The 144,179-nt window shown below is 43.2% G+C and overlaps 2 protein-coding genes across 2 annotated transcripts; one reads left to right on the plus strand and one right to left on the minus strand.

Moving 5' to 3' along the window:
* The first annotated feature begins 48,167 nt into the window (after positions 1-48,167).
* DENND3 (DENN domain containing 3) lies at positions 48,168-79,563 on the plus strand. Its single transcript, XM_026047144.1, has 23 exons — positions 48,168-48,311; positions 52,184-52,460; positions 52,774-52,889; positions 53,387-53,526; positions 58,083-58,194; positions 59,033-59,152; positions 59,390-59,608; positions 60,097-60,218; positions 60,679-60,834; positions 63,391-63,487; positions 66,485-66,588; positions 66,876-67,057; positions 67,639-68,160; positions 69,032-69,294; positions 69,826-69,996; positions 70,606-70,735; positions 71,105-71,212; positions 72,712-72,851; positions 73,932-74,092; positions 75,238-75,371; positions 76,453-76,568; positions 77,231-77,368; positions 78,524-79,563. The coding sequence occupies exons 1-23, from the start codon at positions 48,228-48,230 to the stop codon at positions 78,722-78,724; spliced, it is 3,813 nt and encodes a 1,270-aa protein (XP_025902929.1). The 5' UTR covers positions 48,168-48,227; the 3' UTR covers positions 78,725-79,563.
* Positions 79,564-82,332: 2,769 nt separating this feature from the next.
* SLC45A4 (solute carrier family 45 member 4) lies at positions 82,333-112,856 on the minus strand. Its single transcript, XM_026047131.1, has 7 exons — positions 112,247-112,856; positions 94,601-94,789; positions 91,939-92,118; positions 90,037-91,112; positions 89,823-89,922; positions 87,429-87,640; positions 82,333-85,256 (listed from the first exon to the last, which is right to left on the minus strand). Exons 1-7 carry the CDS (start codon positions 112,488-112,490, stop codon positions 84,894-84,896), a joined length of 2,364 nt encoding a protein of 787 aa, XP_025902916.1. The 5' UTR covers positions 112,491-112,856; the 3' UTR covers positions 82,333-84,893.
* Positions 112,857-144,179: the final 31,323 nt, after the last annotated feature.

Below are 144,179 nucleotides of genomic sequence, written 5' to 3' on the forward strand. Positions count from 1 at the left end.
TGTCGATATCTGAGGAACATATGGCAGAGACCTGATTTAATAGCAGCAAAGGATGGACCAATATGGTAATGATTACTTTTGGTAGTTCAAAAGGGATAATTTCCCTCTACTGAAGAAAGATATGAAAGAACGAAAGCTGGGCTTTATATAAGAAGATTTTACTAGCTAACCAACCGCCTCAATCTCTTAGTTATGAGAGAGGACAATTTTGATTAAAAATCTATCCCACTAAAAATGGGGGAGTTACATGAGCTGAATTGCTTAATAAGCTGATCAGGGCAAATGAAATGTGCCTGAAAAGAGGCAGATGCAACATTAGACCTCCAAACATCGGAGCTGGAGTTGGTGGCATGGAGAGCAGTGCCGGGGAAGCATTGGGGGACACAATACAGCAAAGTGCTCTACCAAAAACCTTGATGACCAGGGAGGGAGAAAGGTCTTACCTTCCATGGAAATGGGGTGACCAGCTTGTCTGGTGTATCTGCATTTTGAAAATGTTGAAGGTCGAGTTGATGCCAGGGACAAGGAAGAGCCAAGTCCAGCCTGACGCCCAACAAAAATGCTTCACATAGAGATTTAGGAGCTCGGTCCATTGGGTTTAGCTGGAAGACTAAAGGCTGTCTCGATTTCAGTGAATATACTTTGTGGAGGAAGCACCAGGTACTGAGGCTCTCTAATCTTGTGCAGAAAAGGCATGACAGGAGCCAGAGCTGGGAAGGTTAAAGCTAGACAAATTCAAATGAGAAGCAAGAGTTTCATTAAACATGGGAACATGGTAGCAGGTCAGTGATGGATTCTCCATCTCTCCACACCTTCAGATTAAAGCATGGAGCCGTTATGCTGCTCAATGTGGTTAATTAAGAAGTAGGTCACTGGGCAGAAAGCAGAGCTAGAGGATGCAGTCTGCTACGTGATCTCAGGAGGCAATCCCACTGACCTTTCTGCCCTTACAAACCTCTGAATTTGTGAAAAGCTGATAAAGACATAGCTCATATTTTATTATACGAAGAAGTGGTTTAATGAGGCTGTTGGGAGGAGAGAGCGCTGCTTCAGTTCCTCAATAGGCAGCCTCTGCTTCACTGGGAGAGCCTGGAGGCTCCTGCCAGGGTCCTGCCAAAGCCCCCCAAATGTCTGAGGAGAAAATGGAGCCTGTTCAGGTGTAGGTGGAAGGGTGTTGACCCAATGGGTGGCTTGAAGCATGAGGAACTACGCCAGTTGCATAGTGCCAGACAGCAAGCCTCTGTGGACATCGTTTTTAACGTTATGAGGTAATATCTGGGGATTTAGCAACTGGATTTCAAAGCTAGGCTTTCCACACTGAATCCTTCAGGAGAGAAGCCAAGAAGCAACAGCTCTTTGTGCAAATGTGCCATTGCTGATGGTCTTTTTCTGTGCCCATCAATACAGTACTGGCCGTATGGTGATGGTGCTTCTTCCTTGTTGAGGAAATCCCTTGAAGGTAACTTTGCTTTTCTTAGCTTCACCTAAAGAAACCACTTGCCACCAGCAGGATTGGAGGGTAAGGCTAACAGCAACGAAAAAAATACCGTCAGAAATGCCATCTAATGGAAATAAATAAGGAAAAGGGCTAGGGGTTGCACGTAGAGGTGACTTCAACTTCGCCACACGTGCGTGGAGATCTCAAAGGGACCCCAAGTGGCTCTTGGCTCTGCTGATCCACAACAGACAAGTCGTCCCTTTCCTGGTCATAGAACGATCTCTTTCATCGAGCACATTGGCACCTCCTGGGGCAAATGGGTCTTTCACAGCTTGCTGTTATTGTTATATGATTGTTCTATAGTGGGGAAAAAATAGTTTCTTCACCGGTAATAGACCTCATCCAAGAGTGACACATTGATGGGTTCTGTAACGTGAGCAGGAGCCATGTCTTGCAGTGGCCTGAAATGCAGTCGACAGCTGGTAACATCTCCGGGAAACCTCTTGCCCAGCTAATGCTGTATCCTCTGACTTGGAAATGATGAAGAAAGTGAAGGGAGAAACCCTGGGGCTTTTTGCAAGCGGTCAGAGGTATTTGTTTCCCAGGATTTCTCAGGCAACACAAGTTTTCTTTCCTTCTTTTTCCCAACTGCAGCCTTTTTATTGGTCTTGTATGTGATACAAAATAATTTGGGGCACTTATTGCTCTGCTTTCCTGGGGAAAGAAGTAAGACGAAGAGAATTAGGATATCATTAACATTTGAGAAGAATTCATTACGGGTAGGTCAATAGGTTTCTCCCAGCAGAAACCTGGAAAAAAAAGGGGCCTCCATCTCACCAAAACCCATCCCTCTGGATAGCTCAGGTGCATTTATACAGGTGTAAAAATCTGTCCCCCAATAACACCTCACAAATCCCTCGTGATCACCTTACAGAGCAGTAACTGTGTTGCAGAGCAATCAAATACACTTTACAAGTCACATCTGACCAATAACCCTAAATTCACTGAGTGCGGGAAGAGCCCCAAAAGAGTGAAAATACCATGAAATTCAGCTGGGAAACAGCTTGCACGTAAAAGCTCGAGTGTGACTGTGCCTGTTAGTTCATCGGAATCGCCAGACCTACAAACTCACCTATTATGGAGTAACTTTACCCAGTCCATTCCTATCATGGGAAGGATGGAGGTGTTTGTTGTGTGTGCTAGGTGTATTATGAGAAAGGAGAAGGAAAAAAGGGGAAAAAAAGGGGGAAAAGGAAAAAAAGGAAAAAGCAAAAAAGGAAAGGGAAAGGGAAAGGGAAAGGGAAAGGGAAAGGGAAAGGGAAAGGGAAAGGGAAAGGGAAAAGCAAAGCAAAAAAAAGAAAAAAAGAACAAGAGAAGGAAAAATAGAAAAATGAGAAATCCTTCAGTGCCCCATAGCTAATCAGATATTCACCTAGAATGAGCACTAATGAAACCAGTACCACATCAAAAGGAAAGCTGGCTCCAGGGGAGAAGGTTATTAAAAAATTTAATAGTACCAGACGCCCCCCAACTGGCTTAAATGACTGAATTTTACACACTGTTTTGTAAAAAGAAAAGAGCTCTGTTCTCCCACCTCTCAGCTGCCACCTGTTTTGGGGATATCGCACTTGAGGAAAGACATCAAGGAAGTCATCTTTGCTGGCAAGGATAATTTTGCTGCTGAACAACTCACTGTTTCCTTTCCTGTTTTCACAGATGCATCTTAAAAAACTTGCCTACACATAATCCTGTACCATGTGCTCTAGGAGCCCCTGCTTGAGCAGGGGGTTGGACTGGATGATCTCCATACGTCCCTTCCAACCTCGGCCCTTCTGTGGTTCTGTGATTAGCATGGACCAACGTGGACCAAAATGACCATCTGGTGACACCTAGTCAACAACTGTAACAAAATATCTACACTCCTTTATGCCACCGGAGTAAAAATACTTTCAATATTCAGATTTAGAAAACAATTTAAACCATTTTGATTGTGAACCTAGAGGAAGAAAAAAAAACATGTTTGTGTTAATGGGCACATATCAATTTGCTCAAAGTGGGACACGTGCAGTTTGGTCACCAGCTGCACAAATTTTGTGGTTGCTGGATGCAAGACTCTCTAGCTGTAGTAATGAGAAGACCCCTGTGATTGAAAGCAACTTAAGGACTTAATGACACAGTCCCATGCAGGACTTATCTTCAGTAATGCCTAATGAACAAGGACTGTATCTTCAGCCCATAAGCTCAGGTGGAAAAACTCCCGTGCAGATCATAAAAATTCAGACTGCAAAGTAAGCTAATGCCAAAGGAATCCACAAGGATCTGTTCCAGTGTATGTCTAGATCACACAATTTTGCAAAATGACCTAATTAAAGGAGCCAAATATCTCTTTACTCAAAACACTTTATGTCGCGGTTTAAAAGTCGCCTATTGGTTGTAAGAGACTATGAAAAGGGATGTGAAAACACAGTATATTTTATTTTAAACCCCCAAAACCTCAAAACTAAAAGTAAATTCATTAATAAACTGTCTTTGGGGAATATGTCATGAATCACCATATGAGTTCAAAACGAGAACTTCACCAATGACAATTCTTCGGGCTTGAAATGTCCTTGAGAAATCTTCAAGCAAGACTGCACCATGGATAATCTAATAGTGTTAGGGCATCAACAGCAGATGTGGTCTGTTGAAAGTGTTAAGAGAGATTTCTTGCAAGAGCTGAAAATAGGCAAAGGGGAAAAAATAAGTGAGGAGCAAATGGAGAAAGCAGGAGACCCTATATAAATGTGGGGGCAAAGAGGAATGCTTGACCTTGTAATGCTCTTGGCCGAACTCCCATCACACAGGGCTCAAGAGAATTAAATAATAATCTCAAAAGTGGGAGGTCAGAAACTTGCAGAGTTCCTAATAGATCATGTTTGTGCTATGAGTGCCTTAAAATGCTGGTGTAGACAGAAAAGTGGCTTTATAAAAGTGTCATCTTCTCACCCAGTTTGTCAGTTCTGGTGTCAGGTCTGGCTGCTTTACAGAGCAAGGACGTGTTTTGCAGCACAAGATGTTGGAGTTGGACTCTGTGATATTGCTGATCGCTGAGTTTGGACTCTGCAAATTTTGTTCCCAGGAACACTGGGAGAAAGGGAAGATGCAGCTGGATCCTTGAGTTCCCAGGCTGTGTTTACACCACCTGCTGAGAAGAAAAGTATATTTTGATTTTACATGTGGAACAAATGAGATCAGCAAGTCAGAGATCCCACAAGATCGATTCTACAGTATTAAAAGAAAAGATCCTTTATAATTAATTCAAAATGTGTGTCCGAGGGAAAACGTCTCTCCTCGCTTCATAGGCCTTGTCACTGCTGAATGCTGAGGAAGCTCAGACTGAAACGGTCTTGGGTGGCAAAGGGTGATGAAGGGAAGCTGCACACAAGAGGTTACACTGGTAGACTGAGATATACTTATCTATTGCAGCTGGTTTTGAGGTTTTGCAGGTGGAAAGCACAACACACACACACACAAAAAAGAGATTTTAGCCCTGTGTGGCAGTGAGAGAAATAAATGGAGGCCAAAGATTGTCCCCTGTCCTTTGCTTTGCCAGGGAAAACCCAAGTTTTACTTCATAAACATATGAGATTGTTCCAATTATATCCAATTTCTACCTTAATTTTGAAGAATATAGAAGTTTTGGGTAAATTGAAGATTAGTTAAGTTCAACCCCTTAAGTTGTTCAATCCTTTAAGTGTGGAAGAAGATGCTGAAGAAGGTGGTCTCACAGAGGACATGTCTCAACTATGTCTCTACATGTCTGTACAAGCAGCCTCCATCAATTCCTCATCCTCTGACCTGCTGCTTGGACACAAATGTCCAGCTTATGTGAACACAAATGTCCAGAGCAGAGCTCTGTGGTCACACCAGGACAGTGAGAGATGTGGATATGTTAGGACAAGGTGGGGGTATTTGAAGAGCAGGGCCTAGTGGCATGGGGCAGATGGTTGGGGTCATGCTAAGAGGCGATGCAGGCCCCCAAGCCCATTGGTGACATGTCAAGGTAGCTCGTGGTATCCTTGTCGCCTTCTGCTACTGTCCTAGATGTAGGGACCAAACTTTCAACTGGATGGAGGAATGGGCAAGGGAACACAGGGATCTCAGTAACTGGTCCATGGGATCTCAATGACAGAGGCTGGTGTGACTGTCATCAGGGGCAGCTTCCCAGTAAATAGTTTGAACCTCAAAGGTCCACAACTCCACCATGAGTCCCATCTTGCAGAAGATCTTGTATCTCCATGTCCTGGACTTCACAAAGCAGTTCCTGCAGTCTGCTGCAGCCCTCACACAGGAAAGTAGGAACCCACACAATGCTCTGATGGAGAAGACCTTACTCAAGGTTCATGGAGGAGCCCAGACCTAGAGCATCCTCTCCCCTGCTGTGCAATCCCCCTTTGTTTGAGATCTTCATTGTCTCTGTCATGGAGAATGGACTGTAGCTTGGAGCATATCGTAATGAGAAAATTGCCACCCAGAGGAAATTGTCCTCGTGTCCTGTTTCCAATAAAACCACATTTTTTGACCATCTGTTTTCAATAAAAAGTCCAGAAAAAAAATGAAGGGGGGCATTGCTTTTCATGGAAAGCCAACAATTAATTGTGAAAAGTCGCTTGTTTTAAGAGAACTGGATGAACAGGGACGAACCAGGATGCTTGGGGCTGAATACACATGCCACACTCAGCACCAGTTTGGGACTGAATTCTGTTTATTCCTCTTCTCCTTGAAAACAGCTGCCCTGGGCATTTATCTTCATCTTCTAAAGCTTCTTTTTGACACTGGCTATTGCAAGGACACAGCGAGTGGAAGCTTTAGAAGCGGCTTGGTTGCTCGACAGGAGCGTTCAGTCACAACGGGATTTCTTTATGAAGATATCGATCTTGGCACTTGACAGGCTGCACCGAGGCATTAGGGCTGATGCTGTTTTCCTCTTGCTGCAAGGTGAAAGCGTGGTCGGGATGGAGTTGCACCGACAAAACTCTACATCTTCCGCTGAATTCCTCTGAGGTCGGGCGTGCTCTGCCTCTTGTAATAGCCTCAAAATAAGCCTGAGACAAAACACTACCAGAACATTACAGAGAATCTTGTAAAATTTATGACTGTGAAGATGCCAAGCCAAAAGATCTGTACTATATATAAGTTATGGTATTCTTTGTCATGGTTTACCCTTTCGTTTTCCCCAGTGAATAATGGGTTTTTTTTTGTTTGTTTGTTTGTTTGTTTTTTACATTCTGTATCTGTACAGTGTCAAAGCACTTTGGGGTCTTTTATCCACAGACCCTAAAATAGCAGATCCCTTATATGTTTCTGCCTTGCATCCTGTGGTAGCATCTGTCAAGTTCTCCTCACATGTGTGTTCATGCCAGGGCAAGTTCCACACCCATTTGAATCCAGCGCATGTTCTTGGTGGGGTTGGGGAGCTCAGACTCTGTGATGTAGGAGGTTTTCACATTTTAAATTTCTCTCTTTTCTGGATCCTGGACTTTACAAGGCTACAGGACTTTACAAGGCTACTGACAATGTGCTGACACCAGACATTTCTTCAGGGAGATTTTGGCCACTCTTGGTTAGTCAGTGGGCACACAGTCCCAGCTGGCTTCCTTTGAGACCCGGTGTGTCCTGGTGGCCACAGACTGGGCTGGGAAAGGGCAGGATGCTGCGTCCTCCACTCTGGGATATGGTCTTTGCCTTTTGTGGGATCCTATAAGGGGCTGCAGAGGGTAATGACATGGGAGACTGCCGGCTCTGCAGGTGTCGGCTGCAATTTGGGGCCATATGGGATAACCCAAAGCTACAGTGGCAAAGTGGCTCTTCTGCCAGGGAGTTCTAGATGCTCTGGAAAAATTCTACAGAAGGAGAAATACGGACATCAGAAGAGTTGCTGTCATAGAATAGGGGATAATTACTGTGGGGTAATTATAATTGGCATCTAGGTCCTCAAGACTGCAAAGACTTTGGTGCTGGATGTGCAAGGTGCTGCCATGGTCATGTCACCTCCAGTCATGAAGTGAAGACCTGAGTTTGGGAGCTCTAGCAAATATTAGGGGTGATAAATTGCCGAGCTTGCTACGGGCAGTCATGAGCCTTGGGGATGGGCAGCAGCAGCAGCAGAAGATGAAGAAGATGGCAATTGATTGGATATTTCCTACCAGGCTCCTAAAAATTACAACTCAGAGAGTGGCGTGGGAAGGCGTCCTGCCACGAGGGGAGAAATAAGACAGCTCTGCCTTGAAACGTCTGGGCGAGGATTAAATGCTGCTTGCTGGGAAAAGAAAAGGAAGAAACGCTCTGATATTGTGCCAGCATTACTGTTCACGTTAAAATTACTTCTTGTCTCTGCGAGCAGCCTGCTAGCAAGCTGGGGGGACTGCTCTTGGTGAGGCCCCGCTGGCTGCGCCTGGGCTGGGGCACGTGCTCCTCGAGAGCAGGGAACTCATTGCAGCGATTTTTAAGCATGGTTTACTAGTTCAAAGCCAGCAGTGCTTGTTTTAATTAATGAATATATTTCTCTTTTCTTCCTTTCTGGCTTACTGCCTTGGACCGCATTTTCATGCCTGGAGAATGAGATGCTCCATTGGAGGCAGGGCCCGCTTTGTCCCCGTGTGTGGCCGGTTTTTGGAGAGGTGAAGGGACAGGAGTGCTGGGAGCAGTTTGGATTTGAGGGGCGGAGGAGAAGGGAGGGAGAAATGGGCAGGATTAGAGCAGAAATGCCAAGAAAGGGCAACTTTGGTAGCCCTGCTTCCACGTCAACTTTTCAGATTTTCCGAGAGCTGCAGCAAATCCTGTTTATGCAAATCCTTACCTTACAGTGTTCTTACAGGCACTGGAGCGTGGAGATGTAAAACTTGGCGCTCGCGTAAAGCTGTTGATGCCGTGTGCATGTGGAGCTGCTGCAACCGTTCTGGGGAGCGACGTGGTGCATCCGACCTGCGTCCACCGCCGGCATCAGCTGCGTTCCAGGGCCTGGCCTTGGCTTATCAGCCCACCTCCAGATTAGACAAATTTGCAAATAAAGCAAGGGAATCAGCTGGCCGTTCATCTGGGGTGTTACAATCTCTCGCCACACTTAATTGAGCACTCTACTCGGAATAATCCTCAGTGTTAGATTAAATCTCTATTGATCTCATTTTAATGAGCTCACCACGGTGGCCAGCAGCCCTTTCTCTCACAGCAGATGGAGATGTGGCCATTGGGACACGGAGAAGCCGCCCTTTGGTTTGAAGGACTGGTGCCATCCCTCCGGCACGGCCGGCCTCAGCATCCCATTCCCACTGTGTTTGTGGCCCACAGACATGGCTGCCCACGGCTGTTTCCTACTCTTCAGGCTGGATCTTTGTGAAATTGGTGTTGCATTGAATTTGGGGTTAAAATGGTTTCGATCTGGCTCTCTTTTCAGAGCTACAGAACAGTTTCTGCACTTGCATTTCACCTTCAGACCCCTATGCTTAAATCTCCACTTGAGATTAAAATAGAAAGCGAAGAAAATTTCCTTTTCTCAACTTCCAGTGAAAAAAAAAGACTGATGTGCATTTAAAAATACCTACTTTGCATAAATAACATATCCCAATGATGCAGCACTTCTGATGTCAAAGATTCACCGCACCACCGAGTTTTGCAGACTTCATGAAGTTAGGGACCACAGGGGTCAGCCGATCTCATCTTCTGCAAGCCAAAGGCCCTGGCTATTTTCTCTTTATATTCTCTTTATATTCTTTCTATATATTCTCTATTTTCTCTTTATATTCTTTCTCTCTCATTTTTTTTTATATCCAGTTTAAGTCTTTCTGAAGGGCCACAAGCTTGACGCAAAGACCTCAGGCTGGGGGTACCCTCCTGAAAAGACTGCTGGAAGCAACGTGGTTCTCTGAAGGAGACAAGGTGTTACACCTCTGAAGGTAATCAAAAGCTGTCGCCTCCACAGCTAAGGGCTTGTGTCATCGAAACGGAGTGTACACTAAACACTGCTTTAAAGCAGTGAATATGCCCGATTTAGGATGTGGTTTGAGACAAATGGCATTGCCTAAATGCACTCAAGGAGTTGCAGTGACCTGAGACAACGACATTGGCTTACCCTTGCTGATAAGGTTTGCAATAGGAATTTGCAAACACTGCCTCACAACATTTTGATGCTTGGTGCATGTGTGTGTGCTTGATTTTCTTCTCCTTCTCCTCTATCTACAGGAGATGGGATGTCTTGCATCAGCAGATTATAATTAATAGTCATTATGTGTAATGACATTAATTAGCAACAGCTATTGGTAATGATTAAAAACAGCAAGGTAAATGAAACCCCACTGCAGTGATTTATTTTGTTGCTTTTATTGAGCTGTGCATCTGGCAACATTGTGATGATCCAGCTTGTTCAAGGGTCTACGGCTGCGCAGGGATGCGACAAGCTGAGGAACTGAGCGAGTTCTGGGGACAGGCCCCAGCTCATCCTCATACAACGGCTCCTCTGGCTTTGCACTGGGAATCCATCCAAAGGGAGCTCCAAGGGGAGCTGGACAGGGGACATGAGACCATGAGGTCTCACGTGATTCCTAAGTCTGCATTACAGTTTTTTTTTGCCCTGATTCCTAATCTATGTGCTCTCACAGAGCCAAAAATTGGTCTTTCTTTCCATAAGATGCTGAGGCCTCACTCAGTTGTCGACAGTTAAATCTCTTTTCAGTCCTGCCTTAAGGACTAAAAAGCAAGATAACCATTAATAGGATCTGTACATCTTCACAAGGCAATACTGTTTTGCTCTCCAGAGCACGTTTGGGTGTTGAATGGGAGACAACCCAGCAGTGCAAAATATTAGTTTGTAATGTTTCTAGGAAGGACCTGAATCAAATGCCAGCTCTGAGCACCACTGAAATTTGGTAAAACTCGTCTCAAATTAGAAATAAGGATTTGAAATACGAGCCCATAACTGTTGTTTGTTACCTGTCTGAGTGAGAAATGTTACCTGTCTGAACTGAGTGGACTTAGTGACGGTTTCATCTTCAGAGAGAACTGAACTTACATTTAGATTAAGGTGCAATTATTCCATTTTCCTCTTGCTTCCTATTAATTATATGCAATTTACTATGAAAAGATCTGTTACTGTGCTAATCTTAGCAATCACCACACCGCAGTAAAAACATTACACAACACACAAGGTCTGCAAATGCTTCCAGAGATGAAATTTCAAATTAAAAGGTGACAACAGAAATACCCTAGACTACTACAACTTCCCTCTGTGGAACAAAGGTGTCTCAGAGAAACATTTTCATCTCCTTATTGGTAATCACTTCTACTGCTGCAGTTGTTCTTGTGATCTATTCTTCCTAATTTAAGTCGCTGGCCATATGAGGGAGTATACAATTATTTGACAACAAATAATGCAGGATGCATTGTAAGAGTCAACTAATTCTGGGCAGAGAACTAGAGACCTAAACACTAAGTCCAGTGACTGGTTTGTACAGAAATGTTCAACCAGCTTGAATAACTCAAAAGCAATGGATAACAGAAAAATAAGTGGTTGGAAACATTTCACTTAAGAGTCAGTGGCTTGAATGCAAGCCTGAGTAATGGATGGAAAGCTAGTTTTTGAGTATTGGGAGACGTTAGAGGTATGGACCATCTTTGTCCATAGACTTTGGTTGATGTCCTTGGACAAGGTGTGAGAAGAAAACCCACCTCATAGCTTCTCTGGGGTACTGGGAATCATTTCCTCCCCTGGCAGCAGTCATGTAAGAGCCACCAGAAGTCATAATTGACCAAGGCGACCCTCTGCCCTGACATTCTGCAGAGCAAAGGTCTCAGAGCTTTTTATTCCAAGCCCAGTAGCTTGCTAGCCAGTTCAATCCCCTCTTTTAGAACACGTCACAAGTTCTTAGTGACCTTTGTGAAGTGCTTTAAAGAGCATTACAGGAAACATCCATTTTTATTGCCTTCGGCTGGTGACCACCAGTGACCTGAAGGGTCCAAAGGCCAGCAGATTCCTGTTGAGTAAATAAAGTAATGAAACCGAGTACGGGGTCTATAATGCTCACCCTTCAGGTGCATGAAAGCTCATGCCAGGTGCCCTTTGTAGTCAGTGAAGTGAGAGTCACCAGCCATCTGAACACAGGGTGAAATTCACCTTGTCCTGAAGAGGATACCTGCTTTTGATGACATGTTTTGCACTCTACAGTTGAGGTTGGTGATTAGACCTCTTCTAACTATGATGACTATCCAGATTATTAGCTCAGATGTAGACTTCTTTAGTGACATTTGGTTGCATTAACAAAGGTGAGAGGAGTGATATTGTAGAACATGCAGATCTCCTGTGTGGTTGGTGTCATCTATTAGCCCCGAGTGGAGGTCTTGAGTACCAAAGAACACCCCACATCGCTCTATATGCCTATTTGGTAGGTAAGTGAGTCCCACCTCTGCATTTTGCAGACTACACAAGTGATATCACATAAATCATATGGTACGTGTCACCATCTGATCTGAGAAGTCTTCTGAATTCCTCTGAAGGCCCTTAACTCTACAGCAGAGAGGGAACTCAAGCGCGACAAGCCAGCTGAGGATGGAGCTGGTGAACACTGCAGGTCTCCCCACAGTGCTGACGCCCAGAAGAAGGCTTTGAAAGCCAGTCTGATTGAATGGCCACATTTTGCATCTTGCTGGCTTCTGGGTTGCCCTTCCAAGGTGCCTCACTCTCCGTGGGGATTGCAAAAGGACTTTGACCCTCCTCTCTGGGCTTTCAGAGCAGCTTTGCTGAAGGCTTTATACGTCTTCGCTCTGACTTTTAAAAATGGGTTGAGTTTAGTGCCTGGAACGTGGCTGTGACTACGTAATGAGTTTGTGGGGCTGCATGTTCTCTGATCTGAGCTCGATGATAAATGAGCGCATTAGACTTTGCACTGAATTTCCATATAATGATGCAGCTGGTTGACTTGTGAAAGCAATTTGAAGCCAACTTTCAAATTTATTCCTGTTTACTTTGGGCACAGTATGGTGTGTGATTCTTCAGTGGTAGAGCTGATCTAAGTAGACACTACAAGGGTTAAAAGGGATTTCAGAAGAAAAGGGAGTTATATTTTGCTGGGTTATTATTATCCCAGATCAGTTCCTGCAGGATTTACAGGGCAGCCCACAGACAGTTGCATTGGCACACGTGAGTGGGCAGCACAGGCGGCGGTTGGGCTTGCTGGAGCTGGCACAGCTGCAAGAAGAAGTGCTCATCAGCAAGAGCATCATAGCAAAGCCAACTCTCAAAACAAAATGAGCAGATTGACTCACCTACAAGGGCAGTAAAAAGGACAACAGCTAGGAGAAGGCCATGTCTTTCTTGAGTTTCCTTGAGAAAAACGTGACATGCAGACCATCTGGTTACATACAGATGGTCTATGATCTTGGAGGTCTTTTCCAACCATAACTATTTTATGACTCTAAGATGCGCCTGGAAATGTGTTCAAGACATTACCGCGGATGTATGGCCAGCTGTTAGCAAACTTCTCAGCTCAATTCATGTGTGCAGAGCCAGAATATGAATCTGGCTAGAAATGAAAGCAAGGCAAGCCAATATAGAGCGAAACATCTCAACGAGCTGTAAAGCTTCAGTGTCAGAAAGAAGATTGTAGCCTTAAAGCTCGTGTCTGTTAGACAACAGCTTTGATCTGTATGTCCAAAATTTGCCCGAATATCTTGTTTGTGCAGTTTGCTAGACATTCACCCTCAGATTCATTGTGTGGGTCTAACCTTCAATGCACACAAAACTTGACTTCTCAGATTTGGCCCTTTTGTATCATGTGAAAGAGGTTAGCTAGGACAAACACTACCTATCTATGGGCAGTTCTGAAAATACAGGATTTTGTGGCAGGGATTTTCAAACAAACCCCTTCCTGGCACCTCCTTTCCCACTAAGCAAAGTGCTGAGTCCCATGAGACACCTTTAAAACCTCAGCCTGTGTTTCTTATTACCACAATATATGGAGTCTAGCTTCAGTTTAAGTGTAATACATTGAGCTCATTATCCTCATCTTCCAGCACTGCAGAACCGAATGCAATTATAAAGTCTCTTAGAGGTGATTTGACTATGCAGACACTCTGCAGCCTGCTGATTTTTCAGCCACATTTAGTGCCTGTTGAAGAGCAGAAATCCTTCTAGGCAGATATTGGAGCCATCTGGTGATGTCTTTTTCAGTCCAGTAAGCATTTACGAGTTCTGTTTAGAGGATGTCAATATACAACAATTTATTTAAGACCCAGAAACGATGAACACTATCAGAAACACACATACCTTGGGAATACTGTACAGGCTGAGAGATACAAGTGTGAGGTGATATTTTATTCCTAACACTAATCCCTAACAGCACAGAGGATAAACCTGAATAGTTTCTCTTTAAGTGTGGCTTGAGGTTTTTAACACATTCTCAGTGTTGTCCTTGGAAATTATAGGGAACTTCCTATTTTGCAAGATGATTTGATTGTAAGAATTGTATCTGCATTGAGTGGTCTCACGTTGCAGCCCTTGGAGGGGAATAACACCATTGATCCCGAGGCTGAGGAAGGAGACAGAGTAGTTCAAGGGCACCTAAAAGCTCTTGTGCAATCGACAGGACTCTCTCTCCCCACACAACCTTGTGGCTCTTCTCCACATCCATCTAAAGCACCATCCCCACTGCTTATTCCAGCTGCAGCACTTTTCCTCAGTCACCTCCCATGTGAGATGGGACGAAGAGGAGCTCTGTGGACCGGTGACCTCCGATGAGCTCATCCTCTTGGCTGGCTTTGCCCTGGGCAGCTCCTGAACTTTCCTGTTTCAGGCCAAGCTAATTTCTGTGGAGAACAATATGACTCAGTGCGGGCAGCGATTTAGAAATAACCCTCTTCTGGCTAGCGTTTCTAGAGAACAGAAAGGTCCTTTTGTTATTGGTTTTTCTCTTAATTGAAGTGTCTCTCTGTAACTTGTACTGACACTGTGCCTGACTCTGACAATCATAGGAGGCCATTTTCTAATCAATAGGCCACGTTCTCACATATCCGGCCGCTCATACTCCCCGCTGTGCCTCCAGCTCCACTTCGCAGGCATCTTCCCATCCCCTCCTCTGCCCTTTGCACACTAACGCAGGGCAGATGCTTTCTACCTGCTTTCCTTACAGGTATCATCAAACCCTCAGCTGGTTAGATGCTAAGAGCAGGACAATCACCAGAGGGCCTTTTCCTTCAGAGTCATCCCTGAACACCCATCCTTTCTCCACTCATCTACATGGGACAAATCACAGAATCACAGAATAGCTGAGGTTGGAAGAGACCTCTAGAGATCATCTAGTCCAACCCCCCTGCTCCAGCAGGGACACCTAGAGCACATGGCACAGGGTGGCATCCAGGAGGGGTTTGAAGATCTCCAGAGAAGGAGAGCCCACAACCTCCCTGGGCAGCCTGTTTCAGGGCTCTGGCACCCTCACAATAAAGAAGTTCCTCCTCACACGGAGATTGGACTGCCTGGGTTTCAACTTATATCTATTGCCCCTTGTCCTGTCACTGGCCACCACTGAGAAGAGTTTGGCCCCATCCTCCCTACATTCTCCCCTCAGGTATTTAAACATATTGATTAGACCCCCTCTCAATCTTCTCTTCAACACGACGGACTTTCAGCTTGCTTTAAAACAAAGTCATCCAGATGTCCCTCTGGCACCAATCTGCGGTGTCCCTTCATGGCCAAACATCTCCCTCCTCCTTGTCCAGAAAACTGTTAGACCATGTCCATGGCTAAGACTGAGCCCCACATCAAGACTTGTAGCAGTGAGGACCTTACTTGAGGCCCTTCTGTTTTCTTTTACTGACACCAGCCGTTGTGCTCTGTAGCATTAATTTGCCTGCAGGTTCCTTGGGGCTCCAGCCCTGCCTGTCAGTCCTGTCTGTGAGGCACTTGTGTTTCAGGTGAGCTTAAGCCATGGCTAATGCTTTTTAAATTAGCTGCTAGAGGGCAAGGTTTCTAAGTGGTTCTCAGGAATTTCATATTATAAGCCGCATTTTATGGCAGAAATTAATTTGCACGGTCATTCACAACTGCATTTTCCTCCCCTTACAGCCTTTTATTTTTCTCTCGGCATTCTTTGTTGTGCCAGGAGGGCACAATATTCCCAATGGGAATGGGATTTTACCCTCCTTTGGATGCTAACGAATGGGTATTTGCTGGGGCAATACTCTGTGGCAAAGGATGGCCAGGCTCCTACCTCTGTTCATGTCCACTATTTCTCTTGTGCTGACACTTGCTTGACCCTGCCACCAAACCACACTAGCAAAAAACTTCTGTGATATAAAAATAGCAAAGGGCTGTGCACTGTGTTTAGCTCCCTGAAGTGGCACGAGGTGGGCTGGGAGGCAGCGGAGCGCGGAGATGGAAGCAGCAGGATATGCTGGGGTCACGGACGGCGCTGGGGCGCTGCACTTCCTCCTTGGCAGGGGCTTTGGCTCAACTGTATAATCAAATCACAGTCAACCAGACCGCTATGGAGCTGTGTATCCGGTAAGCACGGCCCTCAGTACTGGTGTGAGGAGAGATGCACTGAAATTTGCTCAACAAATGCAATATCTTTTCCTATTAGGGAGCTAACAGTGTGGATTATTACTTTTATCGCATTGACTCCTTATTTCTCACAGAATTCCTTTTTTCTACTAAGTCACAGCTTATCAGTTAACAGCTCATGGTACTCAGGTTAAACTGAGCTGTTCTGTCAGCCTTGACCAGACACATGAATCACATTTTAGGTTTATCTTTCCTGGCTGAAGAAATTCAAGCAAAATTAGCTCTCCTTTGCAGATATTCATGAACGACCTCCAAGCTCATTCCCATAGTCTGCAGTCACTCCCTAGGCATTTCCATCAAGTTTTTGCTTATATGAACATGCCTCACTGTTGAACGGAGCAAAAGGAAAATTAGTAAACTCAAGCTGGAAGCAAACGCAGCCTGGGGGATTTCAGTTCAGGTGCTTGGTCTGGTGGAGACCCCTGTGACATTTGTGAGGACAGCCTGAAGAGCTCAGTATTTTCCTCATTTTCATATAGCTCTCCCTGTGTAATGAGTCAAATCACAGTTTTATGACATGAGGATGTAATGGCAGCTTCAGGATTTTCCATTCACTCCCTCCCATGGCCATTTGTTTTCAGCCCTACGTTGCTCCTTGAGATGTGCAACCCTCCTGCAGCTGGACAGAAGATGGGATCTTAAGACAGAACCATGTATTTTCTATAGGAGTTTTCTGTACTTTGCTGCCTCTAGTTTTCAGGGTAGGTTTCATGGTTTGAGTGGATGAAGACAGTGCTTTGCACAGCAAAGAGAAGTGATTCTTGTGGCTCTTGGCATTTACCTCAGTAGATATCTGGAAGAGCAGAGAAGGCTGGGCACAGTAGATCCATCATAGCAGCTCTATTTCACATTCTCCTTTTTTCCCTCTGTCCTATGGGAGGACATGCAAGGTATGCAATGTAGGGTCTAGCATAAACACGGTAACATTGTGGAGGAAAGTCTAAAACTGGAAACTCTGTTCATCCAGTATTCTGCTAAGCAGGACAGACTTCTAAGGCAGTTCTAACCAACTTCTAACCAACTTCTAAGGCAGTTGGTTCATTTATCAAGCTCCTTCCCCAAATTATCCAGGTTTTCACCTATTGGAAAGCTCTTCTAGGGTATCTTTGAGGAAACCAGCCTGTTTGGGCACTTTCTCTTGGAAAGACATAATATAGACTCCTGAGCTTGCCCAGGTAAGGACACGGCTGGTTGCAACATCCCACACATTGCACCGAGGTGTACGCGCCCTCAGGTGTCCTGCTTGTGCTCACTGCATTACTCAGAGTCTGACAGAGAATCACTTCCCGCACCTCTGCCTTCTGGCCATCAATGATCTCTGACATGAGTCACTTTGCAGTGGGACAACTGGTTCCTACTGGCGCCTGCAAAAATCTTTACACTTCTTTAATCTTCCTGGAGAGCTCTGCTTTGTGCTCTGAGCCAAGTGCTGTAAGTGGCAGTGAGAGCTTGTGAAAAACACTCAAAGTGACTCCTTCCTTGGGGTAGCTTTGGTGTCTAAAAGGGATTTATTCATTTAATGCAAAGCTTATAGGTGCTGGTGTTTGTGTGTGTTCTATAAAGTCATTCAAAACTACAAAGGGATGAAATGCATTTGTGATCACAGAATCACAGAATCACAGAATGACTGAGGTTGGAAGAGAACTCTAGAGATCATCAAGTCCAACCTTCCTGCTCAAGCAGGCACACCTAGAGCATGGGGCACAGGGCTGCATCCAGGTGAGTTTTAAAGATCTCCAGAGAAGGAGACTCCACAACCTCTCTCTGGGCAGCCTGTTGCAGGGCTCTGTCACCCTCACTGTCAAGAGTTTTTTCCTTAAGTTCCTCTGGAACTTCTGGTGCTTCCAAGTGCTTCTTGTGGCTTTTCCTCTAGTCCTATCACTGTTCACCACTGAAAAGAGGCTGTCCCCATCCTCCTCCCTCCCTCCCTTGAGGTATTTATACACACTGATCAGATCCCCCCTCAGCCTTCTCTTCTCCAGGCTGAACAGGCCCAGCTCCTTCAGCCTTTGCTCATAGGGCAGATGTTCCAGGCCTCTGATCATCCTCATAGCCCTGCGCTGGACTCTCTCCAGCAGCTCCACATGCCTCTTGTACTGGGGAGCCCAGAACTGGACACAGTACTCCAGGTGTGGCCTCACCAGGGCTGTGTAGAGGGGAACGATCACCTCCCTCGACCTGCTGGAGATGCTCTTCTTAATGCACCCCAGGATCCCGTTGGCCTTCTTGGCCTCCAGGGCACACTGCTGCCTCATGGTCATCTTGTCACCCATCATGACACCCAGGTCCCTCTCTGTGGGGCTGCTCTCCAGCAGGTCCACCCCTAATCTGTACTGGTGCCCGGGGTAATCCTCCCCAAGTGCAGGACCCTGCACTTGTCCTTGTTGAACTTCATGAGGTTTCTCACTGCCCACTTGTCCAGTCTGTCCAGATCCCTCTGGATGTCAGCACCGCCCTCTGAGGTATCAGCTACTCCTCTCAGTTTGGTATCATCAGCAAACTTGCTGAGAGAGCACTCCATCCATTCATCCAGGTTGTTGATGGATAAATTGAACAGGACCGGACCGAGGACTGATCCCTGGGGGACACCACCAACTACAGGCCTCCAACTGGACTCAGTGCCACTGATCACCACCCTCTGAGCTCTGCCATGCAACCAGTTCTCCATCCACCTCATCATCCACTCATCTATCCCACACCTCCGGAGCTTGCCCAGGAGGATAAAGATGAGATTGATCCGTGACCAGTCTCAGTGATGAGAGGAAAGTATGCTTGTTTAGCTTACAGTGGTTTATTTTGGGGGAAACAGCCACAGGGTCCTTCCTGATCTGCTTAGCAGCTGTTCTCTTCCCATCATTTATTTTTCTTTCTGTATTTTCTAAAGAACAAAGAAGTCACACACTCCCAGGCAGTGGCGTGAGACTGCCTGAGACTGGCTGGATGATGTAGCCCGACCTCGGCTTTCCCCCTGACAGGGTGGAGGTGGTTTGTCTGCCTGGGAGCCATAAACCTGTTCCTGATTCACCGTACAGATTCATTTCAGCACATGTGAAATATCAGCTTTCCCTCAGGGACTGACTGCCACTGCTGGCTGGTGGCAAATAGCTCAACTGGTGATTTCCTCCCCATGTTTGGCAGGGCTCCTGTCCCCTGTTTTGTAGGGGATGCAGGGAGAAAGAGGCACATCCTGCCCCTCGGATGTAACCAAAGGGAGATGAGCAGCTCTGATGGTGCAGAGATAACTCATGGTGATCAGAGTTTTGGCTTGTAATGTGATGATAGAGGGAGGTAGAGGAGTCCTGGCGCTGCTGCTTTCTGCATGTCACAAGCCCACTTGTGTATCTCATCAAAAACAACAGCAACAAACACCAGGAGGAAATTCTGGGAAAGATATTCCCGCTCCTGCTTTTCCGGCACCTGAAAAATGGTCTGGAAAATAGAGATTCTGCAAGAGGACTTTAGTCTCAGTCTTTCAAATTAGCACCCAGTCTCACCCCTTTCAGTGCCATAAAAAGCTGAATGTGAATGCAGCTACTGCTTTATTAAAATTAGCAAGAAAAAAGAAAGAAAAAGAATTAGAGGAATTAGATGGAATTAGTGGACACAGGGATAAATGTGATATCCTGCTGAATAATCAGCATGGCTTTTATAAAGGGAAGTGCTGCCACGTGGTCCCACTGGAGTTCTCTGAAGGTGTCAACAAGCCCTCGGATAAAGGATATCCTGTTGATATAACCAGCTTTTATTTCCTAACGGCTACAGATGGCATCTCTCACCACAGGCTTTTAAAGAAAGTCAAGGCGTAAATCGGAAGGCCTCTGCATGAAGAAAAAAATGATCAAAACCTCCGAGAGTGGGAGTTCATGGCCAGGTCTCCCGGTCGAGGTTGATCAGCAGTGGTGTCTGCTGGGGATATGGGCTGTTCAGCACACTCAGACACGAGCTGGAGAGGAGGGAATAGTGAAGTGACACAGTTTAATCACACTACAAAACTACTCTGGGTGTTGAAGTTGAGAACAGACTGTGAAAAATGGCACAGGGACTTTATGAATCTCAGTGACTGAGTAGTGAAATGATGCAGATGAGGAAAAATAAGCCACAGCTCACATGTAAAGTGATGGTCCTGAGCTGGCTGTTATTGATCAGAGATCAGCTAAGCAGTTAGTAGCATCAGAAAAGCAAATAAATACTTGGAGTCACCAGGAAAGAGACAGAGAACAAATAAAGACCACTGTTACACAACTATGTAAATCTATGATCTCTTCTGGTTTGAATCCCGCATGCAACTCTGGTCCTATAGAAAAGAGTAGAGCTAGAAAAGGTTCAGAGGAGACTACAAGGATGATGAGCAATATACAGTGGCTTAGTATAATGATGAATGAAATAGGTCCAACTCTTCAATCTGAGAGATATCCAAGAGAGAATATGCGCCCTACGTGTCCCTGCTTGAGCAGAGGAGTTGGACTAGATGATCTCTTAGAGGTCCCTTCCAACCTCAACCATTCTGTGATTCTGTGTCATTCTGTGAGAATACCATAGAGGTCTGTAACACCATGAACACCATGGAGAAGGTGGAGAGAGACTGATTTCCAATAAAAGAGTAAAGTAGCAGCAAATTAAGGTGTGAGAGAACAAGCTCAATGCAAACAGCACAAAGTGACTTTTCACACCTGTCCTTTAACAGTAACACTTTCTGCCATCATATGTTGCAGGAGCAAAAAGTTTATGTGGCTTCAAAAGCCTGAATTCACATAAAGAACATAGATTGAAGGTTATTAGTTTACAGAACCCTTTTTAGGAAGTCCCTAGACAGAAAATGATCGTAAACTGGGAGTGTGCTTGAAAGAAATACATGTTTCTCCAAATCCTATCCTCTTCCTTAGGCATCTACTTTGGCTGTCGTCAGAGAAGGACCCAGATGGACCTTTAGTCTTGCCCAGCGTAGCTGATCTTATGTCCTTGCATTCATATCCTCCATTTGGGTCCTGTTGGACCATGTCATAGCCTCTAATTCCTCAAGCCCTTTTTGCCCTGCTTTATACTTTCCTTGTGCTATTATCCATAAAGGGTTGGTAGATGATGTAGAGATCAGGAGGATGTCATTTGCTATGGAGTTTGGGTGCTTTGTGACTGCTGCCGTAACTGGAGGCAGCTAAATGGGCAATATCTGTAGCAGAGGAGTGTTTCCACTATACTTACCACAGACTTTTATTGGGAATCTTAGAGACAAAATTGTTTGAACTTTGGCTGCAGTAAATTATGGTGTGAGAGATCCACTATCGCTAGAAAATCTTTTGAGTGGAAAAAAGAGTATTACACACTCTTATCAATATCTCCATGCATTTAAGATTTCAAGAGTCTGGCCTGGGAAGCAGACAAAGCAATGATTGCAGATATTCTGTTTCTTTATTCTTCTATCTTACTTTCTAGAGTCTATTCTCCTCACTGCCCTTCATCTTGTTCTCTCCACACTTTTTCTCCTCTTGTGGGAACACAACTTGCTGCCATTATCACTGTGAGGCTTTTACTACTGTCTGTTGTGTAAAAAGGTAGAATGATGACAAAAGACATGAATTCTTAGTATATTATTTTGAGTGCTATTTTTAACTAAATTACCCCCTCTTTTGGAATTGTTTGTTATTCCTTTGGTGATAGACTAGCATCCTGTTTGCCTGCACACATTGCAGCTGCACAGTTTAGAGAAATCCTTATGGATTTCTTGAAATAGCTTCAGAGCTGAAACCTCCCAAATACTGAACTATGCTCCTCCCATTTATTTAATCAGATTCGAATATGAACCAAGACTCTTCCTGACACATTGTAGTTCTTCAGCAGGCACAACTGGAGTGTTTGCTCAGTGTGAAGGCATAAAAATACCCCCACATTAAATAGTTTTTACCTTCTGCAAACTGTATGACTCAAACTGGGCAAATTCCAGAGGGTATGTTTGCTTCCATAAGCTTAACTCAGTCTTGCTGCACATCCTACATGAATAATCCATTGTCAGCTGCAGGAAATGTGGCTCTTGTTGAAGTGTCACAACCTGATTGCAGACAGTGATCCATACACTGGCAGTTCTGAGTAATGATGTTCAGCATTTTTTTTTCTTGGATGTATGAGTTTAGATATATGTCTAGGTAATTCATTAGACACTAATGAATTTGACGAGCTTGCACATACCAAGCTGTGCTAGTGTTATGGCAAACAGCAATATTTTCTAGTAATATTCTTTGCTCTCTATTTTCTACAAGTATTTCTCTGTATTGGAGATGGAGATTTCTCTGCATAAGAGACTGGGAGCTAGGATTGCTCTTTGCTTTTCAAAGAGGTGATTGTCTTCTCACTGAGATTATATTTTGCAAGCTCAGGACTGATCTGGATCCAATCCAAACCAGGGCTATGGATGAAAGATTCTGGTGTTAGTTCATACCTAATAATAATTGTGGAGCTTTGCAAAATATTCAGAATCCAAACAGCTACTGCTACATAATGGTAGAGAGCAGAGTTGAAAAAAATGGCTGGTAGAAAATCCCTGGCGGGAATTTTGGAAGTCTGCTCAATTAATAGCTTGCCAAAGCTTATACACAAAATATCTAGAAAAGGAGACTATAGAAGGGGGCAGATCTGTATTCCATGTCACTGAGACCTAATATTGCCTGTGCTATTATCACTGCACCTGTACAGACGGGAGCATGAAGGTTTGCTCAGACAAAATAATGTTTGTCTTCCAGTTTAGGCATGGAAATGAACAGACAAAAGAATATAATCAGTATTACTGGCAATGACACAGAAACATAAAATACAAGGCTAGATGGAGCATTTAGAAGTTACATAAGTCTATTCTTCTGCCGAAAGTCCTGAGAATAACCCTCCCAGCTATTTCTGGAGATGAGAAACAAGTTGGACAGATTGCTAGTGCTAGAGGTTTTGTAGTCTCTCTAGGCATCTATCTGCTGTCCTCTCCATAGGAAAGCTTTCTGTCATCTCTAACTTAACTGCCCTTTAAATTGTTAAACCTGGCCCACCCCCAGGGGACACAGACAGCAGCTTAGATCCTCCCTTTCTGCAGCTACTTTGCTCTTCAAAGACGTTGTCATATAAGATGCTCTGAGGAGCTCTGGGTGCAAGAACTTAACTTCCTTATCAAAAAAGAAATGAGGATGGAGATGGCTGCAGTGAATGACAGAGATTCATTGCCCCGCATGTTACACAGACATGCAGAGTAGCAACTTGTTGCTCTGCGGTTAGTGGTCTGAGCCTAAAACTGAGAACACAGGAATAGCAAATCTTCATTGCAGACTACTGTCCTCATCCAGGATGGTGTCCTTAAAGGTACCCGGGCACTGGAATCATCTTCATGGAGAGACTCAGAAAGAGTCTTGCAGAGGAATAAAGTAAATAAATGGCAATGGCAATTTCAGCTGGCTGTAGTCCAAAAAAAAAAAAAAAAAAAAAAAAAGAACTATTGGAAAAGCTCATTTTCAATTGCACTATTGGAAAAGAACAAAAATGCACTTGCTCTGTGCTGACCATTGCAAAGTTAATGTGCTGGGTTGAGTGACTGGGGATTTCATGTAGGAGAGTGAGAAGACTTCTTAGTATTTGCAGGAGCTAACGACAGCACCTTCTGCTTGACAGACAGTCTCGCATATGGAAGCCATTTGGCCTCAGACAGAACCACCCATCAAGCTGATTACAACGATCTCCAGCTCAGCAGCTCTGCATGGCCCCATCCGCTCTGCCAGGACAGACAGGTTTGCACATGGTCCTTAAATCTTCATTACTTCCATCCAGCAGATTGAAGAGGAAAAACAAGAGGCAAATCACAGAGATACAGGAATCTAAAAGCACCCATCAGCTGATGGTGTAGCAGATGCTTAGGTTTGCATGGTACATCTGCTGCATGAACTGAGCAGCAGTGTGAGAAAGTCTTCACAGATTATTACATTATTATTATATCTCATAGCTTTAACGTATGAAAATGAAATGTCAAGAAGTGAACTAGATATAAGCACAAAATAAACCCTCTCAAAACAGTCCCTGTTAGCATAAGAGCACAAACACTCAAAGAGGTGCCTTCTCAAGGGACAAATCGTGGGTTATGCAACAGAAACTACCTTATGGACACTCATCAGAGATGATCCTGGCCCATATCTTGGCAAGAGTGTCACAGTTTCTTGAAACACTCTGATAGGGGAAGAAGCAACGGGTAAATAACATGAGGAGGGTCTCTGGCCAAAGAGGCCACAAATTCAAATTCTTCTTTTGCACCAGTTCACAACAGAGACTACAGACATGGAGCAGTAACGCTGAGGGAACAGGGTCTGGGTCACCCCAGTGGCAACTGGATGGAAATGTGTGATGAGTATGTCCTCTGTGCCCGCTTGACCTCTCCCTGCCGCATTCTGCCATTATTTTGATCAATTTTGGTCATTGGTCATTATTTTGGCCACATTTAGCTTTGTTCTTCTTATGTAGCTATTTGCGTTTTTCCCCCAGCATGATGGTTATCACCACTGATGCTGGAGGAAAATAAACCCCAAAGAGTGTAGGGTTTAGACAAGCACCTACAGCAGCCTGGCAGAGATGACTCACACCAAATACATATGTTCAACAACTCCCCCAGCACACAGGAGCTGCCCTCGCCTCCGACTGAACTGCTAATGAACTGCAAATTGCAAAAACCAGAAAGGTCACCGGCAGTTTATCACTTGCTCAAAATGCTGAGGATAAAGAAAAGTTGCAATGAACCGGTAAGAAGTACAGGAAGAGGTGGGAAAAAGCGCTGCATAAAAACAGATTAAAGGCAAGGGGAGTCTGCTGCGTTCTAGGGTTACGCTAAGGGGTTTTGATGAACAGCACATCCCAAAGGATGGTCTCAATTATCTCTTCCTGGCCTGTGCAAACTTGTCGCTGTGTCAGCATCAGTGTACAGACACTTTTCTGATGTCATCCTGATCCACATTGGAACAGTCATCCTGCTTTTCTTTCTCCACCTCATTGCTCTTTCTCTCTCACCAGCATAAAGCTGCTTTTCTTTCTTATCTTTAATATTTCTCTTTTTTTTTCCCCCAAAACTTCCCTCCCGTTACCTCTGTTTCCTCTCACTTCTAATGCGCAGCTTCCTCCTGACCTTCTCCTTTGCTTTCGCTCTTCCTGGGATTTTTCATCTCTTGGCAAGAAGATCACAGCCATCCAAGACCATTTTCCAGCTCTTCAAGCCTTTAGCATGGGATCTCTTTAGGGAGACCTGCCATTTGCCAGAAAAAGGAAGAAGGCAAAAAAAGTTAAATTTAAAGCTTGTGCTATACAGGACACCAAATCCAGGCTCTATTTCATATTTCTTACAGGGAACTCTATTCCTTTTTTTCCCACTTTATTTTTTCAAACTGTTCCTTCATATGATACTTTCCTTCCCTCACCCATCCCTGCTACAGTTATTCGTGACCACCCAGCTTCCCACTATCATCCTTCTTTTTTTCTGTATTTACCAAATAGATGCTCAGTTCACTATTTCCTCGTATTGATTTGCTCAGCATCTATGCACTGGGTTTGTCCTGTGAGCTGATTCAGTGTTAGGCTTCTGTTATTTCCACTCGGTCAGAGAAGCCACATGATGCTGTTTCCATTCCCTGCATATTCAAGGACATGTAAATCAGCCATGAACACTTGCCTGCAAATGAAACTCTTTTAGCTGAATGCAAAATTTGCTCCTCTCTTATTTTCTCCCAAATTTTACAATTTGCAGAGCTGTGAACTTACCAGTTACACCCCTGCTGAGGAGGATGGTCTGACAGCAAGTGTGGAGGACACAGAGCCAAAATTCAGTGTCTAGCTCTGGTGCTTTCCTCTCCGCCCCATGGGTCTCATTACACAAATACTCATATAGTTACCAGCCTTTTCTTAATTATGCATCCCATAATCTTGCACAGCATCCTCTTGCCATGAGATAGGGTGTTATCATTAACGTTATTCTATTAATGGAGAAGTTAAAAGGCTGCTAAATGACTTGCCCATGGTCATAGATATCCCATATCTCATGGACTGGGGCTATCAATTAAACCTCCACAGAAAAATCTTGTGTGGATCCTTAAGTGCAAGTCACTCCAGAGAGAACAGTGATTATCATAATTAATTATACCAGTCCTTAACTATTTGCTCCTTTTAAAAAAATGAGCATGTATCAGAGCTGGTTGGATCCTAGCCCTATGTGGCATGTACTCATGAGCCAAGTGTGACAGCAGAGCGACAGAGTGCTCTGTGGTGAGAATAGTTCCACTGCCTCCAAGAATGCCCTTTAAATCGAGAATTTAGATCCTGGTGGGATCTAGGATAATCCTAGGATAATTAGGATTAATAGGATATTTATCAGAGTTTTGGGAAACCTTGAGAGCGGGGCCACAAAATATCATTCTCTGAAGATAAGATATCCTGAGAGGCAGAAACCCTCTGAGCAGCAGAAACTCCTACTGAAAGCCATAGACTTTGCAGTTTCCTAGCATCTTGTACCACGGAGGCCAGGCAGCTTAGAAGATAGGACAAAAACTGGTGACAGCGCGGAGGAGAACAGCAAGTCTGGGCCCATTTTGCAATGCAAGTGGAAAACAGCTGGGTAGAAAGTTGGGATAAAGCAGACAGAAGCCTGGTCGCTCTTTGTGTTGTCTGGGGATATGTTTGAGCTGCTCGAGCTGTCAGAGCAAATAGGAGACTTTGTGTCTGCTCCCACCTGGGGAAGGAGTAACTCAACGCCAGGAGCAGCTGCCATTTGGCACAGACGTGCTTTTGAGCTGGGGGAACTTAGCTCAGAAGGACTGGAGTGCACATAAAACAATATTAATCCCAGGAAGGAGCAATTTGACCAGCCCTGCAGTTGTTGGGGGAAATCAAAGCTCTTCTTGATGCCGCAGGGAGCACTGGAGTGTCTGAGCATCCTGCTACCAAGCAACCCCCTTGAACAAAGCTGCTCTGAGGCATAAAATCTTCATCCTCCCAGTTTTTCCAGGGCAACCAGAGCTGGAATTTAGCTCTGATGAAAGATCACCAAATCTGGGGCCTTCCAGATACAATATTTTTCACTCGCTCAACTGGCAAAGCTGTTTCTAAACAGGAGCTGCAGTATGCACGGCTGAGCTAAGTCTCAGCAAGGGCACACAAGGCAGACACACATTTCTGGAAAGCAGAGGCAGCTCCTCCGCCTTCAGTGCTGTTTTATCCCTTGGGGACACAGGCATGACTGTACTCTCGCAGGCCTGGCCATTTGGTGGGGCTGCTTGTTTCAGAGAGGGCTTGATAATGCAGACATCTGTAGAGGGTGGAAACAGCCCTGGTTAGAATATCTGCTCTCCCTGATGTTGTAATATTAATCTCTATTATCTATTAATATTATTATTAATAACAAATAATAGCATTTATTTCAAGCTTGTTTTTAGCTTTCAGCATTGCAACTGTAAATGGCCTTGTTACTTCATCAAGAGGTTGGGTTTTCAGTAAATCCATAGTCCCATTTTCTTTCTGTGTCCAGCAGATGGTTTCTGCTGCAAAATTATCATTTGCTACTTCTCGTCTCTTTGAAAGACACCTTGTTCTGTTATTATAAGAAAAGGATAGCAGACATTCTTAAGCCACATGTCCTAGACTATTCATTTTTGATTTATTGTATCTCATCCCTCCCTGATAAATGGCTCCAATCCTTCTTTTAGTTTCTCTTTTGTGCATCTCTGCAAGAACATCTCTTGTCCCTGAACTCCTTCAGCCCTGTAATTTATTTTTGATGCACAATAGCAAGCACTGAAGGCAGCCTTCAGATGAGAGCAATCACATATGTCATGCAATTGCACAATATAATTCCCCATCCCATCCCATCCTATCCCATCTTTTACAGAGCCTTGTGTATTTTTGCACTAAGTCTTTCCATAGAAGAGTTATCCCAAAGTCACTGGAAAAGTCTCCCAGGTAGAAAAGTCCTAATGCAGGACTTTGTTCTGGACTCTAGAAGCAGTTTGGAAGGAAACATGGAGATGAATACGAGGAAAAAGGAAGGTGTGAGCTGGGACATTCACCATGGATGGTGGAACAGGGAGAGTGTGAGGATGGCGAGATGGGACAGCTAACTAAAGTGGAAGCGACACAGTCAAAAATCTTGAAATGAACAGAACAAAATAAATTATTTGCCCCAAAGAGAGATCAGTCAATTAAAGAAGAAAAATAAAAAAGCTCAAATTTTAGGCTGCATCAATTATAAATCTCTAAGAACAGAGGCAGGAACATTCTTCTCGAGTGGCTACAAGAGGCAACAAATCTACAGGTAATTCCTGGGATGACCACTCGGTGTTACGACTGACAAAGGTCTGCAGAGCTCTGCTGGGTGGCTTGGACATCTTCCTTTTCCTAGGGCAGGGACTTGGCTTGGGGCCGTTGTGCGTGGTCTGGGGACACAATGTGCTAAAAAGGCAGTGGCTCCTGCAGATTCACAGATTCACAAATTCACAGAATATTTAAGGTTGGAAGGGACCTCTACAGATCATCTAGTCCAACCTTCCTGCTCAAACAGGCACACCTACACCATGTGGCACAGGGTGGCATCCAGGCGGGTTTTGAAGACCTCCAGAGAAGGAGACTCCACAACCTCCCTGGGCAGCCTGTTCCACTGCTCTATCACCCTAACAGTAAAGAAGTTCCTCCTCACCTGGAGACGGAACTTCTTATGCTTCAGCTTGTGGCCATTACCCCTCGTCCTATCGCTGGCCACCAGTGAAAACAGCTTGTCCCCTTCCTCCCTGCATTCTCCCTTCCTGAACTTATACATATTAATCACATCCCCTCTGAGCCTTCTCTTCTCCAGAGAAAACAGGCCCAGCTCACTCAGCCTCTCTTCATACGAGAGATGTTCCATTCCCTTAATCATCCTGGTTGCCCTTCTCTGGACCCTCTCCAGAAGCTCCACGTCCCTCCTATACTGGGGAGCCCAGAACTGCACACAGTACTCCAGGTGTGGCCTCACCAGAGCTGAGTAGAGGGGCAGAATCACCTCCCTTGACCTGCTGGCAACACTCCTCCTGATGCAGGCCAGGATCCCATTGGCCTTCTTGGCCACGAGGGCACACTGCTCACTCATGGTTAACTTGGTGTCAACCAGGACTCCCAGGTCCCTCTCCGTGGAGGTGCTTTCCAGATGCCACCTACATGCTGAACTCAGGTGATGGTGAATGCAAAAACACTGTTTACAACAAGGTTTAAGAAACCAAATTGCAGCTGCAGCACCTTGGGTGAAAGCCGTGCTGAAGAGGGAGAGAAACTGATGAGCCTGGGAGGTTTCTGTCCGTGGTGTCTATCCCCTTGCCTCCTGGGAAGCTTCAGATAGAACCGAATTTCCTTTAGCAGCTGCAATAATCCTGTCCCAGCCTGTATCTCCAACACAATCTGGTCCCAAAATAGCATGTTCCACTGCACACAAGGAGGAGATCTCATTTTCAAAGCATTTCCTCTGCCGGTAGCCTCCCAGCTTTTACTCACAGCGCTGCTATTCCAGCATTGCTACTGGGAACGGGCAGCGGTTCCTGTCCTGGGAGAGGGAGGGCAGGAACATGGTGAGGGGGAAAATCGGCCCCTTCTGCAACACGGGAAGCTGGTGAGCGGCCTCCGTGGAGGACAAGGGAGCTGGGAGTTGTAACCGTGACAGTGCCGGCACACAGACACGCTCCTCCAGCAAATCCCTGTGCATGGGGAGCAGGGGGAGGCTGCTGGGAGGCCTGGTCCGATGGGCTCCAGAAGGAAAGGGAAGAGATTCAGTGCTGCCTTGAGGATCTGGTGCATGGTGGCTCATAAACCAGATAGTGTTACAGAATCACAGAAGGTTGAGGTTGGAAGGGACCTCCAGAGATCATCTAGTCCAGCCCCTGCTCCAGCAGGGACACCTGGAGCACGGGGCACAAGGGTGGCATCCAGGTGAGTTTTGAAGACCTCCAGAGAAGGAGACTCCACAACCTCCCTGGGCAGCCTGTTCCAGGGCTCTGGCACCCTCACAGTGAAGAAGTTCTTCCTCACGTGGAGATGGAACTACCTGTGTTTCAGCTTGAACCCATTACCCCTTGTCCAGTCACTGGCCACCACTGAGAAGGGTTTGATCCCCTCCTCCCTACATTCTCCCCTCAGGTACTTACGGATCTCCTGATCCTGGCAAGTCCCTGTCCCTGGCGATACGTCCTTTCCCAATGCAGTTTGAGCTTTGCCCCAGAGCATGTCCGAGTCCTACACAGCACATGGAACTGTCGCATCATACCCTAAAACTTCACCGTGGCCCCTGTTTCTTCAGGCTGCGTTTCCACTCACACCCAGAAGTATCAAGTGTTGCATCCTTTGGGGCTTGGCAAGAATTCATCCAGTAAAGGATGAAAAGATCAAAGAGAGAACTAACACACCTATAACACAGCAACAAGCTACTGCGCAGGAGACGACCTTCTCATCCTGTGCTGGGCAGGATGTTTAGCTGCATCTGCAGGAAGGCCTCCCAGGCCTCGTCCACTCTGGCTTCATTAGCTCGTCAGCTCAGGTCCTCATTCATCCTTGTCCAGCTCTGTTGTGTCTTCAGCTAAATGGCCAAACGTCCACGGCTTCTAAACCAGAAGTTCCTTCATGACTAAGCAGCTCTGTCTCTACTATGAGAGACCTGCGTCATTTCTTGCTGCTACATTATTGCCAGCTACGTATTGGCTCCACATGCCACAAACGCACACAACCTTCTCTCAAAGTCCGGTGTCTAAATCGAGTGGGACCTCAGCTCCCCCCTTTCTTCCCACCTGCTCTGTCTTCTTTAGCACTTGTGTTCAGACAATGATGGATTGTTCTCCATGGGGAAGGACATTGTGAACGACTGCACCACTCTTGGCTCCCCCTTCCTCTTCTGGGATACTGTACAAGATGTTTGGGAAAAACAGGCTCTTTCCCTAGTGGCTTTTTGTAGCTGAAATCAATTCAAGACCCCTCTTAAAGCAACGCATGTCTTTAGAACTGGTGTAAGGTTTTTCTGGGGTGTTTAAATGAAGTCCAGCTGTCTCAAAACAAAATTCTTTTGTATGTACATAAAATAACAACCTCCTTTCCCTGTTCAAAGCCCCTCGCTGGGTAACATCTGGAAACAGGGTCTGCTTGTTGCTCCTGAAGGGAGCCCTCCTGAGCAGCCTTGGAAGTTCTTCCTTGGCAGAGAACTAGAGCTGAATCATAAACCAAAAAGCCTTGTGGTCCCAAGTGGACCTGCCCCTTGCTCATCCCAGTGGAATTGCTTAGGAAGTGTTCGAACTCTCTCATCACACCAGAGCTGTCTGCACACGAGGCAAGTCCCCCTGGTCCTGAGATGACTTCCTTCCTGATGGAATCTCCTGCTCCAGCTGCAACGTGCAGCACAAACAGGGAGAAGTGAACAGGTTTGGTGTTTCTTGTTTGGTGTTTCTTGTTTGGTGTTGGATGTTTCTTTTCCATCTCATCTACCTTTTGAATTGTCCTTGTCCTCCAAAGCCATAATAACCAAAGCAGAAAGTGCAGAGCCACATCAGGAGGATACACAGCAAATGGTGCCAGGCTTCATCCACCTGCCTACTATGGCTCTTTCACATCATATATTAAACCTAGCCCTGCTGACCACCCTGCAAAGCCTCACTAGGCTCTAAATCTTTATGGCACCCCAGGGTGAGATCTCAAAAGATAGTTTGAGCTGCTCCTAATTGCTGCTCAGCTGTTGGTTCCTCTGGTTCAGCTGATCCCTGAGCTTAATGATGAAAATAGGGGTTTGTCTCTGTGCTTAGTGATCCAGGTGGCAGAGAAACGAGGATCACACAGGCAGACCCAGCCTCAGCTGGGCAGGTCCCTCTGCATGGCAGACTTAATATATAGGGTGGATATACCTTATGGTGCCTATGCCAGATGGAGTAAAATGGCATGATGGGTCCATGAGAGCAATTCAGGCCACCTGCTACCCATGGCTCCTAGGCAAGGGGCCAGGCTGCACCAGCCTGGATAGGTCACTGATTTACTGTTAGATGCCACTTTAGATGCCTCAGTAATTGTTTAAATGCACTGGAATCAGAACCTTTAAGCTGAAACCAGAATGGCTGAACCAAGAAGTGATGCAGGCTGCTACTTGGCTAAAATTAAGTACAACTTAGATTTAGGTGCTCGGTGCCCTCTAATGTTGTATGCTCATGTAGGGGCGAGTAAAGCTGAGGTTTGGGTAAGGTCCAATGAGGAGTTTGCACATGACTTACGCTTTGTACTGAGCACGGGACTGTGGTGCCTACAAGGCGAGTTGTTTGCACACAACTGGGTCTTTATGGTCCATGCAGCTGAGCAAAAACAACAGCTTGAGCATTTGTTTGGAAACACGAAGCCTTGCAGAACAGGGAGGCTAGTGCTGCAACCGCTGGGTGGGTGGCAGCAACTATTAACTCCTTGCAAAGCACAAAAAGGTACAGATGTGTGTGACACAATTAGCACCGTGACAAGGGGTGTTTTTCTCCCGGGAATGCAGCCAACAGAGGTTCCATTCTCGTCGGTGGAAAGTTGTTAGTCCTTCCCTCTGCGCTATTTTTATAGGATTTATTTGCTTGGTAATGAGGGAAATAAGTAGATTTAGCAAAATGACTTCTCTCATCTTGATGGGAGGGACACCTTGCAGGTGCTGCTGCTGTGGGAGAAGCTTCACTTGGTGCTTTCACCTCTTTAGATGCTACAGTCAGTCAGTCAGGGGCACAAGTCTCTAGGAAACCGATATTCACTGGTTCTAGTGTTCAAGAATTACTCGTACAACTTGCTGCATGCTGGTAGAAAGATTTCCTCACGCAGCTGGCTTAAAATAGCATAGTCCACAGTTACGATACTGCTTCTTGTTAAGAAAAGGCTGTCAGTGTGTCAGCATCATAGGCTACAAATGCGGGTTGATCTCCCTTTGAGATTATGCATGTACTGCTTAATAAAACATCTATATTACCCCTTTCATCAGAGGGTTTCAAAGCACTTTGCACACAGTAGTGAGTGATCCCGAGGGATGAGGGAAGGTTTCTCATTCCCATTTCGCAGAGAGAATTGTGTGATTGGCTCAGGGTCATACAAGGGGTATGACTTAACTACAAGACAGATGTAGTTAGCAGCATATCCAGCTAACTATGAGTCTCTGGCCTGAATGATTTCATATAAATGGACACAGCTAACAGCCAGTTTAATTTCAACATCTTTGCCAAGTCAGGTTCAAACTTATGTCCAAAGCAGGACATAGTGGCCACTCTGTATCATACACTTCAATAAAAGCATTTAAGATACTGTCAGTGCTCTTTGTGCCATGAAACAAGTTTTTAACAGACTTTTAATGATAAAGAACAGAAAGGAATCAGCAGGGAGTTATCTTCTCCTCAGTAGACTGATCTATGAAGAGGTTTTCTACTCCAGACTAAACGGTGCCACAGTTCTGTCCTTCAACAGTAGTGCTCATTCCTTCAGCTGTCGTAGGTGGTATTTGGCTCATGCCTTTTGAATTCTAACCCTCATGTGGCCAAATTTGCTCTCTTAATTATGCAGGAGTTGATTCAGTTCTTGTTCTTTATATGAGAATTGCACAGCCCTGTACAATGCTGTTTTATCACACAGAAGCTCAATGCCTCTCAGAGCAGCAACTAATTAATCCTCCTGACTCACATCTGTAATAGGCAGGGAAATACTGAGATATTTGTTTCTGCCAATCGACCAGTTTAGTGGGACTATGGAAGCTGTTATAATAAATTACAGCCATAATACCTGCAAATTTGCATGTAGGTATGTTTATTGTTCCTTGTGTAATGAAGAAGTTAACAAAGGATTTGATTTCCAAATAGTTTTCTGAGTTTTGGATTTCTGAAAAGAGCTTGTGACTCTTTTTCTTGAAAATTTTAGTGTGTGCAAACTGGTTAGGCTGCTGGACAGCATTTGATTGAGAAAAATGGATGAAATGAGTAAAAAAGCACTGATTCTTTTTTTTTTTTTTTTTTTTGCATTGATGAAACTCTTCATATTTTGAAGCCTCTTTGGTAGAAAAGGGTAGTGGATAGAGACATTCCAGTCTTCCTGGGATGAACTTGGCATAATTCCCTAAAGGAATTCATGTCATCTGAGCCTTGAGAAGGTGAATTTCACAGACATGTAAAATCCCCCAAACAGACATTTGAAGCTTTGCAAGGATGAATATTTAAAGCCATCAAACACCCAATATCCTCAAGTTTTGAGTCAGCTGCAGGCAGAAGTCTATTATCCCAGAGTAATTAATAGCTCTTGCCAAGCCATATTTGCCTCCTTTCCTGACCTTTGTGGAGTCCAGAGCTTTGTGAAAACAGGATGGGTCATTGAGGACAACGGACTCTTTGCTGGAGCGACTTTCTGGGAAACAGGAGCTAGAGTGACAAACCCCTCCAGAATCAGAAAGATTTTCCCCTTCTTTGCAAATTTTCCCTGATTTTGTGTAAGATTCAAGTGGAATCTCTCCTTGCAGCTCTGTCAATGCCAGCTGTCTGTGCTGGTGTGATTTGATTGCAGATGTGATTGAGGGAGACTGGGACAATGAAGGAAGGCCAGACTGGATGTAGGGACCTCTCATGAGCTGGAGTCATAACGGAGCTCGTTGCAGCTCAGACTGGGCCATATTGGAGCATTCCTGGGAGTCCCAGGCACGTGGCACTCCCAAACACAAGGATTGGGGAGGCAGGGGTGACTGCAGCATCTGGCAGGGCTGGATGGTAGAGGATCATACCCATTCCTTGATGCAAATGCTAAAATTTGCCAAGTCTGTTGTGGGTGGGAGGTGGTCTGAACGCGTCTCCTAGTGGCTAAAAGCAGCCATAGCATGTTCAACCTGAGCTTTATTCCTGATTTTTAGTGCTCTGGCTACACTGGATGATTAACTCTTTACTTACCCTAGAATTACCCACTGCAATCTTCTTCCCTTTTTCTTTTTCATCCTTGCCAGAATGCTTGGACTTCCGCCATAGTGACCAAGACAACGACTTTGTGCCAGTTAGCCTTGTCCTGGCTGTCTCCTCATCTGTGGGAATGCTGCAGATTGGCTTTTTAATCACAGCAAAAGACCTCACGGTGACTGATGGGTAAAAATCTGAAATGAAAAGATAATCCTGCCCCAAGTTGCCTCTAAGGTGTAAGACAAAAACAAAACAGCAGATGGGTACAGCCAGTGAGGGGAATTTAAGGCAAGAGAAAAGCAATGCCAGTCAATGTGATAGGCAGCCACCACAGGAGAAAAGCTGTTGTAAAGGCTCTGTGTTATGATAAAAAAATATAAAGGATTTGAAAAAAAAAGATAATAAGAGAGCTATATAAATATTTCTGTAAGCCTAAAGCATTAGAGAAAGAGTGAAAGCAAATGTGTGAATATCTAAGTAACTAATTTGTGTAGTAAAGATGATAGCCATGAATTCATAATGTGGGTTATGAAGGTTAATTCGTGAGTATGTCTAAGTGTGCTAAATACCACTGAAGAAAAGAGTATTGTTAAGTTAAACATTCCAGGGAAAAACAAACTCTCAGAATCCTTTTAAAGAATGTAAACATGATTTTATACAGGGGAGGAGCAAAGAAAGTGGAAGTGGCTGTGCCACATCCCCTTGGTATGAGCAGAGGAGGTCAATAAGGTGAAAATTGGCACCGGGTTGTTTTAGCAATTGCAGACTGTTCTGTATGGGACTGGACTTGATTTTCATTTGCAGGGGCCAAAATACTGTTTGTGGCTGCTCTGACTTTTGATGTTAGTGTGGGGGTCCTTTCCCAAACTTGGTTTATTTCAGGAAGCAGAAGGGGAGGAGAAAGCTACTTATTTATGTTCTGGGATAAAAAAAGCAAAAATATATTGTAAAGATTTCTAAGCAACGTATTTTAGTATCAAAGAGGTTAACCTACGTGGGCACAAGGGATGGAACTATAATGAAGGAAATATCATACCTAAGACAAGTGATTCTTTCAACTGTGACTCATTAAAATGATTTTGAAAACTATTAGTTGGGAAAGAAAAAAATAAATAAAAACTGTTATTCTCAGAATTTGCTCCTGATATAGCCCACTGGGTGTGAAAATTTCTGGTCTGCTGTCTGCATTGGAAACAATCAGCAGGTCCCTTGTGAAAAAAGATTCTCTATGAAGTTACAGTTATCCATGACATGCAACAGCAGCTAACATAGCTTTCCTGGATCACAGGTTCTCTAGCTTGGTCATTTACTGCAATGATTTTTCTTTATTTTTCAGACTTACATCTTTTTCTGTCCTAGGTTTAAGAGGTGAATGCTTTTGAATGAATATTTTCTATCATTACCCATTTAAATAAGTTGTGTTTTGAGTTTCCATGAACACAAAAGGGATTGCTACGTCACAGCAAAAATCCAATATTCTGCTTTTGCAGTGACTGGAATCAGGTGTGCAAGAGTTAAGTGGTTGCAAAAAGAAGAAACTGGGGCTTTCTCAGCTAGAAGATACTGCACGTGGAAAGGAAGATAAAAGGAGTAGTTTGTGGTGGGGGGAAATCCTTAAGCGAGTTATAGGAAAAAGTTTAATCCAAGTTAGGCCATTTGGAGAAGACAGGACTTCCATTTCAGTCTGTAAACACACTGGCAAGGAACAAATAATTAGTGGTTTTTGTTTTGTTTTGTCTGTTATCAATAGTTTTGGGGAAGGGAAGTCCACACTTCAGCATTTTGTCTAACTTCTGCCTTCTGAAGAAAGGCCAAGTTAATTTCCCCCATGTCTGCACAAGCAAAAAAGCCAAAAACCCACCATGTTTGTACATGTCCAGTTTACGCTGAATGACACTGGAGTCTGAGAAGGTGTTTCTGAAATGTTGGCCTAAGGTATTTCAAACTCAACGCATAAAACCAAAGTAAATCAGTAAATACTTTTGAAATCCCTTCTCTCCTTGGTTACTTTATAAAGGGAAATATATATATATATTCTTAATTTGTGCTTAGATGAAAATAAGGCAGTGGGATTTTTAATACACAGAAATTTTTTTTTTTTCCTCAAGTTTCGCTTACTACTAACCCAGGGTAGCTTATTACTAACCCAGAATCTGAGTTGTGATACTCACAGTATTTTGAGCTCAAATTATCCATCCCAGTTAAGGGCAGATTTTCCTTTTCTCCCTGGAGTAACATATTTCGAGTCTTCTCATTTGGGAAACACTTGCTTGTTATTTGGTTCTTCATAGGTATGTTTATGAGTTAATGCTTGCACGGAGCTTGAAAGGAAAAAGTTTTTTTCGTTAAATTTGAAGATCAAGGGTTGCATAAAAAAGAACAGAAGCAACCGCTTCTGCACATCTGGCCCAGCCTCCTACCTGTCCTGTTCACAATGTTTGCTTGCTTTCAACAGATGGAACAAGGTAAATGAGCTGGTTAAATATAAATCCCGTGGAGCTCTGATACCTGCTTCTTCTACATGGGAGGCGAAACAAAGAGGCAGGTCCTGAATGGCAAGGCATGACATAGTTCACCTGCAGCCAACTTTGTCTGCCTTATGGAGAGAAAAGCAGCATGAAGATTTCCCGTGTGGTGGCAGAGAGGTGAGTCATGGCAAAAAGAGGTGCTGCAACCAGTATTTTGTTTATGCACTATGTGACAGCATTACTCACTGTGCATCCCATGGAAAATGCTGGGGGTTCTATTTAGGGAAGGGAAAGCCAGTCCATTTTTAATTCATAACCTATAGCTCATTAGAACTGTAAACTTAGGACAACTCTTTCAGGCAGGCTCATTCGCTAGTCTTAAAAACTGCTTGTAAGCAGATAAAATGGGGGGAAAATGTGTAATTTAGCTGCTTCTTAATCTTTCCAATATAGCAAGGGATGTTTTTCCCCTGTTTTAATTGGAAAGATGCAGATGTGCCAACGCTTCTTGAGAAACTTGTAACTTCCCATATGTATTTATCAGTTATTCTTGGGTCTCTTTAGTTTATTGGAACAATTAGACCAAGCTTATCATATTTGTGTCTAGGCACCAGCTGAAGTTGCTAAGCTGAGATTCACCCTAAGCTCTCTCCGTTCTCTCTGTTATCTTCATCCCCCCAGAAAATAAGAGCAGTAATAGTCAGAACTTAAGTTGCTTGTGGGACATCCTTAATGCTCACGTTGTTGCAAGGCTGGTTACTTGAGGGCAGTCCTGCAAGAGAAGGAACTTGTGGTTACAGAACTGCCATTGTTTCTCATACCATGAGTTAGTCAAGAGTCCATCACTCCACTTCTTCTTCACAATCTGCATTCAGGATGATGGAAACACTTTCAAAGAGAGGTTCCTTCCAACAGGACCTTGCATGTCTGCAACCTCTCACAATAACTGTACTATTAAATAAATCAGTAGTGATGCAGAAGTTCTCCTCCTTCCTCAGGAAGAGACATGGTTCCACCCAAGCTCTTTTTATCAACACAACTCCTGGGTTTTTTTAATCTTTACAGGAAATTATTGCTGGTGAATGTTGCCAGCTGGGGTGGCTAGATTTGCTGGTCAGTCTGTGACAGACTTCACCCGGCACCGCTAGTTCCTTAGGAATCATCTAGGTCTGCTAGTCTCTGTTGGCAGCTGCTGACTTTCTGGAGTTTTGTTTCATCTGGCTTCATTTCTGGCTTTTGTTTCATCTGCAACATTCAAAGTTGATTTTATCAACACCTGCAGTAAAAACACTTAGCAATACTTTGCTAAGAATAGGGGAAAAAAAAAGCGGGGATGCCAGTGAGAGCAGAGGATTAAGATTTAAAAAGAAAACAGAAGCAGTGGAGGAAGGGAGATAACAATGAATGCTCACCTCTATGTGTGAAACTAATCAGCTCTCAGTTTGCAGTAAATAGCTCCTGTTCGTCATCATCTAGTATTGCCTTAATACTGTTCTTTTTTGATTTTCTCAGCCCTGTTAAAAGAGAAAGATTTCAGTGTTGCATTTGTGTATCATGCTTGAATTTATGCACCCAAAAGGTCAGCAATGAAAGCAGAAAACTAAACTTGGTAATTAAAAATGTCATTAGCATTTCTTTGTGCTACAGGATGAGCCTGCATTAAATACCCTCTCCAATAGAAAACAGTCGAAGCATTGCTGTCACATTTTCTTTCATATTTTCAGCTATGTACATGAAAAATACAGACACTATAATGTCCTAGCATCACTTCAAGGGTTTCATAAATACTTATTTAGAATGTCACTGCATGAGATAAGATTATTTTACCTGTGAATTTTATATTATTTATATTATTTTACCCTGTGAATGGCAGAGTGCAGTACTTGGAAGTGATTTGGAAGGGTCTGCAAGTTGGAAGGGATTCTTGGAGCTTCTTAGTGCAGCCTCTAGCTTAAAGCAGAGATAACTTCCAAGTTAGAACTGGAAATGAAAGATAACAAGAAGAAAACATTTCCTGATGGTATAAGCAAAATGTGGCTAGAATTAATCTGAAAACAAAGCTGCAAATTTTACATATTTATGCAATCACTTGGCTGGAAGATGTAGCTGCTCTGTTTAAGTTCTGGTATTTATTTTAACTTAGCAGAGCTGAGCACCATCTGTACTCAGAGAATACAGACAAATCAAGGTCTGGCTGTTGCTACTGTAGGGTCTTGGGAGAAGAGATGCCGGCATTAGTTTTGTTGCTAAGGTCTCCCACTTAACACCATGAGTATTTCAGGCTTGCTCAAACCTGTACAAACTCAGTTCGAAGACTGCTTCCTACCAGCCAAAAGCTGCTGCTTTTTCAAAAATGTAATTTTGAAATTAAAAACAGCCTTTATAACACACCGACAATATGCTCTGCAGCACAGTGCCCTACAGCACTTTCTTAAGCGTTGCTTTATTAATAGGCTCTTTGATTGCTTCCTGGTAATTCAGGGTGAGTTTGTTGCAGTAACTGTAAACTTTCCATAATCAGACTGAGGTTTCTCTCCACATCAGGAGACCGAGCGTTCCAGGGCAGCAGGTAAATAAATTACCTTCTTTCCTTTGAAGTCTTTATCACAATAAAGTGATTAGCAGGGGCAATCCTGCATGTCGTTATGAAGAGTTCCTCAGTGTTAATGATATATTGGCAGTTGCTGTGAAAATCAGTCTTTAAACTGGGAGAAAAACAGCAACTAGGAATTAAGGAATAGACTTAACAGGAACATCTGCTGATAGATTCATCTCCAAACTCTGTTTATTTTCTCTTCTTAATGCTGCTTTCTTGGTAACTACAGCCAAGGAAGGACATGTGCAGTTTTGCTGAACCAGCTTTTATGAGAAGCATGTGCATTAAAGGTCATTAAAGACATATGGATTCCATTAGGGCATGATCAATTTTTGATCTCTGATCAACTTAAAAGGCCTGAAGGGGGGGGGGGGTAGGATTCTTTACGTGGTAGTGCCACAGTATGTAGTCCTAGAGAGTTTTAAGGCATTCCTCTATATAGGCACAGTGCAAAATACTGTAGAACAAAGTACGTTGCAATTTATATTAATATCACTTCTGGCTGTAGCTGGTGAAGGAGCACAAATGCAAGCTGATGAAAGATATAAACCAGCTTTCCTTTAAGACAGTGGCAGAGGTTTAATGAAGAAATCCCAGAAAGCCATTAATTCTTGCTGAGCTCTTCTCCACATGCTTTGGATCAGTGTCCTGTTCCGGAGCTTCCTGGAGGTTTCCTCAGGAAATGCTGCTTACTCCTGTCTGGAGGTATTTAAAGTCTTTAAAGTCAATGGCTGCAATTCTGTAAGGAGCTGTGTAGCCCTGATTCTGCAGAAAAAAAACAGGGCTGAGGACTTCATTTTGGGAAAGATGCAGCAAATGAGCCTATCAATACACAGAACAAAAAATAGTTGCTGTTCTCTGTCCAAACACTCATAAATTTGTTTAGTGTTCATTCAGTTTTAGTTTTTCATACAAAGATGGTAACTACGTTTAGGAACTACAAGCTCTCAAAATCCTGTATTATTTTAATTGCTTTATGTAATTCACTCCCAGTTAGTGAGCAGCTTTAGCGAAAATGCTACAAATTTATGACCAAAGCTTTCTGAGGGGCTGCTTTTCTTATGAAGGAGCTTCCCAAACCGCAAGATAACTCCTTTTTTTTCCATGCTAGAATTCCCTAAGTCTTTGCACTTGTAACAACACTCCACAAAATACAAAAAATATCTCTTCACTGACTATCGTTTAGAGCAGGTTAGTGGTGCTCACCAGCTGATGAAATTAAGGGTCTTGCGCGGAACTTGCTACATAAACTTCAGAAAGATGAGCTTAGGCTAAAGGATCATAAATAGTTTGTACTTTCTGAGACTGGATGGTGGGATATAAGGTTAATCTTTGTGAAACGTGATCCTTTTTCTAATTTCCAGTCCTTTCCATTTATGTTGGGTTATTTTACTTCCCCAAGATGAAATGTTTCTTTTAAGCAGTTTTCTGCTTCTTAGAAGATTTGTGGCAAATTAACTCTGAAAAATCCTTCAAATGCCACAAAAAGATAAATCCAAATAGGGAAGGGCAGCATAAGACTCAGCTGTGCCAGAAAGGAAAGCCCGAATTTCTCTATGAATGATTTCTTAAAGTACTTTTGATGAATAATTCACCTTGGGAGATGAAATATTCTCTCTGCTCTTTGAGGAAGAGGACACCCTACGGAAAACTGAAATTACTATTATGGGGGAATAAAGAACCATAGAAAATGTGGTTATGGGAAAACACTTAAAACTAAGTTTTCTACCCCAAATTTGGGGTTTTTTTTAAGATCAGGAAAAGTACAGCAAGGAAAACAAGCACTTGGGCATCTTCCTTTGCTACGCACACGATCCTCTTTCATCTCGTAGCAGTGCAGGGTATCTGCTCTTGTGATAGACAGGTGGTCATATGATGTCCCTATGCAAATGAGGGGTTTTGCAGCACTAAATAGGGTTAATTGCTTATGAGAAGTTACGCTCTTTCTGGTTACCATCATGCATGTACTGCAACATGTGCCCACTTGCCTTATTTGTCAGGGTCAGGCAGGATTTAAATGTACCCTTCTTATAGTAGTCTAGAAGTGCACCTAAAAGTGTATGATACAGTTAGCTATGCAAATGTTTGAGCTGTGTTCTCTGACTGCTGCACTTTCAAATCTCGAAGGACCCTTGGATGCAAATAAAGCAATTCACATTTAATTATTATAGAATCAAAGACAAGTTCTGATGAGAAGGGACCTCCGGAGGCCTCTAGTCCAACCCTTTGCTCCAAGCAGTGATAACTGCAAAGTTACAGCAGGTTGCTCTGGGCCTCATCCAGTCAAGTTTGAAAAATCTCTCAAGAAGATTAAAGAGCCTCGCGGGGGAATCTCATCATGAAAACTTTTTCCTTACGTCTGATCAAAAGCTCCCTTGCTGCAACTTGTGCCTGCTGCTTTTTGTCCTTTGCTGTGCGCTTGTGAAGTCTCTTGTCTTCTGTGCAACTTCTCTGCAGGTCAACTGTAATGCCATGTCTGCTGAGCCATCTCTTCTATTTGTATGGCCAGCTATGCAACTGGCCCTTTGTTGCCCACTCATCAAGTCCCTACTCTAATCAAGATGGTATAGGAAGCAGTCTGAAAGCCTTGCTGAAACATAAGTGACATTCTCTTCTCTCCCTTCTTCCAAAGAGCTGGTCATCATGGAAGGCTCAGATATGAAAGGCTGTTGAGTCAGAACGGATCCTTGTATAAACCATGTGGGCTAACACCCACGATAATCTTCTTTTAGTGCTCACAGAAGACTGCTATGAAGCACACGTGCTGCCTGCTGCCTTCCTTTGGTTTCTTCTTGATGCACTTCTTACCCGGTGATAACCTGAGGTCATCTGGAAGTTACTTACTTCACATGGAAAATACAACTGTTAAGTCTTCCGGTTGAATCTAAACTGGATTAATCATCTTTAATAGCCTCATAATACAAATACTTAAAAATGAACAACCCTATCATAATTTACATAAAAGATCATTTAACCTAAAGCATTTTATTTATATATGCCTTTTTTATAGAGCATGACGTAGGAGTAGCTATAAAAGGGGAATGAATTTGGCTTTTAATGTGTATTTTGCTGAGTTAGCTCTATTGGTAGGGGGTTTACTATTTTTGTCAAGCTTACAGTCAGCTGATGATAGCCTTTTCCTGAACACAATGGAACCTCCCAGAGATTCTTGAAATTCCAGGGACAGAATGCAAATTTCCTTTATTTAAAAAGATGTCACTTGTAGCTGTGAATTATGGCATCTGTGCTTAGGTATTTTAAGGTTTCTTAGGCTGCTGTATGCATGTAAGAAAAGTTGTTACACAAAAACTCCTCTACCTCAAATTTTGTTTTCTGTATCTGACCTTCCATCTCTCTGGACTAATTCATCCCTTCTCTATCTTGTCCTGCTACTTAAGTATTTTCAAACCTGCACTTTTTCCAACACTGTAATATAGTGGCAAATATTACAAACACTCAATGCTACTAAAAAAACCCTGTTGTAAAACTATCGAAATCCCATTGGCTGCTTGAGATTGGGCAGGATGGTAAAGAACTGGAAGCTCAATAAATGTCACATTAAACAAATCAGATTTGAGGGAGATGGTGTGTGTTCTTTGTAAATAAAACACTTTAAAAACTGACCCTGTAGTGATTTAACAGGAAACTCTTCTGCAGGCTCAGTAATATCTGACAATATTTACAATGCAAAGTGTTGCCAATATGCAAAACATTTATGTGAGCTTGATTCTTTGCCAAGGTGTGACACATTAGGGCTACTGCATTTCTCTAGATGCAGATGTTGAAATGAAGCCTTTTCTTTTCCTCTCAGGATTTTCAACAGATTTTACTGCTCTGAAAACAAAAACTACTGCCAGCCTACTTATCAGAATATATAGAGACTACAGGAAAACTAAAGGCTACATGTACACCAAAAGTTATTTCCTTGTAACTCAGTTATAATTCCATCACAAAATAATTATTTGTCAAATGGTTCTTTAGTTGGTGAACTAGATTTCTGACTTTGTTTTCTACATATGAGAAGTTTTAACTCCCTTGTTGTGTTTGTACACAGAGAGTCACTGAGAATGACAGGGAGCTCTGGAGGTCTCCAGCTTTCTGCTCAGCACTTATTTTCAAAACAAAAAAATGGTTTCCTTGAATCTTGCCATGGTGTAGCTTGATCTGTCTTTGTGTATCAAAGGAGACAGCAGCTATTAAATAATTAATAACCATAATCTGAGCTATTAAGTATTATGTATCTGGCATGTTGAATTAATCTGCTATTTTTACAGGTTAAAAGACTGTTATTTACGGTCTTAGGCTGTTCCTGTGCTGCCTGGTGTAGCGTGAGAGTCACTATTCGAATGGAATAAACTCTTCTCTTGGAGAAAAATGGCAGACCTGCCTGCTCTCTGTTTTTAGTGCTTGCCCTGACTTATTCAGAGAAGGAAGAGAAACAGCAAAGTAGAGGATACAAATCCCATCAGGTGATGTTTTATAAAAACTAGTCTTGTGCTAGTAGTTTTTTGTAATCTCAGCGAAACATATCTATTATTAAGGATATGCATATTATGTGATATTTAACATAATTAATTTGTATTTGTATTCCACTATACTGTAAACAATGGCAGAAGAAACCAGACAAACCAAGAAAAAAAAAAAAGAAAAAAAAAGATGCGAATGCAACTGTTAACAGATGCTAAGATCCCTTAACTGTCCTCCTTTCTCTCTGATACATTTACTTTCAATCTGGTGAGGCTTTACAGAATAACATAGGAGTCAAAGTCAACACACTTGGTCTGACAACATCTAGGACAATTAAGAATGACAGTAAGTATGTTTTTCATAGAGTGACTAAGAATGGTAATAAATATTTGAGGCAAAGAGACATTTTAAGACTGTGTAGGGTCATTTTTGGAAGAAATAGGTTTCAAATTGCATAGTCAGCTACCAATGGGTTGCTAGTATATGTGTAAATGCACATATTGTTCTGCAAAGAAAGAAATACTGTATCTTTATTGGTATCTTTAATCCTGCCTTGTTATTCTGAAAAAAAAAAAAAAAGTAAAACTGGGAAACACAAAGTTAGAACATGATAAGCTGGGTTCCAAGTTTTTAGAACAAAATCTTCCTACTAGCAAAGATCTAGTTAACAACTGATTTTAGAGCTAGAAGGCTTAAAATCTTGAGATGCTAGGTTGTTTCACAGACTGCAGAGAGCAGGTCTGATGCATGTCAAAGCAGAACCTTCCTGCTGTATTTCCTGTCTTGTCTTTGGCTAGAGCACACATTTCTTACCAGGCAGGATACAGACTTACAGGTGCAATCTTGTAAAGCATAAAAAGCAGCAGAGTTGACATGGAATTGTCAGGTAATGGAAGGAAACTGTAGGTTGTGTCTCAGTTCTTACAAAGCCCTGAGTTAGAAACTATATACAATACCTTATATAGGTTGTGTGTAATTCTCAACACTATTCCTCAGTCAGTAGTAAAAGATTAATCACAGTATTTTATACCTTAAGTATGTTATAGGTTACAATCCTAGCAGTTCCAGGGAGGGAAAGTCCTTCCTCAGCCTTACCTCAGAGCTGTTCTTATCAGGCAGTTGCACCATATTCATTCAGAGGAAACTCGTACGGGTTAAGGACTGAGTCCTAAATTGTCACAGATGAAAGATGACATGTGGGAAGATGGTACAATGAAGATGCAATGTACAGCTTTAAATAAATATATTCATTGAGTAAATATAGATCTTTGCAGAGTAGATGTCAAACTCAGCAAGTCACTTTGGGCTTCCTTTGACATCAATGAAGAACAAGTCAGTTGTGTCTGTGGAGGTTGGGAGTGGGATTGCCCGATGAAGCCCCTTCTTAGTAAATAATGTAGAAATGATTGTAAAAGTTTGTAGAAGACTTTAGAAGAAATTTCAAAAACAAGGCAGACTGTGGAAGAAGGTATGAAATCAGCCATGGTGATGGGATTTTGAGGAGGTCCTTCTTAATGGTCCAGACTCCAGATTAGGCAGAATGTTTTTTGTGAGCACAATTGCATCAAAGAAAAATGTGATTTGTAAAACAGAGCCACAAATACTACACTTGGAAACCGAGTTAGACTTCTACATGAGGATATCTTTAATTATTCAGTTATGGCCTCCAACTCGGATACAGCTGCACTCTAGATGAGCAGTTTTTCCTTGCTTGTGACTATACTTACTTACTTGTGACGTGAGTACCACTTGGATGAAGTTAACATAAAAATACTGTAGTTGTGCTCTTGCCCAAAGGAAAATAGATAATAAAAGCAATTTCCTCTGTAGTTGATGATTATTCTTAGAAATAAAAATATCACATGAATCTTTCCATAACAGAAGAGTCTTCTCTACATTAATAATTTTGCCTCTTAACAGTGACTCTCTGTATATTGTTTCCTATTTCCAATGTTCTTAGGATTTTATCACAGATTCACATTATTAGCTTTCATCTAGCAGTTCTGTTCTGATAGTATCTTGACCATACCCTTGTTTTGAGGGCCACATTAAATGAAGAATATTAATCATTCAGCATTTATCATTACAGATAGCAGAAAAATCTAATACAGATGAACTAACTACAGTGAGAGCTGGTTGGCTTAATAGTTTGGGGGTTGTATGATTCTTTTTATATGATCAAATGTCAGGTTGTCAGTTCAGGTCAAAGAACGCAGGTTGCACTGGAAATAACCATCTCCAAAAGACTGTAGGGGCTACTAAGTTAAATAACACACTCTTTTTGAACATTTCAGAAATCAGTTTTTCATTGTTTCAGTTAGGTAGGGACATCTGGAGGGAACAGGTTCTATAATGTTCAGCAACAAGAAACACATTTTTGGAATTCACAAATCAAAGAATTTCGGAAAATTGACAAAAGAAATAAAGTGATTAGGAGAAACAAACTGAGGAGTATAAACCAAAATAACTTTATAACAGTCTCCTAACAGTGATGGCTATTAATACCGTATTACGGGGCTCACACATTAACCAGGTATCTCTCTGAATGTGCAGCCAGCTAAATGTAATTTTAAAAAGCCCTTTTGACATTAAAAAAAAACCCCACATTTATCTAAATGTGCAAGCCCTTTGAAGAAGTGATCTCTAACTTCCCAGGTTTTCAAGAATTTCCTTCTTTTAGTCAGTGCTATATAGATGTAATTTCCAACATTCAGCTCTTGTGACTTCCTCTAAAGACATTATTTGAGAACTTCAGAGGCTAAATACAGTCCTGAACTGTAATAAAACAAGAATTCAGACAACAAAATCCCCATGAACACCACATCTTGCTTTATTTTTTTTTTCTTCTCATTTTCTTTGTACTTCTCGAAGAAGTTCCCAGTTCCCTGAACACCCAGCTGACAACAGGCTCTGAAAACCCGGGGTATTTGGGGATTTTTACCCATTTTAATGGTGGTGAACATCAGCCCCTTACAAATTTGTGATTTTGGTGAAACTGCATTTTATATCCCAGTTTCACAGAAACTGCTCTCTGTGGTTACAGGTGCCTTACGGTAAAGTGCACTGGTCCCTGGGGAAACATGTTCCCCTCAGTGAAAGTCTATTCAGCATCACCACAACCCAGCTGACTCACATGTAATCTCTATTGCGATTAAAAAGGCTCATGAAGAAGCCGCACCACCCCCGAGGTTGCCTCTCTGCTGCACGGGCAGCCCCATCCGCCAAACCAGTCGCCTCACCACCAGCAACCAGCTTGTTGAAACGGTGACGAATTCTAAATAAATAAATAAATAAGTGAAGGAAAAAAAGAAAAAGAAAAAAAAATAAAAGAAAGGCTTAGCGGCGATCGCGCACGGCTGCTGAGTCACCCAGAGCAAACAGGAGGTGAGCGGCGCCTCAAAGGCAGATCGGGACTTCCCCTCCTTCCACTTCCCTCCTAGGAGCACTGGGACGAGCACCGGGACCTCTCAGATCGGCCACCCCGCAGAGCAGGAAGCCCCACGCACCAACGGTCGCAACGGTCCCTCACGCAGCGAAGGACGCGGCGTTGGGGGGCGGTGCTCGGGAGCCGCGCGGCAGTTGTGATTGGGAGCGACTCGCAGACAGACGGTGCAGGTAGCCAATCAGGAAAGGGATACGCCATCTCCGCGCGTGAGGCGGGCGGGCGGGAGGCCTCCCGAAGCTGTCTGGTCTGTGGGGAGGAGCTGAGCGGCCACCTCGGTGAAGGAGCCGGAGCCGCCACGCCATGGAGGACGTGCTGCCCTCGGGCCTGCTCGAGATCTGCCTGCTGGTCGGCGTGCCCGGCGAGAGGCTGCGGGCGCTGTTGCAGGTGAGCCGGAGGCGGCCTAGAACTCGCGGTTCCCGCTGTGGCCGTTTAACGGCTCCCGATCGCTCCGTGTGTGGCGGTGGCTCTGCCCCTACGGGGTTTTAACCTGGGTTCGAGCTGAGTGAGCTCTCCACTTCGGTAAAAGTGCTGTCTTCCCTTGTTGCCACCTTCTAGTATCGCAGAAATGCTTTAAAAACTTTTTACCTCCCGCTGCCTTCACAGATCAGCAGCAAAGTAACTCACTAGAGACTTAAACTTTTTGTGGGGATCTGAGCTGAGCAGTAACATTATTTAAGTGAAAGCAGCCAGCGAAGGGCATGAGCAGTGCATAGCCCTCACTGGGTTTTATCTCATTGCCCACTTTGTAGTGGGGGTTAAAAGTTAAAGGAACAAAGCCTGATGGTTTTTATCCTTGTGACAACAAAAAGTGCTAAACCCAAAAGGGTTTAGCCCTGGTTTTAGCCTGCGTTTGCCCTAGTATTCAAATTTGCCCCAACCTGCTCAGCTCATGTAAGATAGAAGTCAGAAGGTGGGCTTCTGTTCTGAACTGACTTATAATTTGTTTACAGCAATCAGCATCCAATATGAACGAACATTGAAAGTTCTATCCTGGGCTGTATTATATGGAGCAGCAGGTCTCTTTAGGGCTGTCTGTGCCCGCCGAGCTTCTCCTCCCACAGATCTTGCTTGAACTCGAATTTGGTGGCACACCCCAGTGACATTTGATTACAAAGGTCTTTGTAAGAATAATTGCTGCTCGCTCACTTGGGATCCAGCGCTGGCAGCATTGTAATTCATATAGAATAAGGGTGATTCAGTTTATGTAATGTCACTCATGTAAGCTGATTCGGGAAGTAGTCGGGCTTATAAAAGCCACCACCCACCTGTTTTGAAATTGGTATGTGTGTTTTTGCAACATTTGCTTGAGAAGCAAACCTAAAACGGGTGCTTTCTATCTTTTTCTGTATGCTCCAAGCTTCACTGCTTACAATAAGAACACTGAAACACAAACAGGAAATTGGCCTCCAAAGATGGAAATCTGTTCTGCTCACATTACCTGGTTTGAATCCACTCTCCGCTCCAGGTAGCAAGTGTACTGGAAATGAAAATAATGGCTGAGCGTGTTAGTGTTACTGTAGTCACATCAATGCAAGCTGTTGTACTGCAGTGATTTTTAGTCATGATCTTAGGGCAAATTTGAAGTTATTTATTTATTTATTTGCACCACATAATTTTTGTTCCAAGCACTAGTTGTGTGACAAAATGATGACATGTAGTTTGTGTCTGGCAAATGATACCTGATGATATCTTACAGATAGAAGAGCAAGGTGAAGAAAATGAAATCACTTAAAAGCTTGGCCATGGAAGCATGTTGTGCATTGAAAATTTTCTTCTGCTGTGCAACCATTAAGTCAGGGGGAATGGGAGATTTAAACCGCTCCCAAAGCAGGAAAAGACTTTTATGGCTGACATGTTGCCAATGTGGATTTCAGGAAGATGAACCGAAGTGCACGATTTTGTAGGCAAGCTTAGGAGACTTGTAGATCTTTCGTATGCTTTTTTCCCCCCATATGTGTTTGTTATACGCAAGCTATCTGTCATCCTCAGATCTCCCAATGGCTCCATCACTGGGCTCTGTATCTACCACAGTCATCACTGCATGTGTCTTGTGCATGCATCTTGTCTCTTCCAACATCTCTTGATATTTTTGTTTTTGTAACCACTAAACCATTTTATTTTGCTGCAATAGTCCACTGGAAATGAGCTGTCATGCTGTGCACGTTGTGATCAAACATTAATCAGCAGCAGGCACTTGTGGCAGTGAAAACCAACCACATATTGGCCTGTGTTATCAAGAGCCTAGCTAGCAGGTAAAGGAAGTGATTATTCCCATTTACCTAGCACTCCTGAGGCACACTGGGAATACTGTCCATGTATCTTGATATAGAACTCCCAACGAGCTGGAGGGAGGCCAGAAGAAGGAGCCCCAGGCATCTGATGGATGGAGAACGTGTTGGAAAAGTGGCAACTGAGGGAGCCTGGAGAAGAAGGTGCTAAAAAGAGCTCTAATTGCGATTTTCATTACTTAAAAACAATGTGGGAGCTTACAGAGATGGCAGGTTCTTTTTAGTGGTGGAAGAGCAAGCTGCATCAAGGGAAATTATAGGGTATTAGGAGAAAAAAAAAATATCCAGAGAGTGATTAAGCATTAGCACAACTTCCCCAGGGAGGCTTTTGCATCTCCTTCTTGAGAGATTTTTGAAACTTCACTGGATGAGGCCTGGAGCAGCCTGTTCTAACTCTGAAATTATCACTGCTTTGAGTAAAGGGTTGGACTAAAGGTCTCTGGAGGTCCCTTCTAACCAGATTTTTTTCTGAGATATTTTAATATTCTCTGCCAAATTATTCCTGAAAGAAGTAACTTATTTTAATTCAGGATGTCATAGAAGAATATTTTTTTCAGCGACGGGAAGAAAAGAATGAGATGGTGGGTAACAGCTGAGTTCAACTCTATTCTGTGCTTTCAGCACATTGTTTCTTGTTTGAGTCTATAATAACGTGCTCACTGTAGCCAGCCTGTTGTTATGTGTGTCCTGTATTGCACATAGGAACATAATAAAGTGGTGCTAGAATATGATCACTGATGTGGGGGAATCTTGTGAACTTACAGGGGAAAAAAAAGGCATCACTGTTTGTGAGGAAAGTCTGCTTCAAAGACATTTAACAAAAAGAAGCTTCTGAAAGAGAAGTGAAGGAGTGGCAGTGGAAGCAAAGAATATAGAATGTTCAAAGAGTAACAGAGACAAGTGAAGATTGTTCTGTGGCAGTGTGTCCCATTCCCCTGCATTGTCCATGGAAGTTGATACTCAATGACTCAAATGCTGACAAGTGGGTCACTGGGTCAGTAGCAGCGCTGGCAATGCTGTTCTGTGGCGAAGTTGGAGTACAACAGAAGTATTAAGCACCAAGACATCAAGGACCTGCTCTTTTTTGAGGCTATTGCACTAGGAGGCCATTAAATCGCTGGCTGTTTTCCAGCCCTTTTTTAGAAAGAGCTGCCTTCCGTGCAAGTCAGGGTTTGTCTTGTCAAAGCAACTTTGTATTAAACCCTCTGTAGGGCCAATCTGCCAGGAAAGAGTGATGCTGTTCAAGGAGGTCTGTGTTTTTCTTACTTAACAGCCTCAGGGCTGAATCTTAGTTCTTAATTTTCTTCCGGTATTTAACAGCATGTTTTTTTTAGGAGTGATCATGCTGGATTTATCTCTGTTCACAGTTTCTTCGGTTGAAACAGACGTCAGCTGTCAATGAAGGAAAATGATGCTTGAAACTCCTAGTGTTGGGGTGTGGCACTGAGTATTCTAAGTTGCAACATGCTTTTAAAAAGCTATCATTATCTTTTAAATAACCCAATGGATATAGTGTAGTACCGCTTTACAAAGCTGCATTTTATGGCATTTTGTAGCTTTATACGAGTGTGCAAAAATTCTCATGGCCTTGTATCTTCCAGCTTACTAATACTGTTTATTATAATACTTCTCTTTGTTGTTACTGCATGGACTTTCTCAATTGCCTTATAAAGTTAAAATATTGTCTTGTGAAACTTTTCCTGTAAAGCTTATTCTGAATAAACATGTAGCTTCTCCTAAAATGGAACAAAGGCAAGGCTTATCTAGGGAGTTCAGCTTTCTCTGCTTGTTATCATAGATTTAGTGACAGATTTCTCTTGCTACACGCTTTTTATTGTAGATATAATTTATGCTGAATAATTTTAGGGTTAGAGAGCAAACAGGAACAGTTGAAAAAATTAACAGTAGGAGTATCAGCAAACATGTATTAATATGTGTGTATATATATGTATATCTATACTTTTATAGAGTACTCAGAGGAAACCGAAAAGCCTCCCCGCTCTTGATCCAGAAGTTCTTTCTGTATTTGTGCCTCCATTTATCAGTAAAGATGATATTCAGGTGATTAATACAAGTAGTAATAACTTGAATAAAAGTAAACGTCGATCTTTCCGAAAGAAGAAAGAGAGACCAAAGATTGAAAATGCGAAGAGTCTCAATGGGGACCAGAAAGCAGCTGATACCGAAGAAATCACTGTTCCAAAGGACATTGACCTTATTGGATTGCCACAGCTGTGTTTCCCAGGTACTGTGGGGTTCTCTCTTCTTAATGAGCACATTTGATTATTATTTTCTATAGATATATTTAAAAAGGCCCATCTGTGGTGTTTTTCCATTTAAAATACAAAATTATTATGTAATATTTTGGTTGCTTCAGTAAGGTGTGGCTTACAACCTTCATATAATAACTCGTAGATTAAGTGATTATAGCTGTGCATTTTAATCTCTTAAAATAAGATGTATCTCTTGAAATGAAGTGGAAATGTGCAATACTTGTCATGACTAATCATTTTCAAGTGCCTGTCAGTAGTTATAAAAATCTTCTGCTTTAATTACAGGAGGGCTTTATATAACTTCTGAATCAAAAGAAGACCACATCCATTTCCTGGTCTTCACAGATGTCTGTGGTAACAGAACATATGGTGTTGTTGCACAGTACTACCAGTCTATACAAGTATGTTATTTGACTTATGTTCTTATTAAAACACATTAAAAGATATAAAACACACTGAGAATAATGACAAGTTTGATTTCTGAACTTAGTTAGCAGTTATGCTTTTATGTTAGTAGGAATAGTAAACAATTTGTAGTTTCTATTGGCACACTTTCTTAGTGCAGTGCTGATGCTATGTACTTGGGAACAACTGCTATGGATTTATGGAATTTTGACTTAATTTTTGAAGAGCAGGCTTTAGCCTTTGGGTATGTTTTTAATTCTAAATGTTTGTATGATGATTGTACGCTGTGTTCTTTTGTGCTAAAGGTTTTTTTAATACATATATTGAAGTCTGAAGTAGGCTGAATTTTTTTTCAAGATCTTAAGGGGGATAGGCATCCAAATCCCCTTGAAATTTAATGGAAACTGGATATGGTATCCCTTATGTTCTCCTGAAAATACCAGCTATAAATTCGTTATTAACGTCAATACATTAATCTGTAGTTTTCTTGTAGGATGGGTGGATTTCTCCAAATGGGCCAGCCCAGTGGGATTCTGTGCAGACTGGGAAAACACTTGGCTATTTTGTACCGTTTGCCATTTGTGTTATATCCAGATATCCTTATTTCAATGCCCTCAAGGACTGCCTGTCTTGGTAAGAATCACTTTCATTTGTATTTCTGCTAGGTTTCTGCATGTTTTAATACATAAGTTTGCATTATGTGTGTGATAAGTGCATGATGGTAAAACTGAATTTAAGATTGCAGGAGATGTGAGCAAAGGACTTGCCCAATTCTGTGCCACATGCTCTAGGTGACTCTGCATGTGCAGGGGGGTAGGGCTAGATGATCTCTAGCCCTAAGGTTGGGCTAGAGGGTTGGGAAGGTCCCTTCCAACCTTAAGGATTCTATGATTCCAAGGAGGGGAGAAATGTCATGTGAATGATACCTAGACAAATAAGAAAAAGTAGGTTGTAAGTATGAGGGAAAATTCATATGTTCTTCTTTCAAAATGAATTAAAATCTCCTTACACCAGAGAACCTGTCTTTATAGATTTGACTATTACTGCATAATGTGCTTTTATAGACCTTCTGTTGTCCAAAGAAACTGCTCCAAACTTCAGAGCTCAGGGACATTTCCTGGGTCAGCCTGACTCTGTAGCATAGTGACATCTAAGCACTCATTTCCCTGCCCCATGTACCTGCTTCTCCCCAGGCTGAGGGCTGCAATGCTCGCTGATACTCTCGGGTCTGAGTGAGGAGAGCTTGGTGCACAGCAGCACCTTCCTACATTTTTTTTTATTATTATTTTTTATTTTTAAAAAAAATTGACCAAAACTACTTTTAGCAGGAGCAAATGCACTGCTGACATTCATGCTAAGGCTGCTTTCATTTTGAAAGCCTTAGGAAATGTTTAATGTGGAAAACGGGTTTTGACGTGATGGAAACTGGTCGTTTACAAATATGTGCAAGTTTGTGCAACTTAGTAAAATAAAAAGGAAATGTGTCTTCTGCCCACATTACTTTTTCTACTTTTTAAGTGGAAATGTTATTAGCCTTTGGTGTTGCAGGAGCTGATTCATTGCTGCCTTTTTTAAGTCTGACACCTCCAGTTGGTGCTGATCTGTATGTGTAATTGTGAGAGTTATATAGCTGACCTACTGTGGAAGCAAAACCTTAAATTGTTTTGCCTTAAGTATACTTTGCCTTTATAAACAGTCTCTATAATAAGATTCATGCTTCTTTTATGCTGTGAACTTAATCTCTTTGGGGGCTTATGGTGTGCTAGCTTTTCACTGGGTAGGAAATGGCACAGCTTGAGCTTTGGAGCTGTGGTGCCTGTTACTACTTTGTATAGTAAACTCAAAAATGAGTTATTTCTTTGAAATGAGACATTTCTGAACTGGGAGATTTTCTGGCAGGCAATTTGTGAACAGATTTCAAGCCCGCTAAGGGAGAGGTGGGAAAGTGTTCCGGAAAAGCAAGCGAGGAAAATTCCAGAGGTTACAAAAACATTTCAGTGTATCTTGTATTTAGTCAGAGCAAGATAGGAACTAGCTTGAAAGAAACCTGAGGGTTGAGTCAGTTCTCTTGAGGTGCAAGTATCTGCCTCAGGGTGGGTATTTTAATCATGATGATTAAGCATCTGTGCTTTAATTGTCCCAAATAGGTTTGCACATACTCAAAACGTTAGCCCCTGAGCCAAATGCTGTGGGTGGCTTTTCCCCTTGAGCCAAATTGGTACTGGTTAGTAAGAAGGGTTCAAATTTATCAATAATGTACCTGCTGAGTTCTAGATAACTTATAAATATGTGAATAATTAGAGGAGAGCTGTACAGTAAAACTCTTCCATGTTAGTGCTGTTTCCTGGCCATGTAACAGGGAAATCTGTTGTATGAGTGCATAGCTCTCCTCCATCCATAATAGCAGCTGTAACTGGCTCTAAGTTTGAAGATTTGATCAAAGTATATTTAAGTGAAACGAGTGAGGAGATAGTGAGAAAGCTGTTTGGGGCATTCACATTTCTTGCTGCACTGGAAATTCAGGAGATGATGTTTACACATTATTTTTTAGGTTTGTATATATATATATATTTATTTTAAAGTTGTTATCACATTTTTTCTCTGATACCATTTGATAAGCTTAGAATGCCTGCCCTTGTTTTTTTGTGTGTGTGCATGAACAAAGTGCAGAATAAATTTTACTTTGCCAGAATAAATATAAGTGGGAGGAGAGGAAGGGGTGGGGAGGCAGTATTTTTATTTGTTTTGGTTACATTATGTTTTTTCTTGTGGCACAAAGGAATTGGCGACTGGGATATGTGGTTGCTCTGCATGGAATACAAGCAACTATAATAAATAAGACTTTGGGGATGTCTTTTAGGGATAGTGTACCGTATAGTTGGTGATTCTTCACCTTTTTGTAACCTAACGAAGTTTTAGTGTTGTTCTCCTGTAAACTGGAAAGAGTATTAGATATTTTTGTTTCAGAGACCTTAGGTATAATCAGGGGGCAATGGATTATAAACCTAATTAATTAAATGCTTTAATTGACGAGGAATGTGCCCTTGAATAATAACAATTTCAACAAAAAGTCTTATCTTGGTATGCTTCAGTGCTGTGTTGTGTGATGCTTAAACTGATTTATCATTTTGCAAGTCTGGGGATTCACAGATGTGAGGGGGTGGACTTAAAGCCACCTATTTGTAGTGTGTAGCCCTTTCCTGGTGCAAATTAGTGAGGAAAAGTGTGATTAGTGATACTATGGGCCTGATGTTGAAGTAGCTTCTGAAGGGGCTCTGCTTTCACTCAGGATCCCATTATAGCCAAAACTTGCATATTTTTCTAGAGTTCTGGAAAAATCATAAGCTTGTTTTCTTCAGGACCGGCAGTGAACAGGACTGCTCATAAATGGGATAGTGCTTGATAGAATCATCCAAAGTATTTTATCATCCTGAGCATTCCCAAGTAAAAATCAGGTTTCTAACCTTTTCCAAATGGTGGAGTGTAATAGAAAGCACAGTTGAGTATCGTCTGAGACCAGACAAAGATACAGAGGCTAGGTCAAACTATAAATCCTTTAAGCTGCCTCCGGCCTCAGGGGGAACTTTCAAACTTCTGTCAAAATGATCAAAATCCGTGTCACTACTAACTTGTCAATTATAAGATTACAGAAAGAGCCATTCTTAGGTGTTTTTGCTTTCTGCAGTTTTTTTCTGCAGACAGTTAATAGAGGTAATGGAGAGTTTATAAACTTCTTAGCTCCCTGCTTGAACGTTTCACAGATTACTTCATTTATAACATGAGACATTTGCAGTGCTGAGCTGTCAGCTGCTATTAGGCAGCGTTCGTAGGCAAAGTAAACTGATTAAGAAGCTCTTGCTGTCCCTCTGTAAAGTTACTGCTTATTTGGTGTCAGGCTCAGGTTGTTTTTTCTTAGAGAATTTTAAAATTATTTGCTCCCTGCTCTCCCTTCCCATACAAGTACCTGACGGACTTTTGGGAAAACGTCTAGTAGTCGCCCCAGAGCTGTCTGAATTTAGGAATGGGTTTAATGGGTTTGTCTAACCCATTAAAAAGCTTAGTGATATAAAAGCAAAATATTTTGATTCAGGAATTTAACTTCCATCACAAATGTGATGTCCTGGATTCCTACATACCTCTTTTGATGTAATGGGCTGCTTTTTACACTTTTCTTTTTTTCATCCCTTCTAGACCCTTTCCTAGATATTCTTCAAATATTCTTTTTTAGGAAATCGGTAAAAGTATGAACCAAAATGAAACATCAAGGCCTTATATGACTTTAAATATGCATACTTTATATAAACTTTAAATAATCTTTAAATGTGCAAGCTTGTATTTCTGTTTTTAAAGAGATATAAATATATAGCTATCTTGTGCTATAAGTATGCACATGGAACTTATTGAGTAAAGCATTGAACCTTTAAAACTACAAATACTTAGTATCTTAATTGTTATGTTTTACTAATGTTTTTGGATGTACCAGTTTGTGTATGTCTGATGTTGTATATGTTTAAGTTGTCATGAATGGGACTTTTAATATACACCTTTAGACCTTTATGGCTTTGAAATAGCTAAGGTAGTAGAGCTCCATAACAGAAATACATGACAGTTTTTCATAACCACACGTGTTCTTTGTGTGGGTGGGAATGCCATGAAAGAGCAGTCTTCATGCAGGCCTCACACTGCGTTTGCTTCTTGCTTCACAACCCTCTGCAGTTAAGCTTGTCTTTCATACCTACAACTTGTATTTCGTCTCTGACTCTTTTTGTCAAAGCAGTTATTTGAGTGGTGGATGCTTTAATTCCAGAGCTGACGTGTGATGTGATCGGAGACTCCATGACACTGTTGCAGCTGTGGGTGTCTTGCACTCAAAGCAACATCTACATGATGCTTCATCTAGCTACATTCCACCACAACTCTCTTGCCACCATGCAGCCCAGTATTCTAGATTCACCCCCTGATATATATAATAAAGTGGTATCTCATGCACAGAAAAAAAAATTGAAATGTACTTTCTTTGCTCTATTTAATTTTAATGCTGCTGCTGTGCTGAAAGCATCTAATAAATTAGAAATTAATTAGCTGGAATAATAACTTCATTGCTTGCAACAATCCTCTTAGTTCTGTGTTCTCAGCAAAAAAGTTCTTGTTTACATGTTAATAAACAATATGCTATCATTTACTTTCAGCTTACTAGTGCAGCTGCGACCTATCAAGAATTTTGATGTGGATGAGCATATAAAAGAATTTGCAGCAAAGCTATTTTTAATACCCACTCCTCCTCCAGGACCACTCCACTTGGTAATTACTGATGCTGACTTTCATAATTGCTTTAACATTTCGTGTTATAAAGTACTGGAATGCTGTTTTCTGTAATTGGAGAAAATTCTTCCCTGTCAGATCAAGACATTTTACCCACTGGCATAAAAACTGATGTTAATATCTATGCTCTGAAAATAAAGGCTATGTGTTTTTAGTAGATCACATCATGTTTACAGGGTGCAGGGTTGCATCTTGACATAGGAATGAGTTATTCTGGTTAGTTTGTAGTATCTAGTGCAGAGACTTTTGCTCATACTATCATTTTTAGTTTGAATTTTATCAATACTTTGATTTCTCAATTGTATCTATACATACAAATCCTGTTATTTGGCTGTGCTTATGAAAAGTGGATTTTACAACTCCGTTTAAAGAACATTTTGTTATTTTTGTAGGCTTTATTTGCCAAATGAGTTATGATAATGAAAGGAAACAAAGTCCATATTAATCTTTTAGAACCAGTTCTAATGTGTTTTTAATGTCCTTCTGGAACAGGCTGCCCAGGGAGGTTGTGGAGTCTCCTTCTCTGGAGGTCTTCAAAACCCACCTGGATGCCACCCTGTGCCACATGCTCTAGGTGTGCCTGCTTGAGTGGGAATGTTGGACTAGATGATCTCTGGAGGTCCCTTCCAACCTTGAATATTCTGTGCTTCTGTAATATTTCTAAAGGTTCTGTTCCATTTTTCTGTAGTATGCAAATATCTGTGTCTTTGCTCTCAAGTAATCTGAATGTTTTGTAGTTGAAATGAAAATTATGAATACAATATGTTGTGAGAACACTTTCATTAAAGTAGTAAATGGAAAACATCTCTTATAACAGGTATTTAATATGAAACCGCTTCAAATAATAATTCCTTCACGAGAGGATCCAGACAGCCCAATTATTGACCTGGATCTTCATCTTCCGTTACTGTGTTTCAAGCCAGAGCAGGTTTTGCAGGTAAAATCAGCTAACAAATACTTCAAAATGGTTTTGAGTTTGATAATACTGCCAAATTCAACTTATCTGTGATTAATTTTATAAAAATTCCTTAAGTGGACATTATTTATGAAGATATGAGGTAGTTGTTAAAAGACAGAACTTGTAAGGCTGAGTTTCACTCATAGATAAAACATTGTACGTATATTGTATTTTACAGGTATAACTCTTTAACATCTTTTATTCTATTGCTTCCAGATTATGACCTGCATTTTAACTGAGCAGAGAATTGTGTTCTTCTCTTCTGACTGGGCCCTGCTGACACTCGTGGCTGAGTGCTTTATGTTGTATCTCCATCCTCTCCAGTGGCAACACACTTTTGTGCCTATTCTGTCTCGTCAAATGCTGGATTTTGTAATGGCCCCGACATCTTTTCTTATGGGATGTCATACTGATCATTTTGAAGAAGTTAGCACGGTATGTTGCAGAGTATTACTACTCTGGCTGTTCACTTGCAGCACATTTGTTGGCCCCCTTGCTTCTTTCAGGTGCACCTTAAAATCTGTTTTTGTCATTTGAGCCCATAAGAAGTGAAGAAATTAAAAAAACTATAGATGTCACTGCTGGCTTATTGGAAAAAGCTTATTACTGTAACTCTTGGGTTTGTGTTGTTTCCAGAATAATATATTCCTGAATTCAATGAGTTCAGGTTTTGCTCTGGCTTCAAAAACTCTGCTTACATGTAATTTTCCTGTGAACAGCTTCCACTTGAATCACTGAGGCTGATTTTAATTCAAAATGGTCTGTTGGATGATTTAGGTGCCTTTTCCAGACACATGGATTAAGAATTGAGCATAAGTTTAGAAAAGCTCTTACTTTCATTGCCTAAGGAGTACGTAAGGAAGGAATAGATGCTTTTACAATAGAAATATATTTATAATTATTCTATTTTCATTCATTAAAAGGAGGCTGAAGATTTAATTCTAATCAATATTGATAATGGGGATATTATGCATTCAAAAAATCCTGAGGAGGAGCCTGAAATTCCAGATGTTCCAGCACAAGCAGCAGAAACTTTCATAAAAAGGTAAAAAGAAACTGCAGCTGTGTTTATCATAGTGCATATCCTAGTCTCTCTTCATCAAGGTCTTATTTTGCATTATTATTATTTAATTCATATAGAAAATACTACATTCGATGACAAAGATTACTTGTAATTAATACACTGGAAACTTTAATCATTATTCTGTAATATCAATAATGCTGCTTTCTTTTTAGTTACAGATAAAGATTTTTTTCTGAACTTTGCTTTTCTTTTTTACAAAAGACCTAAGGCACCATGATCTATCTATGTGCACCAGTAAGAATTAAGAGTTATTTTTGTCAACACTTGTAAATCCATTTTTGTACTTTTTATAGTTGAAAAGTGTGTGAGATCTTTAAGATTTTTTTTTTTGTTGTTTCTTTATAAGAAGTGATGGGAGAAAAAGGGAAAAAAAAAAGGTATTAGCATGTAATTTTGATAATTTCCTTCTTTTTTTGTGTAGAGTGAAGGCTCTTCAGCTGCATTATGATCTAGAGCTCTGTCATCTCAGTGCCAGCACAGACCTTGGTGAACTCCAGATGCGTAGAAGGGCTTGGCAGCAGAAACTCAACAGTGAAGTCCAGCAGACTACTTTGCAGTTAATTGTTAATATCTTCAGGTAAGGGGTGCAGTATTGTGGTTTTTGTTTATTTATTTATTTTTTAATTGCAGAAGACCATGAAACTTGTTAAAACGGACACTTCCACTGTCACTGACAATGCTATTACTTTGGCTATTATTTTGGCTTACTTCATAGATAACTTGTAAACCTCTTAAGTTTTGTGAGGGAATCTGAGAAGGAGGTTCTACTAGCCTGCAAGAATATCAGTAACTAATGTTTTCAGGTGCGTACTGCCAGGACATCTCTGTTTAATCCATTTTAATTTTGAATTTAGATGTCTCTTGGGTGAAGGATGCAGCAAGCGAAGTGTAACCCTTGTATCTTGACAAGAGTGTAGGTTCAGTCTGTGTATTTATTTGTATCTAGAAGGTAACTGTCTTGTTAACTCGTGCTATAGAAAAATGAGCTCAAAGTGGGAGACGGGAGGTGAGCTGACAGCAGAATTGAGTGATCAGAAGACCTGGACATATATTGGCTAACTTAACAAATGCTGAGAAGGGCTAAAGGCTATGAAAGAGGAATGATGAAAATAAGATATTTTGCACTGAGGAGAAATGATTTGATTGTCCTGGTCAATAGACACTGCCGAGAGTCCTCCTGCATTGTTGTGACTCTCCTCTGATATCCAGAGCTTGTGACTGATCTCTGTAGTTAACCAGCATGGTTGTTACTATCAGATATGTGTCATAAGCTGCTATTTAAGGCATAAAAAAGAGAGGAGTAAGGAGAAAAAAAGTAGTCTATAAGTGATTTTTAAGTGTGTTGGACATAAGTACATAAGGAATTGATAGGTTCCTTAGATAAGCCAATTCCTTTTATATATATCCTTAAGTAAGGAATTGATAGCATTTGATAACATATATAATAAATTCTAATTTGGTTTCATGTATTGTCTTTAACACAACATTGTAGAATTGTGCAAGAAAAAGTTCTCTTTTGCTAGAACATTACCCAAGTACCAGTGTAACCAGCTGAATGATCCAGCTGTGCTAATTTTTCTACTTATTAACCTAATCTAATGTATTCATACCCATAGTGGATTTCATCTTAGCAGAACAGACTGCAAATCCTGCTTTAATTTGCTTGTATTTGATGAGTGAATGATAGTGTGTCGGGGGCTTCCTTCCCCCCCCCCCAAAAAAAAAAAAAAAAAAAAACAGAGAAAGGATCAGTTTACACTTGCTTTATTTCTTTTTGCACAGATATTAAAATACTCAGCCATGAGAATAAACCTCTTTATGGAGCCAATGCTCAGTTTGCATCAGCTGCTGAACTGCTCAAAGTTCCCTAGGATTTTCAGGCTGAATGTCCTGGGTTAATTTAAATAGTCTAAATACCAGGTCTTTGCATACCTGCCCTTTCAGTGAATCAGCCTAGGGAGTGTTTGTACCCATAGCTGGGACCTTGGGGAGGGCAGTAACTGCTGAGCATGGAGGAAGTGGCAGACTGCACAGCTGGAGCTGGAAAATGAAACGTATTCACAACCTGATGTGTTGCCTTTGTGGGATTTGGTGCATTTCTTTGTTTGCCAACAATATGTTTCCAATAAAGATGAGCAGAAAGGAGTTTTACTACTAACAGCTTGAGCCGTTTAACACACTAAACACTTAGCTGCAAAAAAATGAACAGCTGCTCAGCTCCAAGAGATAATAACGTGTTTTACAAAAGGGATGGTTCTTTCCTTGCTTTCTTTTTCCTTTCCTTCAAACTTTCTCTTTGTTCTTTTTTCAGCATTGTCTCTTCTGTCTTCTAAGGCTCTATCTTCCAGAGTCCAGGAGTGAAGGAAAGTAAATCTCTCTTGATGCAATTGTGTTGCCAGTTGCTGTTACCTTCACTGAAGCATTGTAATGTTTTCTCACGTGTCAGCATTCATGATCAAAACAAACTCGTGCTAAATTATGTAGAATTACATGTTTGTACTAGCTGCTATTTTCCTGAACCCATATGGCGTGATAAACTGCTATAGGCCTATATCTTTATGGAAGACAAGTTCTGTATGGGCCTTCTGTTGGGTCTCTGCATGGATGTGAGCTTCCCCTGTTGTGCTTGCATTCAAGTCTTATTTTGCCAAATTATTTTGGTTTGTGTATTTTTACATATGAATAGGTCAAATAACATGCAATAAGTAAGAGGAACGCAGATTTTAACCACTTGTATGTATGTAGATTAAATAACTTTTAATGTCTTACTTACCAGCTTGGGTTCAGCTTTTTCTCTGACAAATTCCCTTTTTCTGAAAAGAGGAATACCCCATTTCCATTTTCTCTCGGCTTATCTCTAGGACACAGAAGTTGCTGATGATACCTGGTTTTCCTAGTATAGTTTGAAGCCGCTACTGCCCAGCATGTAGAGATGTGTGTTAGTTCTTTGTCTCACTATCTCTTTTATTAAAATAACTCTTTTTCTTTAATTTACTGTGTCTGCCAGTTATTGCTGGCTTTATGAGCAGAGTTTAAGAGGATGAGAAGAAATATTTAGTTTTTATATGGACACTAGGGCTCCTGCTTCAGAACTTATGTATAAGCCTCCCAACATATTTATTTGTGTCTCCAGGGAAGTAAAAGACCATCTAAATTATGAACATAGAGTGTTTAACAGTGAAGAATTTCTGAAAACAAGGACAATGGGAGACCAGCCATTTTACAGAAAGGTAAATCATGTTCAAAATATTTTAATTCTCTATAACAAAACTGTATTTTAAGGATTAATGCTAAAATTAATAGAATGGCCATGAGATGGTCTGTCTCTTATTAGCAAACTGCCATCTTTCAGAGGATGCCTTACCAAATTAATTTTGGTTATTGTAAACAGAGAGAATATTAGTGTTTTGGAGAGCAAGATACTAAGTAATTTCAGAGCAAATGAGAGGTAATTCCTCTTGGGTGAACTCAGCCTACAGCAGATGGTCAGTTAAGCCTGAGCAGCAGGGGTTGATGCTGCCTGTTGGACTGCAGGCCAGGAGCTTGCAGCAAAATCGTGCTGCCCACCTGGAGCACGGGAGCTGGCCCCTGTTGGGTGGTAGAAGGTAGGTTGTCAGGCCATTTAGTTTTCTTAGCACTCCTATAGCACTTAGCTCTGCTTCTTAGGTGTTTATCTGAGCTTAGAAATCTCTAGGTGTGTAAAGTTCTGTACCAGTCTTGAGCTCCTCTTGCTCCTGCGAGATAAGCTTAATTCTTTTGTTTGCCTAAGCTTGATCTGGATCCTCTGTTGAAGTTCCTTGAGGACTCAGGTTTTTGTCCAATGCAGTTTTTAGAAAGATGTGTGCTTTTTTCTTTTCTTTTTTTTTTCCTCAAAAGATGGAGGTCTGATTTCCTTAGAAACACTGAAACTACCGGTATATGTATCCAATTTTATACGACAGCCTTGTTAAGGAAATGAGGAGGTGGATTTGATATCTTCATTAAAAGTGTGACCTGTCACCAGACTGTAGGTCTTGGAGTTTTTTTCCATTCTTTTAAGTGCTAAAGTGGTTTAAGGCTGTGTCATGGAGCATCAAAGATTGGAGATCCTGAGTGGGGGAAAGGAAAGGGAGGGAGAACAGAAGAAGGAAAGGGGCAGGAGAAGAAGAGGTAAAGGATGCTCAGAATCCTCTGCAAGCATCTTGTATTAGGGTATCTTGTCCATGAGTGTTGAAGTTACTCATAGTTGCTGTATTATTATTGCTGTGTATTTGGGAAACAAAATTCTAAGGCTTCACCAATGAATTACTATTATATATGAATTACAGTTATGTTTTAAAAATGCAAATGTTTATTAACACCAATAGGCTGTGGTCAATAGTGAACTTTCTATCTCCTACTTCAAAACCTTTCCTTATCACATGTGTGAACATCCATCCAAAGGAGGTTGCAAGACTGAAAGAAAAGATCAGAAAGGCATCTTTTCATTTTATTTAAGCAGGTGCTGAGGCAATTTGTGCTTTATTTAAGCAGGTGCTTAAATTTATTTAAGCAGGTGCTGAGCCTGTGGAACAGGCTGCCCAGGGAGGTTGTGGATTCTCTTACTCTGGAGGTCTTCAAAACCCGCCTGGATGCCACCCTGTGCCACATGCTCTAGGTGTGCCTGCTTGAGCAGGAAGGTTGGACTAGATGATCTGTAGAGGTCCCTTCCAACGTTAAATACTCTGTGAATTCTGTGAATTTGCAGAATTTGAAGCAATTCCAACATGAAAATATTACCAATCTCTTAATAAGAAATAGTGTTTATCAAGTAAGGATGGTAACACTTACTGAACTACTAAATAACCTAGTGGTAGGCTAGCTTTAAATGTAGTGAGATCTGGAGTAGTTATTAGCAGTGTCTAGGATTATATTAAAGGAACTGAAAAACCGTTAGAAAGCACTGTATTTCAGTTCCTCCAACTTGACCACCTCCCTTGCGTACAACTACCAGCAGAGGCTGCCATCTAGAGGGCAAATATTTAAAAGCAGGAATCTTGGTGCTTTCGTAGATGCCATTTTTATGGAATACATTGCAAGTGGGAAGATGCATCTTCAGTAAGACTGGCCTGTGTATTGGAAAAATATTTCTAATCACTTCAGAGTTTAAAAAAACAAAAACAAACAACAACAACAACAGAAAAACACCAAAAAACCTTATGAATCGTTCTCATTTTAAAAATACATTCCTGTATTTTTTAAAACATAATTTACTAATGCCTGGTCAATGTAAGGGAATATTTATTATTATTATTATTATTATTATTATTATTATTATTATTATTATTATTATTATTTTGGCCGATGATAAACTCCAAGACCAATAGGAATAATTTAGTCAAGCTTCTGGGATATAGCACTTTAAGGAGAGGAAAAAAAAAAGTCATTTTTATTAGTCCAATATATGACTTTTTGCTAATGTTAGTTTGTAAAGGCTGGGCATGGCATAAAATAAGTTGCCTGTCTTCATGTTTAACATTGTCTCCTAATGATTTTTTATTGCATTTTATTTTCTTAATAGAGGAATTTGAATTGTTTCATTATCAAACATTACAGAGAATTCTGTACTAAAAACATTTATAAAATATGCATGTTATGTTGCCCCAAACCCTTGTTTTCAACCTATTTTGGTTTGAAATGGAGGGAGAAGGTAGGTGGTGGATTTTGTTTTGTTTGGCATTTCTTGTGGTTCCATCAGTCCTAAAAGTAGCAATTTGACCTTTCAGAAGTTGTTTTTTGTGTCACACTGAGATAACTACTGCAGCAGTAGTTATTTTGGAGGTTATTGAGGGAGGAAAAAAAGGGTGATTTGCCTGTCTTTTCAGTTTTGTGGCATCATGTGTTAGTTTAAAAATACCACCAATACCTTATTCCAAACCATAAACAACATTGCTTAGTCATAGCCAGCAAATATAATATTTAAAAAACAAAACAAAAAACTGTTTTACTTAGAAGCTCTTTATTTTTGCTTTGTTTGGAAGGCGGTTGGAAATCACCGTTTGTCATTAAGCAAATATCATTAAATGAGAGTGGAAATGGTGGCTGAGTTAGTGTTTCTTGTGCTGGAGACCTCAAATATGTCAATTTTTGTGATTACTATATTTGATGTCCTCAGCTTTGCAGAGGTAAAGATAATAAAAATGAGGAAAACATGCTAAGAATAACAACACTTGTAAATGATCCACAATTAACTTGGGTTTATCCTGCAGGTTTTGGAGACCTACATGTTTCACTCTTTTCTTAAGGCCCGTCTGAACAGGAAGATGGATGCTTTTGCTCGACTTGAGCTAAGTACCCAGTCTGAAGAGGAGAGGTAAAGAGTTTTCAACTTCTTATTCTGATTTTGAATCGTCTTCCATTTAAAAATGTTAATAAAACTCCTTTTGATTCCAGTGTTATGCGATCAGGTCGCCAGTGAATAATGTTATGACTTACTAGTATGTTGCTAAGTTCTTGTAAAAGGATGATATCACCATGTCCAGCCATGACTATAGAATCATGTAAATTGATACGATAATAGCAATGTCGTAATGTAGTATGTGTATATACCAAATTATAGTATTTTCTAACTAGTTTCATTTTTTTATTATTATTATTCAGGTTAAACTTGATGTTTGACAGCCCCAGGAGACTGACTATGGAGAAAATGGCTTCAAAGCGGTTTAATCCCCAGTACCTGATCAGCAGGCGCATGGTAATCAGCATGCCTAATCTGCAAGATATCAAGCTGCCCCAAGGTCCTCCTAGAAATTCCTCCCTTCGACGACTAGAAACAAGCCCTGGTAAGGGAAGAACATGTTTAACAGACAGAGAGATTTTTCTGTTGATATTGTGGTTGACACCATTGATTGTTTCTGTGGAAATCAATATCAGATGCAAGGAAGAACCTGTGAGATGTAGTATTTTGAGTTAGTCCTGCATGTGCTTTTCCCTGCACATTTATTACATCTATTTGAAGTCTGCTGTTACATTTTGTGGTACGACACAAGCCTGAACGCTCCCCAGAGGCCTGGCACTCCTGAATTGCTTCCTGAGTCAATAATCATGTTCAGTCCTTTTCCCACTTCAAAGTCGGCACAGAACTGGACATAAAAATAAGCTATGATTAATCTCTGTTCCACAAAGCAAGTCCTGCAGAAGTCATGAGTGTGTGTAGTACTTCTGAGAATGTCAGAATAGGGAATATTTTGATAAGGACAATGGTCATAAATATGTATTTCTATCCCTAGCACAACTGTAATCTTGAATGTCATACACTGTAACTTCATATTACTGTCTTGAGGATTTTTTTTCTTGTTTATAATAGTGATGCTTGGTGAAGATGCTCGGTTTACACTAATCAACGTATTCTTTTTCCTTTCAGCCGTGAAACTGCCCTCCAAATCAGTTAGCACATTGAAAATCCCAGAAATTCACTTTCCTCTGATATGCCAGTGTGTCCAATCCTACTATGCAGACTTCTTCAACCATCTCAGCAAGGCTATAAATACTTTACCACCTGATAACTCAGCGTTGCTGGCAAGGTACTTCTACCTCCGGGGACTTATTAGCTTGATGCAAGGCAAGCTACTAAATGCACTTTCCGACTTTCAGAATCTGGATAAAACAGACTTAAGAATTTTCCCTACTGATCTCGTAAGAAAAATTGTGGAAACGATGCCTCCTTCTGAACGTTCCCAGGCAGAGCGCAAACCTGAGCTGAAGAAGCTGATAAGTCGCATGATGGAAAAACAGAGAGAAATTGTGAAAATAGATGATCATGTAAAAAACTTTGAATTGCCCAAAACACACATGCAACTGGATGATTTTGTGAAGCGAATTCAGGAATCTGGGATTGTCAAAGATATAGACACCATCCATAGGTTATTTGATGCCTTAACAGTAGGTAAGGAGAAAATACAAATTTTGAATGGGCATCTGTGCTGATACAAAGGCAATTTTGAACTTTTGCAGTGAAGAGATTTAATATACTCATGAATTACGAGATCTGTGTCCACAATAAGACAAGGAACCTGCTTCTACACAGAAATGCCAGTTCATTGGCTTAGGCTGTATGGGGGGGAGGGTTTTGCAAGCTGATAGTGTGACGGTCTGTTTTGGCTTGGATTATGATTAAAGAGAATATAGAGCAGTCCCAATTAGCAGTTGGGACCTAATGAAATAGGTGCCAGTAAAAAAAAAAACCACATTTGTGTTGTAAAATATAAGTAATATGCTGAGGTAGTATTTTTACAAGAATAAACTGGCACAACAGCAAAAAAAAGAGTAGCTAAGGTTTAAATTTCTCTTGAAGGGCCCTTGTAGCAAAAAGGGAGATTATGTTTGTATTTGGGAGAACTTTCTCCTTTCCTAAATGTGGTTTTGAGTCTGGTACAGTTTGAGTGCTTTTATAAAATTCTCTTTGCTTTTCCATCTCTAGCTTTTATCCCAGGTTGGTAGATGTGTGGTGTAGTAGCATTCAGTAGAATAAAGAACTGGAAAAGCATAATGAAAAGCATTCAGTTTAGTGGGGAAGTACAAATTCTTTCCTATCATCTGACTGGTTTTGCCACTGCCTTTGTACAGGAGAATGGAAGGGAGGATGTTGGATGAAAAGGAGTTTTTTGTCTCAAGGGTCTTTGGAGGGTGGAGGTCCCTTTGGTAGTTTGTGCACCCTGTTTACCCTCTAATTCCAAAATTTGGAACCTAATGTCTTTAAGCTTTCTATTTAAATCTGTATAATAGTTTCAGATAGTAAAGAAGTTTAATTCTTTTAGGACATCAGAAGCAAATTGATCCTGAAACCTTCAGAGATTTCTACAACTACTGGAAAGAAACTGAAGCAGAAGCTCAAGCAGTTAATCTGCCACCTGCAGTAATAGAGCACCTGGATAAAAATGAGTGTGTCTACAAGTTATCCTGCTCCGTAAAAACAAACTACGGGGTGGGGAAAATAGCTCTGACCCAAAAGCGCTTGTTCCTTTTGACTGAAGGAGGACGTCCGGGCTATGTCCACATTGCAGCTTTCAGGGATATAGAGGTAAGTGTAAAATTGGGTGATTTGGATGAGAGACCAAATCCCATTCTGCCTCTCGGATGTTATTTCAGCATAGATTATAGGAAACACTTGGAAAGTCAACAGCTTAAAAGTGGTTAAACTACTAAGTCTTTGGACCAAGAGTTTCAGGGTTGGCTTATCTGCTCGGTGCTAAAGTGACACAGAATCAAAACAAAACAAAATGTAGAGATTGTAACTTCTAGATTTACAGAAATGCAAAACATTGGAAATAGGATATAGGTTTGGAGACACTTGAGAACAAAAATGTTAAGGAAGCTTGTTTGGCTGTGGGGTCAGCTAACCAGGTTGTTTCTGTGCTCCTTAGCAAAGTCTGTGCTGTGTTTCCTAAATCCTGATGAGCAACCAGTTCTGTTTAATGGTGTGTAAGAATAGTTGAAATAATTAGAAACCGAAATTTTAGAAATGAAGTTGCCCTGTGGGATGAGTGTATGTGATTATATCTTACATGGTCCTTGCTGTGTTTTTTTATTTTTTTTCTGTCTGTGTTTCTAGGATGTTAAGAGCACAACTGTAGCTTTCCTTCTTTTGAGAATACCCACGCTGAGGATTAAAACAATCTCTAAAAAAGAAGTCTTTGAAGCTAATCTTAAAACTGAGTGTGATCTCTGGTACCTGATAGTGAAAGAAATGTGGGCTGGCAAGAAAATGGCAGATGATCACAAGGTATGAATATGGCTATTTATAACTTTATAAATTAATAATAATTTATACATTTATAACTGCAAAAAAAAAATGAAATGTGTCTGAATTCATATCATAGTCTTGGAAATTCTAAGTTTCAGCAAACAACATCTATTTTAAAAATACATATTTTTGCCATTGTTTTTGAGTATAAAACATCTGCACACAAGAAAGTGAAATTGCATTAAACATATAGCATGTCTTTTGTCATCTGCTAACCTTGATTTTGTTTAGGCACTAGTTTTGCAAAATATTTTCTTAGCTTTCACTTCCAATATGAGAATAGTGATCCTAAAAGCAAAGTTGGAAAGCTGAGCAAAATGAGCCACGTGCAACATTTTACAAGATTTTGCCACTCTGAAACCTTGGTGGCCATGGATCCTCTTAGTGAATAGGGCAAAATATGATCCCCTGCCCCAGAAACCTCAGGGAAAAGGAATTATGCAGAAGAGCAGGGTTTCCATCTGCAGCTAGTGTGGATTATGCTTCAGAATAAGTGAAGTACTCGTGCCAAGCATGATACACATCACGATTAAATGTATTAAAAGAGGGGGTGGAATAGATAAACTACAGTACGACTTTTGTCTTTAGGATCCTCAGTATATTCAGCAAGCCCTGACAAATGTTCTCTTGATGGATGCTGTGGTTGGTGCCCTGCAGTCTTCCAAAACCATCTATGCAGCCTCCAAACTGTCTTATTTTGACAGGATGAAAAATGAAGGTCAGTGACGTAGCGGTGCCACAGTGCCTGCTGTTGTTGCATCATCTGTCTCGGCTTCTTCCTGTTTCATATTCCTTTTTTCAAATGGATATCTGTAGAAATATAACAAGATGCCAGGCTGCTTGCACTTTCACAGATGTAATTTCTTAAATAGTAATAAAAGAAAGTATAGTTCTTGCTTCTGTGCAGTAGAAGCATAGGTGCTGTGTCTCATAGTCAGACAAGGCTAATGTCAAATGTAATGTCAAGGTTAATGTCTGTCTTTTATTGTGAATAAATGGTGGAGGTTTCTGTCTTTTGTAGAATTATATTTCAGACTTAGCTTGACAGTATCTTGGAATTTATGACTTTAAAAAAAATCTATTTTAGTGCCTATGATGGTCCCCAAAACAACTTCAGAAACATTAAAGCACAAGATCAACCCCTCAGCTGGTGAGATGTTTCCACAGGCAGTTGATGTCTTACTTTATACACCAGGTAAGGTGATTTCTTCTTTACATTAGCCCCGTTTTAATTAGCTGATAAAGCCTGTTAGCTCCTAACACCTGGCTCTGTGATTTTACCAATTTTGTTCGTTCTAGCATGTTGTGCATAGAACACCTAAACAAAATCATTTGGAAAGAACAGTAATAGCATAAATTTAGACACTCCACAGCTTAGCTTTCACTGTTTTGTCTTCCTGTGTGTATGTGCCTTATTATAGACTTCAATTAGGTGTTAATTAATGTACTGTCTTCCTATTAAGACTTCTGCCTTATAGAGCAGGATGGATGATGTTGTACTCTAGAGTATTTGTATTTAGGTTTTTTTTCTATATTCCTGTAGTTATTTGCGGGAGTTTGGTTCACCCACAGTGCAGGGAATAGAATGTACCACATTCTGAAATCCCAGAATCACTGGGGAAAAAGAAAAAAGGCCAAAAGGCTTCTTGTTTTTGGTTGCTTAATTTGGATCAGATATGTCAACTATAGCCATAACTGGCACTTCTCTGTTCAAGCTTTGCATCTCAGATCCCGCGTCTAGAAAATGAGGAGCATGCAGTTGGGACATCCATAAGAAATTTGGGATCAAATAGGAATTCTGCTTCAAATACACTAAGATCTCACTGGAATTCTTAATTTCTGCCTCACTTCCATGTATTTGGCTTAAAAGTGAAGCAGAAGCCCTAGCAATCCATTCCCCTTGGCTGCAAAATCCTGATTCATTAATTTCAAGGGCAAATCTACAAAACACTAAATCTAGTAGTGGGTCTGAGGGGACATAGTTTGTGATAATCCATTTAAATAAAAATCCCCATGTCCCTGAAGCTTTGTGCAATGCATCTGAATATAGGCAGTAAAGATAATATTAATTCTGAATATTCCTGAGTGGTTCCTCTTCATCTAAACCATAAACTAACATTTACTTCTGACTCATCTAAGCCCTGCTTTTTTCTTTGCCAACTTGCTTGGAATAAATGAATGCACTTTGGGTCATGCCCTTAGAAGTTCCCATTTTCAGGCAATTTGAGAGCAGAGGAGAAAGTAAATTCCAAAATGAAGAACTTGGGCAGGAGCAACTTGTGGAGTTTTGTTGGTTTTTTTTTTTTCCACTTTAAGTGAATCTTTTGAACAGATTTCTCATGATGAGCAATTAGAATGAATGGATTTATCAGCTGCATTTTGTAAGATCTGCAATCCCAGTTACCCAAGCACTTACAGCCCCCAATGAAAAAGATGCTCTGCTTACAGTGACCTCAGAGTATGAGATGAAGCCATCAGATGGGCTCAAGTAGATGAGAAGGGGCACAGGTTCATGGGGAGAACTATCTCCCATTAATATCTGGTGCTGTAAGTTCCAGGATGCAGACCCACTTCACCAGGAAGATGCTCAGTGTGATAATCATTTCTCCATGTGTTACCAAATGTACTGACAACACTGACTTGAGCGGGTTTTAGTTCTCTTTTCTCTCTCACCCTTCTCTGCTTCCTTTTCAGGGCAACTTGACCCTTCAGAAAGGCCTGTCAATGCTCATCCAAAACTGTGGTGTGCTTTAAATGAGGGGAAGGTGGTGGTCTTTGATGCATCTACCTGGTCTATTCAACAGCACTGTTTTAAAATAGGCAGCTCTAAACTGGTAAGACTGATACGTGTATTGTGACTGCTGCTTTAACATAATGTTTCTATTGCTATAGCTTACATGGCCCCAAATCATGGGCTTGACCATATTTTGAGCTTTATCCCATAAAATTTATGGAAAGACATTTGTTTTTTTCTGAGCTGCAGTTGATACAGAGAAATGAAGACCCTTGAGGAAAAAGTGGAAAGGGAAAAATGTGATTTTGTGGTGAAACAATTTATCCATTTCCAAGCCATGGAGCAAATGGTGGCGGGGTAGTGGCCTGAAGCTGTGAGTTCTTGAAGCTGGAAAGGTGGTTTTGAGACAGTGGAGAAGAAAAAAATAGTGCAGATAACGAGAGAGCATGAGAAATAGAGGAAAAGTCTCTTGAAGGCCTCAGAAACCTGGGGAAAGGTGAGTGGAGGCCAGTGGATGATATTGAAAGAGTGGTAGTAGTTTAAAAGGAGGAGATTCAACCAGTGGATTAGAGGGAGTTACTTGGGGAAGACTGTTTGAGGGGAATAACTCTTAAACTAGAGCTGCAGGTGCAGCAGAAACCGTTCAGGAGAGAGAACATGCAGCAAAGGAGTTGGATTAGGTTACTTCTGTGGGAACTGAGAAACATCACTGTGGTGGAAAAGAAGGTTGTTGTGAAGCCAGTGGAGGAGAAGACAGCATTTGCTTAAGCATTGCTTTGGATTGGAGGAAAAAATGTATATTTATATGAGATGGGTAGGACGGATCCAATCCATGAGAGATGCACAAATTCATGTGTTTTCTCCTGAACCCCATCATAACCTTTACTTTGTTTGAGCCAGGAAATAGAACTTAGTCAGTTACAAAGATATGCTGTTAATCCTGTTCTAATGAAGGATGAGCTGGGCAAGGAGATCCATCCTCTTCTTTGATTTATGGAGCAGAACAAAGTGCAGAGCAAAAAAAAATAGTGAGTCTTGATTTCTTAGTGTAATTGCCAAAAACTGCAGCATCTTAGTATACTTTTTTTCATATTATGCTACACTTTTTTTTTTTTTTTTTTTTGCTTGTAGGTTGAGTTTAATCCTTTTTTATTACTTACTATTTTTTTTTTCTCTGCAGACTTGCATGGTAATGATAGAACAAAGTCAAGTGTGGATCGGTTCTCAAGACTCCTTTATTTATATAATTAACACCCATAGTATGTCCTGTAATAAGCAACTAAATGATCATCGCTCTGATGTTACAGACATCATTGTAGAGAAGAAGAACGGAATACCCAGGTATATCAAAATGCAACATTTTCTTTGTAGAAATGCATATGCAGGCAAACATGTATGGCATCTGTTACACTAGAGAAAACATTAAGAAAATTCTTGTGTGGTTGAATAAAAACCACTTTGTGCAGCTAGAACAGTATTCCCAGCCTGGGAAATTTAGACTGCATTGATCAGAGAACCAGTTAAAGCTCACAGTGCCACAGTATGATGCTTCATTTGAAATGAAGGCAGAATGTTAATTTTTGTTCAAGGAAAAACTAACCCCTAAACGAAACCAGTGTCTGACTTTTCAAGATGTGTGAGCAATTTTAACAGGGGCGACACATCCTGCTAAATAAGTCTTCATTTTACCCATATATCTCATATATGGTAAGCTTAAAATAAAAATACAAAAAGGATTTTTTTCTAAAATGCATTATGTATTTTGGAGGAAAGAGGATTTTTTTTTGAACAAAGATGAGAGCAGCTGGGAAGTGGCAGCATGCAGCTGTGGATCAACACAGAGGCAGTTTAAAGCCCACTTCATTTTGAGCACAGTATTGACTAGATTTTTACAGCATATTCTTTCCTTAGGCTGCGTGTTTGTAACAGAAATCTTCTTATCTGAAGAAAACAAGTGCCAAGAGCACTTGGAGTGATGGGGTTTGTTTCCTCAGGTGCAGTAGCACTGAAGAACAAGGTTGAGATAAATTTGGTGCTAACCTGAAAGAGAGAATCCCCCAGGCACTAGCACTGAGGAGAACAGTTCTGATAAGCAAAGTACCTGCCTGAGACACAGCTGCCTAGAGGCAGCTATTTAGAAAATGTTGCAGGAATTTAAATTCCTGCACTAGTGTCATGGTGCTCCCAGGACATGTGAGCTTGTGTCTGTTGACTCTGGTCTCCTTTCGGAGGACTGACCCAGGCTAATAGTTTGCTATTGAAGTAGTGATGTTGTCAGGGCCTGCAGCCTTTGGGATTTCAATCCATTTTCTTTGGGAAATCATTGCTATACTTCAGTCTTGCAGCCTGAGAAGTGAAGGTTGCTGATTTGGCTGAGTGTAAAACTTGCTGTGCTGCAAGTGGCAGTTTCTACTATGTGCAGCTGCTGTTCTGAACACGAATGCACACTATACTACTGAATTTCTTCTTTCTGTCTGTGCCAACAGCGAGGCCTACTCGTGCAGCTTAGATGGGACAGTGATTGCCTGGAATATCAGCACTCTGAAGGTCAACCGTGCGTTTCAGCTGCCCTGCCAAAATCTTACATCTGTCCGACTTCATAATGATCAACTGTGGTGCTGTAAGTTCCTGAAACGATTAAAAAATGCATATTTACATATTATATTTTTGCTAGAAAAAGAGCAATATGTGAATCCCAAACTGACTGCTGTGCAAGTGACCAGTTTTTCTCCTATTTTCTACTCTTGCCATTCCCCATCTATCCAAAACACTCGCCTAGGTGCCTAGGTGCGATCTCCACTGAAGGTATGAGGTAGGCTTGCATGTGCTGCACTTGCTGCATGCTGTGACTTTGGCAGCACTATGTGGCAGCACTACTTTGCTGTGGCCTGCACTGGAGGGCTCTCTAAATTGGGGTGGAAAGTTTTGCAAAGCCCTTTGAAGCCCTTTGCAACATCTAAAGGGGTGATAACAGCTCAAAGCTGGGCTGGATGTTTCACTGGCACTGTATTGGTTTGACTTGATAATCGTCAAATCTGCATTTTATCTGCTTGTAGAAACCTGTTATCCCCTCCGTAGGGATTTAGTTGACTAAAATGAGCTTTTTGTCAGTATGTAGCTTTTTCTTGAAGCTGTTTCCTAAATCGTGACTGACAGAAGAAATTACTCTAATACTCGGTACTGCCACACACCAGACCCTCAAGTAACGTGTGATTTGTGTGTATCTGTGTGTATACATATATCAATATAAATATATATATACATATAAATTGTTATTTATATATCAATTCCTAGTCCTGCTGCAGTCAGTTGTGATGCTGCCATTCTTTCAATGGAATCAGGATTCAGCCCTGTAACTTTGTAGTACAGACCCTTGTCTCAGTTTTGGAGGCAAAAATAATTGTGAACTTGAGACCCAGAATATGAGATGTTACTTTAAAGTTGTCTCTTTTCTTGTTGTTACTAGACTCCACACTGGTGGGTAGGTGCTACAGAAAAGTAGCCAATATCTGGATGAAGACAGAGCAGATTTAAGGACTGAGTATTGAGGAAAGCAACATGAAGTACATTTAAGACATTTCTGCTCATTCGGAAATGAGATAATTGTTAGATACCCCCGTTTATGCTGTACTTTCCCCCAGGGTTTGTGTCAGTGATGGAAGCAGGCACTTCTGCTACTAATACTTTCTTTAATATTGAAGGTTCTGGAAGCTGCATATTTGTAGTGTCAACTCAAGAATTTCGACCGCACCTGAGAATTGAGCATAACCTGAAGGACATGTGTTCGTGTCTTCTCTGTTTCCAGCTGTTTCCTGAGGTATTAAATTGAAACTGTTGACTTGATTTAGAGGAAGTGTGACTGTGTGGCATTACTAACAGTGCTGTGTTTTGCTGTTACTGCGAGTACTTCTCGCAAGTACTTGATCTCAGCAGGGCTAAACCTGAAGGTATCTCAGCTCTGGTGAGGCTGCACCTGGAGTATTGGGGGCAGTTCTGGGCTCCCCAGTGCAAGAGGGATGTGGAGCTTCTAGAGAGGGTCCAGAGGAGAGTGACAAGGATGATGTAGGGACTGGAGCATCTATGATAAAAGGAAAGATTAAGTGAGCTGGGTCTGTTTAGCCTGGGGAAGAGTATATTGAGAGAAGATGTGATCAATATGTATAAATACCTGAGGGGAGAATGTAGGGAGGATGGGGCAAAGCTCAGTGACAGGACAAGGGGTAATGGGTACAAGTTGAAACGCAGGCAGTTCAATCTCCGTGTGAGGAGGAACTTCTTTATTGTGAGGGTGCCAGAGCCCTGGAACAGGCAGCCCAGGGAGGTTGTGGAGTCTCCTTCTCTGGAGGTCTCCAAACCCGCCTGGATGCCGCCCTGTGCTCTGGGTGTCCCTGCCGGAGCAGGAGAGTTGGCCTAGATGATCTCTAGAGGTCCCTTTCAACCTCAACTCTTCTGTGATTCTGTGATCTTTTCGTGCTTTAGAGAGATGAAGTGTGGGCCTCTTACTCGGGGAGCAGTGACTTATATATTTGGAACACCAGAGATCTTGCAAGTGCCCCTCAAAAGATTCCTCTTCAAGATTGTGCTGAGATTACTTGTATGATAAAAGTTAAAAACGAGGTGAGTGACACTCAGACTCTACTTGCTGTGGAATTCATTAAAAAAGTGCAGTGAACTGTTTGTTTGCAACTCTCTTGGGCCATCATTAGTCAGCTTCCTTACTGGGTGCCTCCATCTGGACTGATGTGAAGCATGAATTTCTCTCTGAAATCAGAGGATCAAATGACAGCCCAAAACAACTGACTGCTACCGGTACCTGACAAGCATGGAAAGCCAAAACCCTCACTAAGTAATTCAGTGATGACTGTCATTAGCCAGTGACATTTCCAAGTAACTGCATAAACCAAAAGTTTAGGTCCCTTGATATTTCATCTCAGGGGTCCCAAGACCAAGCTTTGCAAAGGTTAAAAGACAACCAGTAAATGCAGATTACACCATTAGCCCCCAAACTGGTCCATTTCTATAGGTGACCTTGTCCTTGTTCAGTCACCACGTGCTTAACTTGACAGAGTCCAAAGGAGCCAACGGCCTTGCTAGGAGTCTGGTGTCCCCCTCAAATTGGCCCCAGCCTGTGTAAAAGCAGCTGTGCTGCCATTTGGGGTAGGTTTAGGGAGAATTTACAAGTGAATAGCCAACATATAGTGAGAAAATAATTTCTTACCATGGACATGACACTTGATACCAAGCTCTAATGAGTAGATATTTGCCAGCTTGGACACTTCAGTATCTGTGCTGTTCTGCAGATCATTGGAGGCTTTGGAATAAAATCTGGCAGCTTATTTGGTTTGAGTCTTGGGCGAGGAACCAGAGGCAAGTCGAGGGCTTCTGGAAGACCCAAATCCAAGGGCTCCTGTCTGACCACATGGGTTTTGCTGCTTTGCAGCAACAGGAGGTCACAGAGGCAGGTTTTCCTTCTGCAGAAGCTGAGCTGCCTTTTCTCAAGAGACAGTGTTTGCCCATTATGATCTCAAATATCTTATTCCCCACTACAGCATGTGCTGTCTCCCCAGGGGTGGAAGACTCATTAATCTGCCTTTTTCCCCCTTAGGATCCCTTTCAGAACCTCTAACTCCAGTAAATACAAAATCTTCCATCCGTTTCATCCTAGAGAGAGAGCCCTGGCTACATCTGTGACCTGTAAAACTCCTGTTCAGGCTGTGCCCTAGACTGCAGTGTAAAGAATAATCAATTTTTCTTTCGTTATTTCCCCCCAAGTTGTGGATCGGCAGCAGGGGAAGGTCACAGGGCAAAATCAAAGGGAAGATCTACGTGGTCAGTGCGGAGAAGAAGAGCGTGGAGAAGGAGTTGGTCGGTCACGCCGACACTGTGAGGGCGCTTTGCTCCGCCGAGGACAGGTACGTCCTCAGCGGCTCCGGGAAGGAAGAAGGAAAAATTGCCATCTGGAAGGTGGAATAGTTAAGCTGGGAAAAATGTGGGCGCCTTTGCTGGCAAAAGTGAAGTCTTTGGGCTCCGCTTGGTCCAGCGTCCTGCCTATGTTTCAACCACCTGTCAGTGTTATTTGTATGTTATTTATTTATTTTTTTGTAACTACATTTCATATTTGCTGGATTTATGGAGTTTTTACTGTAAAAGCTAAGTATCCTGCGAAACTGGCAGCTGGGTTTCGTTCAGAAATCTGTCCATGACTGCTGTGTATATTTATGGTGCTGTATTATTTAAAGTGTAGAGACAGGCTCTCCCTAACGGCATGGAAAGCTCCCTGCTAGTGAAACTGGATATTTGGAGGTTCTCATTAATGGTTTTTTTTTACTTGTTTTTCCTTTAAAAACAAGGCACTGCACTTGGCATTTGTAACTTCTTTTTGTCGCCAGCCGAAGGACTTAATTTATTTAATTCCAGTGTATCTTATACCTGCTTTTGGGAGCAATCTCCTTGTCCCTGTGCAAACTCCTACCCCTCCACCTTAATTAAGTTCTCGGGACTGACTGTTCCTTAACTGCTGATGTGCCCAACTGGGGTCACGGGGTTTTATTTGATCAGTGTTTCCCAGTGGCTTTTTTGAAGGTTGATAAATTCTGAAATCACGGCAAACCTCTCAAAGCTACTGCTCTATTTCCACATCAGTGACAGAATTGCCTGTACGGAAGGCAGCAGACCAGTCTGGGCTGTATCGGCACTTAGTAAAGCAGAATCAAATATTTAAAACATTGTAAATAGAGGGGAGAAAAGGGCTGCTATTCTTGTTAACAAATACAAACTAAAACAGTAACTGCCTACTCAAAGGGTAAAATACTGGTAATGGTTCTGACTCTTAATCTGCTGATGAAAGATGTTTATCACATGATAGTAACTGTAATTTTGCCTTTTTTTCAATTCAAGAATATTAAACACTATATTGGTATTTTGGCCTCTATGTGTCATTCTTTTGGTATAATCCAACCCGAGTGAAGATTCGTACTCTTGACTCACGTCCTTTGTGCACAGGGCAGAGATGGGCCTTGATTTTTTCTATCTCCAAGTTGTTCTTCCTAAACCAGCAGCTGCTGCTGCTCCTGTGGGCCACTCAGCTGCAACTTTCAGCTTCCTCCTTCCCAAGCACCAAGCAGCGAGTGCCACAGACAGGGGAAAAACAGCTGTAAGGGTTGGTGGCAGTCAGTGGGGCTCAGAAGGCTGCCGCTTTCTGAAAAATGTGTGACCAGATGTTTGAAGTCCAAGGTGAATTTTGGCCAGCTCGTTTTTGCTGCTCTGCGCGTGGCTGCATCGGCCTCCGCAGCTCCCCGGGAGCCCTTTGGGGCTGAGGAGCCTGAGGGTGCGGTGGAAAGCAGGGGCTGCGTCGCCACTGGCTTCTCGCAGTCCCAGGGCACCGTCCCACTGGGCTCCCTGTGGGATGAGTCACTTTTCCCCCTGTGCCCCAACGACCTTTTCCTGGCTCATCCCACATGTCTGGCAGAGGACGTGGGCTGAGGGGGGCCCCGACCTCGCTCTCTGTCGGCTTTTTCCCCTACCAGCGAGGGAGCTCCAACTTCTGCCAAGGAGAAGATGGAGCCAAGTGGAGCACACAGAGGGGTCACCCCCACCCTCATCCCACATCATTCATTCACACCTGCAGACAGAGTGAGGACCCAGCGGCCTCTTACAGCCCCAGGCCCCTCAAAACCCCCCGTTTCCCCCCCCAAACCCTCACGTGGCGCCTGTGTCCCCCATGGGCCAAATTGCACAGATCAACACAGCGACACCAGCCGCAAACTCGGACCCAAATGTTTATTTAGCGCGAACGGGAGAACAGCGGATCGGAACAACGCAACGTGGAGCAGGGCCTTTCTGAACCCTTCTTTATCTATGCATAAAAGAACCAAAAATAAAATCAAGCTTATACAAAAAGAACAGAAAGTGCAGAACACAATGAAACAGTTCTCATGCAACAAATCTCTCGGTTTTCTTCTTTAAAACAGAAAATAAGCTCAACAGTGTAGAAATTAAAAAAAACATACATACATTTTGCCGTCTACTCACTCAAACATTCATCTGTGACATGACTTCTCTTTATCCCTTTTTCCTCATAAAACTTAACAGTATGTGTTTAACACATGCTTATAAACATTGCTAAACTCAGCAAGAGCTATTATAGTGCCCCAACTTAATAAGTTGATAAAAAAGTAGTTGTCGTATGGCCAGTTCACAAAGGAACCAAATATTCTCTCTTTTTTTTCTATTTTTTTCCTTTTTTCCACTATGAGATGCCTATATGCAGCTTTCTATTAATACGAGGCATTTAAAACGAGCTGGTCATTTGGCTACCGAAAGGGCTTTAGTGTTTTGTGTTACATCAGAAAAGAATAACAATAAAAACCAACGTGGGAACTGCCCATTTGCCAAGCAGGGAGGGCTCTGGCTTTGGGAATTTAGCTGCGATTTGGCTATTGCTGAGTATGGACTAGGTGCACTGAGCTAAGGCTAAGGACTGGGTAAAGGAGGCTAGAGGTGCATCCGGAGCCTCCGCATTTCGGAAGAAAACGCACATCCAACTGAACTGACTCACCGGGTTTGCCCCCAAACTTTGCACGTTCAGAAATGCCTTGGAAACATCCTGGTTTTACTTGGCGGCAGCCCCGGAGGGGGCCCCGTTTTGGATGGCCCCGTGCGGGTGAACAGTGGCCAAAAACCTTGCGTAGCCTTGAGCTTTGGCAGCCCAATGGGTGCCGCTTCTGGATGCAGCAGGAGAGACTTCAGGCTACTCCACTTCTATTCAAAAGAATGACCATTTTTTCACTCCTATTTTTTATTTTTGCAAACTTTCAGCTTTGTGGTTTAAGGAAGAACCAACAGACAGCTAGAGGACTATCCATAACCATAAAGTTTCGGCAAAGCAAAACTATTAAGATTTGGTGTTTCTTGCACACAGTCATGAATCCCACACCTGTGCAGCATTTGGTGTTGCCGTTTTACCCAGCAAAAGGTGACGAGGATGAAAGAAAGAGCCGTGAACAGCAGAGGCTGCAGAGGCTGGAGCTGCTCAGCACCGTGCGGGAGGGCCCCGCGTCGCTGCAGTCAGACACGTTATTTAGCGCCTCGGATGATGGGAAAAACTGGAAGAACTTGATTGAAAACCATGTGCAGTGACAAAGAGCATGAAGCCAGCAAGGTATCTTGGCCCAGACATGTGTGTGTATATATATATATATATATATATGCATAAATATATGTATTAATATCCTTATATATGTACATACACATAGGCAGATGCACACGTGCCTCTCAGCGATGGACCTACAAGCCGGTGTAGATGCAGAACTGATGACTTTGCTGACATAGAAACGACTGAAAACTTGAAGGACCAACCGAGCCACCAAGTTGGAAGCCCCCGCGGTGCTCGGCCCTTCTCCTGCTCTCCCTCCTGGTCACTGTTCCTGAAATTTCTGCTCCTGAAATTCAACTTTCTCTGCCTGCTGCAGAGCCACGATCAGACGCAACGAAGGCCATGAGGTTCCTCCCAAGGAACCTCCGCCGTGCAGCGGTGCTGGATCTCTAGGAAGGTCATCTCGCCAGCAGGAAGGAAAGAAGCAGGAATTTTCCCTATGGAATTATTGCTTCCAGACTCCGAAAGCACCGTGCGCGCAAAGTCAGCGACAACCCGATGGTGCCAAAATCCAGCTCCAACATGAGCAGCCTTGAGCTTCTCTGCTGCAACGCAAGATGCAGCTGCCAAGTTTTCATCAAACACTCACAAATCCGAGCTCCGAAGATGCAGCGTGTGGCCTGAAAGCAGCAAACCTGGGGAGATACCTGCTGTGCCCAGGAGCAAATTCCTCAGCTCTCCCTTTCCTCCGCTCCTGCAAGAAGACATAAAAATCTCACGCTTTACTTCTTGGGTGTGATGGAAACCAAAGGAAATCTTTCTTTTCGCATCAAAAGGTAAGGTGGGGGATGCTACCCTGAGAAGTGACGGGGCCAAAAGGAAAAATCCTCTCAAATCCAAGGGAAAAGCAGCTTTCGCAGGACAAATCTCCGAAGCTGGCCGAGGCGCAAGTGTCAGAGCGGCAAAAAGCCTTCAAAAATAAAATATTAAAGCCACTTTTAAAATGTCTAACTCACTTTATATTTTACAAGAATGCCAGTTATCAGGGTGAAATACAACACTCACTCCTGTCATCGGAATATATTAAATGTAACTGAGATGATAAAATTCACTGCAGAAGTTCAGTTAAAGTATTTCTCAGAACTGATTTCTTCAATAAGGTCTTAACTCCTCAGTAGTATGATTCCCCTGTGTGAACACAATTCACAGTATGTGTTCTACATGAAAAAATAAATTCAATGTAAAGAAAAACGACCTTCTTGGGAAAAACTAAGAAAGTCCCGTGCGATTACGGTTGCTTTAGTGCTCTGAATCTCACCAGCCTGAAAACAACATCGCCACCCTGGACAGCTCAGGAATCAGATCCCTACGGAAAACCTTCAGCGTGGAGACCGGGAATTCATCAGTGACGTTGGCCAAGACTGCGCGTTGACTTCAAACATACCAAAAACATACATATTTCCTTAAATACATTGACAATTCAAGTAATTTATTAAAAACGGCTTTTCATTTTGAAATATATATATATTTTTCTTCTGAATGACTATATTGCAGCATGATTTACACATGCATCTGAAAGTACTGCAAGTACGAGGAGGTTGAGGCAGCAGAAGCCTTGCAAGGAGCTGGGATCAGTCGGGTTAACGCCAGGGTTGGCTGTGGCTCGTAGGTCCATGTGCAGCGGGCAGCACCACGGATCGTTTCTCAGACAAGAGCTGGGAGCTGCTGGGGTTTGACAGGTGCCTTAACTGGCCGCTGGATCTCTGAGCTTTGCCCACCTGAGCTTTGCTGCTGGCGCCCCCAGGAATGTTTTTCATTGGAGCAACGTCACTCATTAGGCTCTTCATGGAAAAGGGGCCTGGAAAAAGGGAGCTGTATCCTGAACGGAGGCATTTGGAGGCGGTGCTGGTGGGATGGGGAGAGCAGCTCCGCAGAGCTCCAGCCTCCGACGGGGGGCTGGAAAGGTGACGTGGATCTGACTGCGAGGCCTAAAACCAGTTCCCCACACAGCTTTTGATGTGACCGGACCCTGCCGTTCCCATAGCAAAAAGATGGTAAAAAGGGCAATTAAGCATCGCCTTCCTTTCCCCACCGCAGACTCCTCACACTCCACCCCGAAACCAGCCCCAGAGACGCCCCTCTCCGCCACAGCTTCATCCAGACTCCATGGGCTTTGAATGCTGGAAAAACCCCCCAAAGTTCATCAAAACTCCCAGCTGAGAAGTGTCACAGCGTGTTCCAATGACATCCACGAAATTCAGCCACATCCAGTTGTTGGAAAGATCCGCGGGTGCCGACGGCCTCTGCAGTGGCTGCTGCTTCCACCTACGGGTCACCCCGGTGCGCGTCACCCCAGTGCACCCCGCTCCCAACGCGCAGCAGACTTGGGTGCTGCTGCTGAACAGCACGCGTGAAAATTCACAGCAGTTTCTCAGAAACTGCATGAATTGCCTTTTTTTGCCTTGGAAAAAGAACGATTGCAAATGAAACTTTACTGTAGCAATTGCACCAACAAAAGAAAAACCCACAAAGTCTAAACTCAACGTTAAAGAATTGCAGCCGTCAGACCAATACCATCGTGCTCAGGAAAGAAGACTGATTGAGATGTCTAAGCATTTGATTCAGGTGCCATGCTAGTGAAATCTGAAATGGTCAGTCAAAAATAGCAAGAGACTATAGGTCGAGATAGCTTTCCATTTTCAGTTAGTTTAAAAACAGCCGAAAACTTAATTTTTCTAACTGCTAATTGTATACATTGTGAGTCTCATGCAGATTAATAAAACTTATTTGAACTCTAAATGTATTCTTAATAAAAAAAGTGTTCAGAAATGGCATTTCTAAGTTGTAGAGAAAGCAATTAGCATCATAGCTACCTGTTCAAACCTATATTAGGGAACTACAGAATTCCATTTACATTTTTGCATGAAACTGCCTGCAATTTTCCGCAATTTTAGCTATGAGGACTGACGATCCGAATTTATTCTCTTGGAAAGAAAAGGGTTCCTGATCCTGCACCTGTGCTCCCTGGAATGTGTGTGAACGGCGGCCTCACACGGCGGATTCGCTCTCCGGCGCCGGCGCCGCGGCCCCTTTGCGTGACAGCTTCAGAACCGTCGGCTTCTCGGCGTCGGTGCCGTTGCTCCCGGCGCTCTCCGGAGGGCCCAGTCCCTTCTGCTCTTCCTTGGGCTCTTCATTGACTTCGGGATAGATCACCAGGAAGGCGGCTGTCAAGAACCCCAGGAAGGAGCCCACGGACGCCACCATGGGAATGACCCTGACGGTGCCCACGGCGTCCACGACGCCGCCCAGCGCCGAGGCCACGAGGATCTGCGAGATGTAAACCTGGCACGACAGGATGGCGCAGTCTATGCCGAACCCTCGCTTGGAGTTCCCGGGGCTGTGGTGAATATACTGGAAAAGACAAGAAATGTGTATTAGAAGACAAAACGAAGAAATAGAAGCATATATAGAATCATTTACAAACTGAAGTATTGGAAGTTCTAAAAGAACTTAAGAAAACATTTCTTAACAGAGGGTGCCAGAGCCCTGGAACAGGCTGCCCAGGGAGGTTGTGGAGTCTCCTTTGGAGATCTTTAAAATCCGCTTGGATACAGCCATGTGCCACGTACTCTAGGCGACCCTCCGTGTGCAGACTAGATGACCTCTGAGGTCCCTTCCAATATGATGCATTCTATGATTCTATGATATATCATCAGCAGGCTTTTGACACCAGCCCCCACAGCATCCTCCTGGGCAAGCTCTGGAGGTGTGGGATAGATGAGTGGAGGGAAGGTGGATTAGGAACTGGCTCGATGGCAGGGTGCAGAGAGTGGTTGTCAATGGTGCGGAGTCCAGCTGGAGGCCTGTACTTAGTGGTGTCCCCCAGGGATCAGTTCTCGGTCCGGTCCTGTTCAACTTATTCATTAACGACCTGGATGAAGGGCTGGAGTGCTCCCTCAGCAAGTTTGCCGATGATACCAAACTGGGTGGAGTAGCTGATAGCCCTGAGGGCTGTGCTGCCATCCAGAGGGACCTGGACAGACTGGAGGACTGGGCGGTGAGAAACCTCATGAGGTTCAACAGGGGCAAGTGTAAGGTCCTGCACTTCGGGAGAAATAATCCCAGACACCAGTACAGATCAGGGGTGGACCTGCTGGAGAGCAGCCCCGCAGAGAGGGACCTGGGTGTCATGGTGGATGACAAGTTGACCATGAGGCAGCAGTGTGCCCTGGTGGCCAAGAAGGCCAACAGGATCCTGGGGTGCATTAAGGAGAGCGTCTCCAGCAGGTTGAGGGAGGTGATCATCCCCCTCTACTCAGCCCTGGTGAGGCCACATCTGGAGTACTGTGTCCAGTTCTGGGCTCCCCAGTACAAGAGGGATGTGGAGCTGCTGGAGAGAGTCCAGCGCAGGGCTACGAGGATGATGAGGGGCCTGGAACATCTGCCCTATGAGCAAAGGCTGGAAGAGCTGGACCTGTTCAGCCTGGAGAAGAGGAGGCTGAGGGGGGACCTGATCAGTGTCTGTAAATACCTCAAGGGAGGCAGTGAGGAGGAGGGGGACAGCCTCTTTGCAGTGGTGGACGGTGATAGGACTAGAGGAAAAGGCCACAAGAAGCACTTGGAAGCACCAGAAGTTCCAGAGGAACTTAAGGAAAAAACTCTTGACAGTGAGGGTGACAGAGCCCTGCAACAGGCTGCCCAGAGAGAGGTTGTGGAGTCTCCTTCTCTGGAGATCTTTAAAACTCACCTGGATGCAGGCCTGTGCCACGTGCTCTACGTGACCCTGTGTGTGCAGGGGGATTGGACTGGATGATCTCTAAAGGTCCCTTCCAACCTTAAGGATTCCATGATTCTATGACTCTTATGATTTGAACATTAGTATCTTTCCAAAATTCCTCAGCCGTGTACTTGCCTTTCTGCCTTCCTTGTGCATGTCTACAGCAACAGCCTCCTTGTCAACAACCTGATTTACACCTAAAGAGAAGTTTTCACTCCCAGCTTGAACTTGGCCCCAGAATCAGGTCGTGCAAAAAACATTCAGTGAAATCACTGGTGGAGATTGTTCCTGAGATCCTGACAGGGTATCATCTCCCTTCCAATGCCTACGCAGAATCGTTAAAATTAGCGTTCCTTGATGGATTTGGAATGGAAATATAAGAGTGCTAAAACCTGAAAAGTAAAACTGTCCTTGTTTCCAGGAGAACCCATTTGCCTTATAACTTGCCAAATCCACAGGTGTATTTCTAGACTCACTGGTGTATCTAAAAAAACTAAGAACCCCATGTCGCACAAAACAGCAGCAACAACTGTGCATACAGTAAATATCTCAGTAATTATTTCACATGCATTCAAATCCTTTTACACCATAGCACAGGGTAAAGCAACGACAAGTCCATGAGCCAACTTCATGCCAGTTCTGTCTGATAAAGTAGCTTCTCTTTCTGTTTACTATGAAGCACTCATCTGTTCTTGGCATGTGTCCCACCAAAGCGGATATCTCAAATAACTGGATGTGCTAAATCCATTCTGTCCCTTTGCTCTTTGGAGAAATGTGGGTGCTCTGCCTCAAAATACTTCACGTACCTGCTTTATATCGTGGTATTGTCCCAAAAGCGCGTAGGGGCAGTAGGAGATACTCATGGAGACGATCCCCATGGTGCTGATCATTATCATGGTGACGTACACGTTGGGGAACATGGCCATCACTGCAGTGCCGAGAGAAAAACCCAGCGTGCCCAGGATGTAGATGACTTTTATACTAAGGTCGTAGTTGTCCAAGTACTTCTGCAACAGTGCTGAAAAGAGCCAGAAGAGCATGTTAAGTATTGGTTTGCAGGGTGAAGTTTTAGGGTATGACGTGACAGTGACCGCTCCGTGTGCTGGCTAGGACTTGGATCTGCTCTGAGGCAAAGCTCACATTGCACAAGGAAATGATGTATCTCCGGGGACAGGGACCTGCCAGGATCAGGAGATCTGATCCGTAAGTACCTGAAAGGAGAATGTAGGGAGGAGGGGGCCAAACTCTTCTCAGTGGTGACCAGTGATAGGACAAGGGGTAATGGGTGTAAGTTGAAACACAGGCAGTTCCATCTCCATATGAGGAGGAACTTCTTCACTGCGAGGGTGCCAGAGCCCTGGAACAGGCTGCCCAGGGAGGGTGTGGAGTCTCCTTCTCTGGACGTCTTCAAAAACTGCCTGGACACCACCCTGTGCCCCGTGCTCTGTCTCTGCTGGAGCAGGGGGTTGGACTAGATGATCTCTAGAGGTCCCTTCCAACCTCAATCATTCTGTCATTGCCCAAGGCCACATCACAGAATCACATCAGAAGGATGTGGCAGAATTTGGAGCAGAACTGAGTGTTTCATGGCTTAGCTTTAACCCAGTCCATTCAGAGTGCACTAATTAATACCATCTATTTATCTATTTAACCATGCACATACACTCTAAACTCTGCCCACAGAGTGGATTCTGTTTCTAATGCACATGCAACAGTCAAGAGAAATGACTAGGTAATTCAATTTTATAGCCACGTTTTGGTCTGTGCTCAGAAACAAGCTGTAAGTCTGGACTTCAACTTGAAGTGATTCATTAAAGAGGCAGTGCCTATGGTGCTGATCTGCTAAAACCCACTTGCACGTGTGCTGCAAAGGGCAGGATTCAAGTGTGCCAAAAGCTCTGTAATTTAAGAGTCTATATAACAAGCCTAAAGGTTACCACTCAGGTCTGTGGTTGGTTTAGCTGTTACCAGAAAGCAAGACATAGACTTCAAGCTTCTTGTCTCAGGAATACATAATTTTAGTTTTTAAAATTCTCTTACATGAGCTTGATTTTTTTCACAGATTCACAGAATATTTAAGGTTGGAAGGGACCTCTACAGGTCATCTAGTCCAACCTTCCTGCTCAAGCAGGCACACCTACAGCATGTGGCACAGGATGGCATCCAGGCGGGTTTTGAAGACCTCCAGAGTAGGAGACTCCACAACCTCCCTGGGCAGCCTGTTCCACTGCTCTGTCACCCTAACAGTAAAGAAGTTCCTCCTCACCTGGAGACGGAACTTCTTATGCTTCAGCTTGTGGCCATTACCCCTCGTCCTATCGCTGGCCACCAGTGAAAACAGCTTGTCCCCTTCCTCCCTGCATTCTCCCTTCCTGAACTTATACATATTAATCATATCCCCTCTGAGCCGTCTCTTCTCCAGAGAAAACAGGCCCAGCTCACTCAGCCTCTCTTCATACGAGAGATGTTCCATTCCCTTAATCATCCTGGTTGCCCTTCTCTGGACCCTCTCCAGAAGCTCCACGTCCCTCCTATACTGGGGTGCCCAGAACTGCACAAAGTACTCCAGGTGCGGCCTCACCAGAGCTGAGGAGAGGGGCAGAATCACCTCCCTTGACCTGCTGGCAACACTCCTCCTGATGCAGGCCAGGATCCCATTGGCCTTCTTGGCCACGAGGGCACACTGCTCACTCATGGTTAACTTGGTGTCAACCAGGACTCCCAGGTCCCTCTCCGTGGAGCTGCTTTCCAGCAGGTCGAGCCCTAATCTGTAYTGRTGCCTGGGGTTATTCCTCCCTAGGTGCAGGACCCTGCACTTGTCCTTGTTGAACCTCATGAGGTTCCTCTCTGCCCAACTCTCCAGCCTGTCCAGGTCCCTCTGGATTTTTTTCGTTGGGATCAAGCATAATTCTATACTGAATGGCTAGCTAAATACCACTCAAATTCGTAAGGAATGATTTTATGCTCTATGCCACTCAGCAGTCCTTTTCATACGTCCACCTCTGTATCTGATGGCATCATTTTATAATTATTCTTAAGGAGCATTTTATGACAACATAAAACGACACATTTGCAAAGTCTCCATTGCTCCAAACATGCAGGTAGCTGCTAACAAAAGTAAATCAATGCATCTAATGTAATTTATTTTGCAAGATGTTTACGAGGCTCATTCCACCGTCCAGTTGTGCGGATTCTCCTACCTGAACAAACAGCAGCAGTAGCAGCGTAGATTACCAGTCCCCAGCATCCCATCTGAACTCCAGCATTATAGGCGTGTAACTCAGTCGAATTAGAAGGGGCCTGCAAAACAAACCCCAAACCAAGAGCAAAGTCAACGGCTTTTGATCACCACCTCTCTGAGATGAAGAGCTGTAACACAATCCTGACAGAGGTAACACAACTCTCTTCTCTTACCTTTGGATCACCTTTAAAGATGACCTGCCCCATGAAATCTGTATAGAACACGGCTTCAGCGATGATTGAAAACCAAGTTAAGAGGTGACAGACGCAGAGTCTCAGCAGCTCCTTTGGCATCTTGAGCATTGAGAGCCACAGGAGCCGCACGGTGGTTTCCGTTTCGCCCTCCTCGCTCTCCGTGTCTCCGCTCGAGTTGGTCGTGCCGCTCTGATTCCTGTGCCGGCACTTCTGGCGCTGCCGCTTCTGCATGTCGTAGATGTCGTTCATGCTGCGCGAGGACTTGATCAGGACGATGGCGTTGGCGCGACGGAATCGATAACGGTGAGAGCCTATTTTGCCGTAGTAGGAGAAGGTGTAGGATGGCTGCCGGTAGAACATGTGCCTTCGCCTCCGCATGGAGTTTGAGGTGCTCGATTGCTTCATGCCGATTCTCGCGTGTCCGTTGAGGAACTCTTTTGGTAGGGAGCCGTTTGCGTTTGGGCCTTTATCTTCATTCAAGTGATTATCAAGCAACATCTCCTCCTCTTTCTCGTTGTCCCTGAGGAAAGCAGACAGGCGGTTGAGTTTGGATTTCATGATCTCTTGGCTGGTGTTGTGGGGAGTGTTGGGATAGGAAGCATCCTGAAAAATTGAGGGTTCGATGTCGTGCAGAAAAAGCAGCTCTGATTCAATTTCCAACGTAGCATCGGGCATGTGCAGGACAGAGTCGCTCTTACTCCTAACAATGTTCACCTCGAGGAACTCCATGCTGAGATCGTGCTCTGACTGAACCTCGTCATGGAACATAGAGGCTCCATATGGATCTTCCTCACTAATGACATTGAGTCGATTCAGAGGGGGGAGACTCCCGCTGAATTTCACGCTAGAAAGTGTGTCTCCTTCATCATCTATCCTGTCCTGCTGAGGGTTGTATTGCTCTTCTTCAATGCTAAAAAGGTGGAGGGCAACAGAGACAGAGAAAATGATGGCTGCGAAGAAGAATAGGACTTGCTCTTGAGATTTAAAAATACTACCCAAGAAGGTCTGTGTCCAGTCCAGCCCTCCTAGCATGTAACCAATTGCTCCCCCAAGACCTGCGGAGAGAAAAAGGAGTTTCGTCAAATCACAGACAGCAGCCCCAAAATACCAAAAAAAACATATTCAACCTGACAGACAAGTCTCCTTTTCACCATCACTTAACTCAGGTGATTCAAAAATATAGACTTTCAGAAAGCTGAATATCTCCTCTTTCACCATTAAAGAAATCTCTCTTTTCATATCAAGTACTATCCTCTAACTGTGACTCTAGATTGTGATATTCATGGGACTCCTGGATTAAATCAGGTTCTTAAATCACATAACCTCTATCAAATTTAAATGAAAGGTTCTCTCGGGGCTTTCAGGTTAAGATAAACTCCATGACAACACACGAAGGTGTCCAAAATATCCACTGATATCTAGAAATCAAGCTTAACAGAGAGAGCAAGACTTTTCCACGCTTTGCTATTGCTCGCATGTTAATCTGCACAATGTTAATCTGTTCTCTCAGCCTAAACTTCATGGTAGGGACTATCCTGCCCTGACTACAGAGCATCAAGTGCTGAAAAGCACTAATTTCAACCAAGTGTTTTTAAAAGTTTATAATGCTAACCATCATCTTGTGTTATTTTTATTCCCAAGGTACTTGATTTTGTACTTTTTATTAGGTTTATATTTTTCAAATATTTGTTATTATATAGTCAATAGCTCATACAGATACTCTTGGCTAGAGAATGTCATGAGCTTCAGGATTTGTAAGACAGCAGCAGTGACAAAAGATGGGAAGAGAAGAGAGGAGAGAAGAGAAGTGAGTTCAGGGAAAATCAATTGGTCATTGGGAGGATGTGACAGCTGCAGAAGACATGTTGATTAGCTACCTACCAGCCGAAAAGGCATGGATGTTAAGGGCCATATCTTGCTCTTCACTGTCCACCACATCCAACAGGTAGGCCCGAATCGGCCCCTCGGTTGCATCAGCACAAAAATCCAACACCACGACACCAAGCACCGTGAGCACGATGCCAATGGGCTGCTTGTCTGGGACATCGCCGATAGCCAGACCTGAGGGGAAACAGAAGAGGAGTCTGAGCGTTTTCAGGAAAAAAGCAAAAACTACTCAAGGCAAGGATAGCCTCCAAGAGAAAGGTGGCCAACACACTTACTGGAAGGATTGCTTTACGGAATAAAATGGCAATTTCAATTCTTTGGCAGAGCTTCATGGAGGATCTGGGATAGAAGATACGTTGTGGCTCTTGGAAAACTGAGGTTTATTTTTCAAAATGTCCCTTTAAAGCACCTCCTAACCCTCTGAAAGCTTTGGTTTTTATTTTAATTTCCTTGTACGTACTCCTCTTCAGGTGGCGAAGGCTGTTTTTATAGAAGACAGCCATGGTGAAGGAGGAGAAGCAAAATTATGTTCCACATCTAGGAGTCAGAAACTCTGCTGGCAGCATCTTGATGTTTCACATGATGCCTGATGTGAAATGGTACAACGGGATAAAGTAGGATTGACTCTCCCTAAACTCACAATACCATTAAAACATAAATATAGCAGATGAAAATGATTATGGAAAGAGATGACCTAGGTAAGCCACTAAAAATCATCTAAACCTCGAGTGCTATATGATTCCTGTACATTCAGCACTTCTTTTAACCAAGTTTTCTGAATAGTGAAGAAATTTATTAATGTTCCACACTAGGCTGAAATTTACTGCTGAAAACATCAGCACATTAGATCTGTAGGGCACTTGAACAGTGCATCTGGTGGTGGAGAGAACATGTGAGACAAGATCCACACATAACTGGTCTCCTCAGACATGCTGGTGTTAGTCCTGGGGCTGGAAGGCCTTTCAATAGCAGCCTTGGAGCCCAGCCTTGTGCTCCTTGTTCCAGTCCCCAGGACTCCTATCGCCAGAGAGCAGGCTGTGAAAAAGGGCATTGTAAAAGGGTATCACACAACCATCACCTCAGGCTGGCTCTATCTCCTGAAGTCCCAAGCTGAAATTAGGAGTGCAAGAGACTACGGACAGGAAAGGGTGAACGTACAGTGGGAAGATGACATATAATGGAAAAAAAGGGTCCATCTAGAAGGAAACCTGGTTACAAATGAGGCCTTCTTGTGGAAACAGGTGTGCAGAAGATCAGGAGCTCTCACCTGAGTTCACCCCAAGCTCTCTCGGACAAGGACAGGGAATTTTTTCCTGATCTACCAGAGCCACATGCCAGGAATGGAAAGCTAAAGAATGCAGCTCATTTTCTCAATGCACTGTAAAAGTCTCTTTCTTTTAAAGACAATTCATTGAATAAAGGTCCTGGACCTGGAAAGTGTAGGTTTTCTAGGAAACAATGCAACAGACTGTGTAACAAAGAATGAGGAAAACCCAAGGCAATAGTTTGGGTTAAGTTATTAGAAGGTGAGATACTTCCAAAGAGAAAAAGCAGCTCTGTATCAGCTTTGCTTGCCAGAATCAATGCCTGTGGACCTAGACTGATGTGTGGAAGCGAAAGCTTCATCCAATAAAACCGTGTACCAGGGCTGCAATTGCCTTGCATGCATCTGTGGGGTAAGGGATACGTTTTGGAGCAGAGACAACAACCACACAAATGATACTAATTTCAGATCATTCATACTTACTGCTTGGCTACGTTCAAAAACACCCCATAAGTGAAATGTCATTAATCGGAACACTCTGTCCACTGCAATTTGCAGCAAATTCAAAGCTATCATATGGCATCTCAATCTGGCTTTCCAAATCTCATGTGCTGAGCCAAGGTAATGTTCCACTCATTTCCCTGAATTAGTATAACTTTTTCACAATAGAGCTGCCTCTAACACAAAAGGGAATTGCCAAGAGGATATTATTAGGTGCTAAGTTCCTTTCATTTGCATCAGACCAACCATGATGTAAACATTTCCCCAAACGCACTTGCTGTCACCTCTCCTGTGCTGAATTTACAAAGAGCCTTAGATTGTAGATTAAGTTCTGTAGTAAACGCTGTTCAAGGGAAACTATTTTTACCGGCTTTGATGAGGGCTCAGGCAAAATTGTTTTCCCACATAGTTTTTGATAAACAAATATTAACCGTGTTCTGGACTTTTTCAATACCGGCTCTAAGAAAAGAACAAGAAAAAGTGAAAAGATAATTTTTGAAATAATGCTGGAAACAGGATGTGTTGCCAGATATGCATTTAAAGGGAAAACGGATCACAACAGGAAACATTTCCCTGTGAACAGGTTGCTACAGTTTTCCCATGTCAAGGATCGACCAAATTCATCTCAGCAACTGCAAACATTACGCTGGCAACCATTGTATTAATAACTCTGTATTAACAGTCACAGCTACGATTGCACAATACTTACTCCCATACTGTAATTTCCAAATAAGAATGGGAATATTTCAGACAGCTCAAACGCAGCGTTGCAGAGACTTCTTTCAACCCAAGTTAACCAACTGCACATCACCACCCTTGCTTCCAACATGCAAATATCAACTCGGATAAGGTTTGCTAGAAAAATAGGGAGGCAATTCCCTCGTTATTTACCTATAACGGAGCCGTTAAGGAAAAGTGCAACTCCAAAGAGGACGCCGATGCAGAGAGCGAGAATGAAGGGCCGCCGGCGGCCCCAGCTCAGCGTGCAGCGGTCACTAGCTGAACCTATGAGCGGAGTGAAGATCAAGCCCAGGATAGGGCTGAGGAACCACGTGAGGCTGTAGTATTGCTCAGGAAGACCTAAAATAGAGACAAGAACGAGTTGAAGGTTACGGGACGCACAAAACATTTCGCTTCGTACGTGGCGTCTTCTTACCCTTCGGCAAATTAAAGGGTGACTTACCTATAAGGTGCCCTCTTCCCAATTCACCACTGGATTAGATGCTAACATACAAAATATACCACATGCAAGCACAAAATACTTGGGATAAAATTGAAAAATGGGCATCAAAAGGAAAAGCAATTATTTGCTAACTTTAGCGAGTGCCTAAGGAGCTTGCTGACCTCTGCAGTGGACTAGCTGCAGGATGGGACAGAGGCAAGGATTTATTGTGCAGTATTTAGCTGGGAAAAAAAAACTGCTGGAAAGGGTGAAGTTTGGAGAGGGAAAGCTGCATGAAGTAGGAAATTAATAATAAAACCCCTGTTCTACTCTCGTTAGCATGGGAAAGAGTGGCCTGCAGATGGCAGAGTGGATCACAAGAGATGCTACACTCGGCTCGTGTGCGATCGTCTCATGGGTTAAGCAGCACAAACCTGGTAACCTGTTTGATAGCCTGAATGCTGCTGCTCGTAGAGTCCTGGACCGGCATGTGGACACAGGATCGGGAAAGAGGGAATGTTGAGCACAAGGCACACAATACTAACCACGGGGCAAGGCAGGGTTTGTGTGGAAGTGGACATTTGTCACCGTATCAGCAACATCGGTGAGCTTTCAGAGAAGTACAGAATGGTTGAGGTTGGAAGCGGCCTCCAGAGATCATCTAGTCCAGCCCCCCTGCTCCAGCACAGGGTGGCATACTTATACATATTGATGAGATCCACTCTCAGCCTTCACTTCTCCAGGGAAAACAGGCCCAACTCACTCAGTCTCTCCTCATACAAGAGATGCTCCAGTCCCATAACCATCTTGGTTGCTGTCTGCTGGACCCTCTCTAGAAGCTCCACATCCCTCTTGTCTTGGGGGACCCAGAACTGCCCCCAATACTCCAGGTGTGAGCTCCCCAGAGGAGTGAGAGATTCTCACTCTCTTTGCCGAAATACTCTGCTATCACACGCGAGTGGGTTGTGCATGGAGAATGGAGGCAGGTTTCAGCAGCGACAACAAGGAGACGAGGCGCGTGACAGGACAGCTCTCTGTCCCCACACTGGTGCTGCCACCACGCTGTGTTTCCCAGTGTTCTGGGACATCCGACTGCTTCCCAGAAATAACACCAGCTCTATCGCAAATGATTTCTTCTCCATGGAATCAGCATAACCCCTTTGCAAAGATTTTCTCTTCAACTGTACAAACTGCACGTTTCTCACTTAGAAAGACTGGTGCTTTTTGTTACAGTTAATCAACTCCTATAAAAACAATGGGACATTCTTTAAAAGCAGGTTAGTGCTAGCAGATTTCTCCTGCTGGCACTACTCTAATTTCAGCACTTTCAAGGTCCACCTTGCATGCAGCAACTAGAAGCCAGATTAAGCTTACATTGCAGATATTCTTCCTAAGAAAGAGATGGAGTCTCCTGGATCTTCATCCTATCCTCATGGGGTGGCTTTTGTAGTTTAAAATAGCACTAGATGTTTTGATTTAAACTAGAAAATGACACACAGACAAGAAGAAATCCAACCCCAAAATGCTTCTCCCTAAAGAAGACTGTTTTGCTTTTAGTATCTCAGGTGTCTGCATAAGTGACATATGTATTTAGGTTGGCAGGCAAGGCCTGGCAGCAGAAGCAATGGAAATAAGGAAATGGACATTTGAAATATTTTTATATTTTATATATATATTTATAGATACATGCATTAGAATATGTATACTTTTGTAAACTTCTTATAGCTATATATAAAAGTTTGCTGCCTGAGGATAAACTCAGTCAATTAAATGTCACAGAAATCATGACCTGGAAGGGTGCTCGGGTGTCCAAGGTGGTACCTACACACCGTAACAGTCCTTCTCTGCATATGTATCTGTTACTATCCCTATCCAACTCATTTCATTCAATAATTACGAAGGAGAGGACAGTGAGGAAGGAAACCCAGGCACACAGGAGTAAGACGTGAAGAAATGAAGAGACATTGTGAATTCTGGCACTGAGAAGGTCCTCCTGATGCCACCACCTAGCAGTAGGGACACAGATGCAGTGCAGTATTTTAAATAAATCTGGCTGAAGCGACATGAATCCAGCAGTCCCACAGGATGCAGCCTCTGATGTGCGAAGCAGATGCAGTGATGCCAGGCGATTAGAAACTAAAGGCAGTTATTTACACAGGTAATTATTTAGAAAGGGGATTATTCAGCATTTAAATGACAGCTAATCTCAGGAAACACTGAGAAGAAGGGAAGAATGAAGGAACACGCTGGGGTATTTTTCAAGGTTTGTGAATAGGGTCACATGTCGACCTCCAAAATCTCCTCCGAATGGGTGAGAAAAAATTAAAAATAAAGCGGAAAATACCCGGTCGTCGCCGGGGCTCGCGCCAGCAGCCACTGAGACCCGTGTAACGTGGCATTTCCCAGCCGCCTACAAACAAACAGGACACTGGCTGCTAGTAAATAAGGGTTTGTTTTTTTTCCCAGGCCCCACTAGAAAAAAAAAAAAGAAATAATAATAATAATAATAATAATAAAAAAGGGCCCAACAATAGTGGGACCCGCGGGGCTCGCGGTTCACAGGAAATACTCGCTGTGTCACCAGCGGCCTCGGGGCTGCGGGAGGTCACGAGGCACGGGGAAGAAAGATTAGGTCGCCCGTGGCAGCTCCTATTCAAACCCCTTTCTTTGATAAGTTCTATAGTGGGGGGGGGGGGGGGTAAAGAAAAAAATAGGTCTTTATGCGCTGAACAATGAGATCTGATATGGGAATAGGATGCAATGGGGTCGCCTTGTCAGGAATCGTCACCTAGCCCCTTGTTTATGCTCCTAAGTAAACAGCAGGCGCGTTTCCGCGTGGCCAGAAAGAAGCCGCCGGGTTCTGCGGCCACGTTGGAAATACCAGAGGCGGCTAAAAATACTCCCCATCGACGTGTTTACAGCCCAGCGGTGGCACGAGGCGCTTTGGATTTAAAGAGCACCACAGACAAGGCAAAGTGATGGTTTTCAGGGGTACTTTTAAGGCTGGCAGCAGAGGAGAACGTGAACAGCCCCTGGTTTGCATCCTTAACGCTGCATCTGTGGACGGGTGAGAAAGGAGAATGGTGGGAAATGCATGGAGTCTTAATGCATGGAGCATTAGTCTGCAAATGCAAGAAGCTACAATAAAATCGTGGGCTTTGGTTTTATATGGAAGTTTTGCCCTTAATTTACTCCCGCCCTGACCACGTTTGCTCATTCTCACCACATTTTCTGAGCATAAACTACCATCAGTTGGTAAAAACTCAGTCTTCTTTCCCTCTGCTTTCTAGCTCCTCATTAGCAGGGATCTCTGAGGGATGGTCAGGGTGCTCCTGGAGACCTGAGGATGGGGCTGCCTCCTCCACAGGCATCTGCCACTGGCACCATCCAAGCCTTTCCCGCAGTTTCATGCCTTTAAAATGCACTGACATTTCTGCTTTAGCTGTACCAAATTGTAGGAAGAACAGGGCTATAGATAAAAACTGGAGGTGCAGTAAGTGGGGAGGTTTATGATGCAGGACTTCAGAGGAGCTGGAAAACTTGTGCAAGCTTCATTTCCTTAGAAGCTAGATGTCAAGAAACCATGCTTTTAAAGCAGGAAATTTCCAGGAATTTGGAAAAGTTTAAAATGGTTTTTGCTCTAACTGGTGCAATAAAATAAAACTCTCACTCTCCTGCTCCAACAGCTTCAGCAGGGAAATGCTAGTGGGTGAGTTCACATCCAGAGGCCTGGATGGGCTTTTATGCCATGAAAGAGTCATATCACCTTGTTGCAAAGCTATTTCTCCCTTCAATATAGAAAGAGCTTTAAAAATTTGCCATGCAGCAGTGTGGCAGCAGCAACCACACTGGATTAACTAACATTTGTGGAAAATGACATTGAAGAATTGAGCTATGGGCTTCTTAAAGGATTTCACCATCACCCAGTTCTGCCATTTGCTGTCTCTGGTCATTATTGTTCCTCAACCTCCTGTTATCTTCCTTCCCTCCTCATCTTTGGCCAGGGTGGGAGGTAGCAGCGTTTCATTAGGTCCTGCCACTATATTGCCATTCCACCAAACGCTGAAGAAAGGTTTATGGGGCTTTGATGACAGTTTCTTATTTATAACGGGGTTTTATGGTGCTGTGTCAGGAAAGAGAAGCACCCAGAGAAAAAGGGAGCCAAGGTTTGTGTGTGAAGGGGGAAGTAACAGAATAAGAACTGAACACTGAAGGGCAGCAGTGCAGCTGCCAATAAAATGCTGTCCAATAAAGCTTTTAAAGCTCTATTTTCCTATTTCTTTAAGGTTATTGCCCTCCTACTAGCTTACATCTACATGATAACTATAGAAGTCAGGTAGAAGATGATTTCCAACCTATGACCCTTGCAACAGTCCAGCTTCCTACCTCCTCCTATGCTAAATCCTGGCACTTCCAGGAGCTCCTCTCATCACTGCTCCGGATCAGCAGCCACCTGGACCATACGTGCCGTGCTATGGCCTTCTTGGGCAGCTTTGTTTCTCTCAACCCAATATTTAACTAACGCGTTGTGTTGACCACTAGCAAAGCGCGGGGCTCCCAGCAGATGCTGCTGTTGGTAAATCCCTTTACCAACCTAATCCCTGCCTCTCCAGTATGGGATGTCATCAAAATGCAGCGGCCGCTACGAGGGCACATGGGGCATCCCTGGTGCTGTCGTCACCCCCTCAGGAACGACGGGCCATTTCCCAACAGGAGCAGGAGCACTTTGGAACCGCCGTGTACGCGGTGTGCAATCCCGCAGCACAACTCGCTGCATCGCAAGGGACAGCCTCACTCCTCAATTCCCATTCCGTGCAATATGATTTTTTTTTTTCCCCTGCAATCCCCCAAATCCTTGGAGACCACGAAGGATCCGGTCCTTGCTGCCAAGCAAGTGCCTGGCAGGTACTTCGCTCCTCGTGGCGCTCGCTGAGGGTATCCAGAGGCTTGGAAAAGGAAGGCGAACAGACACAAAGCCAGCCAAGAGGAAGGATTTCTGTGGAGCAGGCAGCGCCACATGCACTCCTTTGAATTGCAAGCAGCAAAGAGAACAGCTTCTTTCCAGGTTCGGAGGTTTAGGCAGAGAGCAAAATAAATCACAAGGAGCACACGGGGAACACCAGCCCAATTTTCAGGCACTTGGAAGCAGAAAGAGCTGCCAAAAGAGGCCGGGTTTGGCCTGTATCCGCCTGCCCTTGTCGCCCCACGGGATTACGGAGCAGCCGGCTGATCCGGGCGGTTCAGTAGGGATCACATTTGCACAGTCCTTTACGGGTCAGGATGAGGCGCATGCGGCTCCGTCTATAATTACCCTCAACGGGCAAAAGCAAAACAAATATAATACAGCTAATCAACGCTAGCGGCACCTCCAACAACCTTCCTATCCCCAAAGTCTTTCTTTTCCAGCTAGAAACCCCCCTGCTTTTTAGAGGGATATGCAGCTGAACCAATCTTACCTATGCTCCTTACACCAGGCATGTATTGCAGGCTCAGAGTGCTTTTTTACTTTCTCCTAATCAGCAAAGCCTACCCAAAAGCTAGCGTTCCCAGCACAGGGGCACAAAAAGAGCATTGTTAATTGTTATTATGCCACAAAAAAGCAACCTGCTGGCCTTTCTGAGGCTTTAGGCTTGTTTAGCATGGGAATAAACACAGTGGCAGTGGATTTTTGCTGCATTTTTTGCCCCAGTCATGCTATGGGGATGCACTACGCGCCCTTTTAAGTTATCTGCTATTCTAAAAATGTTGCTGAAGTGCAGAGATCAATGCAGGCCCTGATTCTTCCAACTCATTATTCATTGTGTGTTTGAAAAGAAGGGAATTTTGAAAATAACCCATGCTAAGCTCCTAAAGCGAAACCACATCCCTCTATACAGTTGCCTTTATTGAGGTTAATTCCTCATAGAGCGACATCAAGTGAAACAGAAAATCCTATTAGTGCTTTTCCTATTTGTCTCAGCAAATGAGCTGTAGGTTTTAGTTTGGAAGCCTGGTTTTCTACTTAGTCAGATCATTGCTCCAGGAAAACATCGTGGGTCACCAGTTGTTTTAATAAGCTCTGTGCACACTAATGCTGGTAAAAGGCCTATGAGCTACGCTATTTAAATTCAACTGCATTTCTCTTTTTATTTAAGTGCTCTCACTTCTACAGCTATTTGTACTGGACCTCCAGTTGCCTGCCTTTCAGAGGAGGCCTTATAGGAACCTGTCCTTTCAGAAAAAATTACAGAGGCCTGATCTAAAAGATGGGATTTGCATTTTTATAAGGCACCCCAATCCCTTCCAAGCTTCTGAAAATGCCTCCTTCTTAAAAAAAAAAAAAAAAAAAAAAATTGTGTTTTGGCTTGAACATGAACCTCACTGGAGCACGTGCTCCAAATACAGTAGACGTTTCAGTACCAACGATTTTAGGGGACAACCTAAAAGCATTTCAAACTTTATCTTAAACATACTTGTTAGGTCAACTTGGTTGGAATCCACCGGGCAGAAAAAATGACCTTCCTCTGCAGTTACCTCTGAAAGCTCTCGTGTGTTGACTGCTCTCCAAACCCACGGGATTCCTGGAGCAAGATTTACGATCCCTGACTTCCAGCTATGCCAGGAGAGGAGGGAGCTGTGTTTAGTGAAGATTCCTTAATTAAAATGACTGCAAAAGAGCTACCCTCAGCTTTTTAACCCACTGCATCTTCCCCCTTTTTCTCCTTACTGTCCCCAAATGTCCTCCAGCTCCCACATACTCTTCTCCAGCTCCTCCACATTTATGCAGAGGGGAGGGAAAGGGATGTCAGTGCTGATGGTCGATACAAGTTGTTGGTGACAGTGACCGTTCATGTGTTTCTTCCACGCTGCTATTCATCCAACAAAAACAGAAATAACTAAGATATCCAAGGCAAACTCTATTGGGTTGCAATAGCAGATGATAGCAGCGAAGCTCTATTTTTTGTTGCAGATTGATGACAATTATCCTCTGCTCACATTAAAAAAAAAAAAGACAATCAGTATAAAGTCATCAGCGTTTCATTTTATGTTGCAAGGGCATTAGCAGCAGCATTATATCCCTCTAGTAAAAGAAAACCCTGTGGAATTAGCAGTTTTTCTAAAAAAGCAGACTTAGTACACAACTGCTGCAGAGGTAATAAACAGCCAGGGGAGTTTAGCAGAGAGAAGGATATTTTTGTAAAGGTCTGGATTGCTCAAGGGGGAAAACTCGCCTGTTTTCCCTACACTGCGGCTGGGAGCAACACACGAGCTTGGCCACAGGAGCTACATAAACAGCCCAGGCTGCCCAGGACGAGGGTAAACAATCATTTTTAAGTCACCTGATGCAGCGTATTAGGTATACATATTAGGTATTCCTACTATGACTTCTCCTTGCCAGAAAATGCCTGGCTCCGAAAGGCACCTACGCCTGACTTTCCAAATCGGGAAGCAAAAACACAGTGGACACTGCAACAGGATCCACTACAAGGAAGCTGCTCCTTTGTAAAGGATCATCTCTTGGGGCACCGCAGGCTTCAAGTGGGTTTGGAGCCTTGTTTTCTTCTGGAGCACCTGGTTTCCATGCTGATTTTTTGGCTGGGAATTTGATGCTGGTTTTCCTGACACCTCTGTGTATTCTGAGTGTGTGCCCTGGATCACCAACCTCTAAAGGCAAATATTAAGTTCTGGTGGAAGCAGCCAGAGGGAATATTTGCAAGAGAGAAACAGCTCCAGAGGGGGGAATCACTTGTCCTCCACAGGTCACTGTTGGGGTTCATACATCATCTTTGGGGGCCTTGATTCTGATAGACCAAATCATCAGTCTCGATATCTGTGTCTAAACAGATGGTCTGCTCAAAAACACTACGTATTTCTCCCGGCTGTCTGCCCAGGGCCTGTTAGAGGCCTAGAAGGCCTCTAACTTGGTTACAGTGTGAGGCAACAGTCACTAGTTCCCTAGATATAAAAGAAATGGAGACTCCACTCCCTCCATTTGTGTAATCCCTACTAAGTATCTGCATCCTGTTTGGATAAAGGGGCATTTCAAGAGTGAAACAACTTCATAAAGCACCTACTTTACAAAGGGGCTAGGCCAGGTGAGGCAGATGTTATCATGACACTAAGGTCATTTGAAACCTCCTCTTCTGAGTTTTTATGCAATTCCATTCAAAGTGGAACAACTTCCCAAGATTTGTCACCAAAGGAAAAGGCCAGAGAAGGCTGGTTGTCTCTTCAGGGAAAAAAAATCTATGCTGCTTTCTGACCATCGCTACTCCACCATTCATCCAGAGGAACACAAGTTACTGAAAGGTGATCCAAATCAACACAAGTAAGATTTGTGACCTGATTTATCCCTGTTTAGTCAAATGGACTCCCATCAAATTTTACCAGCTAGCCAAATCAGCAGTTCAAAACTTTTCCAATAATTTCTTGCAAAACGGCCTGCAAGATATGCATTCAAAATCTTCTCAGCCGTGGCTTGGTTAGAGGAAAATGACTAAAACAGGGTCCTAGTTGGGGGCATGACCAAAGAACTGCTCTTGCAACAGGCACGTGGCAGCCCCAAAGCAGAAACGAGGGTTATGGGGCCACAGCGTGACCGAGTTATGGGGCCACAGCATCACTGGTCCTCTTGCAGTGAGTGCTATTAAAGCATGATGTGATGTGGCAACAGCCTATTGACATTCTTTGCATTTCAAAAACTGGCCCTAATTTTATGCCCTTCAGGCCTCCTTCATTATGGGGTTCTCCAATGTTCTCTTTTCATCATCTGCTTCACACCTAATTCCATGTTCAAGAGGAAACCATTGATCTGAGTCTGGAAAGCAGCACGGCAATGCTCTCCACCACTGCAAGCCTCCATCACCAAAACCCCATCAAAACAGCTGAAAGGTTCTTTTCTCAAGGAAAGGAAAGGTAATTGCCTGCTGGAAAATTCCCCAGGTGGCAATTACTTCATGATAAGGCACATGGAAATGCTATCGTGTTTCATCTGTTTTCACTGAGGGCGCAGCCGCCTCTAAGTCATGGGTGAAGGTCAAACACTACTTCTCAACAGCATAATGAAGCTCAAGCAATCACTAAGACAGCCACTTAAGTTTATGGTACATGTATTACTAAGGTCACCTAAGGTGCTTGCTCTCCTAGAGTATGTTTAGACAGAAGTGTGGCTACATGGCAAGAAAACCTTGGCTGTATTCCAGGTTTTGCTGTAGAAATGGAGACCTCTGGACCTACCTTGCCTACACCAGCTGGTGGGTTGGCAGCATAGTATGAGTGGGAAGCAGGAGCTGCAAGGTGACCCAGTGATGCAATGAAAAGAGAAGCACAAGGGGTAGCCAAAAAAAAAAAAAAACCCAATCTCAAAGCCTTAAGCCATGAAAGAAATGTTTAAACCTATTGCCTGATATTCAAATTTTAAAAAACATATTTTTGCTTCTACTTTAACACAGTCTCACAAGCAGCCTATTGCTACTAGTGTTATTAACTAGTCCTTATTTCTGCTGATTTAATAACTCTACTAGGGGCAGGGGAGAACAACGTATTTGAAAAAGGGAACAGAGAAGTCCAAGTTTTGCAGATTTTACAAGTATACTCTGAAGTCATCCCCAAAAGTGTAACCTCTCTTCAGTCTTGGCTCTTCAAGATAAAAGAAGGCAGTGGGCTGGAAAGGTTTACTAATAGAAGGAAGTATCTACATAAGGCAGAAGTCCAGAAAGTGCTAAATTATTTTTGGAGGCCTAAGGCTCTGCTTACAGATCACGGACGGAAATGTCAATCTCTGCAGAAACACAGATTTGAAGAGCAAAGACAGCAACAAAATGAGATCTTGCTTTTACATCTCCATCCTCTTCTGACAGCTGACAGTGTGCGTTTCAACACCACTTGCTTCATCTTGCACACTGCATTTCTTCTGTTTGTCTACAGCTTTCAGATCCGTTCGTGTTTTGCATTTGCAATACCTGATTCCTCATGCTGCCCTCAAACGGCAGACACTCAAAAAGAAACTTCGTGAGGATTCAAAGGAGCATTCTCACATGGAAGGCTGACTAGAAACATCCCGTAAGCTAAAACATATTGAGCCAACTCTGTATGAACATTCCCACAGATATAATTAGAGGATTGAAGACTTTGGGTAGAGACTTAGAAGGAGGGAAAACAGCATTAACCGCAAGTTTGACTTAGTTCAGAACCAGCTTCTTCGTAGACATTTTTCAGCCAAAGAAAAGGAACAAAAAGTTACCTACTAAATAATAGGAAACATGTTTCATGCTGTGGGTGAATCCCGTGAATTCCTTTACATTCAACTTCCTTATCCTTGCAAGGCTCTTAATCCAAATATGCAGAGTCTGGAAGATCTCAACGACAGCTTGAATCCTCATCTCACCCCAGCTGAAAATCTGCGCTGCCTCTACAGCCCATATTCAGTGCTATTTAATGAAAGAGCAGAATTTGTTACAAGAAACAGCTCCAAAAGCGATGGTTATTGCACAACTGCCTGTCCATGTGGCACCTGCCTTGGTTTGAAAACAAAGTATGAGCCTGTACTGCCTGCAGGATGCAAAATCCTGGAGAGTGGCATAGCTCTGTCCCTTAAAAGATACCCTAAGTGAATTGTCAGTCTAACCTTACCCTAAACATCACATGTGTTCAAAAACTGTGCTGATTTTAAGTCCAAAGTTCCCTTATGCAAGAAAAGCAATTTATATGCTTTATAAAAAAGCATGTATTAAGAATTTACCTTTTGGTAAAAAGCAAAAAGTTCAGTAATGTCAGACTTATGCAACTCCCAGGTCTAAAAACAGTAACTAAAAAAAATGGATGCAAGTGTTTTCTAGACCAATTAACATCTGCCTCAAGTACAAACTTTGCATGACTTCAGAGACAATTTCAAAGCTAACAGTGCTGAAAAGCACATTCAATCAAACTATCACTTTTCCAGGCTTTCTTGACCCGTGGTAAATTCAATTCTTGTCCTTAGATTAGTTGTGTTACATCCCCTGTCAGGACACGTCAAATTCAAGCCATTAATTCCTCCAAGGTGGAATTTTGTGGTTCACCTCTGGGATCAAATGCCTGGAAGCCTCAGTGGAGCTGGCATGTGCAAGAAGTTAATTTTGAGAACCAAAGATGGTTACACATACATATTTCTTCAACCTAAGTGACAGGAATAGAGATATCTGATAGAGATGTGAAACTTGATGGCTTGAACTGATCTCAGATAAGCAGCCAAGACGCTTCCTCCAAGATGGAAGAGATTCCTCCATCTGCAAGGGTTTTGCCAGCCAGTCAGCCTTTTCCTATCTGAATTATAGGCAGCCTCTAAAAGCTCATCCAATCCCTTCATTTCCCTCCCTCCCAACCAGGTCTTTAAGGCTTTTAGATTTCCTTTGATCTCAGGCTTAGCCATAGAAAGACTATCCCCCCCGCTCCACGCTGACTTAAGCCAGCAATTGATACTTTAATTCCTTTGAAGAAACTTCCCTAAAAGCTAACTGATCTTCAGCATTTCATGCTTGGCTTCTAATGGCATCTCCGTAATCTCTCGTACACCCATGCTCGTTCTTCTCAGACAGGAATCAACGCTACGGTTCAATAGGAAAACTACTGGCTTCCTACTGAAGTTCACTGCATAATTGTCTATCTGCTTAGGACAACAATTTGTCAGCAACCACTGTGAGATTTCTCAAAATCAGCAGTTTGTGGTATTGCTTAATAATCTTTTTCCATCCTGGCCATTTCATATGAACTGGATTTCAAGGCTCTTAAAGCGCAGCCTAGCTAATCTTTAGGCTGGGAGAATTGTATGTATTGAATAAAGTGCTTAGATACAACATAGGAAGAAAAAAATTGCAGTGAAGTGACAGTTTCAAACCCCAAGTGACTACCCTGGGTGCATAACTGCAGTAACTCTAGTATCCTTTGGATTCAAGGGTTGGTAAGGAGAAAGTGTTTCTTTTTCCATGCAAAAATCACCTATTGTATTCAGTTCTGCTTAGCTCAGCCTTTCTCTTTATTACCAACTATTAATTTGCACTGAAGGGTTCAGTTTCCTGAAATATCCCGAGGATTGCTTAGAGTTATTGCTCAAAAAGAACATTACGTACAGGGTTAAGCTTAAAACCAGCAGCTTGAATATTTAATGCTAGACTAGCTCATGTTTACGACAAGAGCCCATGACCTCTCACAGCAATGCAATGTCACCAGCAAAGTGCTTGCATATGAAATACATTTAAAAGAAAGGAAGGTATTTTACACAGCGTTAACTTGAGGCACTTCAGTGTCTGGTGGGCAATATAAGCCCATTTCATGCAGTCCTTAAGGGACCCAAATGAACTATTTGTTCCATATAGAAACACACGTTCAAGTCACATCAGACAGGTAAACAGGAGATGGAAAACATTTGTTTTCCTTATGCAAATGTACATTCTTTCATAACATCACAAAATTAATTTATTTAACAACTGATGCAGAAGAGTGAGGAAGAGTTTGGTGTTGACAACCACTTCTGAGGCTATTAACTATTCATAAACCCTCTGCAGCGCTGGGAAGAGCCTTTGAAGCAATAGGAAAGGCTTGGCAAAGCTTTTACCATCTTACATTTAAAACATGAAATTTCATGTTTACAGCAATCACCCCATCTCTCATTTGTCATACATCAAGGCTTGCATACTTGAAGCTGAAGCCTTATAACCCAAACGTTATCTAAATTACATCCCAAATCATCCAAAGGAATTATATTTATTAATAATTTTAACTATTGTCAACGGAGGTGGCAGATCCCGATTTTATTGCCCAATTTGCTTTAAAAAGCTGATATTTTCTCTAAGTTGACATCAGGTCAGTCACCAGCTTGGCCTCTTTGGGTGATCTCTAGGTCTTTTCCAACCTCAACCATTCTGTGATTCTGTGATTCACTCAAAGCACTTTGTGCAAAAACTTTCCAAATCACAGTCAAACGCTGCCCGAGTCCTTCTGAACTGGCAGGAGCTTTAGAGATTTAATCTTTACAAGCCAAGCGCAGTAACGGAAGAAAATACACTGTCAGTTATAAACAATAGCAGGCATTTTAATTCCCTCTCCCAGATAAGCAGCATTAAGTACCATATGTTTTCAAAGGCCTCCCCCATACTCTATGGAGGTTTGTAATATGTAGATGAAATGGGAGTTTTCAGAATCACAGAATAGTTAAGGTTGGAAGGGACCTCTACAGACCATCTAGTCCAATCTCCCTGCTCCAGCAGGGACACCCAGAACACGAGGCACAGGGTGGCGTCCTGGTGGTTTGGAAGACGCCCAGAGGGCTCCCTGGGCAGCCTGTTCCAGGGCTCTGTCACTCTGTGAAGAGGTTCCTCCTCACAGGGAGATGAAACTGCTTGGGTTTCAACTTACACCCATTCGCCCTTGTCCCGTCACTGGCCACCACTGAGAAGAGTTTGGCCCCTTCCTCCCTACATTCCCCCTTCATGTATTTATACATATTGATCCAATCCCCTCTCAACCTTCTCTTCTCCAGAGAAAACAGGCCCAGCTTGCTTAGTTTTTCCACATACAAGAGATGTTCCAGTCCCTTAATCATCTTGGTTGCCCTCTGCTGGACCCTCTCTAGAAGTTCCACATCCCTCTTGTACTGGGGAGCCCAGAACTGCCTCCAATACTCCAGGGGCAGACTCACCAGAGCTGGAGAGAGGGGCAGGAACAGGATCCCCTCCTTCCACCTGCTGGCAACACTCCTCCTGATGCAGGCCGGGATCCCAAAGATCCCCTTCAAGAGAGACATCTTCATAGTTCTGCAATGCCTGAAGCTAAAATTTGTTAAATTATACAGCCATAATCTCTACATCTTTACCAACTGAACAGAGAATATCCAAATTGCAGTGGGAAATCACTTGGTTTCTCAAGCACTAGGGCTGATATAAGCAAGCAAATCTGGACTAAAATGTTAATGGAGCTGGCAGTTTGCTTGCTTGTAGAGTTTTAGCACTGCTTGGGAGGAACCACTGCCTGAATGGGTCTCTACAAAATGGTTAATGAAGATTTATAGAGCTTAAAACTTAAGAAAATGCCTCCAATGTCATCTCAGCTGGAGTCAGCCTGCCAACATTCAGGATATCTGCCATATTTTTGGATTCTCTGAATTATTCTAAACACATTAGCTGCTTAATTTTGAATTCCTAAGCTGCAGATAGCGGATAACAAATCAAAGAGCAAGCTGGAATTAAAAATGTGCACTATATGTTTGGCTTGCTCTTGTTGCTAAGCTACTAAAACCAAGTTATGACTACAGGACTGTTACTAATTTATAGCTGCATTTCTAAAAAGGCCCTGCACCATCAGCCTAAGCATAGCAATAAAGGCACAGATTAAAGCCATAAATTAGAATTTATTTTGGTAGTTGTACAGCATGGAGTGCTTTACAGAACCTTCTAAATAAGAGCATCCTTCAATTCAGGGAGCTCTCATGGCTAGCTTGAGTTTTTGTTAAAAAATGAAATTTTTGAAAATTGAAACACACTGAGACTTCATCCACAGATGTGGGTTTTTCAGGGGATTGTCTCCGCCAGCTGCTGAGTCTCAGGGCTTTCAAAACAAGTCAAGTCACTGACCAGCCAAATCAGGAATAACTAGTGAGGTGTTTCTAATACTTGCAAGCAGAAGGTGGCTAATATTATTAACAGGCCTGGAATTGCAGTCATGGCCTCAAAAGAATCGCAGAGAAATTCAGTGACCAAAGATCACTCTGAGATACAGAATGCAAGGACATGCAGGAAAGCTTAAAATTCAACGTGTACCTGTAAGGAAGAGGCTTTTTTTTGCACAGCCTGTGACCAAGGCTCGTGATTCCTTAGCCAAAACGAGCAAGATTTGCTGGTTGTGTTGCCACACTTTTCCAGGAGCTCCTGGTTTCTCAAGCCCGATGAATACGACTTGGCAAACCACTGGAGTTTGCTTTTTATCAAAACGAGATGCAGAGGGAATCTTAGCAGCAGTTTAACCGCTATAAGCGGCCCCTTCGCTGAGGAACAGGCACAGCTCGTGTTGAGGCGGACAGATGTTGAGGTTGATAAAAGCAAACAGAACCACGTAAGAGGTAATTGCCAAACTGACTAGAGAAGCCAACTATGACTGACTTAACCTTAAGTGAATCCAACACTGCTTGCACATAGAAGAGCGCTGAAGATGTCAAGAAATTTCCAAACCACAAACCTTTGTAACCAGGTAACCCCATTTCCTTATCCATGCAGTGTACACCTATACATCATTGCATTGCCACTTGTCTATTTGACAGCTTTTCTAAAAAAGAGAGCTCTTTTCCTCCCTTTCCTCCGAATCTCAATCTTTTTTGGATCACTGGAGTTAGGAGAGGAAAGGAAAAGGTATTTTTCAATTATCTGGAGGAAACAGATTTGCTAGAAGAGCTTACAAAAGAAATGGAAACTGGTAGAGTGCTGAGTAATTAAGAGGATGGTTTATTTATACAGGCCGACCGTACTCATTTGGGAAGGTAAAGTCAGCTCAGCCAGCTTTACATTTTAAACACCCAAGTGCCAGTAGAAATAGGAAAGTGAACATAATAAAGGTCACTTACAGAACGGAGGGTCTCCTTGTGAAATGCAGGATGCAAGAAATTTGTACTCAGGGTAGACAGTGATCGAATCAAAAACCCGCCTGGATGCCACCCTGTGCCACATGCTCTAGGTGTGCCTGCTTGAGCAGGAAGGTTGGACTAGATGATCTCTAGAGGTCCTTTCCAACCTTGAATATTCTGTGATTCTGTGAATCAAAGCTGAGAGATGATTTGAATGACACAGGTCTCTAAACTGTGGCTTACCAAAAAGATGCAAACTCTCCAAAGAGGTCATGGACATTAGAAACATTCTCACATGAAGTTGTACATGTTTGATGCAATGAGTCTGGCTGATCAGAAACCTCCTATTTTGGGGAAACTTGTAATATATTTTTACTAACTTATCAACAGAGCCCCCAAAACACTGCTCTGAAAAATAGAGTTTTCAGGGAAGTTGGAAGGAACAGCCCATCAACATTTCTCATGAGGCTAACACTGATTACAGACCTACTTGTTGGTCCAAAATAGACTACTAATTTCATACGAAGACACATTGTTGACTGCAGGAAGAGTGCAGAAAGCAATTTGCACATTGCATGTTCTTCCTTTTCATCTCTTATGCCCTGCTGTCCTATTAATCATACTGGCCATGATCTAAGGCACAACTGTGGGTATCAGGCAAAGCAAGTATAAGAACACATATAACATGCATATGTTGCATGTATATTCATACTATGTACACACACATCATTGATTTATTCACACACAGAAGCAGGATCAGTCCAGCTCTTCCATTCACCTTCATGCAGCATTTTCTGCTGGAGGGGACATGATTGCTGGATTGGCTAAAGGTAATGTCAGAAACTGTTAATCTTGTTTAGTGTTTTATCTGGAAACCTAATTAGGGTACTCTGCATGAGTCTTAACACCATTACTTCCTACTGCAATTCACATTTTCTCTCCATTTTATTTAAAGCTTTTCGTATCCTGGTAAGCATCTGGAAAATCATAAATGACTTGCTACTTTAGAGCACAATCACCTGTCCTATGAACATTTTAACCAGTATCTGATTAAGATAAAATAAGAGGTTACAGAATTATTTGCTAATTTGAGGCTTACAAACAACTTAGGGAAGACACTTTAACAAAATTCCAAAGACAAGAACTTCCAGGGATCACTAATCCATCTGAATTAAGTCATCTAATTGAGTTGAACAATTTGGGCTTTAAGGAGCCTGCACACTACTCAAAAGAATGAACTATGAAACACTTGCTTCCTTTCATCAGGTTACAATTGAATATTGCATAATACAAACAAGTTTCTTGATAAGGGATTTGTGTGTTTAAAGATAAACTAGGCAGATTAACCATGTAAAACAAGACTCACTAGTGGCTTGAAATACAGGTAACATTTCACTAACATTTGGAAAGCCAAATTATACAACTACTTATTCTCAAGTACTATGACCTGAAGCATTTGCCCATAAATTAAGCAAAAATTTATTGCAAGCATTATAGGCTGGTGCTGCTTATAGTTTCTTACCTTTTGCCCAAGAATTTTAGAAGCTTTTAGGCTTCTAGGTTATACATGTGAGCCCCAAGCTTAATGGATTAAGCTTTTTTGGAAGGAAGTGATATTGGACAGACCATGAATGTAGATACGACCACAATCATACAAGTCAATCTACGGCACAGTCAAGATAAAAAAAAAAAGGGAAGTTTGTTTTGTATTTTCAGTTTGCAGCTCCCAACCTCCTCTCTCCTCTGCCTTTAACCAATGAAAAAGAGACAAATACAGTTTTGTTTAAAAGAAACAAGGCTCACTTACCGATTTGTAACAATACGGGTGTTACCAAAGCTGTCTCCATGGCGTAACAAAATTCCCTGCCAAACATTACCGCACCATGCATCACCCAGAGGCGGATCGGTATCCGGTCTATGGATCCTTCACTAATGGTCTCCTCTCTGCTTTCATTCTCCTTGTTTTCTGGCTTCTGAAGCTGTGCCACAGGTAGATCTTGAACTTGCATAGATTCCGAGTCAGCATTCTGAGGAGCCATTTTCATCACCATAAAAATATATATATTTATTATATCTATATAAATAATATTACCATATCTCCAAGGACAACTCAGGGTGTCTTCTCTTTCAACTTCTGTTCCTCAGGCAAGTAATGCTTATATTCCTTGTATACAAACAGGTATCTTGCAAATTCTCGTACAGGTATGAGACATTAAGAAGAAAAAAACTATTTGGTAGGAATTTCAACATATGGCTTGCTGGTTTACTGTGAGTTAGAGTTAAAAATCCATAATTGCCATTCAGTTAATACCAGTTTCATAATTATTATTGAAGAAGTGCTGAAGTTGTTTTTCTTGCTACACAGAGGTGGAAAGGCGACACAAAGAGGTGCTCCACTGTTAATCCCCATCGAGCGGCTGATTAATCTGCAACAAAAAGCAACCTTTTCAAATATTTCAATAGCATTTGTCAGGATATCGTCCCCCCACCCCCTTTTAACCATATACCCTGTTTCCTGCTTACTGTTTTCCATTGTCCTTGCTTGGTGTAGAGTCTTTTATTCCACACTCCCTCCTACCCCTGGACTTTCCATGACAATGCAGTTATTCCTGATGCTTAAAGGATGCTTAGCTGCCCTGCTCCTCCAAATTTGTGCTCCTAAACCACAAATGCATCTGTGATTCTCAGAAGATCTGATGCAAGACAAACAATTCTGGGAAATTTAATGTCGGTTCCACATCAGAAACGGCTGGGATATTCCAGGATGGTGCCAGGAAGATGACTCAGGCGCTGCCAAGGGCTTGTTCACAAGGACATCCCAGCTTACACTTCTGGAAGCTGCCAGTGACTTTACAGTAGCATCTAAGACCCAAAGCTCCCTCAACACCAGCAAGTTGCCCACACAGCTGAGTGAAGAGAACCATTCACGCTTCATTGTGAGAACTGAGACCTTCTGACAACAAAGACTTCCTCAAACCAACATCAATGAAAATAAGCCCCTAGGAAAACACTTTATAAGATCAATATTTAAACTTTTAATGAGGAGAAGCAGAGCATACACATCCCTTTTGACCATCTACATGCAGGCGCAGGTCACCTTGGTTTCCATCTCCTCTTAGGTTCTGACATCTATAATAAAACAATGCAAGTCTTCCACAGGACATTATTCCCAAACTACATTCCAACCAAGCAAAACCGCTCCTCCTGTGTGTCCCTTATCTGCGACAGACATTTCAGCAAGAATATGTATCATGCCATTTTGGTGAAAATGTGAATGTTTTCAAGCACTTTGAGAAAAAGGAGCATTTTGTGAACACCCCTTACTGTTAATACCAGTCCAGAGCTGAACCCCTAGAGCTCTTGTATAGATTTTTTTTTTTTTAGTGGAAAGCACATTTTCAATTTTAGCATTGCAGTGGTCCTAATGTAGGATTGCTTTATACAATGCTAAGGTATCCTGGATAATAATTTGCTCTAAAACGCTTCATTTATGAGGCTATCCCTTCAAAAGAAAACAGACAACAAAATCTCTTCATCTTCAAGACCCTCAAATCAGCCACATCTTCAAGATGAAGCGCTTAGACCCTTTAAGTATCACGTGGCAGCTTTCACAAGGTAGAGTTCACGAGCAAAAACTAAAGGAATGAACTTTTTAAAATCAAGAAAACTGAGCAGAAAGGGAAACAAAAAGGCTCTGCCAAGAAATTTTACTCACTGCTCCCCACGACCTCTTAGGAAACTATTGTCCCATGAGGTCTTCACGTTCCTCCAGATCAAAAGCTTTTCAGTGGCTACCTAGGTTTCATGCTGGACAAACTCTGTGCATTTCTCTAGGAAAAGTTTCTTCTTGCTGTTTCACAGACCCAAAAGTTGAGAGCTTTGTGTCCTGCAACCACCTCCCGTGGGTCCCCTACTTGCTGGATCTCACACACTTGCTCGTGTCCAGATGGACCCCTGCTCTGCAGACTCTTCTTGCCCTGCAGCTTCCAGGTCACAGCCACAATACAGCAAAATCTGTTGCTGCTTGCCATGCGTGGCATGGAAGTCAACAGTTATTTCAGATTTCAAACCGAATGACTAGAGCCACAAACCCTAACACTACAATCAACTCAAAACCTGCTGTTTTTCTCCTTCCAGGCTCACAAAGACTACTACAGCTCCCAGATGTGACCATCCTGGTAAGAAGCTAATACTACAAGTTGCTTTTGAGCAGGTCAAAGCTTGAAATCATGTGAGGAAAAGCTACAGTGACATATTGAGCCAGATCACAAGGGCTTCACGTGTTCAAGTGCATTAACACATAAACAATAAATGAACAAAAGATCTCAAGAAACCCTTTCAACACCTACTCAGTGCCACCAGGGCCAGCTGAGATGCCCTGCTTGGCATTACTGATTTACAGGTCCTTAGTCTTGTTCTTCATCAGCTCCTTGCTTTTCTAATGCCCTTTATTTCCATCTGTCAGGGTTTGGATTTGCTACGTTGCTGCACAAGCCAGAGCCCATTTGTCTCTTTCCAGTAGCTACTTAGAGAGCTGAAGTCCCAGCAGGAGAGACATGTGTGACATTCTCCTACCTTGCTACCTGAGCTTTGCTCTAACTTCTTGAATGGCTCTTAGTTTATCATAAATATGAAATACTGTTTGCATTAAAAAGAATCATAACAGAAGTTCTGGCTGAGTAAAGCCTCCAAAATAACATGCTGCATTAGATAGCTATAAAGATTATAGGCTATAAAGATTATAGGAAGATTCCTCCCTTTATGCTTAATTTCCCTTCATTTCCCTGTCTAGAAGGGATTTGATTCCATTTCCCTAAACACCTCATTTAATAAATAGTCAGGTTGGAGAGACCTGGAGCTCTACACACCAGAGGTTTTGATGCAAGGAGGGTGACCTCAGGCTGGGAATATTTATCCCTGGCCAGGGATAAGGAGGCAGCACCAAAGAGGTGTTGAGACCTGGGCCCTCTGAGCAAGACTCTTAGGGGAAGATTGAAAATATTATGCTTGAAGTGGAAGATGAGCAGAGAAGAGGCTGGATAATTTCAGAGATGAGAATAGCAGATGATAGGCAGAAGCAGACTTTAAAGCTGTGATTGAGAGATAAAAGAACAGTATCTTTTAAGCATGCCAAAAAAAAAAAAAAAGCAGTTACTGTATTCAGACAAGAGCAAGAAGCAGAACAGGCAGGTTTTATCTAATGCAACAGAGGATGAGTGTTGCATTATGTCAATTTTGTGGTGAGCATCATGCTCGTCTTCCCCCAGAACTTTCATCTGGCTCCAAGCACGTCTGACAAGAGCTGGAGAACTGCAGCCTCTCGGAAAGGTTTTGCTAGGAGCCCTGTTGTGTTCGTTAAGATGCCAAGGAGGGCACCTAGCTCTTTCTCCACCTCTTTGGGCTAGGAAAAACAAGACTTCATTGATAAGATTTAATACAGCACCTGAGAAATTTCACATAAAACACGCCAGCATTATTTTCTTTTAAAAAGTGGGAAAATGGGCTTGCATTTTATCTATCATTCAGCCAGCGTTGGCATTAAAAGAGTTTAATAGAATTAAAAGTTTCAACTACCAAAAGAGAGTTTTAGCTACCAAAATGTAAAAGCATAGAAGATGTTCCTCTATAGAAGGTGGTTTAGAGGGTGCAAAGAGCATCTCTGGATGCAAAGGGCACTACAGATAAAGCCATCCTGCTGATCTTCTGAAGTGCATATGGGAAGGCAGGGGTTGATTACACTAGCACTTCTTGAGCATCTAATTGCAGATGTTTCACTTGGACCTTTGGCCACCTAGAGACAGGGACACGACCTGTAAAGTGGTAGTTAATGTTTCAACAAACCTGGCAAGTTGCATATTCTGACAACAGGTTACATTTACAGGCTGCCTAGAGATGCTGTGGAGTCTCCTTCTCTGGAGATCTTCAAAATCCCCCTGGATGCCACCCTGGGCAATGGGCTCGGGGTGCTGCTTGAGCAGGGGGTTGGACTAGATGGTCCCCAGAGGTCCCTTCCAACCTCAACCCTTCAGTGGTTCTGTGAAAACGAATCTGGAAGCAAAAGTTTTATAAAAGCCACTGAAATGCTCAGAAAATTCTCTGTTACACTGCTACTCCCTTGCATCTAGGCATAAATCCTTACACAAGTGTGTGCAGCCCAGCACAACGCCTTACAGGCTGCAGCTTACAGCCTTCTTCTGGCCATCAAATGATATAAATGATTTTATAGACCATATCTGTGGCCCACAAACTCCATGTTTTGTCCCTCACAAGCACTATGGTGCCAGAGAAGTGAGAAAAGCTCCTGCTAGACACAATGCAACACAATACCTCAAGTGACTTCGATCCTAGTTCACAGCATATTTATTTTTTCCCCCTTCCTAAACACAATTTCACATGTAGAGGTTGACAAGCAACCCCAGTTTCCGCATCTCTGATACCATCCTCCAGAGATCAGGTGATGGGCAGCGCACCCATGGGTCCCAAAATAGAACATAAAGAGGGTTAACAGTCATCTTGTCCAAATCTTTTAAGGCAGAGCTATTTTAGCGTGTGCTTCCAGATATCTGCTGCCTGCAAGGAACAGGAATGCTCTGTTCTACACACGACTACATTTGCTGAACCCGTGCCAAAGCGAATGACTTTAATTAAAGTTACAGAGCAGCAACTTTCAGGTAATCGCATGCATATTTTATGATGTAGTAAGTTTGGCAAGATCAGGTACTGCTGGGTACCATGAGACAATTTCAGACCTTGAGGAGGGCTGAATTTGTGATTTTTGCCCTCTGAAGTCACTAGGCAATCACTGAGGCATCTATCAGCCTGAAAAACAGTTCATTAAACAAGGGAGAAAGTTCATTAAACAAGGGAGAAAGGCATTACCTGCAAGATCTTAAGCTTTCAAGGGAAAAAATAAGCATGACTGAAGAGGGACAGTTGCTGCCACCGTGCAGGTAGGAGCAGCTGAGGCCACCCAGGATATTCCCTGCACTACAAAACCCATTGCAGCTTCCAAACCTGGTGGAAAACTGTGTTTTTGCTGGGGGCAACCTGTTTTGCAGGCCAGGACAGTTCTGTTTCACAGTCAGTTGCTTGCATGGGACAAACACCACAAACTATTTTACCCATTTTATAATGCTGATTATACTATAAGTTTCCCGGTCTGGCATAAACAAGTACTTCCTCTCAAAGCAGCAGCCTTTTATTTATTTATTTTCCACTCCCAGGTTCCTTAGTCCCCCTCCTTCCTGCAGGGCTGCATGAGCATTCACAGAGCAAACCAGACAGTGAACCCAACAAAAACAGACCAAAGAAATGCAAAAATCCTTTGCTCAGTTTTATCTGAGTGCACAGCTGCACTGACCTGCAGATAACCAGGGGAGTGAGAAACAGGCAGCTAGGAAAGCACCCTGGATACCAAAGCTGCTCCATGCTGATGGGAAACTGCAGCTCACAGAGAAGAAAGAAGTCATCAGGGATCCCTGCAGCCAGGTCAAGAATTGGACTCACCTGCTCTGCTCACCACTCCTCCTTTGCAGGAGGCAAGGGAAGGATGTGGGAGCTGCTGTGTTCCAGGGTGCTGCAGATGCAAGGCAGGATCCCGCTCGCTTCGCCAAGGGGCAGCTATTTTCTCCCCCCTTGTTTTGGCAGCTTTGTTGCTAATTATTAGCAGCTGTTTATAGTAACAGAGCTGGCCATGGGAAGCTGCTTTGGCCCATGGTAAGACTCAAGTACTTGGCTACTGAGGAAAAGCATCTAGAAAACATACCTGACATTTGTGGCCCAGATGGATAAATGTGCCCAACGTCTCTACGTGCAGTTTACTGAGCAAGATCCTTCCGTTTAACAGGATCCATCTGTGGTCAGAAGGTGCTGGTCCTTCCTAAGAGCTTAGGGGCAAAAATCCTGCCACTTTGTAGCACCAGCACCACCTAACTGGGTCCTTTTGCATTAAAAAAAGCAGCAATTAATATCACTGCAGATAACAAGGGGAAGAGGAATGCAGTCAATCCCAATGTTAAAATGGCTTTAGAGTGGACTAACCTGTTCTGACACATGTTCTTTTTCCCTGCCAAAGGAAAAAGGTGAAGGAAACGGCTGCAATTAGACATGTCCCAACATCTAATCCATCATTCAGGTCCTCAAAGGCAGGGAGACAAAGCAGCACAAAAGAGCTTGTTTTACAAGAATATCATGCCTAGCAATCCTGGCACCCAGCAAAGGCTTCTCAGAGAAGGGTTTTAACAAGGTCATTTTGAGACTGGAGATTGGTATCAAAAAGCAAGGAAAAACGCTGCAGCACGACCTGCTTTTGAGGATACCACCCAATCTAGGGCATAGCAGCAAGCTCCGATGGAGGGCAGGGTAGAGGCCATTTCATTTAGAAAGGATTAACAGGCACATGTTGCGCCATTTCCTTGGTATATATACAAATTCCAGAAATTAAAACCTGACAAAAACAGGGTTCCTACCCAGCACCACCAGGATTAAACCTCATATGAGGTTTCCTGCTTTCCTCACACCCTAAGACACCACCCTACTGTCTTGCCACCTTTTCACCCACTTCCAGCATACTCAAAAAACGACCCAAAATAAGTGACCTGCTAATGCTGAAAGAAGAGATGATGAAGAGAAAAACTGCTGTTAGATAAACAGCCCCCCAGGTTTTTTTCCTGCCCAGACATTAGACAGACAGGCAACTTGATGCTTAACATGGAGAGATAGGGGTCCTCATGAAATCAGGGAGAACCTTGTGGTGAGACAATACTCTATTCCTTTGTATTTTGGGTTTCCCAAGCCTGATTATATTATTGGGGGGGTGCTGGAAATAAAAGTAGGAAATCAGGGATTTTTTATGAAGCTAATGAAACAATTCTGGGAAGCCATCTCTTCAGATGGGGGCCAGAATTTAATGTGAGACGGGTTTTATTCAGCAGATTGGATATTATGCAGCTCCCAAAGGCGCGGGCGGCTGCTAATACAAGCTGAGATTACATTGTTCAATCACCACCGCTCCTGTTTTCACTAGGAAACACTTTATTTTCTTAAACTGGGAAAGGTAGCGTTATCTGATGAAGCTTATTTTTGGTTTATGGCTGGATCAAATGCTGCCTCTATGGTGCAGTTTGGTCTCATGGATATTCAACAAGTAAATGGGCGTAAATAGGAATGGAAAGGGGGGAATAGGATGGAGTGGAAGGAATCCTCAACAGCTGGGGTAGTGGTTTTTGATAACACAGGCACTAGGAAGCAGCTCTGTTCTACAGCAAAGACCTAGGCATGTCCTCACTCATGACTGCAGGTCTTCCAAATAGCACCTCCTACCCCAAAAGCTACTGTGAAAACATCTGGTGGGATTCAAAGCTGCTCCCAAAAACAGAGATTTCACCAAGAAGAGGCAACAAAAACTTAAGGCCGCTATCAGAAAGCATCTCAATCTACTAGATTAACTAGAACAATCTTCCCTTTTTGCAGAAGGAAAGACAAGGTTTAACCCAGGAAGGCTGGCAGGGCAGGGGCTCTCCCAGCTATCAGCACATCGTTGCCACTAGCATTTTCTGCAAGTTATTGTACCAAGGCCATGCTCCTGATTGCACAGTGTGGGAAACGAATTGCACCAACCTAACCAGCTGCAAATTGCTCTGTGGAATGAGCAACACTTTCTATAATAGGTTGAGATTACTATTTTACATGAATATTCACCCATAAAGAAAATTCAGGCCAGGACAAATTAGTCTATGCATGCAACGCTTGATAGTTCTGGCAGATGTTAGTGTACTTAAGATAAAGAGTGCAGTACATTATTTTAATGTACCAGGATTTGGACTAATTATAGTTGCTGCTTTGAAAACTGGCTGCACGAATTAATTTCTTCAGGCAGTAAATGCTTACAAATTCCAAATACGGCCAGAATGGGTTTTAGAAAATTACAGGAGCTGCTCAGCAGATGAAGACAAAAAGAGCCCGGCGCAGATCTCACGCCTTGTCTTCCTCAAGCCTGTTATTAATGTCTGCACGTCTAATACATTGGAAGGATCTCCAATTAGCCGTCCCTAAACGCATTACTGTCCTCCAGTTTCACAAAACCTGATTAAAATAAGCTGTTGGAAGCATCCAGAGAATTGTGTTCATGCCACAAAGACAGAGCGCTTTGGTTTTGGGCAGCTTTTCTAAGTCTGAGGAAATGATTCCTCCCTCAGAGAAGCACCAAAACAACTCAGAAAAGTGTTTCTCATGTTTCAGGTTCCCTGAGGGGTTTATAAACAGCTAAATATAACTGTCAATATCACCTTCCACTATACATTCTTGTTTTTCCTTCTTCCAGGGGACTTACAGATCAAAGTATATGGCTTGGGAATCCAGAAGTGACCATTCAGTCTGAAGAGTAACCCACAGTTTAAGCTAGCATTGATCCAAAGTCAGTGCTATAATTGGTCTGTCCATAGCCAATATACAGAAAGGAGATGCTTCGCCCTCATCTCAACTTATTTCCTGGGTTTTTTTTCATCCAAGATATAGCAGCCTGCTCCATTTAGGCCCATCATGGGATGCTAGCATATTCTCACTGGCTGCAAATGAAGGGAACTTACTCCAAGTCAAGTACAGTATGGTAAATGTAGATTCAAGGGAAGAAACAGCTATACATTAAAGCAGCAAATCTGAATTCCTTACTTTGGTAAGCTTCTTCAGTGCTCTCATTGAAATAAATTTACCACAAAAAAAAGTATCAGATGCCAAATATGACAAAGTATTTCCATAAAAAGTTCAGGGAGCAGATCCCCATTCCATCCCCCCAAAATTGCTGAAAACATTTAATTGTCATAAAGTACTGTGATTTCATTTAGTTTCTGAACAATTTTGCTAAACATTTCAGGATATCTTAAAGAGTAAAAAGAATCAGCATGAAGAAGGGCCTCTTTGTACCAGAATATGGGTCATTTTCTCACTGCGGGCCTGTTGACAAGAGCAGCATGGAAATGAGATGCTCAACCTACGTGAGCACCATCGATTGTTTGGAAAACGAGGCTAATCTAGTGGTTGTTTCTTTATGCACAGCTAATTGCACGCCAGCTCAAATAGCTTTCCGGACCATTCTCACAGGCACAATGAGCTCTGTGGTCGGATGGTATCATGGGTGTTTCTGCAAACAGGTAAAGCTGCTCTAACACTTGTAGGTGCTGACAGGGATGCTCAGGAAAAACGAGCTGGACAATGAAGGAAAAGTTAGAATTTCAGTAAAGGGCATGGTCTAATGCTGAAAATTCAGCTGAGTTGTTGGCTTATCCTGCTAGTTAATCTAACAACCTTAGAAAGGCATCTGATCCTCTACTAAGCAGTATGTTTGCTAGAGTCAGACATCAAGTTCTTTTTTCTTGTTGTGGGGCCCTTAATAGCACCCTGAAGGCTCAAACCATGTGGGAAAAGAGAGTTGCGAGTTCAACATTGGACAAATAGGTATTCTGCCTTTGTGGTTTAAAAATTCACCAAAATGCACATACAACTACTGCAATCCATTACCAAAGAAGGTAGAAAGGCATCCCTAGTCCATGTGAGTAAACTTTCAATGGAAATAAGGACTAGAACTTGAATTCAGGATCCAAGAACTGGACAACTGTATGTAGACAGAGGCTGAGCATCTAGTTTCCACAGACCAGGTCAGAGGAAGCTGTAGCCAAGCAGAGCAGGATAAGGAAGATTATCATACTGCCTGCTTATGCACTTGCACAGCTCAATACGAGACTTTTTAAGAATACTAGACCATCCTTGAATGCTAACACAGAGTGGGAGTGTAGGCCTACCAAGCAGCTGAATGTCTCACCATTCCTCTTCTCTCACCCCCACACCTTCATCGTGGTGCTTGAAGTTTCTGGCTGCATCACTGACTTTTCCTTGTCTTGCCTCACTCCCCTTCAATCTGGCTTCACAGTTGCTGCTCTTGTAAAAAGTGGAAGGATTTTGTAATTTTAAGCCAACACAGAGTCCACCCTGCAAACAAAATTCTTGGGATATTGGCAGTATTTTAGTAGCCCTCATTCACTATTGATGTCCAACTGCCATTCTCATCAGACAACCTCAGCACAAACATTTCCCACCTCCTATGCTTAACACGCTTCACTTCTGCTCTTTGCTCTGGTTTAACCTTTCTGGTGGTTCAGCAGGAGCTGCTGCAAACAGGGACACCCTGAGCAAGGGCGCTCCGTTCTTTGCTTTAAGCTTTTATTGCTTTACATTCTTTAACCTTACAAGCTTAAAAGATGTCAAGTCCTCTCACTGTTGCTGTGTAAAGCTAAGCCTGACCTTACAGGAGGTTATTCCCAACTCTATGGTGTCCCTGTTACTCCTCTCATCAACTCTGCTGGCTTCTCCTTCCTGCAGCATGCTCATTTTTTCATTTTTAATGTTTACTTGGTGATGCTGTTCCAGAAGATGACAGCTTAGAGGTGACAAACAGCAGTAACCTGAGCAAAGAACCTATGTGACCACATGCAGAGGCATGAGTCTCTAGCTAGAGCACCTAGCTGAAGCTGTCGGGCATTTCTGACAGAACAAGCCTCAAAAAGAGATGCTTTATAGATGTGCAACTGATTTCTGGGAGGGAAATAGGGCAGTCATCATTCCTAAAATAAGGGGATGAGTTGAATGAAAGGAAATTGCAAAACCAAAATCATGTACTTGAATGACTACTGCATAACATTACCTAATGCCATCTGTTCAAGAGGGCTAAGTCTCCAAAGTCTTTCTTTAAAGAAATGTTCTACTTTTAACTGGATTTTTTTCTTATCACTTTGCTCTGGTACAAGATAGTGATTTGGCTTCCAACCCAGTTTCCATGAGTACAGTTAACTCTTAAAGGCTTTTTAATATCTTTTTCCTGCAGGAGTTAAGGGCATAGTATTGTTTTTTAGCTGCTTTTGGGCTGGTTTCTTGGTTCATAAAGCACGTGTAGGCAAAGCTTTGAGGGACTAACAGACTAGTAACTCAGATTAAAGAGCAACTTTACCATTTGATGAGCAAAGATGTTACCTTGATATAGGGATATGCATTTGGGGTCTTGCATTAGTCTTGCTTAAAAGACACACATAGATTAAGATTGGGCCTCAAAGAAGTAGTATCATGTGATGGAGTCTCTCAGCACATGGCAGAGTTATCCCAGTCAGACAGCGGTAGCATTTTATTTTTTAGCTTAGAATATCCAAACCCCCATTTCAAGTACTTGTGCAGATGGGTTAGTTTATTGGATAGTTCACTGCATGCCTTCTCCATTTTCAGATAAAAAAAGACTCAAATCAATTCCAGACAATCAGAACAGACCGAATTTGGTCACTTGACATCTCCCCAGAAGAAAACAATTCTGAAAAAGGAAGGTTCCAAGAAACTGGGAGAGATGTTGGATTTCATAGGCCTTAGTAAGCAGTAGCTGCCATCCATCCCCAAATTAAGACCCTGGCAACACTGGATGAAATCACCACAGGTGGATAGAAGACTCGGATGGACTTGGGAAAACTTTATACCAGATTTTCATCTTGCTATGAAGATTTGCTGAGCAAAACAATAGAATTTAAAGGATTGTGAAGAGTTTTCTAGTGTTGGTCCAGAAGAAGCATGAGCTCACAGGCCAAGCAGTGGATTATTGAACAGACATCTGAGGACTGGAAGAGATTAAAGGACAGTCTGAAACAGAAGAGAAATTGGCAAATATTTATTCAAACACTGCTCCTGCTAACACTTAACTGCACAGATAGAATGGAAAAAGGGTCATAAACTTCCCAGAAGACTGAAACTTATAGTAGACGAGCAGAACAACTCGACATCCTTCTGAAAGACCGACCATAAACAGAAGCATCTATTAGAGGTCAGGATTATTTCACACGATTAAAACTCATTGAGACTAACATCAGATTTGTGCCATTTGAGCAAAACACTGCACTTCAGAACAGATGTGGGCCAACAGGCAAAAAGCTGGGGCGAATAACAGGAAAAACAACAATAGCCAGAAGAAAACCAAGTCCTATGAGCCCGAGGTTGTTCTAATGGTTTCACAGTAAAGTTTGACAGCAGGTTTCAGATATAAGAGCAACATGACAAAGGACAACATGAAGTAATCTCTTACTCACCAGAGAATTAATGATCAGCTTAAGCTGTAACCAGGAAGATTAGAGGGTACTGACATGCTCTCAGTAACACAAGCATCATTAGCCATCAGGAGGCAACAAAAAAGCAGCCTCACTCCTTCCTTACCATGATCATCATTGGAGATTTTCTTTGGGCTCTACAGGCTGGGGATGCCCCTGTTGATGCTCAAGTCTCCAGTTCTGGACCAACAGACCATCTCCTAGCTACCATGTTCCACAGGTTCCTGCATGTTATCCCTTCACAGATAACACTGGCAATTTGGGAAAGACAAGTGCTTAATTTCTGCAGCTTGGAAACAAGAGTTCTATTTATTACTCAACTGTTACAGATCTTAAAGCTGATGCAAGTTGCTGGTAAGCACATAGAGACATTTGACATTTTCCATTTTAGTCATCTGTCAAGTGAGAGGAAGCCCTTAGGCTAAGAAATTTCATAGCTGTTAAAGCTTATTTTAATGAAAAAGTAGCTTGCCCTTCTGGCCTGTGTTTTATTTTGGCAGCTTTAACAGAGCATTCTGCTTAGTCATTTCTTTTCTCTTTTTCCAATTACAATACCAGTTTTTGCAATAAGCAGATGTTTACTGCTAGCTATCACCTGCCAGATTTGGGGGAAGAATATGGCTTGATTAAAGCAATATACAATTTAGCATAATATGCTGTAGTGTTTGGACTCTAAGAGCCTAAAAAGACTAGAATTTCTTAATATTGTTTTGTTTATGCAGCAGCCCAAAGTCAATAAATAAAACAGGGCCACAAATCCCTATTTAGGTCACTGGAAATGAAATGCAGTTTTCTGCATTTATTATCCTAACAGAACAGGAATCAAGTGCAGTAACAAGTCTAAAATATTTCCTCTATAAAAGTATTTTTGCAATAAAATTAGACTTTTGATCCATTAAAGTCTCCAGAGACCTAGAACACCATGAAATATGGTAGATATAGTTCAGAAGGTCACTTCCACTTTGTTGCAAAGTTTTAATAAGCCAAGCAACACCCAGGGGTATATTCTGCATTGAAAACAGAATATAAGCTAAGGAACCAGTACATCACAGTTAGCTGCACAACAAGCTTAAGATACACTTCAGTTACTGGTTTGTTAAGTCAAACTTACACTTTACTAGTAACAAATTCTGCAAAAGATTCATGTGGTGACTTGCTAGTTACACATGCTGGGATCTGCATCAACTCTAAAACATGACTTTTGGCTAGAAAAACTGTTTCTCAGCTCTCCTTTGAGGGTTTGTGCTATTACCTTGTCTTAACACTCATCATATGAGGTCTAAAGAGAAAGAGGATGTATATAAAAGTACAGCAGTAGTGTCCTGTATTGTCCTTATTGAAACAGTTGACCTATAAGGACTACTAATGAAGTAGGAGTCCCAATAGAACTCCTAATGAAGTGTAAAGAAAAATGTTACCAGCTTTCAGAATAGGGAACTGAAATTAGCTTTGACACAGGTTCTACAGCTCAGGGTAAAGTGTTTCAGTACAGTAAAAGACTCCAGTTCTCAAGGATACATGTTAGGTAAAGCATCCAAGCACCTAGGTAGGACTGAGCTGCTTGAAGGGCACCTGATCTCATTTCTTTGCATGTTTAGAAGAGAAACTCTACAGACCTGTGTCTTCTAGCATTTTTTTATTTCAATACCATCAGTTCATAACTGGACAAGGAGTTAAAGCAATTTACAAATACACCTCTGCTATGTGCTGCAAGCTTGGGACGTGATCAACACAAAAAGAGGGAGGGTGCAGCAAAGCTATTAGGTAATTCTGAACTGCCATGCATTTCTCAAGAGGGCTGCCAAGCACTAGCAGCCCAGCCCATACCCATGGTCACCACGATGAGCACATCCAGGCTTGACTCAGCTACACAAGGGAAACTTTGACTGCAAGAGTCTGTGCTGTTTAGATTGAGAGGATCTCAAGTTATGAAGGGATTGTTTCAGAGCTGCAGCATCTGACACAACAAAAGGCAAAAAATAAGGCAACTAGTGCTCAGTTAATTAGGAGCTCAAGGTGCATTATCTCATCACATAGCCCAGCTCCAAAAATCCTCTATCACTTACTGCCCACCCTTCATCTTGTAGACAGCATCAAAAGCAATACCAAGTACTTCTGTATATAAAGGAGATAAGTTACCTAATTCTTTGCTTTTTTTTCCCTCTCTAACATGGTGCTATCTTAGCACCAAAAAGCCTTTGGCACTCTAGACACATTTGGGAATGGCTCCTCTATGACCTGTTATCCAGGGTCACAAGCAAGGAACCAGCTCAGCAGATCAAAGCTAGATTTGAACAGATCAAAAACAGACAGCAGAGCTCTCTCCCACTGGAAACTCAGATATCTGAGTTAACTTTGCCAGACAGCTTTCCAAAAGAAATACTCATAGCAACCTTGGCTCATAAATTTAAGCTTGGAGCAGAGAAATCACTGTTTTTACTGCACCAGGCTCTTCTAGCAGCTGTCCGTGCAGTTCTTAAGGTATATAGGAGTCCTGATGCAGGCAGCTTTTCAGAGCCTCCTATTCAGCACCTCTGCCACCTCCTCTCTTCACCACATGTCCTTAAAGCCACTGATCCAGGAGGTGGCAGCTTTGGGGAGCTATATAAGTATCAGTGGTGGTGGCAGAGATGAGCTGCTGTGCTGCCCAGCTCCAACAGACAGGTTGGATAAGAGCTACTTGACTTGGAAATGAAGTCACATCTGTTTTCTCTCCATCTTGTTAGGTTGCTGGTTCTAAAACAAGTTCAAAGTCAACTTCTGGTACAGCCACATGGAATAGAGAAACACAGGATTAAAATCCTTGGCCTTGAACAGATACTTCCCACTTGCTGGTTAGTCTTCCTTCAGATACCTGATTTTTAAAGGTTTTACTGAGGGCATCACAGTGACCTGTGTCCCTCTGAACATATCCTTCTCATTCCATACTATGGCAGTAGTTTATAGAGTTATCACAGATGCTACTCGGACCTAATGATTTTTGCTGGTCAACCTGCAGTTGGCTCAAATCACTATTTCTAAGTCTTATAAGCAGATTTTACACTAAACTACAAGGTCAGCTATAAATATAACTGGAGATTCATGCATTGCTCTTAAACCTTCTATGTCTTTATGCTCTCCTGAAGGGTTGGCACGGTGACACCATGACTACAAGCCCAAATCCTTTCAGACACAAGATAATGATGCATCTTCAGTCTTAGCCACTCATATCTAGCAAGTTTGGGCCACATCTGACTGGGAAGTCAGCCAGTTTGTGAAGAGCTTTGGGCTCCTTTGCATTTTTGGATGGAACAGAACCCAGGAGTTCCCAGCCTTGGCCTCCAAATTTGCTCCTAGTCCTAGTCCAATGCCCTTCAAAAAATACCTTATTGAGAGCCACAGTTTGGTCAGTACTGTTATTGTCTGCATAATAAAGTCACCAAACTTCCTTTGCTATAGCAGTTAACTCATATACCTTCAGTGATGAAGAAGGCTTCATGACAACACTGACAAAAGCAAACCACATAAGATTAAGAGATGCTGGACAATCATTGAAGCAAAATCAGGAAACTCTTCCTCACCTTTTTTCTCCTTAATACTCATCACTGGCAGGCTTCCACTTATTTTCCAAGGTGCAGGTTGATGCAATATTAACAAGCTGGATGCTGTCACTGAGATAAACAAGGTGTTGCTTTCGCTCACCTGTATTACTGCACCTTTTTTGCCCCGTTTCCTAGTGCCATCTGTATCATTCAGTGGATTGAAGCAATTTCTGCCTGCATTCATTGGTGAATTTGTTCAAAAAATGTGCCTTGTAAGCTGTGGTGCTTGCACTATTGAGTCTTGACACAGCAGCTTAAAGCTTTATCTAACAGGGACGCTTGACCACAGGCCACTTCCCATACTAGAATGGAGAAACCTCTAAGACCTGAAGAATTCAAGGCTGCCAAGGCCACATTAACTACCAAAAAAAACAGTAGAAGAGCAGGCCGAACAAGGTTGTGATCCACCATCAAGACAGCTCATTCTCAATTCCATTGATGGATCCTGCAAGTGATATATTTAAAATCCCTTCCACAGGACCCCGAGACACCCCAAGCAACTAGTCTGGTGACAAAAGGCACTGAAAGAGGCTGCAAGTTCAGAAAACAGTGTGGCTACTATTTCACCATCAATTGAGGCAGTAATTAATCAAGTTATTCAGTAACCAGTCAATACAAGCGTGAGCTGATTGCTTAGAATAAGTGTGAATTTAGGAGCATAGTTAATGAGAACAAGAAAGCTGCTAAGAGTAGCCTGGGGAAATACTATGCAGGACTGTGTAGCTAGAAAGAAGCAGTGAATAAATACATGTTTAATGGTTTGCAGTTAAGGGGCATTGGTATTTTTCGTGCACGGTAAAGTGTGAGTAGCTTCCCATAAGGTAACTTAAATCTGTTCAAGGAGTATAAGAGTCAATTTTGACCTCTCAGACATATTATAATATATTTTAGGGAGAGGAAAGATTTATTGGCTCTAGTCAAACACCTGAGAAGTCAAAGTTAGGCTCTATTTTAAGGTATCACAGGACAACTCACACAAGCATATCTTAATGGTCCCTGGAAGTACAAGTGGTCATTGCTAACAACTGAAGATTAAGCCTGTAGATGAATAGGGACCAGGCACCTCAGGAAGAGCTGGCATATGATTCACTAGATGGGAACCCAAGCTCTTGCAGAGAGATGTAACCAGAGGCTGTTTAAGAGCATAGGAGAAAGACTATATTTATCACATCAGTCAAGCTCATGTATAAGTCCTATAGGTACTAACTGGATGAACTGGCCAAGAAATTTGGAAAGCAAAGCAGAAGAGCAAGGCTTAAACCAGCAGGCCTGCAATAAATGCACAAAGAGGACAGACAGGAGTGACCCACCAGATCACCTGTCTCAGTGGTGGCCAGGGATAGGACAAGGGGCAACGGGTGTAAGTTGAAACAGAGGCAGTTTCATATGCATGCAAGGAAAAATTTCTTTAGAGTGAGGGTGACAGAGCCCTGGAACAGGCTGCCCAGGGAGGCTGTGGGGTCTCCTTCTTTGGAGAGCTTCAAAAACCTACCTAGAAGCCACCCTGTGCCCTAGGTATCCCTACTGGACACCTGTTGGTCTAGATGTCCCCAGTCCCTTGGACCTGCCCCTGTTGGACTAGATAATCTCTAGAATCATGATTCATGATCTTAATGATTCTGTGATTCTGAGCCACTGAAGGAGGTGGCAAGTTCATCTTTATGCTGTGACATTTGAATCAAGAAAAAAACTCAAAAAACAAAGTCAAAGCCTATGTAAAGAATTTTCCAAGACCTGCAGAACTCAAAGACTTTGGAAATACCAGGATAACTCCTGCACTGAAGTGCTGGCATTTTCCCTTCCCACAGAGGGGTTAGAAGCACAAGAGCCAACAAAAAGAACAAGAACAAGCCAACATCAAGAGCCCAACTCCCCAGGCATTTTTTAGACAAACAGGCCATGTGCACTGGATGTGTTAGCACTGAAGCAAGTGGCATGTTTGTTTTAGGTTATTTTTCGGACTCTTGGGAGTTAGCTGGCCAGCCACACTACTCAAAGGAGCAATAGTTCAGACTGCCAAATCACTCCTTTGGGAGTACCCCAAGCCAGACTGCATGGACCAATGTATTTGCAGGGATATTCCTGAAGAGGAGTATTTTTTACTCCCGCACACATTTCTCCCTCCCTACAGAAGCCCTGAAGCCCTTGTTACCTGCAAAGATCCAGCACTGAGATAACTTTATAGTTGATCCTGCTCCTCCTACTTCTATTCTCAATTTGACCGATAAGCATGGGGTGGATTACATAGTTCAAGTAATTTAAGGGTATTCTGCTTGCTGGAAGTGATGATAGGAAATGAAGTGGCACAGAAGTCTGACTTCTCTGTAGTCATCGCTTGGTGGGTTAAGCCACTGGTTTCTGGACATGGGCCAGGAAGACTGCTCATATATTCAAGGACAGAATGACGTTAAGTACAACATGCAACTGTGCTTTTGTAGAGACAGCACTTTGGGTTCAGCCCCCAGTTAGGTCATTTATTTATCTGGCACTGAAGGGTGATAATGGCTTGTTTTTAAGTCTCCAAAATAAATGAACTCTGCTGCTTGCAGAAGTAGTCCAGGCCAGCCAGCAGAGGAGAGAAAATATGCAGGGTCAGCATAACACGGGTTTCAATTTCAGTTATAAAAACATTAGAGTTCTCAGTTAAAACAAGAGGAGGAAACTAGGTCCTCTGGACTCTGAGCACACCAGTCTTGCTCTCCCTGAACACTGATAAATTTCACCTCAGATCCAGTCTAGTAAAGTAATTCAGGAGTAATTCTGTACCGCATCTGTTGCTGCTTACAATATTTAGACTTAAGAGCATCTTTAGGATGTTTTTAAGTGCCAAGAAATACAAGCTGCCTGTTTACCTTCTTTGCTCTGGAAAACAGGTCTTCAGCTTTACCCTGGATTTTAGTTTTTGCCGATGCACTGAAGACACAACCAACCCTCCTGTCACCCCAAGATTTGAGTGGCCTCCACACCAACAAGATCTAAACCAAGGTGAGAAATAGCTCCCACGCCAAACCAAACCACTACCAAATGAAAGCCTTTCATCCTGAAGCTTGCCAGTCCAGAGGGGCACCATGAGAGGCCCTGGCTGCTCATCCTTAGTCACTCTAATGTGGTATTCCAACTTGCAGCTAAGTGGCTTCTCAGCACTTGCTGGAGACACCAGCACTAAGGGGCTTTCATTAAGCTACCATGTGCTGGTCTCCCTAAGATGGCAGTTCACAGCACGTAAACTGCTCAAAGGTGACTCAGACACTGCAGCGCTCCAAAACCATTGCTGAGATGCCTGAAGTTCAGCTTTTAACTTGATGCAAATTCTGCCTTCAGTAACTATATCACAAGCCCACATTTAATCCTATGAACTCAGCTCTTCCTAATGCAGAGTATCCTATTCCACTCCAGAGTGAACTGTATAATATTGAATCATTACAGACCTACCAGGTTATTCAGGAGAGCAGTAACTGATTTGTGCTGGGGCACAAGACACCCAAGTTCTTAAGGATGTAGTAATATCTTCCACCAGTTGATGTTTTGGGTGGTAATCAAGTACACTGGAAGGGCTGTGGCCCAAGTGCAAGACGTGTGGGTAACTGATAAGGTGCAAACTCCAACAGTCAGCTGACCAGGAAGAGTTTAGTGAAACATGGGCAGTCCTCAGCTCAGAGCAGAGCTCTGCTATTCAGGTGTCCACATCCAGAACTGCCTTCCAGCAAGTCCAAGAATTGTCCATCTTGAAGGACATTCTCAAAAAAAGAAACCACAAGCACCTTTCAAGCTATGCACAAGGCACCATTTACCAACGTATGAGACACCTTGCAGCTTTCTGGCAAACCCAGCTGCCGGAATAGTTTGTTTTACAGTGACTTGCATAAATTGCTGTGCTAGAAAGTTCACTGGACTCATTGTTAAAACAGATACTAGGCAAGAATAATATTTTGATTTAGAGGAGTATTGTTTCAATACACTGGTGTTAAACTGGGGCTGTTTAAGTGAGCAACTGCTGTATTCAGTATTTCCAAGCACTTCTGAATGGAAGTGGTTCAGTAAAACTGACAGCAGACTACACACTGAAGCAACCCACAGAATAACTCAGTCAGTTTAAGCCTTGTCTGACAGCACTGAGTTCACGCACTTTAGCCAAAGGCAGAGAATTTAAAGCTACTTCAGCTTTAATGGGCCGGAGTTTGGGATCTTGCAGAAGCCACAGGGTCTCCTTAAGACCCCAGTGCAGAAAAGCTAAGCAAGGCTCTTCAAGCTGTCAGAGCTTCCCAACCTTGTGATGGTCCCATGACTTCCACAGCAGCTCACCTGTCAGATAAACTGGGAAGCCCCACTCCAAATCTAATGGCTTCATCTCTATTTAGCATATTTTTTTGTGCCATCAATGATTATGTTATCAAACTCCCTTAAAATAGCAAGTGGAGCTCGCTGTTATTTCAAGCATGATGCCTCCGCATGCGCAGGGCTGCTCAACACAAACTGCTTGATCATTCGATGCAGTTATTTGAGGTTAGCTGCTTCTGTTAGCAGTAACTGTGGAGATAGATTGCCAGTTAAATTCAGAAAGCTTCCAACTGCAGTTTCCCCTTCACCAGAGATATGAAGAGATTTCATTGCTTTTGCATAACATGTAAATTAAAGTGTCCACAATTCTTGTGGGAAACTGTCTAGCAGCCCTAGGAGTGAAGCCTTGAGTCCTAAATATGTGACTACAAATAAATGACAATAGACTATAGGCAACATACCATAAGCAGCATGTAGTTTGTGAGGATTCAGCCAGACAACATCAAATTTGACTGTATAAGGAAGAACTCAAGTCACAGCTCTGCTCATTACATTGCAGCTACGAGGTCAGCTCAGCAACTCCCATCTCAGCATTTGTGAGATGCCTTTCAAACCTTACACATTTCCCAAATAACTCCATCGCCAAAGCATTTTGGCTTCTCAAAGCAGCAGCAATACATATGGTTCGATCAGCAAAATGCTCCATGGCTATTAGTGAACAAGGATATTCTGATACAGCTTTTAAGAACAATCTCTTTTTTGAAAAAACACAAACAAGTTTATACAGGGAGAGGCAGAGTTCACACATTCCACGGCAGACAAGCAGAGCAATATTAAATTACCAAGACTGAAGCCTTTAGCTGTCAGTAAATCCAAGACTGGAGTGAGTTTAAAAGTAATTAACCTCTGAGGTCACAGCCTTGTGAGACAGGTCCAAGTTCAGGCTGCTTTAACTAAGCTCCTCAGAGCCCAGGTTTCCACACAGCAGAATAAAGACACTCTTTCAGAAAGCTCTTCACCAAGAGCTCTATTTGCTTCCACATGAAGGATTTGGGTCACGTGCACTCAAACATGGGTATAGTTTGAGCTGCACCACACTGAGCTTCCTTAGAAGCCACATAAACATTCTACTTGCATTGCACCACCAAGAGGTTGCCCGAATGTTGCACTTCATGATTTGCTGGTAAGCTGGAGACAGAGGCAGCAGCAAGATTCCAGATGGGTCAAGACAGTCTTAAACACACCACCCATTCGCTATTAAGTAGGAGACACTCCCTTGCCAGCTGAACACAGTGCTAGGCTAAGAACACACTTCAGCTTTGCAAAAAGGAGGTGCTTTTGGGTGAAAGCAGCTCCAACAGAATTCAGGCAAGATTGTGTTAGCAGATATTGCTCCTCCTTTGCACAGCAACGAGCTCCTGAAGAGCAGCAGGTTCCAACAGGAGCCAGTGTTAGGCAAGAGGGTTATCTACAGAGCCCAAAAGTTTTCAGATGCCTTAGCTGGGTACAAGCAAATGCAAGAACTGCTGTTGCTTCCTAGCTTAGGGAGGCATGAGCTGATTAACATGAACAGGCCTCTAAGAGCGCAAGTAGCTAACGAAAATAGACATTGTTCCACTGATCCCATCCATTAGATCATGGAAATTGTTATTTTGTCACGAAAAGCCCCTTAAATACCCGAATTAATCTCATTAATACTGGAATGAAGCTCTCACTTCCAAGACAGCAGCTGCCACTAACATTGACAGGCATGGGAACTGATCAACTGTCTTTGGCTGCCTCAAGCACTACTAGATGTTGGTTTAGAAGCCTAAGACGGTGTTATTACCTTAAAATTACAGTAAAAAGCATTTTAGGGAGCATTTGTAACCAGATTGTCAGCTAAAAACCTTAATCCCTTATCTCAAGCCCTTTTTCCTTGTTTAGGAAGGGAACACTTAGCCCTGTTGAACATTTCTGCCATTCTGTCTAATCATTAAACAAACCTAATGAGGAAGACCTTATCTTTTGCAACTCTAACACATGGGGAAGAAGGCTCCCCAGGTTCTGCATTTTACATGGCAGAAATACCCCCACAACCCTTTTTGCTGAGTGCTTAGAAAGAGCCTGAGGTCAGGGAAAGCAGCAAGTATTTCCCTAGCTCTTGCTTGCAGCTGAAGTGCCAGCCCAAGCCATATTTCATTAAATATTTTAGTAGCACTGTCTGACCCAGGGAAGTGGAACGTGATGCAGATCATACCAAGACCAGCTTTTACACAGCATTACAGATGCATGCTGTAACTCGATTTTTTTCTCCTAAGCTCTAACACTGCAGTTTATACCTCAGATTTCCACTTCTTCCATGCTGTCTCTTGCTCTCAGTCTGCTTCTTGCAACACCTCTTTCTGCAAGATAGGAAGGACTCACCTCTGTCAGGCATCCAGTGTCTACAACTCCACTTTTCTCCTCATAACAGCTGCAGGAGCCAACTCCCAGCAACATCAACCTGTCACTGCACCCCGTGCTACATCACTTGCTCCCTCTTTAGACACTGAGGGAGGCCAATCCTCCAAATAATAGTGTTGCAGGCCTCATTAGAGCAGGGCACAACTGCCACACATACAGTATGTTGAGGTCAGAAGCAGTTCCTGCACTGTCAAAGGCAGGAGACCATCACTTCAAACCTGCAGATCTCAGGTGTTTTAATCACTGATAAGAAACATCTGAAGCTTCCAGAAAATCGTAGCTTTTAGGGAGCTCCTAATACCTGGGAGGGTTGCAAGGGTTTAACAAGAGGCTACTTCTCCCTCCCACCGAGGTGAGACATCAAATTGCTTCACAGCTAAGCCCTGAGCTCCGGTTACAGGTCAAACACACAGGTCTTCATGGGGCAGAAAAACTTCAAAGCCCCAGGCCAAGGAGCTCAACTAATTTCCAGCTTTTGCACCTCTGAGGAGCCCTTTCCAGCACATTTGGCACCCAGCAGAGCCCAGGGGGGCCCGCAGCCATCTCCTCATCCCATCTTCACCTTATTAGCACAGTTTAGACTCCAGACATCCCAATTTTTCAGGTCTCTCCAACCCCACCAGCCCAACCTCCCATTCACCCCCTCCCTGATCACCCTGTCACCCCCCCCCAGCTCCTCATCCCTTCCCCACCTTTGCTGCCCATGGCCCCCACCACCCCTCATCCCACTGCTCCTTATCCCTTTCCCACTCCAGCCTCACCTCCCTCATCCCGAACCACCCCCTCCAACCTCCTCAGCCTCACCAAGGCCACCACACCAAGCCTTCTCCTCACAGCTCTTGCCCAACCCCACATCTTCCTATGCAGCCCCTCATCCCTTCCTTACCTCCTCAGCCCACCTCCTTCACTCCAAGCCTTCTTGCCTCTCCACTTCCCTGCCTTCCGAGCCCCTTATCCCCCTCACCAGCCCAGCTCCTCATTGCTCCTCTGCCCTCTTCCCACAGCTCCTCACCTCCTTCCCAGCTGCCTATCCCTTCTTCATCTCTGCAGCCCACCTTTCTCACCTCAAACCTCCTCCCCACAGCTCCTTTCTGCTTCCCTATCTCCACAGCCCCTCATCACCTTCACCCCAAACCCTCTCTCCCACCTCCATGGTCCCTCACCTTCCTCCCCTCTCCCCACAGCCTATCTCCCTCCCCAGCTCCTGGTCCCTTTCTTCAACTCCAGAGCCCATCTCCCTCAGCCCAAACCCTCTCCCCAGACCTCCTCATCCTCTCCCACCTCTACCCCACAGCTCCTCCCAGCTTCTCTACCTCCACAGCCCCCCATCACCTTCACCCCAAACCCTCTGACCTCCTAACATCCCATCTTCTTCAGCTCAAACCCTCTCCCCACAACCCCACATCTCCCTCTGCAGCTCCTGGTCCCTTCCTTAACTCCGGAGTCCATCTCCCTCAGCCAAAACCCTCTCCTCAGAGCTCCTCATCCTCTCCCACCACCTTCACCTCAACCTCTCCTTCCTCCACAACATCTCCCTCAGCCCAAGTGCTCTCCCCACAACCCCACATCTCATCCTTCCAGCTCCTCAGCCCACCTCCCTCAATTCTCCTCTCCCTTCTAGCTCCCAGCTGCTTCCTCACCTCCACAGCCTCCATCACCTTCACTCCAAACCCTCTCTAACCTCCTAACGCCCCCACCTCCCTCCACCCAAACCCTCTCCCCAGCACATCTCCATCCCCAGCTCCCGATCCCTTCCTTGACTCCAGAATCTATCTCCTTCAGCCCAAACCCTCTCCCCAGAACTCCTCACCCTCTCCCACCCCTTCCCCACAGCTCCCACCACCTTCACCTCAACCCCTCCCTCCTCCACAACCACATCTCCCTCAGCCCAAACCCTCTCCCCACAACCCCACATCTCATCCTTCCAGCTCCTCAGCCCAATCCTCCTCACATCTTTCCCCTACAGCTCTCATCTGCTTCCTCACCTCCACAGCCCCCATCACCTTCACCCCAAACCCTAACCTCCTAACTCCCCCACCTTCCTCCACCCAAACCCTCTCCCCAGCACCCTACATCTCCGTCCCCAGCCCCTGATCCTTCCTTGACTCCAGAGCCCATCTCCCTCAGCCCAAACCCTCTCCCCACAGCCCCACATCTCATCCTTCCAGCTCCTCAGCCCACCTCCCTCAAGCCAATCCTCCTCTCCCCCACAGCTCCCACCTGCTTCCCCACCTCCGCAGCCCCCATCACCTTCACCCCAAACCCTCTCCCACCTCCCTCTCCCTCAGCCTCCCCCGCTTCGCTGCCTCCTCCTCCCCAGACCCTCTCCCCTCCGCCGCCCCCCTTACCTGCCCCCGGGTCTCCCCCAGCACCCGGGACCGGCTCCGTGCGGCGGGGGCGGGGGAGGGAGGCGACCGGCGGGGAGGGTGGGGGGGAAGGAGGCGGGAGGGACCAGGTCACTCGGGGCAGCTCGAGCGCAACGGGCGACACCGGCCACCGGCGGCCGCTTTATACCGGGCTCCTCGGAAACCGTCTCCCCGCTTCCGCTTCCGCCCCCTCCCCGCCCCCGCCCCTCCCTCTGCCCCCTCCTCCTCCTCCTCCCCGCGCTGGGGGGGTCATGAATATGCAATGAGGGGGCGGGGCTGTGGGGGGGGGGACTGTTGCTAGGGAGACGGGAGCGCTACGGGGGCTCCCGCGTATCGCCCCAGGGGCGCCCACCTGAGGTGGCCGCTGCGGCCCCGGCCCCATCGCGCCCCCGATCCCAGCCCGGGCCGCCCCTCAGGCCGCCACCTGCCGTCCCGGACGCACCCGCCGCGGCCCCCGCCCTCCCGCTCGCTGCTTTCCAGACGTTTCTTCCGCCGCCGTTCAGCGCAGACCTCCCCCTGGGCGCTGTTGAAGAGCGGCGTGGATTTTGATTCTAACGAAAACGCCTCGATTCTAAACCGTAAAAGAGGCAAATGGAAGTTAATCTTGTGGTTTTGATGCCTGTCTGTGTTATTTTTAGTCTAATTCGGAGCACGGCCTTCAGAAAGCGTGGCCATCACCACAGGGCGCAGCTCACACGAGTAGCTGTACGCAGTAGGTGAACACTCACAACATCTGTTTGAGGAAGATTTCCCTCAAATATGAATGAACTTTACCAATTTAGGTCTACATTGCTAGCTTAAAAAAAAAAAAAAATTAAAAAAAAAAAAACATGTTATTTAGCCAGATGGTAAAGGAAGAGCTACTAAAGCCACTGCAGCCATCCAGGCTAACAGCTACTTTTGACAGTAAAACAAGTAAAACCCACACTTTTGTATTTAGAGCTGAATAAAATACTGAATTTTGTGATGCAGAGGAAGCAGATCATACTTAGTGTTCACATCAGTAAAAAAGTTTCGTGGCTTGTGGAAAGAGAGAAAAAGACTTCATGGAAGTTGCATGAGACCCTAAGAGGACTGAAAGCACCAGCAGGAAACCTCCGATTTGGTTCTAGGTGCAGCTTCCAAAACTGGTGTTTTGATACCTCCCCGATAAGAATAAAGATGCTTTAAAATACTTGAGAAAAGTTTTGCAAACTGCCCTTTGGTTGCCTGCCTTGTGGTGTAGAACGGTCCCTGCCAAGCCTTGGTACTTGAGGCTGCTCCAGGCAATATCTCCATTATGTTTCCTTACGTGGATTTTGCTTGAGACATAATGTCAGCCACCAGCTGAGCTGAGAGCCAGGAAGGGCAGCTTTCCATGAAGCAGATGTTTTAGTTCAAAAAAAAAAAAAAAAAAAAAAAAAATTTTTAGGAACAGTGGTGGGGGAGGAACCGTAAGGGAGGAGACTCACCTCTTCCTCCGAGGTTTTTATTCACCCAGATAGTTAGCCCATAATAAGTACAGTCATCCTCAAGTCTCTGTGGGGAAGATATGACAATTTTCCATTTTTTGGTAGATGTGTGGATACGGTCGGGGCGGGGAGCCCAGATCAAGCCCCCATATATGAAGGGTCTCATGAGGGGAACACCAAGTCAAGCGAGGGGTCTTCCCTACGAACGGGACACGTTGATTCACCAGATGGCAGATCGTTTTTCACCCCATTTCGCAGGTACTTTGGCTTGCAAAATTGTTATGAAGCTTTGCCATCGAGCCAAGCCAAACAAACAACACCCCCGACATTATTTTACATGGGTGTCAAAAGAAATAACTTGCCGCAGGCGGACCGGGCAAAGGAATTTTACGAGGCTGTGTCTGATCCTCCCTCTCCCCTCCCTCAGACAGTTAAATGTTTGCATGTTGAAAGGGGCAGGGGAGCAGAGGACAGCTGGTTAGGAATTAATGCAATGTTTGAGCATTGTGGTGCGATAATGGATTTGGCTGACTGTTTGCCAGTGTTCAGATCTAGTGTGAATTGCTTTATAGGAAATGCAGGGATTCCTAGATTATCCAGACCTCCTGAGACCAGGGTGTCTCTTGCAGAGGGCACTTGATTTGTTCCTGGTGGGAAAAAAACAGCGCTGTGTGTGTGAAACTGCTGCTTCCCACCCTCCCCTATCATCTGCTGTCATTAAACTAGAAGTTTTCATAGCTGTGTAAAATGGTCCGTGTCCCTTGATGCTTTTTATTTTTCCCCTTAAAAAAGCATTGGGATGGCTCTGAATTCTGCCCATCAGATAAGGGCTGTAAGCGCGGGGAAGCCAACAAAAGATATTTTGTCTGCACTCAAAGAAGTCATAAGAAGGTCGTGAGGGTGGCAGGATAGTGTGTGCAAGTACAGCTGGAACCCAGACAAGCAGATTTGCTGGCTAGTTTAGGTGGCCTTTGGTAGCCAAACTTGACTTCAGGCCTGAATTTTGACAGCCCTTTTCCATTTTCCAGGATGGCTTTGGGCTGGACCTGCCGAAGCAGAGGGAGCCCGAGCCCTTTGCTCACTCCCGTGTCCCAGTTTACCCATCCGGAGCCAGTTGGCTCCTGTCACACCAGTTCAATGTCAACAGTCCTAAACAAACTCAACTTTGCCTCTTTCTAAGAGATGAAACCTGAGGTAGAAACACCTGCAACCTCCTTTGCAGAAGAGAAACGCTCATGATGGAGTCTTAAGCCCATAGCAGGGTGGCCAGACACTGACAAAGGCCATAGGATGAGTTTGCTGCTGCTACCATTTGTGAGGTCTCATCGTTCATGCCTCAAAGACTGAGATTTCCTAAACATCATTTCCCAGGTTTGCATAGCTAAGGAATGGCATTAACAGCTGTAAAATTATGCTGCCCTTTGAATTTACGTGGCCTATAATTATCTTTGTAATAAAACTGCAAGGAATTAAGCTCCAGTGGAGTTTATATTTGACAAGGGATGACTTGATAGACCTTAAAGAACAGTGATTTTTCCATCCTCAGTTAAGTACTAACGGCAGTTAAAATACTAGTTGACAGCATTTGAAAACTGCCGGATTCAGTCACTTCTTCCCCTGCAGTGATGTCAGGAGAGATCAAAACTTCTTTTAATGCTGTTTACTCTTTCTCTCAGTTTGGGCAATGGATTGGGATTAGTCAGTCATCCTTCCAAGCAGTCTCATATTAACTCTTGCCTATGAGATTTATGAGCTTTCCATTGCTGCATAAGGAATATTTGTGCTTGGTTGCTCCATTTGTAGTCAAAGCCAGGTTGAAAAAAAATGGATATATTTTGATCATATTAGGTTTGAGAAAAACCAAAACCTCAAACCAAAGCCTGAAATACAGGAGGCTGCTTAAGTCTGAGATTAATTTCAATCAAGTGACTTCCTTCATGTAGTTTTACACTGGTAAAGTTACATTACTACTGGGTGACTAGTATTGTTGCCAGTCTACACTAGTGAATAAAGAGAAGGCGAGGCTCAGGAGCTGGTCTGCGTGGAGTGGCCAACACTCCAGAGGGCTGTGCTGCCATCCAGAGGGACCTGGACAGGTTGGGGAGTTGGGCAGAGAGGAACCTCATGAGGTTCAACAAGGACAAGTGCAGGGTCCTGCACCTGGGGAGGAATAACCCCAGGCACCAGTACAGATTAGGGGTTGACCTGCTGGAGAGCAGCTCCACGGAGAGGGACCTGGGAGTCCTGGTTGACACCAAGTTAACCATGAGTGAGCAGTGTGCCCTCGTGGCCAAGAAGGCCAATGGGATCCTGGCCTACATCAGGAGGAGTGTTGCCAGCAGGTCAAGGGAGGTGATTCTGCCTCTCTACTCAGCTCTGGTGAGGCCGCACCTGGAGTACTGGGGGCAATTCTGGGCACCCCAGTATAAGAGGGACGTGGAGCTTCTGGAGAGGGTTCAGCAGAGAGCAACAAGGATGTTGAAGGGACTGGAACATCTCTCATACGAGGAGAGACTGAATGAGTTGGGCCTGTTTAGCTTGGAGAAGAGAAGATTGAGAGGGGATCTGATTAACATGTATAAGTACATGAAGGGAGAATGTAAGGAGGAAGGGGGCAAGCTCTTCTCAGTGGTGGCCAGTGACAGGACAAGGGGTAATAGGTGCAAGCTGAAACACAGGAAGTTCCATCTCCAGGTGAGGAGAAACTTCTTTACTGTTAGGGTGCCAGAGCCCTGGAACAGGCTGCCCAGGGAGGTTGTGGAGTCTCCTTCTCTGGAGTTCTTCAAAACCCGCCTGGATGCCACCCTGTGCCATCTGCTGTAGGTGTCCCTGCTGGAGCAGGGGGGTTCAACTAGATGATCTCTAGAGGTCCCTTCCATCCTTAAATATTCTGTGATTCTGTGAGCTGTGTGTTTTCTAGCTGTACAGACTCCTGCAGACATGCTGGAAAACCGATTTTCTAAAGCCTCACGCGAGAAATGTCTTTGCTCCCTACTGCCTGACACGAAAACACTCCTGCATTTGATATATTTATGAGTGATAGCACGTCGGGCTCATCTAGCACAGAACAAACTACTGCATTTTACCTCATTACAATACAGTTACTTAGTCTATGAATGCTGTACTCTAAAGCAAGGCTTTAAACTCAGTTTTTATTTCTTTCTCTTCATACAGGCTTGTTGTCCTGCAATCTCGTAGCTATGGCAGAACTGAAGCAATGCAGGTGTTACTGTTTGGATCACCCAGGTGGGACCCGAAGCCTGTGCAGCCTTCCCTGGAGGACCTGCTTTACCCTTTGCTCTGCTAAGGCCTGTTAGTACCACGCACTGCACCTTATCTCATCTCTGCCCTTGCCCAATCGGGACGGTGCCTAATCAGGGTTTGCAATATTCTGCGTCCCAGCAGAGTCAGGATCCCACATGGTTTAGCCCTGTGTCATGAAAACTGGCATCTGGAAAACCAGAGTGCAGTTCTTTTGGAAAATTTGAGGAAATAACTCAAAGAAATTACACCTCACTTAGTGACTTCTGCTGCAGTGACTCAGTGCTCGCACAGGTCCACGAAGAGTGACAAAAATAGACTTGATGGTGTTGACTATATTCAGGGTATTTTTACCTTGTCCTGAAAAGATGAGTAACACTCACCTGGGTGAGGGAAAAGCAAGTTGGAATGGCACCGGTTGGCAAAGGAATGGAAAATTAGTATGTAAAGAACCTAGTGATTAAGATAATAAAAACAATGTTAGAGTCTTCGATGAAGCCAAGTTTTATAGCCCTCGAGCCTTTAATTGTGAAACTGTTGGCTCACATTTTGTTTCTGAAATAGAAATCTATTTAAACAACTTAAGCAACCCAAGTTGCAAGAATAACTCTGATCAGGCTGTGTTTGTAGTTGTGACCAAGGAGCTGAAAGGAATTGGGTAAATAATTTTTATCCTAATTACTTTAAATTCCAAACAAAACCAAACAGCTGCAGCCTCTGAAGTGTTTTATATTAAAGCCATCTTAAACTTTGATAGAGAAAAAAATAAAATACATTTCCAAAGTCGATTGAAGTGTAGAAATTAAATTTACTGGCAAATTACCGAGATAACTTAGGGTTCTTCACTCACTTTTCTCCCCTAAAAGACAGATGAGAATGGTCAAAAGGCAATTTTTGTAATTAATGAATATTTAATGTGCTTAACAACCTTTCCCTTTTCCTAGAACTGAATATCACCTAGTCATGAGCTTTCATATAACTTTAATTTGGGGAACTTCTTCTCTGTGAAGTACAGCATGGAGAGAGCTGCTCTGAGGGGTCTAGTTTTGCTTTTCAGCTAAAATGATTTAACAGCTCCCCAAACTGGGCCTAGCTGCTTCCAAAAGGGACCCTTCTGGGCATCGTCTATTCCCAGGATTAGTCATTTCAGCTACTTGAGCGGATGGAAAACTCAACGTAGAAACTGAATCGTTTTGCGGGATCAACTACACACGTTGAATCTGCCACAGGCGGGGTAGATCAAGCGGGAATCTAGTGTTAAACCACAACCTTAATCTTTGATTTGTAAAGGTAACTACTGAGACCTCATTTTGCTTGAGGTTGCTGGCAGATAATGGTCAGGCCCTTTATCACAATGTCTCTCTCAGGGTAAGTCATGCTCTGTTCCTCACTTTTGACCCTTAGAAAGGATTCTGTACTTCCTTACCAAGGAATTCCATTAAATCCCTTGATCACTTTTCAGATCTTTATCTGAACACAGGGAGTTCCATCTCCAGGTGAGGAGGAACTTCTTCACTGTGAGGGTGCCAGAGCAGTGGAACAGGCTGCCCAGGGAGGTTGTGGAGTCTCCTTCTCTGGAGGTCTTCAAAACCCGCTTGGATGCCACCCTGTGCCACATGCTCTGGGTGTCCCTGCTTGAGCAGAAAGGTTGGACTAGATGATCTCTAGAGGTCCCTTCCAACGTTGAACATTCTGTGGTTCTGTGATTCTGTGATCTTTAGATCAGAAGTTTTCTCTTTCTCGTTTTGTCTCCCATAATTAGTGAATCAAATGCATCAAAAAAACACTCTCCATGTTTTAGAACAAAAATTAAGACTCTCTGATTGGTCTAAGCCCATTTTTTTCTGGAGTATTTTTGGAGTATTTTTTACATATGGCTGTACCACAGAAAAAAACATTTCTTCCTCCCTTTCCCAACACACAAGGGCCTGCAGCATCAATAACATGAGCTCTTTGCCTACGGGAAGGAAGGATGTTAGAGGGCCAGAAGCTTAGGAGGTAGAGATTTGAAAGGAGATGATTTCCAAGTTCCAAAGCTTTGATCATTATGACTTAAGTTCAGGAGAGAAAAAAAATGGAGGAGAGAAAGGTTTTTAACAATAAGGTTATTTGGAAGGTTCAACCCCAGGGAAGCACTGGTGCTGCAAAGAGTTTTGAAAGCAGACTACACATTTTTGAGGAGTTTAGATGTTTCCTGTCGCAAAATCAGTTGTATTTTTGCAAACACGG

The sequence above is a fragment of the Nothoprocta perdicaria genome, unplaced genomic scaffold (genome assembly GCF_003342845.1).
Source record: "Nothoprocta perdicaria isolate Ctin4 unplaced genomic scaffold, notPer1 scaffold_48, whole genome shotgun sequence".
NCBI classification, from domain to species: Eukaryota; Metazoa; Chordata; class Aves; order Tinamiformes; family Tinamidae; genus Nothoprocta; species Nothoprocta perdicaria.

What these genes read in the sequence shown, in the direction of transcription:
- DENND3 (XM_026047144.1), top strand. Translation starts at nt 48,228, where the DNA reads ATGGAGGACGTGCTGCCCTCGGGCCTGCTCGAGATCTGCCTGCTGGTC. An exon ending in AAATAGGCAGCTCTAAACTG is followed by an intron (nt 72,852 to 73,931) that starts GTAAGACTGATA and finishes TTTTCTCTGCAG; the next exon opens with ACTTGCATGGTAATGATAGA. An exon ending in TGATAAAAGTTAAAAACGAG is followed by an intron (nt 77,369 to 78,523) that starts GTGAGTGACACT and finishes TTTCCCCCCAAG; the next exon opens with TTGTGGATCGGCAGCAGGGG.
- SLC45A4 (XM_026047131.1), bottom strand. Translation starts at nt 112,490, where the DNA reads ATGGTGATGAAAATGGCTCCTCAGAATGCTGACTCGGAATCTATGCAA. An exon ending in ACCCGTATTGTTACAAATCG is followed by an intron (nt 94,790 to 112,246) that starts GTAAGTGAGCCT and finishes TCTCTATTTTAG; the next exon opens with GTCTTCCTGAGCAATACTAC. An exon ending in AATACCACGATATAAAGCAG is followed by an intron (nt 85,257 to 87,428) that starts GTACGTGAAGTA and finishes TGTCTTTTCCAG; the next exon opens with TATATTCACCACAGCCCCGG.